Raw genomic sequence first — 144,179 nt, forward strand, 5'->3', positions numbered from 1 at the left:
GGCTACGCCAGTCACAGTATGAGAGTATTTTTCTTAAACTGTGAGGCAAAATATTATATATATATATATATATATATATATATATATATATATATTTTTTTTTTTTTTTTTTTTTTTTTTTTTTTTTTTCCAGTGCCCTTTTTGGTTCTTGAGATAAAACGCCACAGAAAAATGTCCGTCAGCCTTTAGCTCAGTTGACTGCTGACAAGCAAAAGAAAAAAAGTTTTTACGTCTCCTTCCTAAAACTTTTAGCTTTCAATTTGATTATTTACAAAGCACGCCAGCTGCCTCAGGTCACCTTATCCGGTGAGGTGAAAAACTTTATATTTCAGAAAGAAATCCAGGTGTTTAATATCTCTAAAAAATATAATATTTTCTGATCTCCCAGCAAATGCAATTTTTCGTTTTGTAAGCCTACCTGTTAAGACAACACAGATAAAGACAAAGACACTTTCTATTTTAATGTCCTTTTAATGCCTGTTTTTTTCTTGTCTGACATTTCTTGGAAGCACAAAAGGAAACCAAACACAAATGCGCGCACACGCACACACCCAGGGTATCTTTTAAGAACAAGGCGCACGCTGTGAACGCAGCTTAAACACGTGCACCCCCCACGCATTTTTTCCAAGACTCTGTTTGAAGAAAAAAAACAAAAAAACAAAGATTAAATAAATGTGACTCATCTACGTCTTACTCAACTAACACTGAGCATCACCAATACAAAACCGAAGAAATAAGTCACGTTGATGAAGAAAAAAGAAAACACTACAATCATAGTATTTACATGATGCATAAGACGTGAAAATGTAAGCAGGACACGGTAAAAATTCTTTAAACTGAAAACACAAAGTTAAATTGCCATTAAAATAAAGCTGGAAGTCACTTCCATCAGATCTTTTTGCCTTTTTCCCCTCCGCTCTGTGAAGGAAGTCATCTGCTAAATATCAGTCTTTTGTTTGGCTGCCATTTAGATGAATCACTGGCCGCCCCCTTTCCTGTCTCAGCCTGATATGCTGTTATCTCGCAGGTAGGAAAAAGTCGGACACTGGTTGCAGAATGGCGAAAGATGCGTTTAATGACCAGACAGACATTTGAATGGGTGGGACTGAGTTCATCTAGCCAATTTGTAGATGTTTTGCAGGAGTCTCCGGCTGTATTCTCTGTGGTCGACCGGCTGGACTTCCATTACAGTTACCTTCACTCGACTCTCATCCTGTGGAGGAAACAGAGAGTTTGAGTTCAGTGCACAGCATCGGGTAAGGAAACAACAACTTTAACCTCTGTGATCAGCACGATTCAAGACTGCACATAATCATTAATCTACTGAACCAATTAAGACCCAAGCGGTGGAAAGTCTGCTTTAGGACTGAAACTTCCTGCTACTGACAGAGCTTTGCTGTCAGCTCAGACTTGTACCAACAACCTTCTTCTCAAAATCTATGCAAAAAGCCGCAAGGCCAGTAGATTTTATTGTATGGTCTAATTTCAGATCCTTTGGCAAGTGTGAGCCATGATGTCGTTAGTCATCTCGAGCTGAGCTGCATAATTTACATGGTATTTAATATGTTGATTTTAATTTGCATTGCCTGCTTCTTCTGTTTTGGAAAATCTCACAAATGTAAGAAAACGAGAGCGGCTTCCCCCCCCCCCCCCATAATGTAAGCGAATCTTGTCATCAAAGCACTCTCTTTGGGAACCAGACACCTCTGATGATGAATTTAAGCATTTCACCTCAAACGATGAAAATTCAGCAAGTCAGACTGAGTCCTGACTGTCGCAAGACTAAAAAAATAAAAAATAAACAAGAACACAAACACTGGCTACTGCACGATCACAGACTTCAGCAATATTTAGCATAAACTCGTGTGATTACTCAAACCCAATGTACTGTGTGATTATAAATTGACCCTATGTGGCCCCAAGGCGGGAAGCAGAGCAGGAAAGGTGACACTTTCCATGTCATTTACAAAAGTAAGCAAAAAGAAGGATGTTCCACCTGTTCCCTTTATATTAATAACAATTATATCAATAAAAACATATTCTAATCTGCCATATTATACAGAGCTACAGTGTTTAGTGCCTCGTAGCTTGAGGCTTCCTGGATCCACAGGCCAGCTTCTGTTTGAAGTTTGCATGTTCTCGGTGTGCCTGCGTGGGTTTCCTCCTCCCACAGATCAAAGACATGCTGGTTAGGTTAACTGGAGATTCTAAATTACCCATCGGTGTGAATGCGTGCTTGTACTTTCACAAACACAACAACAATTGAGATCGATAATTGTGTACGCAGATGTAAGCTGTCTCAACTGTTTGCAGTAAGAGTCACCATCAGTAAGTCAGATTCTGTACCATCAAACAATGGCATGATTTCCAGTGAAAGCATAAAGTCAAAAGCTCTTTTCTGTCATAATCAGTGATAATTATTAAAGGGTTCAATCCAGAGAGAATTAGCAATTCATTTAGGATAACCAGCATCAAGGATTGAACATTTGTTCACACGTTGATTCCACACTTCTACACGTATTTTCAATTTGCATCTACCTCAGGCAAATTAAACAATACGTGGGGGGAGGGGGGTTTGAATCGGAGGTTCCACTTGACAAAAGGTGACAACTTATTTAAAAATAATGGTTTTCCAAATGGTAGGGTACTGAGAGAAAGAAAGCTTGGTAATTTAATATGCACAGACTAATACTGCAATCGCATCTGGAGAAAACAATTACTTCGTAGCCAAACATTCACCCTTGTTCTCTAACTCAATTTCAGGCGGTGCACTGAACGAATAAATACCAGCACTTCTGGATGTGTAGACAAAAAGAAAAAAAAACAGAACACACACACATGCAAAAGTACAGCGCACAACTAGCCAATAAACATTTACACTTACTGATGCCACATCTTCAAAGAGAATAATTAAGATGCTGTACTGTACTGAGCAAAAAAAACAACCCAAAACTACCTGCAGAGAAATATTATTCATTAACAATCCAGCACTTAGGTCAAGACTGAAATATCTTAACACATCCACACAATAGGTTTTATGGAACTGAAATGAATAGGATAAATCCTACTACCATTTTTCCCATATATCCAGTAAAATGTATATGCAAGGCAACCTTGATAAAGGATTCTTAAAACTTGTCTGAAAGTGAATTAAGCCTCTGACAAGGTCACCAACCACCTTCTGTTAAATTCTACTGTAGGACTTTTGGGTCAAAAGGACTATTTTGGCCTATTTGCGAGAAAACACTGGAAAACTATTGCCCAGGAACACAAGTTTCTAGAAAGTCTGGCTCCTTGGAAACAATCTCTCTCTCTCTCTTTCAGAATTTTCAGAAATCTTTTTCCACACTCAAGGACAGCAAAAAGGTCTGAGTGTAATGTGGTGTGAATGCTGTGTTACGAGTGTACTCTGAATGGCCTGTCTGTTAAAACAGGGAAAGAAAAACAGATCCCCTATGACACTAATAGATTAAATGAGACACAATCAATGTATTCACTTCAGACTGATGCACTTGGACTCTGACACAAGCACAGATATATGTGCACTAATACAGCAACACATATTTAAGATGAATAATCAGCCAGCCTGGAACAGATTCAAAGACTAAGACTTGAACTTAATTATCACATCTGAGTACTGGTTCGAAATCAGAAATCAGATACACATTTCTTTGGATTGTCTTTTAAACAAATGCAAATTAAAAGATTATGTGTAAACAGCGCTCTTTAGTACTCCGTAAATCCAATTCACCATGTTGTGAATTGTGTGTGTGTAGGAGAGGAAGATGAGCCTTTACTGCACTCAGTTCTGGAGCACTAGTTTCTGATTCACTGCACATGCTCCTGCCTTTGTAAGGCACCACCTTAATGAAACTCGGCAGACAGTTAAGACAGAACTTTATTTAAATGCAGCATTTACATTTTTATTTACGTCTGTTGCCAGCTGCGTTGGACTTTTTCATCGTGTGAAGGATTTGTAAATTTGTTTACCTGGTTGTGAATATAGACCAGATGTTGTGATGATAAATGCACATTTATCATCACAACATCTGTATAAGAGTCTCCCACTTTTATACCTGTCGTAAAGTATAAAAGCAGGCCAATTTTATCAGTTACTGCTTTGCTTCTTGTACTTTCTGCTTTCAGAGCTCACTTGAGCAAAGTAATCTATTCTTAATATAATATTTATTAAATGCCAAATGTGAAAAACTCCAAAGCTTTCAGAGACTACACCCCCCGACAGAGGGGTAGTCAAGTTGCCTTAAGCAATTTCTGCAATTTTCAAAAAAACAAAACAAAATGTCAATCACGTCTTCCTCATGTAGAGATTAGCCAGGTGAGAAGGGGGACAGAGGGAGTCTGACCTTCATTCTTAAACTCTCAATTATCATTCTTCACACAGCTGTCACCTTTAAAGCAGGGCTAAAAGAGACTGATGCTCTTCAGCACCGTCATCACCATATTTAAACAATTATTGTGGCTTCTCTGTAATTCTCATTAATCACAAAAAAGCGTATATATACACGAGTTAGCAATTGGAATGCTTATGTGTGAATAATATTTGTTTACTTACAAAACCATATACATTACGGTCCTGGGATTAAAGAGCCATTTTGCTGGATTTGAAAATCAGAGCACTTTGGCCACATCGTGACGGCTGCCACAGCCCTAAAACTAACCTTACCCATCGTCACGCAACAAAAGAAGCCTTAAACAAACTGAAAGGAGGTCATCTGGTCTGATGAGTCCTGTTTTCCTTTAAATCCCTCGTGTGCTATTTACTTTGGGAAATAACGTCAGTGCTGGTGTTTGCTTTTGGTGAGTGTGCTGCTCTGGCGAATGCTCTGAGCATCCCACATGGGTCCATAACACTGCTATAGACCAGGTACAACTCAGTGATTTCCCCCATCAGGAAAAACGGGCTATGCCACACTGCCCGTTGTTCAAGAACTGATTGAAGAACACGATGGACTCAAGGTTCTGTGAAACGTTACCTTCAATTTCCTCAAATCTCTAGAAAAAGTAGACACAACTACACAAATTATAGGCCTTCATAGGTTGATAATGTTAGGGTGACCTATATGCTTAAGGAATCTGATATTAAAACATATGAAACATTTTTTTCTTCCACACGAAATAAACAGATTTAGCTAAGATCTCTTATGTGTAGCTATTTATTTACATGCTTACATTCTTCAGGACTGCCCCCTGGTGGTCAAACTAAGTACTGCCAAGACTCATGCGATGGTTTTAAGGGTCTCCTTTTTACTTCTAGATCCCATTTCTTGGCCAATATATATGCTTTTACTGGCCGGGCCCTTTTTTAAAATATTATTTTCCTAAAATAGGCGATTATATAATATGAATTACCTTTGTGAGAGAAAGAAAAGAATTTATCATAACCTTGTCTAAACAGGATAATGGTCTAAATAGGAAGAGTGACTGATAGATAGATAGTACACTGGTAGAGTTGATGACTGAACAAAAAAAACATGTGCTTGTTAAGTCGAAAACCTGGTAGTTTGTCATCTCGCTTCTGTTCCTAAAAATAAGACAAACCTTAAAATATGATCCTAAGCCAGGTCGTTCTCTCTCTGCGTGTCTCTGTTATGACAAGTGACAAAGCACACACTTTACAACTTCATTAATCTTATTAGGTTCTGACATTTCATTGCGTTGTTCTATTTTTGTGAAAACAATGCGGTAGGACTTTTTGCCTTGTGTCACACAAGTGTGTAAGAATGAAGGCTTCGGTAGAAAGACAAAGTGAACAGCTCGTGTTTTGAATCGCAGGCTGTGCCAAATGCAGACGGAAAAAATGTCTGAATACAGTGATAAGCCTTATGTAGAACACGTTTCTATTCTGAGCTCATTATATCTACTTTGTTGAAAACTGAAATGATCAAAAAAGTGCTCCTATTTGTCTTGAACTCTTCCTGACACATCCTGCAATAGAAAAATAAGTATTTACCTAAAAAGTAAAAAACAAAAAAGCTACTTGATTTGGATGCATTTGTGGTCTTGAAAAAACATGTTGTGAAAATGCTCTATGTCTCTCCACAGTATCACCTTTGATGCATAATTAACAGGTGATCAATGATTTTCTTTTTATTAAGTGCCAGCTGCAATTCATTTATTTTTAATATTGTTGAATTAACTGAATAACCAGAGCACTGAATTACATGAATAAATCTGTATCAGTCTCTGCCTCAAACACAGACATGCATGGCAAAATAGTGCCTGTAATGACAAGCGCTTACTGTGCCTGCATTTGCGTTCAGGGTGGAAAAAAACCCTGATTGCTCAGTTAGCTGTTCTCAGAGCTGCTTAGTTGTTCAGTAGATCATTTAAACTGTGTCTAAAACACTGTTGACATATTCAATTTTTCATTTCCATTTGCTGCCAGCCAGGGCCCTCTGAACTGCGATGACTCCCCTTTTCTCTGTCTCACAATTTGAGCCCAGATTACCTTGAAATTTCCTTTGGACATTGATGGTTCTCAGTGGATAAATTACACAGAATGTTCATACTCCCAAGGTGAAGTAGTGTTTGTTTTGAAAAACTATGACTCCTTCTGTAATGCAGCCCTGAGGACGGCATTTTAAGCCCCACCGGTGGTAAGGCTGCAAGAAAAGCAAAATCATCAAAATGCTATTTGTTCTGACCAAAGCGTCTGCATTGTTCAATATAATGGAAACTGCAGCCTCCTCTATTTGCTCCTCTAACTTCAGGCTGGCAAGTAGACGTGATATGCTGACATTTAGCGTAAACAGTTTCCTCCGCTTTCTACATAAAGATCACACTTTACTGAAATAAACATTATTGTTGGTGAAGTTAGACTTTCCTCGCTTTATGGTTTATGAACTCTGCATAGTTTTCCTTGTAGATTTTCTCGAGGTCAGGACACAGACCATTCAGAGCTCATCCTACATCTCAATCATTCCACTCAGACTCTCGGTATGTGCCCCAGCAGCAAATTAGACTCTGAATAATTACGCTAATTAGGCTTAGAAAGACAATAGCTAAATGCTAATTAGCGACTAATTAAGAGAAATGAATTCACAGCTGTATTTGTTTTCTGTTATCCAAAGTGCACTGGCTATAAAACAACTCCCCTGTCACTCTTATACTAATTGAAATGAGTTCGGATTCATGTTATGTGACTGACAGCATGTCGTGATTATACTGCTGTGGTGGGGCGTGGTCTGCGGTGCCATGCAGGGAGGGCGGACACACCTGCACGGCATCCTTAATCACGCCCGCCTAGTTAAAAACACGGGGACTCAGGGGTTGGCGGGTGTTGTGGTGTGACAAATATTGAATAAAATGGCTCAAACCTATGATCCCTGGACCCGCCATGTCTCATTCACACCACAAGTGCATATGTAGCCTTACATGCTTGGGTCTGCAGTGCAACCGACTGGAAGACAATATCTGATGATGAGTGCTTTAACAAACTCATGAATGGCATGCAGATCATTCATTAATGCACTGCAATAGGTTATTATTGACAAAAATAATGCATGTTCCCTTAATCTAAGCAGAAATATTTTTTCTGTTATATGTCTTTACATTAATGAGAATTTGAAAATTTGTTCATTTCTACGTGACTTCATAAAGAAAAGTGCCAATTATGCTTGGGTAAATGAAGCCTTTGTTAACACAGCTGGTTAAATTGTGGTTTATGTCAGCACTAACACTTCATATTGCCTCTTTTAATTTCATCCTTAAGGATCCTGCTGATCAGTAAATACCGTCCATTGCTAAAACTACAAGCTTTTCCTTATATAATTTTTTAATAATTAGGCTTTATACAAGTATCAAAGCACCAAAGACACTTCGACATGCGGACTGGAGGGGTTTGGATTCAAACCAAAGGCTTCCTGATTAGTATCCATTATTATTATTATTATTATTATTATTATTATTATTATTATCATGTGTGGCTGTGGAGTTGATAAGCAGAAAATGTTGTAATTTCCCAAAACAATTACATAATTGTAATTGGTCGCTGTCATATAAAAGAAACAGCTCACACAAACACATCTGTGTATTGTAGCTGCTTTTTATTGTGAAACTGACCCAGGGGATAAACCATTTACTAACTTCTACAACAATGTGACTTGTGTGCAAACCTTTTGTGCATTTTGAAAGCCTATTATTGCTGTATTGGGGAAATAAGATGCTTGCTGGTGTATTTGTTGAATATAGCGATAATACGGCTGTTTGTGACACTAGCCAATCAGCGTTGAATATTCCTCCAGGATCACTGAAAGAATGCTTGTAGGACAATGATGAGCACTAGTGTGTACCAGTATATTCTGCTTTGCTGCTAAATTGTATTGCACTGTACCACTTTATATTGCACAGCAGTTTTTAGCCACTTACGTTGTAGGTCTCTAGCTTGACTCTGTTTTTAAAGATGTGAGTTGTGAAGTTGGCTTTCTGGAAGACTTCATCGAAGGCAGCTTCATCCTTAGAAACAAAAAACAAGGGAAATACAACATCAGGAAGCACAGGAAGTAGTCTTTTACAGTTAAACCTTCTGGCAAAATTGCAAAGGCAATTTTCTTGTCCGCCTATGTGTCTTACTGTGTCTCTGAGATGTCCGAGAGTTTCTGCGCTGTGACCCAACAGGGCCTCAGCTGTCTCCTGGAAGCACGTCACCCACTGGTTATCCCCGAAGTCAGCTAAGTTGGCCTGAGAGAGGAACAGGCCGAGATGATGAGTGGGCGAGAGATTATTTATATGTGTATGTGTGGTCATGCATATTCATGTAGGTTACAATAATTCTCATCACAGTATGTATAACAACCACTATTGATGTGCACTGTGCACACTTACAGAAAGTAAGAGCCTGTATTTAAAGTTGGGGAACTCTTTGTTACACTTTTCGCAGCGGTACAGCCCGTTCTGCTGGTCGATGACCTTCTTGTTGCAGTCTGCAGATGGACAAGCTTGGTACAGACAATTCTCCTTACGAATGTACAGCACTGTCGCCACGCAGCTGAAATACTGTGCCTGTATAAAATGGAACACAAAAACATATTTATCTTATTACAGGGGTTGAGCTCGATTGCTATAAACACCAAATCATATTGCTGCAATCGGATTGTCTCGGAAGCTGCAGTTAATCTGTAGGTGCTGTGCTAACCAGCAGCAGTTTAATTGCATTTTGTCTATTATATTTTTCAGTCTATTACTCTTCCATATTAAATGTGAATGTGGCAAATCAACCAAATCACCCGAGACTTGTTTTAAGAACTTTGCATTTAATGTGCAATTTTTGCAACAGTCAAACTATTCCTGCTGGAACCGGGAGACAATCTAGCATTGTTTCACCAGCTAATTAACACCAGTCCTCAAAAGCATAATTTAAGTCGGTGTCAGTAAAAATATGGCAAATTGACAGCATACAGCTGGAGGAGAAAGGAACTCATGGCAGAATAATAGTCAGTGCCAGTGTTATGGATCATTTAGTTTTCCTGTTTAACTGGCAGCTTTCTCCTTTGAATGTTTGCAGAGCTGGCAGATGTTAAAACAAGAAATTAACTGTAGCCGTCCTTGTAGCTGGCTCATATTTGCCTCCTTTCATTCAAGCTTTCAGAGCAAAGCCATCTGATTGCTTTTTTTTTTTTTGGAGTTCTAGAGTTGAATAAAACTGTTACACCATCTTGTAGACTCTTGAGCCAAGATTAAAGTTAAAGGTATGCGTATGGACACTGAAAAAAAACAGATCTGTACAAAAGTTTGAAACAAAAGTCTAAACAAATAATTGTAAATATAAATGCACTGTTCTTTCATAAAGTTATAAAAATAGTCCTGACTCAACAGGACTTATAAGACAGGTCAACAATAATCATTACAAACTGACAGCTGATGACATTTCCAGTGCTTTGTCATTCTATAATTCCTTACATTTTGTGGTAGCAATTAACAACTGCAGGCTGCTTTAAGGCAGCTGACAAAAGATCTAAAACTGAAGCTAACCACAAAAGACAAACAAACCTCCCATACAAGAGCTTGAGGAAGGTTTAGCTGACAGAGAAGAGGTGGTGCACCTTTCCCTTGTGCAGTGTTGATGCGTAAACAAGACTTACACAAAACAAGTTATCAGTAGGAAACATGGACTGCTACCTCATTCGGGAACTGAACATGTAATCTTTCAATAAAAAAGGAGCAGCATTTAAAAAAACGACAAACAAACAAAAAACAGCAGAACACAGGAGTGGAATAATTCAACAAATACCAAAATCTGTATGCAAATATCACGCAGTCAATCAAGAGTGAAGCTAAAAATAAGTTAGCTTCTATAAAGCAGCACTGATGCACAATCCCTTTTACTGTTTGTGATTTTTAAATTGATAAAGAAAAAAGGAGTGCACTAATATTAATATTGAGCAGCACATTAAAAGAAACATTCATCAGCGCTCCAGGTGAATAACCCTCAGTGGATGTGTTGTTTTCATCTAAACATTGTAAGTATTCTTTTGGTATTTTCTTGTGTTTTAAGCTGCCTTACTTTTAAAATCGTGACTTAAAAGTGATGAAATTAAACGATAAAATCCAAAAGAAATGTGAGATCGAGAGGAATAAAAGTGGACCTTTCAGAGCGGACAGTTTTAAAGAGGGTGAAAGAGAAATATTAAATAAAATAAAAATAAACTCAGATCAAATTTGGCATCAACTGTAAAGCTGTTGCCAACAAGTTGGCCCAGCTGGTAGATGCATGCTGTTTACACATCTCTATTTGACTTCCAAACAATCTTGGAACTGTTTAAAAAGAGAGCAGAGGGAGTTTGAGAATTCTTTGCATAATAAATGCAAGATGAGACGGATCTCTTTCTCTCTTCCTCTCTAGTTTTGAAATAGTGCTAATGTGCTAATGTATGCGCGCGCACAAGCACGCTGACATATACACACGGCTGCGGTGCAAGGTTATATGCAAAGACCCAAACTTGTGCATTTGCAATACACATACAATGAGCTGAACTTCTTTCTGTTAGGAATTTAAATTAAAGTGTACACAGTCAAACAGCATCAAATTAAAATGCAGCGATATTGCTGTAATTTAAACAGATATTAGCTCCTTAGGCGGCAGAACTCACACTGGTAAAATCAACAGCTAAAAAGGAAAGAAATGCTAATTCTATGGGGGGAAAAGGCTATTCTCTCATCCTGTGGAGACGCTCGGCATTTGATTTCCATAAATATAAATATAAAGAATGCACACAGCACAGGAACAGCATCTCGTTGGGAAAAGGCACGCACGTGGACGTGCCTGCATGCAAACATACACGCGGTTAAGCACGGGGTGATGAATGTGATATACCTGCACATGCTTGGAAAATCCACAGAAATTTTTTTTTCTTCGATTCACCAGAGGGTATTTCTTCTATCAGGAGAACAGGTCTTAAACAAGATGTTGGAATTGAAGCCAGAATTTAAAATGAAATGCTTTAAAATGCATTCTAAACAACAACTACAAGCTAGAGCTGGGCCAGACTCATTACTAATGTTGGCCTAAATGAGTCTATCAAAGACTCTTTCTAGGATGCCGGCCAAATTCGTGTGCACACACACACACACACACACACACACACACACACACACACACACACACACACACGCTGACAGAGCAATGCTGTTCCTTCGTTATACAGCCCACACTCGCTGTAAACTGTTTAGTAAGAGCATGGAATGTGAAAAGGCCATTGTGTTCACAGCGTCACTCATGAGAGGGTTGATGATGTCCTCTGTCCTCATGACCTCTACAGATACTGCCAGTCAGACTTGGAGCTCTTTGACACTTTTTCCCCCTCTAGCTAACAGTGACTCACATCCTCATAATCTGTCCACCCATCCATCTACCCAGTACACATGCCACACGGCAAGAACCCCTCTTGAACACTTAGTAAGGCTTTTTTTTTTTTTTTTTAATTAGGAGAATTCCTCCCGTTAGCAACAGCGCTCTCCCCCTCAACACTCCACTCCCATTTTCCGCCTGCCTCATCACGTTTTGCAGACTTGGGCAGATTGGAGCGCTGGAAGGCTGGAGAGGTGGGAAGGCGATGAGTGGGGAAGGTGGTAGAAGGGTGGACGTAACAAGAGAAAAGAAAACAGGATGCTTTTTGAAAGCACGGGGTTGTTGAGGACTCCTAATGTTGGCAGATGCTACAGACAATGAGCGGATAGAGGTCATCGCGATCTGAACCATAGTGATTCCCACAAAACTAGACCACTCTAAATAAATCTCACTGCATTTGTCATCATCTTTCCAGTTCTCCCTTTGTGTTTTATTCTCTCCCTCAGTATTCCAGTGTATACACAAAAGCCTTGGGGCAAAGTCTTAACCTTAAGCACACTGAGGAGCGCCTGGAAGAGTAGCATGACTAACGCTGCACATAAAAACACACACACTACAATGCAAAAATACGTGTGCACACTTACCTAAAGATTCAGAAACATTAACACACACACACACACATAGCTCTGAAAATAGTTTTCATTCTTATCACACCAAATCCCTGTGTCACCTTCTGGCACCTAAATGCAATTAAAATTTGTATGTGGAAGGGCAACCAAGTGAAAATCTACTTCACATAATTGACGTGGCTGCACATGCCAACTTTAATGCTTGTCCCCAAACCCCAACACAGACATTGCTACATTAATTAGAAATAGCTTGTATGCTTGCATCTGTGTGCGCGCACACACACACGCAAACAGTCACACACTTACATGGAGGAAAACAGGTAGAATGTCAAATTAGATTCCTTCAAACTATAAGCTAATGATTTGAATTCCATTATTATAACCAAAGCCGCAGCCTCAGAGTGCGCGAGAGACAAGCTTCTTAAAGCCTTTCAATTACAGAATCAGTAGGTGGTACGCAGGGCAGACAGCTAAGAAGACAGAAAAGAGGACAGGACAGAGGATAAGAAGAGGGGAAAAAATAAGAAAAACAAGAAAAAGAGGGATTTCTCACCTTTCAACCCTCATCCTGACTTTACCTTTTCTTAATAACCCTTGTCACTTCTATCCAGTCCACTCTTCACTACTTTCTTTACACCTTCTTCTGTGGCCTTGGTCCCCGCCCTCCCCCAAGAAAAAAAACATCCCTCAGTGCAGCTTTGTAAGTGACATGTAGCTTGAGTGGCTCTGCCTGCCTTTTTCCACTCATCAGCTCTCAGTCTCCCACATTTTCTATCTGTGCCACATCCCTTCTGGTAATGTTATGCCCTATAGGCTTCCCACACCTCAAAAAACATAATTAGAAATTTTTATTAGAAGCGACATTGATCTTGAAGCTACCCGTAAGTGGCTTCCAATTAAATGCGAGGAATGAGGCAGACTAGTCTGAACTAAATCTCATTAATTAGAAATTTTAGGAGTGGCGCATCACATTTAGATGCACTCTGCTTTTGGTCAAAAGGTTGATAATTCTGTGCAATGACACCTCTTAAAATGGCACACATTCAATTTGAAGGTTCTTGCGTGCTCATCCAATGGCGTTTGGCTTTACTGCTAATACGTAAGCATCGCTATCTCCCTCCCACAGCTAAAACAAGAGAAGCATGACTCTAATCCATGAAGTCATAGCAAGGCACAGCCTACAGCTGCTCTGTTTACAATGAATGGAAGACTGACTGTGGATTTGTGTTTGTCTAAATGCTTACATTTAAATGAGGCTGAGCAGCAGTCAGGTCTAAAAATCGCTGGAACCATGTCTGTTTACAGAAAAGCTTCTTTGATAGTTTTTAATAAGAGGCCTTCAATCACATTATGATCCTGTGATGTTTAGCAGTAAGGATTGCTTTCATCGTGCATTTTGTGGGTTCAGTTCAGTGATAATGGCTTTACTTGCATGACCATATTCAGACTCGGCTGTGCTGTGTATGAATTCTGACATGAATTTAAAAGAAATTCTGGTTATTTTCTTACAGGAGAGGGAAAAAAATACAGCATTTTTGTTTTCAGAATTAAATGTAACTTTTCCTTTCTAACTCCCTGTCAGTTATTTGCACTTTGTGAGTTCCTGATTTTTCAGCAATTTCCCTTTCATATAGTGTATTACATTGCATATTAATTACATACAAAGTGAAATATTTCAAGCCTTTTTTTAATTTAATTTTGAAGATGATGGCTTGCAGCTCTTAATGCTCAGAAATCCAGTATCTCAGATTATTATTCCACGATTAGATAAAAAATGTTGGGGCTCCTTTTACTGCATTGGAGTGGCGCTTGTGGCAAAGCTAAGGTGTTACTAAAGTCCAGATCGCTTGCTGCCTTCAGCTCATCTGGATTTTGGGATTTTCCTCATCTTCCTCTTGAAAATACCCCATAGATTCTCTGTGTGGTTCAGGTCAGGCGAGTTGGCTGGTCAGTGAAGCACAGTAATAACATGGTCAGCAAAGCTTTTGGCAAAGTATGACGTACTTCAAAATCTCCTGTTTTACGCCCGCATTGACTTTGGACTTTGATTAAATACACCTGACCAACCTCCACCAAAACCAGCAGATGACATGGCACCCAAATCATCACAGACTGTGGAAACTTCACACTGGACTTCAAACACCTTGGACTCTGTGCCTCCTTACTCTTCAAGTAGACTCTTTGACCTTAATTTACAAATGAAATGCAAAATGTACTTTCATCTAAAAAGAGGACTTTGGACCACTCCAGTTCCTTTTCCTTCTGACGCCATCTCTGGTTTAGTAGTGGCTTTACATCACTGATATTAGCAATGCAACAGTTGTACCTCCTTTCCTAAAGACATCTGCGTGGTGAGTAGGGCTGCCACAAACGATTATTTTGATAGTCGACTAGTCACCGATTATTTTTGCGATTAGTCGACTAATCAGATCGTGCATCCATTGGACGTAAAACGTACAGCTTATTGCACCAGCATGCATCTGCTCTTATATAACTATCATTAGCTTACAGCTTTAAGTGTTTAAGGTATGTACTAACTAAAAATAAAGACAAGATGATAGTTTATTAAAGTTTAATTAAATTTGCAGATTGTTTCGGTGAAGTTTAATAAACTCCTTGCTTGTCATCCCATTCCAATGAACTTTTCACTAATACGGTTTGGTACACCACTCTGCAAACAGCCAGCTTTTTCAGCAGTAACCTTATGTAGCTTACTCTCTTTGTGGAGGGTCAAGCATTGTCATCTGGAAAACTGCTAAGTCAGCAGTCTTCCAAGTGACTGCAGTTGAATGTAATGCACTACACCAAAGGATACACTTTCTGTAATGCTGCATTTTGGATTTTCATGACCTAAAAACTGTAATCGCCTAAATAAACATATCACTATATTTATTTCCATTCATGTGTAATGAATACAGAATATATGAAACAAAACACAATCATTTTTGCAATATTCTAATTTCTCCAGACGCAGCTGTATACTAGGGGTGCAATGATACACAAAATTCATGGTTCGGTTCGATACTTTGGTGTCACGGTTCGGTATTTTTTCGATACAAAAAAATATTCATGCTTTTTTAATTTGTCATTTATTAAAATTATAAATATATATTTTAACTCAAAAGTACAGTTTTTAAATTTAATGTTGCTGAAACAACAAAATAATAATAATAAAAAAAATCTATCTGATCGAGAAATCACTCATCTTTGGAAAAGAGTTTATTACAGAGAAATGGCTCTTTCCAAAATAAAAGCTATAGTATACGCTTCTTCTGGTCTATATTCTCAGCAGCATATTAAACCTATCAGGTCCCCATAAGGAGAATCATGTGCTAACGGCTGTCTAAATGACTCGGGTAAAGTTTGTAGCATGCCTGCTTGTTGTTTTTGTCTGCTTCCACTTGTCTTTGCACTAGGATGATGTCGGCGTAAATGTGCAGTCATATTCGTTGTGTTCCCACTAGTGCTGTCAGCGTTAATCTCGTTAAAATGACATTAACGCCATAACGCGGCAAATCTCCGTTAACGAGTTACCAGGGATCGCCCCGTGCGTGGGGCTGGACGGTGTCAACACGTTAACAAGCTAACTGTGCTAACGCACTAGTTCTCACAAATTGAGCATTGCGTGGCACATCCGACATACTGTTTTACTTTTGTCCATGACGCGCTTACCTTCAGGGTCATACTTCACATGAAAACCAAGATAGTACCAAACGCCAGCTCTGGTGGGGGAGGTTCAATTTCGGGTAGCGTTGAGGCAGTTGCCATGTTGCAACGAGCTTAGCTTCTGTCTTGCTAGCTTGCGCTGCGCTCAGTGGATCCGCACTCGACAGTGCAGCCTAGGCGAAGTAGTCGAACGCAGATCCAGTGAGTGCTCAACACAGACAGCATCGTCAGAAGAAAAGTTGATAAAATAAATAAAAATTTTTGTGTTGTTCGATACATATGCGTACCGAACCAAAAGCACTGTATCGAACGGTTCAATATCGATATGAGTATTGTTGCACCCCTACTGTATACGTAATTCAAGAAAGCCCAATCCACACTGTGAAGGTAACAAGAGCAAGCAAGTTAAAGTTAAGAAATAAAAAATTTAAAAACAGCATTACACTCCTGACGTCAAAGTCCGTCAACATGATGGATTTGTCCCTGTGTGACTGGAAACTTTCAAAGCATTAAAGCTTTAACTCTTTGATTTTTTGGGGCTGGTGCCAAAACTCAATGTTTACAGTGCTTGTCTTACAACGCCGGAATGATTTTCTGTTATCAACCTTGGCTGTACTGTAGCTATGCTGATGTTACATCATCTGCACAGGGTCTCTTTCATTCCTCTTCAAACAGTAGCCAGCTGCCTGAGTGAGAGAAGGATTTTCTGACTCACATATCAATCTGCTTTCTACCAAGATTTTCATAAAGAACTGACTCAGAAATCAAACTAAAACTGCAACACAAACAACAAGATTTACCCTTTTGCTGTTTAACACCTTATGGTTTAATTTTGATCAGATTCACTGCAGATCTCACACTGTGCATTCAATGTAGCAAGCACTATAGCTGCTTGTGGTTCATAAAACAGTTAATAAAACATAAAACAATCAAAGACTGTAAAACAAAGTCACCTAATCCTAACTGCAAAGAACATTTTAATGGCGTCCATGGATCTTACTTTAGTCTCGTCCACCCCATTCCTGAAATTTATTCTGATATTGGCTGCTATTTGGGTAAACCATCAGTGATTTTTATTTTATTTCCCTTTTAAATCTAAATGCATGTAATGATAATATCTTTGGAAATAAGGTAATGCAATGTGTGTGTAAGTATGTTTGCATGTGTTGAGGTCACCTTCTCTCCATGGCCCATGTCTTCATTCTTAATGTCGCTCAGTGTTTTCCAGTTCATGTTTAATCCTGTGCCTGCTGACCTGGTCTCTGTCAGCGACTGGCTGTTGACTGCAAAGCCTTCCCGGTCATACCTATAGAGATGACACGTACATGAATAAATATGCGTCGATTAGGCATAGCATTATAAGCACTGACAGGTGAAGTGAATAATACTGATTCTCTCTTCATCATGGCGTCTGTTAGTGGGCTGGATATATTAGGGAGTGATTGAATATTTTGTCCTCAAAGTTGATGCGTTAGAAGCAGGATAAATGGACATGTTTAAGGATTTCAGTGAGTTTGACGAGGGCCAAATTATGATGGCTCGATGACTGGGTCAGCGGGGTGTTCACAGTCACAATCTATTAATAGCAGCCCAAGGAAGGAACACTGGTGAACCAGTGACAGGGTCATTAACGGCCAAGGTTCACTAATGCATGTGGAGAGCGAACAAATGAGCTACTGTAGCTCAAATTGCCGAAAACGTTTATGCGAATTTCTGATTAAAAAGTGTCCGAATACACAGTGCATCACAGTTTCTTGTGTACGGGGCTGTATAGCTGCAAAACAGTTAGGGTGATTATGGCCCCTCTTCACCACTGAAAGTGAGGATCAGAACTGGAGCAGAGAGCAATGGAAGAAGATGGCCTGGTCTGATGAGTCACATTTTCTTTCACAACATGTGGATGGCCAACTTTGTGTGCATTGATTACCCACAAAACACCTGGCACCAGGATGCACTATGAGAATAAGGCGAGTCGGCAGTGGCAGGGTGATGCTTTGGGCAATGTTCTGCTGGGAAACCTTGGATCCATCCATGTGGATGTTACTTTTACATGTAGCAGCTACCTAGACACTGTTGCAGACCATGTACACCCTTTCAGTGAAATAGCATTCCTTGAAGTCTCTTTCCGCAGGACATTGCACCCTGCCACAAAGCGAAAATGGTTCAGGAATGGTGCATGAGGTATTTACTTGGTCTCAAAATTTCAAAGCCCTCAATCCAATCAAGCATTTGTGGGATGTGCTGGACAAACAAGCCTGATCCATGGAGGCTAATATCTTGGTCCAGATACCACAGCATACCTTCACGGATCCAGTGGAATCCATGACAAGTCAGGGCTACATGGCAACAAAAAGGGTCCCAACACAATATTAAACAGGTGGTCATAATGTTATGCCTGATGGGTGTATGTCCAGGCATGCCTATGAACCAAAACACATTGGTATATTCTTTTTAAATTGTCATGCACATTATACAGAGAGCAGGGAAAAGAAATACGGATTTGATAAGTCAAAAGAAAGCACACCGTATGCTTGAGGACACAAGTAAAGATCCCTGGATACTGAAAATATTAAACTACACTAGATGTTCCATAAACACTGGACCTGAATATGTTCAGCAGTGTATCTATTTGTGAAAAAGAAAGTGTCAAAGCAAATGTGTGTATATTTTTTTACATGTTTGTTCTATGGCATTTTCTTGAGGAGTAACTAAACTCAATCACTAACTGCACTGTATCAATTATAATCCAAATAAGCATCTTCAGACATGTCTGAATCGCTCTTGTAACTGATTTCCAGACACAACATCCTGCAAAATATATGATCTGACATATGGCTGCCAAATGCATTAACAGACCATTTATCATTTTTTCTCTGCATACATTAGCATCCACATACACAGTTCATTCACCAAGTGAAAAATACAAATAAATAAAACCTATGCATAATAGTGTCTATGCATGCCTTTTATTAATTTATCTACCTTTTTAATATACCATCTAAAATCTTCATGGATCAGTGTGACTCCTGCTCAGCAGTCTAACTAAGCAGTGCAATCTAATCAACTCATCATCCAAATTCATCAGCTTCCTTGAATTATGCAAAGAAGTCTGGTCCAAACAATCCCACATAGCACTGCATCGCCACAGGAAGTAGAGTCAGACAGACCTCCTTTGTCTTTCTAAAGCACAGACCTAAATATAAAAAAGAAGTGGATAACTGTCTGGTACTTGACTAACTTCATTGTCATTCATTGACTGCTGCCAGCATGTAAACTTGAATAAGCACCAAACAGCAGCTGAGATCGAGAGGAAAAGCTGCGGATTAGAGGAGAATGGAAGGAGTGATGAAAGGAAGGAGGGTGCTGTTCTTTTACTTATTTAGCCCTTTAAATATCAACACCAGAGACCAATAAGACCAAGATTAAAGCTAGATCAATGCAGCCTACCCCTTCACTTTCTCCTGCACACATAAGTAACTGGCATAACTAATATAACGTACCCGTAAAAGTGGCCAAAATGATCAATCATGGAACAATTAGCAGAATTCATAATGCAGTCATTAACAATTTAAAAGTGTGAACAGAACCATGCCTTCGGGAACACGCCTGAAATTACTGTATTTACACTTTGAAGGTATGAGTGCTGTTTGACGCAATTTAGTGCCTACGAATAGATTTCAAGAGTAGCACACAGGAAATCATATGCACACAGAAGGATTGTTATGTACACACAAACACACACACACACAGAGGGAGAAAAAGGGAAAAAGCATTTTTGTTTCAACAGTGTCCAGACTTGGGAACAGCCTTAATGAGTGAATGAGTCATAATTCAAAATCCCTCCACAGGAGCTGCTAATAAGAATCCAGTTTGATGCTGCTCACCACGTTCCCATCTTTGTGAGGAAGTACAAAAGCAGTTAGGAGCTGGAAAACACAAATACTTGTGCTTTGTTTCTGTGGTGCTCCCTCCTTCCGCCCTTCTGTCTACATCCTGTCTCGAGTCCTGCTGGGACTGAGGGGGCACATGCCACCAGTCTCCAGCCAAGTAATCACTGGGGCTTTGCATTTATATTCATGTGTGAGACGCCTGGTGGAATTTACCATACTTCATTTCATTTGTATGAGCAATGCAGTAGGGTATTTTTTTTTTACAAAGAACTTCTTGATGTGATTATCGGTGCAAGTGTATAATTGTTGGTGTATTGCTGCACATCAGAGTGACTCACCAGGCTCTCAGTCTAAAGGCCTGTGGTATATCTGGGTTGACCATGACTGTTGAACTGAACAATGCAGAGAGAGATCTTCCCCCAAAATCAGACAATCGAGCTCCTTTGATGGCAACCACTGGCTGTGTAGAGCCATCAAAATTTTCTGCCTGGAGAAAGAAAAAAAAAAGAAGAAGAAAAGTGTCTAAGAAAGTAATTCAGGAGACAGAATGTGAGGCTGCAAAAGCAGTTGTGTTATTGTCTCTTACTTGTTTAGTCTGTGTCTGCAGCTTGAAGACACCAGAAAGTAATATTTGGTATGGTGTGCTTTCATAATTGGACAACCTACAAGTTAATTTGAAAGTCATTTTTGGATTTCTGCAAAAAGGAGGGGATTAGCTCTTGCAGATCGAATGAGCTTAGAGAAGAATAGTGCTATTTCATGCACATTCGAGAGTTATTTAGCCTTCTGTCTCAAATAGGAGACTCTCGTCCAAAAAATCACTGAAGGTCACAGGAATGATTTGACCGATCCAAATTTTACAGCCCAGAAAACCTAATCAGAGTGTTTTTGTACTCGAGAGCACCCAAAGAGAGATGTGTGACTACACATGCATGGCTGTATGCACACACACATACATGGGCAACTACATAAACACGTTCAATTAAAGAGTGCTCAACACTTTTTAATGTCAAATTGGAAATCAATCCATGGATACAAAAAGACAGAGAGTGAGAGAGAGATTACAGTTATTACCTCTTCGCCCCACAGTGTGACTGTCACGACTTTGCCTGTTTCGTCGATTATGCTGAGAGCCCTCTTGGAGACTTCTCTGCTGTTCTTAGTGGTGATACGGGATACATCCTCAGCACTCTTACATATTCCAATCACATCTAGAGGTAGAGAAAATCATTTTACAACTCCATCTCTTGATAACAGGAAGACAATATCCTTACAGTTGGGCATGAAAAAAAGCGTTATGTGAAGAGCACCTCCTGAGATGTCTCTACACAGTGTAGAATTTAAAAATGCCCCCTGGATATACTCTACATAATGTGAAGTGTTATCACATCATAAGCAGTAAAGGCCCAACAGAGCACAGAGCTGACACCCCTCTGATATTGCCAAGTTACAGCAGAGTGACATAAATGTCATACCAGGCTGGCTAACACCCAGCACCACTTTCCAAATGACAACAAACACACTCATCCCTCTTTCAAGTTTCTTGTCATGTCAAGGCCTAAACACTTCATTCAGGATTACTGCACTGAGGAGCAATGAGGAGCTCTAAGATAATAAAGAAAAAATGATAAAAACAAAATATTCAAATACAGATTTCAGTTCGACTTGAGTCAACAATTGCTTTGTTCCTTTACAAGATGGAATCAAAATGGCATGACTCCACCCATAAAAAGCATAAAGAAAACATGACTGAATATGGCAGATTTCTCCATCTAGGTAGTCTTCTTAAGAAGCTCATCACAATTTCCTCCTGCTATAACTGGATCACTCCCTGTAAGCTGTCTGTTTCAAAGTGCTGTAAACAGCCACATGATGGCATTCACTGTGGCATTCAGATCATTTGTTCCCTCAGATACATCAGAAAATGACAGAATTGTGCACTGATAGTCTAACCATGGAGGACAAACTGGTAGTGCACAAACATACTCCTGCTAATACACCTGAAGTTAAATCTGAAGTACCTGTACCTGAAGTGTACCATTTTCTGGTTGTGGCTAATAAAGCCGTTTGGCTTCTGGGTCAAAACCCAGCTCTCATCAACATGTAAATCAGGTACTATTTTGTGTTTTGCGGTCATTGTCTCCAGCAGTGTATTTCATAAAGTAATTATCGTCACACTGTGAAGAAACTGCTTGGTACCAGCATCTGCTGAGGTGTGTAGTCTGCTACATGTGCTGCAAACAGTACTGTAGTATTATAAAAATGCTGCTATGTAGTGACACCACTGATAAATTACCCCAAATATCTTTTCCATGCATTAAATTCTGTAAAAACAACAAGCTGTCATATTAACAAGATCAGACATTTACATCATATCTCTGATGGGTGATTATAGGTATCAGACAGGCGTTGACTACCTGTCATAAGAAAACACAAATATTTATTCATTAAGCAAATAACAAACTAAATAAATGTTTTATACCAAAATCTAGACAAGTCAGAAATTAATCAAGTATGACATCCATCCATTTAAACTATTTTTTAATCAAAAAATAATCATGTTTACAATGGGTTTTTTTGTTTTTTATAAAAAAGCAAATGTGAAAATGCACAGATAACAACAATAATTATATTTTAGTGTTAAAAACAACATTTGAATTAAAACGCTTGTGCATAAAGGTGGATTAACCATTACTGAAAGAGAAGAAATGAGTTTTGGTACAAAATACTGTTACAAATACTGTTTTTACTATTTTACTATTACTATTTTGAATATTGCCATCTCTGAAAAGCCTCATTGCGGGTGACTGTTGCCATTTCACTTGAGATAAATGATGTTTATAACATTATTTATCTCCTTGTGTACGTGAAATAAAACACAAAAAAATCTACCGGGGGGGGGGGGTCTGTAGCACGTTTCATGGTGTCCTGAGGATTTACACATTTGTGTTCATGTATTTAACAAAATAACTACACTGAATAACAACACCTTTTTTCAGATCACTCATCTGGCCTTTCTGCCTTCTCTGCTAGCCTTTTTCTAAACTCTCCCCTTCCTACCCATCCTCCCGGTATTTCTGTCAGTGCTCTCTCAGCCCTCCTTAATTCCATTATGATTGAGACGTCATCCACCTCTGAACTCCATTATCACCACAGGAACAGGCTGACAGTTCTCATTACCATGTTATAATCCCCTATTTAACAAAGGAGTAGAGTGAGAGGCAGTCGAGGGAGAGAGCGAATAGAGAGTCAACAGATGACACACGGGACATGTAACACTGCCCCTCTGTGACCAACGCAAACACACTCCTACAGCTAAACTGCTCAGTGCATCTCTAAACTCTTTAGTGTGGTGCTGTGCTGGTAGTTTGCAATAATGTAACCATGTAATATAACTGTTCAGGATGTAAACCTACATGGAGCTTTCAATTGGTAGGGTACAGCCAGTTGCTTATATTTCTTTCTGACCATTAATTTCTTTTATAGTGTGTCCAGCACTTAAAAGATTCAACATGCCTGCTTCTGTGCTATCAGTTGTCTTACTTGCTCTGTTAGCCCATGATGCTACAACACTGGATTACTGTGCAATGCAAAAATCAAATCTCACACAGCGCACAGCTCTAGCATAAGACAAACGCAACAGACCTGAACTTTTCAACCTACAGACGCCAGCAGAATAGGTTTCATCCAAATAGGATTTAGTGTAAAATTCCTCTTTAATCTTGTTTTAAAAAGCTGTTTGTTTTTAGCTTGCACAAAAAATGTATTGGAATAAATAAAGAACAACTAAGCAACAAAAACAACATATTCCTGTGAGAATTACATCAAAAATCACAAACTAAAGTGAAGTCAGGCCAATAAAAATCAAAAGAGAAAACTGATTTAAATTTGACAAATCTCCCCTTCAAGGTAGTGTCCTTGCACATTTCTGGACTCCTTCCAGTCTGACTGCTATTTTGTTTTATTGTTAACTGAAGGCCCTTGTTTGTACTTGTGCAGACTATAAACATCAACTTCTGTGACGCTTTCACATTCAGAGCTCAGTCTCGTTGTACAAGTCGCAGATTAAACAAATGTTATGCATTGTTTTTTTTATAGTTATTAGTCTAGAGGGCATTCAGAGAAAATAAAGCCTGGAAAACAGTATATTTGTGTATATATATATATATATATTTTTTTTTTTTTCCTCCCTTTATGGGTGGAGATGCAGATCTCTAAAACTGCAGGATGTAGCGTGCATACCGCCTAGAAAAAGTTTTTTTTTTAATCTCTATTACCCTAACTATAAAAATGTCACTCATACCTGTACATCGTGACACTAATAAAAAGGACAACACTACCAAATTACTGTCTCTCAAACCTAATCTTCATTTGGATCATCCCAATTTATCTGCCATGAAGATAAAACTTAAATGTCACGCACACTGTGTCCAGGAGCCACAACAAAACTTAATAAAAACAGCAGAATAAACGTAATCGTCTTCCTATGACTTCTCTTACAGTATGCCTGAATTAACCTTGATTTTGATCCTGCCGTAACAAATTTTCCCAGAAAATCTGGCTTACAACTGACACGACCGTGCCTGTCAAATAGATTCGTTTTTTGTAGCATCTACACCTATGGCCTAATTGCCTAAACAGTAGAAGCAGAAAATCATGTCTTGTCATGTCAACAACAGCCCATTTCTAAAAACCATAAACCATTCTAATTTCACAAGCAATTTAAATTCACTTGTGACATACAGCAATTTCTCTTTCAAATTAAAAGTATAAACAAAATGGCTGGGCCAGACCAGTTTAAATTGCAATCAGATAGTATGATACTCCATGGGCAAAAAAACACTAACTGAACCAGAGTCATAAAGCCTTTATCTAAATGATTTTTGATTTTAAAGACAAAAAATGAATCCTAATTAAATGAGTAATATTCATAAGGTTTTCCTGTTAATGGAGTCAATCGAATGTGGTGTACAAGATAACATCACAGAGAAAAAAAATTACCTAAAATTTTGTTTTAGGTAAAAATATATAAAAATATTCTTTCATGGTTGAGAAATGTGTTGTATTCTTTGCCTGGATTGACTCACACAACAGTCACTGGTATGTTTTTTGTTTTGGCTTCTGATTTGTAAAACATACACACGCACAACACAGTTGCTGAATCACACTAAAGTTTCTATCTTTAACGCTCTGTTTAAGCAGTTGTTCCACAAAGTTTGAAGGGGCTGTGAGTCAGGTCATCATCAGAACGCTCACTGCAGTCTGCCGATTGGTGTGACAAATTCCCATCTGGATGAGTTCATTAGTAATGTTTCTGAGCTGTGATTGCAAAAACCGAGCTTGTCAGATGCAGTTTGGTTTTGTGAGGCTTAAAAAAAAGAAAAAGAAGCAAGTAGTCACGTCTCCTGCTTTTGCCTTTTTTCTAACCATCCTTGACACTGAAGCTCTACCTGCTCACTCACTGTTAAGTTTTTATTTTATCTGTTAAATTGGAGAAATGTATAAATAAAGTGTGATGAATGTTGTCTCCTACCAATGATAGCATCTTTGTCTCGATTTTCCAGCTCTGCGATGGGCACAAAGTCACAGTGCACTGTGGGGATGCTCTGATTGTCATCACATGGCACGATGGATGAGTAAGCGTGGAGGGTCATCTCGTAGTCGTTCTTCAGCGTGGTGTACTGTTTGTTGGCCGGCTTGAGTGTAGCCTTGGAGATGTAGTACACCTACCGAGAACATTAGATCAAAGTTGTTGACATCATAAAAATTTGACTTGAAAATCTGCAGTTTCCTGTACATTTAATGCGATTGATTGAGTGGGTCACCAATTTATTGATCGTGTAAAAGGAAATAATTATTAAAAGGCTGCTTGTGTTCAACCAAAACCTAATAAGAGTTGAAAACCTTCAGGTCCAACTAAAATGTGGTGCCATATCAGCCCCATCAGTCCTCTAATTCACCAGAAAATGAGAAGCAGCTGAGAGCGAGGCTGCTAAACAGCATAATTTAAACTCAATCTGCGAGGCTCACTTCTTCATTTACTCTCCCAAGTCTCCGATATCCCCCCTCTCTTTCCGCCTCCCAGTTTGTCTCTGTGACTCTCTTCTTTTTCCTTCATTCTTCCCCCTCTGATTTACCCCACACAGAGATGGGAGCATGAAACCAATGTGATAAGCATTCTGGCTGCTCAGAGCCAGTCACACCCACTCACTGCTCTGTCAATACCCAGATCACGAAGAGACGATGGATTCGTTCCTTTATCTTTGGAGGGCAGAGGACACAAATTGGATATGAGCCTGTGTTGGGAGTCACTGCCAGTGGCTGATACCTGAGCCAATGTGAATACCAAAATGATAGCGAGGGTTAATTGAGTTATTAAGCTCTGTGGGCGGGACTAAAATACGCAAGCGCTTTACCATCTGTTCTACCTGTCAGGTAATCGGACAGGTAGATAAGACAGGAACAGGTGGCTGAGATGATTTCGACTGGTGTTTACTTAATCTTTCTAGAAAAAAATTATTGTCAGTGATTATAGAAAGAAGGAATCTATGTGCAGTAGATTTATTTTTACTTGATTAAAAATGTACTCAGTTCTTTGAGGTTTCTTCTAAAACACAGAAAACTAAATTATATTTATATTACTTGCCAAAATGATTTGTATTCTTGAGACAGAATGAATGTCTTCAATTATTTTTTTTACCCACAAAACATTTACAGGGCTGAAAGCGCAAAAATGTTTCCTTCTGTATTAAGTAGTGGGTTAAACAAAATTTTGTTGCAGATAAAATTCTTGGTGACTCCTATGTTCTGTAACGTACACTGAACGTCATAAATCAAACACACGCAAACGGAGGAGGTAACATCACATTTGCAGGGTGGTGATACAATGAATATAACATATACATGGAAATCAAAAGAATTAGGATTTATAATATGCTACGCTCATTATAGAAAGATTTATCATTACAATGCAGCTGACACGTTTAACAGGACAAGGAAATTATTCACAGGTGGAGATAAACATCAAAATATCCAAAAACTGGTACACAGATTCCTATAAGTGCTTTTTTGATGAAGCCCATTGGTTATTTGAAAACTCAAGATGGTAGACAATTTCATGTTAGCTGTCAAAAAAGGCAAGAAAACATAATAGTTTTCCAAAGTAAACTAGAAATCCAAGAATGTGTCACGGTTCAGGGTCATGTTGACCCAGCTTTCTGTTTCTCATGTTTTGGTGTTTTTCTAAATTATGATTTATGATTTGATTAATCAGTGATACTGTTTTGATTATGATTATTATTTAGTAGGTTTTGGTTAGTGTCAAGTCTGTCTCTCTCTGTCTAGTCCGTGTCTTAGTAAAGTGTGTTTTGCTTCCTGTTTTACTTTGAAGGTTCTTGTTCCTGTCTGATGTCAGTGTTCCAGATTTGCTCTCCCTGTCTCGTTAGGCCTTATTCCTCCCGGCTGTGTTCCCCTTCTGTCTCTAATTCCTTGATGACTCCCTCAGTGTATTTAAGCCCAGTGTGTCTTTGTGTCAGTGTCACGTCGTTAACGGCTTCTACTCTCATGTTAACTGTGTGTTCTGTCTGCTCGCCTGCCTGCCTAGTTCGGTTTTTGTATTCCCAGTTTAGTGAGGTTCCTGTTCTGTTGCTATCAGCAATAAAGCTGATTTTTTTTGAGTTTATGTCTGCCTTCGAGTCCTGCATTTTGGGTCCTTTCTCTCCGTCTGCCTGCACACGGCCATGACAGAATGATCTTGATGTCAAATCATACACGACTGAACACAAAGTCAACTATAGAAGGCTGAAATTACTCAGAATTGTTTTTTTGTTTTGTTTTGTTTTTTTTTAATTTGCAAATATGGTTGTAGTAATAAACATCTCCTGCATGGACCTTTACACTCCTCACTGGTTACTCAATTCTCACCTACTACTAGGGCTGTTCGATATAACGATATATATCGGATGACGATATAAAAAACGTCTATCGTTTCATTTTACGTTATCATTTGTTTCGTGATGTCGCAAAATAAACTGTTTACGGCAATATATTTTTCATCGTTTTGATGGTCACTGTAGTGGCTATATTCATTTCTTAAAGTTCTCTCTTTCTCTTATATTTAATATAAACACACTACGGACGGAGAAGCGCCTGTTTTTATGGGTTGTGGTTAGCAAAAACGACGGTAACAGCATGCGTGTCCGCTTGTTTATGTTCCACATAAACCTTTCACAATAAAGCTCAAGATCCTGTTGAGACTTTTCAAAATAAACTGAATCACGTGAAAGAGCAAATTATTTACGGATGAGAAGTAAAAAAGATCCGCCATGTGCTAAAAAATCAACCTTAGACTCAAACGTTAGAACAGGCTTTTCCCTGCAGCACGCCGTGTAATAAATACTCACAAAGAAAACGGCGGCCGTTACAACTTATGTCTAAAAATGTATAGTTTCATGCATCAGTTAAAACACTCGACTCCAGCTACATGACCCGCAGCTGGAAAAACTTCCCACAAGTCGAGCTGCCCGAGATTCACAGAATTTACAGAAAATGTTACATTTTTGTGATTTATATCGTTATCAGGACGATAGAGGTTTTATATCGGGATATGAGATTTTGCTCATATCGCACAGCCCTACCTACTACCACCAAAAATCATGTTGTTTATAGTGCCTCGGGATTGAATAAGATAGAGAATGGATTGGTATATCCTTACCCATCCATTCTGGATTGCATGTGAGTGTTAAAAATGTGTCTGTAGGTGCATATTTAAAAGTGCTTGGGTGCTAGGTAAGTGTAATCTACAGTCATTCCCCATGAACTAAACTAGGAGACATTAGAAGATGAACTAACATTAAATCTTGACAGTGTATTTTAACTACTTACATTAGTTAACCAAAGAAACAAACAGCTAGGCATCACAGTGTTACATTAGTTGCCTCACATTAAGGTTTTAGGTTTGAATCTATCCAAAGAGCTGTAGTTCACTGAAAGTAGCTTTTGGTGTGATGGTAAAAGGTTATCTCTGTGTTAGCATGTTACAAAATAAATGATTAAGAAAATTGACGACAGGGTGTGTGAGCATGAGAGCTGAGCAAAGGGTAAAGAAGCCTTCATGCATTGAACACATGGAATTCATTCAATCAAAAATTAAGAATAAATCAAGAATAAATTGGCATCGGATGACTGTTAAATGTCTGAACCTAGTCGTAAGCATGCTATCAAAGAGGTAAAAGGGTAATCCCTTTGCTTGCACAGCACAGTGCAATTTTTATTGGCCCACTGGAGCTTCACTGTCAATGTCTCATTGCAATTATTTTGTTTAACATTTGACAAAAAAAGGCCTGAAGAACATTCCAACTTCCCCTTTAGTGTGTTTGTTGGGCAGCTTAGATAATGTCACTACAGATAGGAATATCGCCCATATGGTTTTCACTGCCCTATGCATAGCAAAGAAAACAGTCCTCATGAACTGAAAAAATAAAAATAATCTTAATTCTAACCAATATAGGAATTATCTATTAGATTACATTAGTCTCGATACAGCCTCTGCCACCACATCAGATCAATTGCTCTGGGCTCCTTTGATTAGCTCCATCACCTAGTGGGGGTGGGGGGTCATAGTTTGGTCCCACCTTCGCTGTTGTGATTGGTGTGTGGGTAGGGACAGGCTTAGGGCATCGGGGGGGTTCCCCAGGAGCATCTTCCTTGGGGGGCTCAACCCGGGGTAGCGGTCATGGCCTATTAGGGGCTCTGTTGGCTCTAAGGTATCGGTTTCCTCGTGGCTGCGGGCAGCGGGGCTAGGGGAGGGTCTGTGCTGACAGACGTGGGTTACTGACCTGGTAGCCTGGCTGCCCCTGGGTGGGTCCGGGACGGGCGTGAGGTTCTGGGGGCGCTCAGTCTCTGGGTTGGGGCCCTGGCCGGGCCTCGGGGGCTTGGGTCCTGGTTGGTATGTTGCTGGGGTTGTGGGCGGGTGGGTGTATGGGGGCCCGGCCCTGGCGCAGGGTGCCGCCAGTGAACAGAGCCACCTGGGGGGCTCTTCAACTGGTGGGGGAGGTTGTTACACCTTGCAGGAGCTCTCCTCTCTTCAGGAACTCACTCTGCAGGAGGGGGAGATACAGGAGAGGTGGAGGAAGATCTCAGCCTGGGCGTCTATTGTCTTGTGTAGTCTGGAAGATGAGTCGATGACGGGGTGGGTGCAGTTTTCTGCACGTGGTGGGGTTGGGTGGGCTGTCCCGGACTCTGTGGGGCCGGGCGTCGCTGCTGTTCTGGGCACCGGTCCGGATGGGCCTGGGCCCCCTTTCCCTGGAGGGTTGCGGAGTATGGGGGTGCCCACTGGGGTCAGCGGGGGAGCTGGCCCCAGGGAGGGGTCACTTGCCCCTCCCTTCCTTCCCTCCCCATCTCCAGCTGCCTCCCTCTTCCCGCCACAATCACCCACACATGCAGGGCCTTGGGGTATCACCAGGGTGCAGGGGAGGCTACCCCCCCTCTGTCCCCTTCTGGCTTCTTGTGCCTCAGTTTTATCTCACAACTTAGACATTCACATTACTCACACTCTCATCACACATACATATAGGATCTTGGGGGTGGGCATGCTACACGGACTCCAAAAGACCATCAGGGTGTACACCTCACCCCTGGCGTCATTGCCCACCTCTAAATTTTAAATACACGTAGACATCGAGGGCTATCAGGAGGGGCTATGCGCTTACCTGCTGCTCTGTGGCAGGTAGCTCCATGCCCTCCTGGGTTTTAACCCTTTAAGACCTACCATAGAACCAAGTCCACCAGAGCTTATATTATATTTTTACATGTTATAGAGCCATTTTTGGGAGCATTTCAAGTTGCTATACATCAATACAACGATTACAGCCTAAATTTTAATAACATGCATGCATTAAGTGCATAGTAATTACATAAATTGCAAAAAAGTGCAATAAACTACAAAAAAAATTTAAAATCGTTTTTGTTTTTTAACATATATTTCTAGTTAGAGAAATTTAAGAGGCTTATCCCTCAAAACTGTAAATACAAAAAAGTTGCACAAACTAGTTTCCCACCACAGGAAATTTATTTTGAGTGTCTTCATAGTTTTATTTGTGAAATACACCAATTTCTATACACTGCAGGAAAAACGAAAATAAATATTATAGTGCAAATTTGCAAAAAAGCAGCATATGCATCAAAATAAACTATTTCCAGCTAGAGCAGGGCGATATGGCCAAAAATATTTAACACGATATATATTTGAAAATTTGCGATAACGATATAACTGACGATATAATTGATGCGAGACAAAATACAACTCCACAACATTACTAGCGCAAAAAGAAAACCTTCCATTTATTTTCACTTAAATAAGAAGCTGGTTTTTATGTACATTAAAGCTTTATAAAAATGTAACAGTGCAAATACAAATTCCTTGCTGAAAGTTTAACCAAAAGGCATTTCCAGTAGAAATGGGCTGACATATCCTGAGCATAACCATATATAATATCCACTGAAGTTAAAAAGAGGTGCTTTGCAAAATTAAACTGCAGTGTGCAGTATGCGTTTTTCGGACCATAAGGTGCACGGGATTATAAGGCACATCAAGCGAAACAAAGCAGTCAGATAAATCAAACTTTATTAAACTCATTCTTCTTGCTTCCTCCACTTCTGTACCATTGATTCATTAATGTTGAATTCTCTGGCAGCTGCTCTATTCCCATGTTGTTGCAGTATATTAATGACTAACCTCGTATTGTGGATGGATTATCTCAGTTGTTCTCCTGACTGAAGTTTGGTCTGTTTACAGCACCCTGCCATGCGATTGCATTTGTCTCTAACCATGAAGAACCTTAACGTTAACTTTTATAAGTGGAAAAGTGTTAGTGTTCGTCCTCCAGCTTCCCTGTTTATGTTATGCTAACATAGCTGTGTCGCTAGCGATTACGTAGCACATCATTATATACCAGCTAGCCCAACTTCAGTAACCCTACAAACGTCACTGCTGTTTAGTTTCCTGTCTTCATTTATGTTGGAAGTGATAGCAGAGCTGTACGTTTGATTTTTTTCAGAAATCTCTCAGTCAGAACATGCAATATCATGCTTAGGTAACTAGCGAGCTAACTTCCGCTAGCTTCCCGCTAACTTCTAACTCTGTTAAATGTAATAAATTTTGTTTTAATGGATGCCTGGAAGTTAAACTTCATAGTTACACCTAGTAAAGCAGCAATGCTGATCGTTTTATTAAAGATGAAAGAATTTAGACAGTTTTTAACGCTCAGTGATGCTGCAGTGTTCGTTTGAACTGAAGAATTAAGGAGTTTAGGACCCAGATTACTCCCAGATTTAAGAGCATCTTAGTCCGACAAATACGACAATAACGACGGCCGCTTGCATGTTCTGCAAAAAAATGTGCTTTGTCGTGTATCTGACGGACAAACACCAAACCAGTTCCACATCACTGAAGTTGCACCATTTTTACAAACCAATTCTGGTTCATCTGTTTCACTCAACAATCGGCCATGTGCGTATGAAAACAAAGGCACTGCGCATGCGCGTTTTACTCATATTCTATCGCGATATTTCATTTTCCTATTGTTGCCTAACATTATACCGGTATTACCGTGAACGGTATAATATGGCCCAGCCCTATTTCCAGCAGTGCAATATGAGTCCTAAGCATCCCAGAAACGACACAGAAAGTCATAAAGTCAAACATAACTTTTAAAAACACCAGTATAGGCTCATGAGGCCCTGGTGGTAAAAAAAAAACTACATTTCCGCGAAAATGACGTCACTTCCGGTTTTGGGCAGGTCATGGCGGACATGCGATAGTTCAAGCTGATGGAGTAGGAAGTGTTATGAACAGCTGATCGGATCGGCAAAGCAAGTTTCTGGAATATTATGTTTTTGTTGCTGCAAGCGCTTTTTATGCAGTTTTTGCAAAGCTATATGTGGAAGGAAACCGTGACCTAGGACAAGCTGATGGCATAAGATGTAAGTACAACTCCTCCGGTTTCATATGCAAAAAAAATTATTGTGCTAGCTCACGTGGTTGCAGTGCTACCGGGATTTAAAAATAGTTACGCAAAACGGAGCGTGCCCGCTCTGACCGGTTTTAAAGGGTTAAATGCACCTTAGAACACACATGCATCAACACTACATATGAGCGGGCGGAGGCAGGTTTTGGAGTCTTCTCACACCCCCGTTCTCTGCGACCTGCTGGAGCAGGGGGCCAGGAGGAGGAGTTGGCCGTCCGACTGGGGTCTGGAATGTGGGACCTCCCTGCTGCTGCGGAGTTGGGGCGGTCTGCTTCTCCCCACCGCAGGGAAAAGGGTAACACCACCTGGGTCTGGGTGCAGTTTCCCCCTGCAGGGGCAAGGGTACCTAGACCCGGTTCTTAGAGTACGCTTGGGGAGTGTGATCGTGTGTACAGTGTCTCTTTATGTCTGTCTCCACGTTGGTTGAGTGTTGAGTAAGTGCATATGAGAGCATGAGGGTGGGAATGGATGTTTGTATCTGTGTGTGCCTGTATGCCTGTGTCTATATGTCAGGTTGGGTATCTGACGCCACCTTTCTGGGGACATCTCAGGACCTCTAAGATATGGAGGCCTATCTCCCCCCACCACCACTTCCCCTGCCAGTGGCAGAAGCCCTCAGACGTCGGTGCGTTGGTGGTTCTTTGTGTCCGGGGATGGGCGCCCAGGTACACACCGGCTCACTCCTTGGTGGCTGCTTATCGGGGACTGGAGCCTGGGGCTCGCTCAGGCCACTTCGGAGATGGGGTGAGGTGCTAGCGCAATAATTTTTTTTGCATATGAAACCGAGCCCCCGGCCGAGTTTCCTTGGTCTCTTGTGTTCTGGGGGCCTCTGGATGTCTGGAGTCTTGATCTCCTCCATACCTGCTTCATGCCCTGGAGGACGGGGCTGTGGCTCCCCACACCCTCTAGCAGATCATTACATGAAGGAACCTTTTAAAAACAAGCGCGTCCATGCTCACAGGTGTACACACGGGTGCTCACACACACAAACTACACCCTTTTTGGCTCCTACCTCAAAGCACACTGTGCGCTGTCGATATTACGTGCTGCACAATAATGTTTAATATTTAGTATTTACTGTTATATTCCCATATATCATCGTGATGTTGTTTATTGTATTGATCTCGTTTTCTTCTGCTTGTTTTCTTTTTTCTTTTTCAACAGGTGATCCAGGTGATTGATATATGTATTTTTTTTGTCTGCTTATTTAGTTGGTTTTTGTTTTTTTTGCCCTTTATCCCCGTCCCTCTTCTCCGCTGTTTTTTCCCCCTCTTCCTTTCTCCCTTTTCTTTTCCTCATTCAAGTCTGTCCCGTATCTAGCAGGTGAAAATAAAAAAATAAATAAAATAAACAATAAAAGGTGAATCAAATAGACCATTATGGCAAGGCTGGGATGGTCAATTTGGTAAAGTAAATCCGTTGGGCATCTTTCTTTGCCTTTAGACAATAATTCTGATGGCAAAAGAACCAAACGGGACAGGCAAAAAAAAAAAAAAGGAAAAAAAAAAGGCCTGAAGAAGTTTTTTACGTATAGTGAAGTACAGAGCTTATAAATCAAGACTAAAACCTCAGAAATGTATTGGCTGAAATTGTGTAGTAATAGTAATAGAAATAATAGCCAAACTGGAAATGTTTAAAATTCGTAAAATTGAAGTGGCTAATGGGATTTCTCAGATTAATGGCTGCATAGAGACAAACATGAAAATTTTGGCATTTGTATCCACTTTTGAAAGATTGTTTTACTTATCTGCAGCACTATTACATGAATCTGTCTCACTGATCGTGTTTTTATGAATGTAGCCACTTGAAAGCAAGATGCAATGATTTAATAAAATTCTTATAATTAATAAATAATTATTCCTTACTATCATTTGGAATTTTTATAACCATACTTAAATTTGATCAAATATCTTGTTTGATTTGCAGCCCTGCAGTAAGCCCAAGGATCAGTGTCTGTGTCAGTTATGTGAGTGCAGCTGGAGCTTGTAGGCGTAGCATTTCTTTCTAATATGAATACTCTCTGACACGGGGTTTGAACCAGGGCCCTCTGGTCAAAAGATGATCCTATTACCACATGATATTTCCAAGATTCTTTAAGACCATCTGGTTTGGCAGAGACACACATAAGCATCAGTGCTCGACTTTCTAGTATTCAATCATACATGCCCATTTGCACATTGAGGGGGGTTACTGGTCATTTTAATCATGCTCACCCTCTAAACTTGAAGCGAAAAGAGACATTGCTTGTAGTGCAATGAAACTCAGTGTGACGAAAGCCTCTTTTATACTTAAATTACCACAGGATTTATCCACTAGACTGAATCTTTAAATAAAGGGTAAACCTTTGGGTATGTATTCAAGTAACTGTAGCCAAGTCAGTTTTTCAGAAGCATGGATGAATAAGACAAAAGACTACACAAATCGTAAGCAACATAGGAGCAAATAGATAAAGAAACATCTAGCAATTCATCCCGTAAAAATATTAAAAGATTATTCATCTGCAGGTAAATGTACACAAATATTTAGCAGCCCATAAGATTTTCTTGAAATATGTCAGCTTCGTGGGTATCTTTCATATATTTACAGTGCTCAATATGTCTCAACCACACAGGTATCTATTTTAGCAAAAATGACTTAAGGAGTCTCCTCTATAAAATCGAAAAGTCCTCCAGACATGAGAAGATTTTACAGAAGGATTTTATTAGGCAGTATTTCACCGATGTTGTTTGAGGACCTGTGTGTGCATACAAAATAAATACCTGAGACTTAAGCAGTGTGTAAATCTTTCTTTTGTCAAAATGAGTATTCAGTCAGATTCATTGGCGCGAATGCAAGCGCAAACCTTTCTTTACACTCTTGAGTCATAAAACTCAGTGTAAACACATGTAAAACGTATAATTTTTTGCCTGAAATTTCCAAGGAAGCACTTATCGCTTCAAGTGTGAATACAGATGACTGGGATCTGCTCACCTTGCCTTGCTCCACTAGAGAGAAAAACTTGTCCACTTCCTTGTTGAAAGCAGTGATCCTGATTTCACCCTGTTGACAAGCACGTTTCCATTTAACACCATTTCATTGCACATAGAAGGCAAAAATCAGCCATGTGTGACCATATTAAGATGCAACAGTCAGATTTAATAAGACCTCTCTACTCCTCTACTTACACTCTCATCCACTATTTCAAAGGAGAAGAGCTTGCCCTCTCCTCTGGAGTTACTCCACGTGCGAATGCTCGACTTGTTGGTGACTCTGGCTCTGATAGTCCACCTATGGAAAAAAAATAAAAATGAATCTGTATTAATCAGTGACTGATAAATCACTAATCATTCAAGACCTCCTAGAGCAATTTTGTTCTGTGACTATAAAACAAATAACACTATTGTATATTATAAAAAGACTGATTGCTAGATAATTTTGTCTTTGGCAGTGATTGTATTAAAGCCCATTCGACCATCCATCCAATTCTGAGTCATTGGGGGGCTGGAGCCTGTCATAGCTCACGTAGTGCGAGCGGCAGGGTACACCCTGGACAGGATGCCAGTCGTATGTCAAAAATATATCCTCTTAACACAAGATCAAAGTTATTTTAGATGACAAACCATAAAAAACTGACTTGTTGAGAACTCACTGGCCTTGGCACACTAACTACTTACCAAAGTATTGTCAATTGTTTGGTCAATATGCTCTCATCTGGCCCGATAATTGGTCACTAAATCACCGGTGCTACTTTCATAAGGCAAAAAAGCATCTATACCATACAGAGCTGATCCATTTAAGTTAAGCTACTGTAACTAGCCTGCATGATGTTCCACCAACTTTAATCTTTGATGCTTTAGGCTACGGCTACAGCTTCACTGGCTCCAGTGTCTGCTGGTAGAAGTAGGTTCACCTAGACCAAGCTCGATGTGAAACTTCCTTTTTTGTATGAATGGAAAAATTGCTCAGTCTGCTGGTATGATTTCACTTTAAAAAAAAAAGCACTCTTGTTTTAAGCACACAAACCTCCACCAAGGTAGCTCACTTTCTGGACAGTATTTACTTTTAAGGGAAGAGTGTTGTAAGTTGCTCCTAATGCACTCATTAGACTGTGAATGTTAGATAGAAAGCACTTGTATAAAAAGTGCTTGTATGAATGAATGAGACGTTATAAGTGGAGAATTTTTGTCAAATAAAAGTCCTTGGTTCATTAAAGCCCTGTACCTTGTAAATGCACAAATCCCTTCCACCGTGTTCCATCATCAGATATTCATTATGCAAATACAAACAGGACATTTAATATAAATACTTTGTTAAAAATAACAAATTACTGCAAATAAGTTGCCTTTAACAGCACAGCTGTGTGAAACTTAACTAAAGGAATAAGTCTAAAGGTCAAACAGTAAATAATACTGCAGACTAGGGCTGTGCGATATGACCAAAATCTCATATCCCGATATAAAACCTTTATCGCCCGATAACGATATAAATCACAAAAGAATTAATATTTTCTGTAAATTCAGTGAATCTCGGGTAGGTGAAGTGTTTCCAGCTGGGCGTCGTGTACCTGGAGTCGAGTGTTTTAACCGATGCATGAAACTACACATTTTTAGACATAGGTTGTAACGCCCGCCGTTTTCTTTGTGAGTATTTATTACACGGCGTGCTGCGGGGGAAAGCCTGTTCTAATGTTTGAGTCTAAGGTTGATTTTTTTAGCACCTGACGACTCTTTTTTTGCTTCTCATCCGTCAATACTCTGCATACTTTTTCACGTGATTCAGTTTATTTTGAAAAGTCTCAACAGGATCTTGAGCTTTATTGTGAAAGGTTTATGTGGAAAATAAACAAGTGGACATGCGATGGTTTTACCATCGTTGTTGCTAACGACAACCCATAAAAACAGGCGCTTCTCCGTCCGTAGTGTGTTTATATTAAATATAAGAGAAAGAGAGAACTTTAAGAATATAGCCACTACAGTGACCATCAAAACGATGAAAAAAATATTGCCGTAAACAGTGTATTTTGCGACACCACGAAACAAATGATAGCGTAAAATGAAACGACAGACGTTTTTATATCGTCATCCGATATATATCGTTATATCGAACAGCCCTACGGCAGACACTTTAAAAAGCCTCCTTTTTTGTTAATGAGCATTCCAGCTCGGCACACATCAGTCACCAATGTGTAACACAACTGCACAAAAAGAACAATTTCCTAGGAAATTGAATGAGTGTCTCACAGTCTTTTTTTAAAGTTCAGTGAAAGGGAAAAATAAAGCATATCACAACTTTCTTTTCAAAGAGTGAACTGGTTGTTGTACATCTGCCAAGTCCTGGATGTGCTTCTTGTTCTGTTTTTAACAACAGCCAGCCATGCTCTGCGCTTTATGAAGCAGGATTCTTTTTGACTGCATTGATAATTTTGCAGTGGAGGATATTCTTACTATAACTTTGCCTGCAATTAAATCCCCTATCATAAGAGCAGCTGCTGGCCTCGAGTGAACCCTATTTCCTGCTCAGTATGGATAAGACTGCTACACCAAGGTTTATGACAGTCAAAAGCCAATTATAGTCTGCTCTAGATGCTTTTACTTAACAATACCAGAATGGGATGGGGAAAGCCATGCGAACAGCCATAAAAGACCTTGCACACATAGAAAGCATCACTATATAATCAACTGCATGTAACACTGTGTCACACAACGACAACAAACCTCCACTTTTAATCTCACCCAAATGTTCATAGAAGGACTACAGCTGCTGAAGTCATCTGTTTTACTCACTCTAGGTACTCCCCAACTTCAAAGTAGGAACAGTCATCAGTTTATTACAACACCTAGAGGCACAGTTATCTTTACAGCCTACAATTTCAAACAGTGCTACGTTATCAGTGCCCAAACACAGAGAGAGTTGACAGGGTGCCTTCACTACAACTAGAGCTTGTTATTCTGTGCTCTTGTCTTTTTGTAGCTAACTTTAAGGTCAGAGACAGAGACTTATGCCTAATGAAACGATAAGAAACATGAGGGTGGGGGGGAGGGTGCAGTAAAAGCGAACCCTGGAGGTGAAACTGTAAGAGGGAAGGAAAAGGGAAAAAACGTGGTTAGCCAAATCCCCACCGGGCCAAATAACAAAATCAAAACCTCAGCAGCAGACCATAAAGACCCAGCAGTACCTGCTGCAAAAGTGTCCGTTTCCAAGGCAATATCGATCATTTCATTTCATTTCCATGCAAATGGGTTGTATAACATATGCACACTCAAGTTCACACAGCCACACACATTGTGAGCGAAAAAAAATGAATGCTCATACATGCATGCGTCAACACATGCCCCAAAGTGCTACCAAGAAATGGTAGCAAGCGGGGAAGCAGAGTCACAGCGTGAGAGAAAGTAGTTTAGCTGATGAGCAGAAAAGCAACAAAATCAAAGTGAAATCATAAACATATACAGCTTAAAGTTTGTTTGGATATTAGGAAGAAATATGGGCAAGTCAGATTCAACTTCACAACTTTACAATGATCTGCTACAGAACTTAACTCACACACAGTACATGCATGTGAAGGGTGTCTAATGTAAGGTACAAGTGGCCACTAAAAGGTCCAATCCTGCCCACAGCAAAATGTCCAAATTGTTCATTTTTTTTACCCAGATGTTTGATTTATCTGTTTTATATTCTTCTGAGATACAACAACACTATCTACCGCCCACCATAATACACCAAAGTAAGGTGGTTAAGCTACAGAGACATGTCAGCACGTTCCAACAGTTCTGTTTCTTTGTAATGACATACGACTGAATGTGGAAATAAATACAAAACTGGACAGTTAAAATTGAATGCCTCACAATCTAAGGGTTCATCTTCACACTAAAATAATTAGAAAGCATTTGGTTGTCTTTATTTTTTTATAGTCACTGTCTCCTAGGTCTGACCAACTTAAAATACATTTGAGCTGCATGCTAAAACGAGTCTTAGACCCCTGATGTATATAAAAGTGAGCAAATTTAGACCGAGATCACTTGCACTTACTTGCTTTGGTAGGGGTTGAGGCTTGCAATAGGATTCACTTTTGCTGAAGAACCTGGAGAAGCGCTGTTGGCCTTCATGGGCGAAGCTTTCATGGGTGAAACCTTCATAGTTAAGCCCTTACTGGGTGATGCTTTAATAGCTGAGGCCTTCATGGGAGAAGCTTTCATGGGTGTTTTTCCCGTAAAACTTCCTCCTCTGCCTCTGGGAGCTGAAACACAAAGAAGATACTTAAAAGAGTGTTGCACATTAACAACATGGTAATTTAATATTGCTGAAAGAGATCATCAACAATCTTGGAAATGGATTCACCACAAAAGCCATTTTCAAACTGAAATGGCAAACACTGGCTGGTTCAAACTTCTGAAACGAGAAGACTTGCTGATTTTCTCAGTGTTATTTTACTGTTGATTTATAGGTTTAAAACTTGGACTATTAACGTATGTAGCACGATCCCACATCCCACATCCGGTGAGACTACCAAACATTAGTTTCCATTCTATTTAATACCTGCATAAGCTATGTCTCTTATGTTGCAAAAGTAGCTTGTTAATAGTTTTTCATTAACTCTATCAAAGCTCCAACCACTGTGAGGTATTTATTAGCCCAACTACAGTGGTAGAGCACCTGCCAGTTTGCTATTAGGCAATACAATCTGAAACACGCTGCCAAAAATTTCAGCTAGGATTAAACATTAGTGGTAGTATTGTCATCTGATCTGTGAGCAGCTGCCAAAATAATAAAACGCCTGAAAAAGTTAAATTCTCCCAACAGAGATGCATGCTCAGAGTTACTTAATTCCCTGTTAAAATCGGTTTGTGCCAATTAATAAAAATGTTTTTCTTCTTCGGGTAAGGCTGCCAATCAATTATTAATTTCATAATTACTATATCTGTACGTGCCTTTCAGTCATAGGAGAAAGAATAATTTGAATTAGTTATCAGACTATCGGTCTCATGGCCAAGAAAGCAAACATACTTGCCTTAATTATGTTCATGCGCCATGATTATTTTTTAACTTAGACTGAGTCAAAGACAGAGCAGTTATTCTAGATCAGTAGGAGAGAATATGGGAGGTTAATAATCAATGATTGCATATTTCTCGTCCTGTGTCTACTTCAACCACTAAATGCTAAAATTGTCAGAAAATATCAATATGAATGCTAATGTGTAATTACTCAAGCTGAGAGTGATTCAATAGCTTGAATGTGGAATTTATGGAATTTAATTTTGCAGCGTTGATCTTATTTCTGTCTTTGTTATGTGCATACTCAACTCAGGACTAATTTAACTACCTCACATAGAAATAAATCAACACAACTGTATTTTTTTAAGTTAAGACGAAGTTTTCTTTGTATAAAATTAAAAAAAAAAAAAAAAAACTCCACAAGTTTTGTGTTCTTCTTTGCAAGATACAACAGTTTGGACCAACCCACAGACTCATAAGGTGCTATCTCACCTCCCACAATGAAGTAGCATCAGCCCCATCAGTATGATTCAACCCAAACACTTATCTGCTGACACAATATTTTTTATGCAATTGCTTCTTTTGGCAGGAATAACATGCCATATTGAGCAGCAGTATTTTTTGGAAAGGAGGGTGTGCGGGGATTTTCAGGGATAAAGCGAATCAGGTCCACCGAGACCACTCCCTCTGATTTAAGCTCCGGTTGTAAAGCACAACAAATATGCACCTCGATGATACCCTCCTTTCTGTGTGTGTGTGCACCTCATGATCAAATTCCTTGGGGAAATTCACAGATTGAACAGCTATTTTCAGCCAAGGGGTAATTAACATCAATATTCATACACACGCTATCTGGATGGAGAGTTAGGAAGAGAGAACTGGTGGCGAAAGAGAAGATGAGGAGATGATAGGTGGTGGGAATCGGGAATGGACTGAAAAACAGCAAAGAGGGGGCAGAGCTTTATCAAGGATGCTCGTTTTCTGTGGCTTAGATCAATGCAGGCTTCTAATATGTATGCCAATACCATATTCGACAGCTCCTGTTGTTAAAGAGCGGACTGTGATGAGTATACACTAAGAGGGGAATATACAGTATGGATGAAAAGGAAATAATAATAACAAAAAAAGAGAACGTGAATGAGAAAGAATGAAAACGTGTGTGTGTGTGTGTGTGTGTGTGTGTGTGTGTGTGTGTGTGTGTGTGTGTGTGTGTTCATCAGAGTGAGGGCAAAAGGGAAAGAGTTGTGTGGGGGAAAAAGAAACCTACAGAGAATGGTTAGTGATGAATTATGGATATTATTTTAACCGCACTTTAGTGAGTCCAGATATCTTTTTGGAATTTAAATATCATCTACGAAGCAGTTTGAGAAGACTATTTCAAGAGATAGCTGCTGATGAATATTTAAATGGGAACACAGAACTACCTGTGACAACTGTGTCGTGGCCTCTGACTTCACACCTACTGCTGTTTTTTTGGGGTTTTTTCTGTTCTGTTATGTTTAAGCGAGAGAGGACTGCGAACCTAAGAGGTGCTCTCAAACAACTAGACGCTCAAAACACTTAAAATAAATGCCACAAAATCTTCAACAGGAAAAGTCTTTCTAACAGCATCCTCCTACTCCCAAGGTGTCAAAGGTCAGGAGTCTCTACAGAGCACAATGCCTACAGCAGCTTTCCATTCAGCCAATTACTGTACACTTCCTCCAGTTTCTCACTCCTCTGTCCTCTCTGTCCTCTGGTCTGTGATTTTAGAACTGATCTTAGGTTTGCATCATCAAATATGTTCCAGTTCTTAAATGGATAACATGTATGTGTTTGTATTTGGGCTCATTCAGGAGAAATGCATGTCGTATAAAGCTGCACAGTGAATTATTGTTTGGCCCAACCATTAATAAACTTCACTGCGACATCCTTTTCTATTGTTTTAGTAATGGGTTTTGTTTCATTATGCACTAATGCAGTGGTGTCAAACGTAAGGCCTGGAGGCCAGAATTGTTCCACCAAAGACTTCATTCTGGCCCACATGAAAGGTGTCCTCTATCAACTAAAGAAATTTCCGTATTTTTAGTGGGTCCACAGTAAAGACATTTTCTGAGAATTAAGAAAACCAGTCTAGGCATGGAGCTACTAGAACTTTTCCTGTAATTTTAACAATTTATCATGTCGTTTCACTGGTTAAGTGTTCAAAGTGTAGTGTATGTGGCTCATAATGTAAAGAGAGTCTGACATCCCTGCTCTAATGTATGAATATATCTACATATATATCTACATAAAGCACAGGAGCAGCAGTCGTAGAGTTTCAGTTAATACCTCTAAAATGTTTGTTTTAATATTTCTTAACCTTACGTCTACATGGGTGATAGTCATCTCATGAAAATGGTGTAAGAGTTAAAGAGGATGTGCTGTTTGGTAAATACATATCCTACATCTTTGTGTCTCTTCCCTGCATCTTAGGCTTCTCTGCCAATAGGATCCCTGCTGCACGGAGCTACAGTACAAGAAAGAGACATAATTGAAAGAAGTAATGAGCCAAGTTAGCCAAATGGAGGCACCCAGGGAGTCAGTATGTTGCTCAAAGACTGGGACGTCTGCACAGAGGTTTGAATCAAAACCCTCAAATACAACAACAGCCCCATGAGCCATTACATAACCCAAAGCTCAATGGAAATGCTTGATTTGTGGCATTTAGCAGTCTTGGAAACGCTCAAAAATGCATCGACTTAGTAAGAATGCAATTTAGAAAAATAATGAAACAATCAATCACTAAGTCGCATTCAAAAGGAGAAAAGGCTTGAGAATTTATGCACAAGACCCCTTCATCAACAGAACAATTAAATAGAGGAGCAGTTTTCATCTATCAGGTTGAATCTCTGAAGCAACACAGATCAAAGGATGTAATGAGGAAAGGAGTCTGATGAACTAGTTAATACGGCGCCTCGTCTTTGCTGAGTCAAATTAGTTGACTTCTCTCTCAACACCCCCGCGCCGATTCTCCGTGTGCACCGCAACAACAGGATTCAGTCCACAACACAATATTCATGAAGCCATGAACTGGAGGAGCCACCGGCCCACACAAGCTCCCTCAGTCACAACACGAGCACACAGACACACACCTACACATGCACAAACACGCGCAATATACTAAGCACTCATTATCCACCCACATGCCTACATCCTCCACCGAGAAGGACTATCGGGTATGTTTCTGCCACATAACAAAATCAATGTCAATGCTAAGCGTAGTTGGTGGTGGTATAAAACAACTGAGTGAAACAAAGGCTAAGCTAATAAAAGCAGATCCAATAAAATGCAGACTACTTTAGGCATGATACATGGCAACAGCTACTGTGGCAGGAAAGTGAGTATCATTTGGGGCTCCTAAAATGTTACAAAACTCTGGTTGGTGGTAAAATAGAGGAAGAAGTGAGTTATGGACTCCCCCAGTGGCCAGTGGGCAACAAGATAGTTTGCCGCTCTGATGGCTGAGCTGTAAATATGATTTAAGTACCCAACGTGTTATGAAAAAAGGTACTTAGACTAAAGCGACTTCAGTCTACCATTCATTTAGCATTTCCTGTGGCTACCACAGTGTGCCTTATGATCCTGCTTTATCTAGTTCTTAACCCACCCCCAGACTACAGCCTTTGAACACTGAACTGCTATGAATATCAAAGGGATGGACATCAGGATGTACTGTTTGGTTAGCAATGTCTTTCCAAGTCTCTGTTCTCCACCAAATTATAGCTGCAGTTTGGGGTGAAAACAGTGAGAAGACTGCAAATCAACTGTCAGCAGCATTTGCTTAAAGGGTGCTTGGCTCCCTCTGTTGGCAAGATTAGGTTTTATTAAGAAATAATATTCTAATTGTCCCTGAAATAACTGGACCAAATATTGTATGTTTAAGCTAAAACAAAACCCTCCTTTGTTCTCTGTTAATATTATACACACATGATTAGGTGCTCTATACCACTACAATATATGAATTGTAGATGACAAAAATGATTTGTAGCTCATTAAAGACCTTGTGGTAAGTACGGCTAAATGAGGACTTGTTTTAAATCAATGAGGTAATTAAATACTGTAATCTGCAAAGCAAGTAATGATATCCATAATCCAAGAGCAGGAAAACCTCAGGCCTTGGCACACTTTGACACCACCTACATATATAATGTTAGAGACCAAGCATAATCCCTCTTATGGCAGTGGCCTCCTCCAGCCAGACAATGCACCCCACTGCTTGGTACTGACACCAGGAACACTGAAAAGGGCCTAAGGCATTAACCAATCATGTTGAGCAATTGCTGGATTCACCAGAACAAGCCCAAACCACAAAGGCCCCAAACCACAACCCAGTGGTGTCCTGCCAAACACCACATGATGCCACCAGAGCTTTTTACACAGCATGACGGGATCATACACTATATATAGCAGGCCGTCTTAATGTTGCGGCTTGTTGGATCATGTTTTTGGCCTTACTATTAATAGCTTCATCCTGATCATTCTGAAAGCAAAGCTTTTACTGACACTACACACTGCCCTGTCACACCTGGAGAAGAGAGACACGTATGTGAGGATGCTGTTTGTAGATTACAGCTCAGCATTCAATACCATCGTTCCCTCGAAGCTGGACAGGAAACTGCAGGATCTAGGACTGAGCAGCTCCCTCTGCAGCTGGATCCTTAGCTTCCTGTCTGACAGACGCCAGGTGGTCAGACTGGGCAGCATCACCTCATCCCCCATCACACTGAACACTGGTGCTCCACAGGGGTGTGTACTGAGCCCTCTCCTGTACTCACTCTACACCTACGACTGCACAGCCACTAACAGCTCCAACATCATTGTGAAGTTTGCGGACGACACTACAGTGGTGGGTCTTATCACCAACGGTGATGAGACGGCTTACAGGGAGGAGGTCAGCGCCCTGACCCACTGGTGTCAAGACAACCATCTCACCCTCAACGTCGCAAAGACAAAGGAGTTGATAGTGGACTTCCGGAGGTGCAGAGAAGTACACACCCCCATCACCATCAACGGCGCTGCTGTGGAGAGAGTGAGCAGCTTCCGGTTCCTTGGCGTACACCTGGCTGAGGATCTTACGTGGTCAGTACACACAAACAAAACAGTGAAGAAGGCGCAGCAGCGCCTCTTCTTTCTCAGGAGACTGAAAAGATTCGGCATGAGCCCCCGCATCCTCAGGACCTTCTATCGCTGTGCCATTGAGAGCATCCTCACTGGATGCATCACCACCTGGTATGGCAACAGCACCGCCTACAACTGCAAAGCTCTCCAGCGAGTAGTGCGGTGCTCTGAACGGATAATTGGAGGTGAGCTTCCCTCCCTCCAAGACATCTACAGGAAGCAGTGCCTGAGGAAAGCGGGGAGGATCATCAAGGACTCCAGTCACCCCAGCCATAAACTGTTCAGACTGCTTCCATCAGGAAGGAGGTTCTGCAGCATCCGGTCCCGTACCAGCAGACTGAGAGACAGCTTTTTCCATCAGGCCATCAGACTGCTGAACACGTCATAGACACCTCAGCTTCACTACTGGAACTTCAACATTATGCACTCCACACTGTATATAAATGCCACTTGTTTTGCACTATAAGCGATTTATTCTGATACAGTGAGATATAAAGTAGTGCTGATGTCAACACAATGAAAAGGTGCTTCTGCCACACAAGTGACTAAATAACAAGCAGGAAATGGCAGCAGTATTATCTTATATTACCATGATTCATATACAAAGTGTTTGACAAAAAAACTCACAGCTGTAGTTCCTATAGGAGGGTCCAGGCACGGCAGCAGACGGAGGGGACTCTGGAACATAGGTACTTGATGACACCTTCTGTGGAGATGAAGTCTTACCTAAAAGAGGAACAAACACCATAAGGGGCTTCCAGAGGCTGTTTATTACAGTTTCTTACCTTCATCCATGCACACTTTAAAAGTACTATACCATCTGTATTATAAGGAGTGGGATTTCCAATCTTCCCCCCAGTTTCCTTTGCTGACTTTAATATATCCATGTCCATAACAACAACCACACGCCTGGAACAAAAAAAAGGAGCAAAGTGAAAATTATACCAAATGGGAAAACATGAGTAAACAAAAGAAGAAAGGAAATAAAGAGTCAACACATACCTGCCATCAGCCAAAGTGTTGTTGATGGTCTTTTTCAACAAACACACACAGTTTGGTACCAGGAGGTTCTCTTCAGATAAATAGTTTAACTGGGTAGCAAGCAGGCAAGCTAGACACAAAAATACACAGAAATTTTCATATATAATTTCTAGAAAAAGAAATATCACAGTTTAACTGGCTATATCTTAGTATTTAAGACCTCCACATTATCTTTGACTTTTATTTCTGGTGTCACTTCCAAATTTAAAAGTTGTTGTACTACTGGAGGACACTCACAAGTCAGAGAGTGCTGGCCATCACTCATCATAAGTCGGAACCTGGGTGGGCTTGAGGCATTACTGATCTGACGGATGTTCTGACAAACAGAGAGGGAAGGAAAGATGTCAAAATCAAAACAACAAAAGGTCCCAAGATATATTAATAGGAATCATTAAACCGCTCTGTTTACACATGACAGCAAAGAAGCAATAAAATCAATTATAACAAGCAGGCATTTATTTACGCAGCCCTTTCCCTCGAACATCTCCACAGAGATAGCAGATGAGTCAGGACCTAAGGGTTCTGCTGCCTCATCTGTAAGCTCTGAGCGGTAAAGAAGGGAAATGTTTAACTAGCTAGCCTAGCTGAGAAGTTATCAAACGTTCTAATCACAAAACAGCTACAGTGGACACCTGTGTTTGATGTGTGTTTGTTTAACACACAAGTACAAGCATAACACAGACTAATGAAAAGAAAGGCATTTTGTCTGCATGTGCTGACTGTGCTGTTTTAGTGAGTAGGAGATGTGAGAGGAGGAGAGAACAGGAGAGAGCAGAGGACAGATGAGATGCTAAACGATCTGCTGTAGAGGTGAGGAAGAGGAAATTATCACATGAGACAGAGTTAACACTCTTTGCCTCAGCTCAAAATGAGCCCATCATACAATGAAATCAGAAGATGAGATGCAAGCTCATTCATTTTACAAATTTAACAAAGAATTGAAAAAATACAGAGCGTAACAAAAAGAATCATCTGATTTTTAAAGGTTATCTTTTATAAAGTAATGAAAATAGAAGCTTGCAGTAACTAAAAAAACATGGCTGTACATAAAATTTTACATACAAAACTTTCACTGTTGAGAAGTTCTCAATGTGTCCCCCTCTATATGTAACATTCCATACAACATATTCCTTGCCGAGTTAAACTTGTCTCATACTTTTGTGAGCATGTCTGTAGTCACTGCTACCTACCAGCAACCACATGAAACTCACAAATCTCCTCTTTCTAACAGTATGTGGCTGTGGAATTAAAGCACTTTAAAATCAGATGGTTCTTGTTGATACATCGTGTACAATCTCTATTACGTCTCCATCTGCAATGGCAAAGGTGTTTCACAATGACATCACTGGATCATTCCATCTCCAAACACTGTGAGCCTTCTGCTTGACTATGTCGTTTTTGCATAAAGACTAACAACAAATGTTTGCATTGAAAAGACCACTAGTGACAATTTCTGAATGATATATAGTTGTATTTAAACATAATGCAAAATAAAACACGTAGAATACTTAACATGAAACCTTTACTCACAAAATTGAAAAAGGAAATGCTGTCTTTATTCTGCGCTTGTGCTTGAATGTTAAGTCAAGTTGCACTGCAAAAAGAAAAATATAAGTAATCTAAAACTAGACCTAAATTCTTTAGTTTCCAGATGGTATTGTAATTATAACTCATATATACTCACATATACTCTGTACTTATGCTATAATAGAGGCTTCTATGCATATCATGTAATCTGAAATACAAGTGGGTTTCCACAGAGCCACTCACCAGCAGCTGCAGCACGGGCTTGTCCACATCTAAGCCTTTGCACAGGGCCTAGACATCAATAATAACACACATAGTCGTCGTTAGTTACAACTGCCTGTTTGTCCTCATTATATATTACAGTGTTGCTAAGGCAAAGTTACAGTGTAACAACCATTGGACAAAACTGCCATCTATTCTGTTTCTCATGTGGATGGTGACAAACACTTTCTCTAGACGTCAAATATTATCGAAAAACTGTCGAGAGGTAAAATGTCATTATAGCCCAAAAATAGATTGTTCTGTTGACCCAGCCTGATTGTTTTTGCTCTTCATCACAAATATTGCTCTTAGAGCTTTTTTTTTTAATCAACCGGTAACAAAGTTTATTTTTAACTGATCTGGTAATGCTACAGCTGATGAACCATTAGGACCAAAGGTAAACATTAGCGCACAGGGTAGCAGCCTGAAGTTACACCACACCACAATCAAGCTTGAGACACGGAGTCAAAGAGAAAACAGCAGCTCAGTCAGTTTAAGGTTTATGCTTACTTCAACCGCCCCTTTTGTAAGAGGTACGTTCATGTCTCTCGTGTGAAGCTTATCTCAAAGCTTGCAGAGTTTAGCTTTTCTGGTACGTAGCTCCAAAAAAAGCCATGACACTTATCGCGATAGGAGAGAGGCAAACGACACTTTGCCGAGACGTTAAAAGACCGGAAGTGTCACATTTACGCCTTCAAAATAAACGATATGCTAGGCCACTGCACGACATTGACTATTTTGCCAATCTGTTACATTATATTAATTTGATAGTTTCAGTCTGTAGCTACTGCACTGGTCTAAAAACTAAACATACTACATACATACTACATTATTTGTATTTATACAACAAACAGATTCAACAAAGCTGTGACCACCACTATGTGTGTATTTGTATAATAGCCAAAAATGAATAAAACAAAACTGCAAAGGCGAGGGGCAACAAAACTGAATAACACCAAAGGTAATCCAACTTGTATGGAGAGTTGTGTTACTACTTTTAAACACATGTTTCCAAAACTTACTTATTTAAATTCTGCCCTCACACAGAATTACTACAAATATCAAAATATTGAATATTGTTTCATATGGCAAATCAGATTCCGGTGCAAAATGTGAAAAGCGCCTTGAAAATAGTCACGAAAAGCAATTTTATAACCTCTAAAATGAAACCTAGCTTCAGAATTATTTTTGGATACTACCGAAAAATATTGTTTTACGACAATGTGATTAGTTTGAATTGTGTCATTAACCTAATAAGGAGAATATTTTTCAATTTTCACATACAGGATGGTCTTTGAACAGCCACGGGTTTGCAGTTTTGATTTTATTGTGAAAGATATTGCCGGGAACTGTAGTTTGGTCCACTCTAACGTGACAGCTGTGCTGAGAGCGCTGAGAGCTCATGTGAAACTAATTCAAAACAAACCCAAACTACTCTCCGGTCCTGCGGTCCTGTCAGCAGGGTGACGCGGTTCTGTTGTAATCCATAATGGATCTGCCGTGCGTTCAGTGGCAAGATCACGTGGCACAGAAGTGGCGCGCTCTCGAGCCCAAACTAAAGGAACAGTTTACGTCCCTGCTTGAAATAGATGACGTTTTCAGATGTGGTCTAAGTCTCGTGAGGTAAGCACCCAGTTCAGCTCATGTAGTACCAATGAATTTAAGACTACGAACCTATTTTATTAACCTTACACTGACTGGTAGTTCTGAGGCAGCTGCAACAGCTTGGACCACTTGAACTGGACTTTAGTCCAGGAAAAGCTTTTGAACAGTGCTCTGCACCTATTTTGTGTTTCTGTGTATTATTAAAGGGTTCTTTTTGTTTTTGCAGACAAGATGATCTGGACTTCTTGCAGCAAGAATCTGCAGTATATTCAGTACAGAAGGATGCAGAGCTAGCAGCCAAATGCAGGGTGAGGGGAAACTCCAGCTTCAAGACTAAAAACTACACTGCAGCTGCTCTGCACTATTCAAAGGTAAATTTGAAACAATATTATATCTTACTCTGGGACTGTAGGCACCCTAGATACTTTAATTAAGTTAAAAAAAATCCTTTCTTTTAGCGGGAAGAAACATCCGGCAGAACCAAGCTCAGTAAGAGAGTGGCTATATGCTGCAATGGAGTGATTGGGGGGAAGACAGGACAAAAGACACCCTGTGGAATAAAGCCAGAGATTAATAATAAGCAATGATTAAATGCAGAGTGGTGTGTAAACACTGAGACAGTGAAACAATGTGAAATACTAGCTCTGATGTAAGTTAAGTAAGAAATACTACGCTGGTGACTATCGCTGTTACATCTGAGGTGTATCTGGATTTTATTTTGACTCTAAAAGTGTAAGCATGCCTTTGATATTAAGCACCTTAAACATGAAAACACTGCCCACCATAAACCCCTACCTCGACTGTCTCCTGTTATTACAGGGCATCTGTTTTGCTCCCAGTACTTCGGAGCAGCTGTCTCTGTGCTACGCCAACCGCTCTGCTACGCTCTACCATCTGCAGCACTACCAGGTGAGTCTGTGCCACCTTCACCATTAAAACCAGCTGTGCTCAGTGGTTGGCTAGTGTTGTTATGGTGTGAGCTACAATTGCCTGTAGGAAGCTTGCACAGAAAAACGTGCTGGTTCAAATCCTCATGCAAATGGTTGATGATCTGCACACAAGACTGCATAAGTGTTCTTTTTTTAACAATGCTGAAGACTTTCTTGCTGTGGCCAACAGGAAGGATACCCATGTTCCTCACATCACACCCGTTTCCATCACAGAAGCTTTACCTGGAACCATTTATAAGTCACTGTACCTCTGCGGGTGCTTTGCAACCAGGAGCTCATCTTCTATAATGATTTTTTTCATGATTCATTAAATAAAAAAATATCGGGCATTATAATATTTTTTAATATCCTATTTCTCAAACTTGTGCCAGGCACTAGGATTAAGTCAAAACTGTACAGGGCATTCATTTATCCTACTTACTTTTGAAGCTGTTATAAAATACCTTTGACTGCTAATTCCACACTGTTCTCCCCTCACAAGTCAGGTAAGAGTTTTGAAGCACCAGCTGAGTCCACAGTAACAACCCTGTTCTCCATTACTTGATGTATAATAAGCCTGTATGGTTAGGAAGTGTCTGTGGGAGGACATTAATCTACCAAAAAACAGGAATAAAAAGATTTTAAAAAAGTTCAACTGAGCGAAGTTAAAAAGCAGTAATTCCTGCAGTTTCTCATGTTTAAGCCTAACATGTCAAATAAGTTATTATCAGTTTATTAAATTTTTAACACCTTCAAATGGGAAGCGTGAATTAGATATTCTAGTTTATGAAGTTGTGCATGTTTAGCAAAATCTTGATAACTGTCTAAACCGAACCCCATCTGGTTTGGCTTTAACTCTTTTCTCTAATAAAGATGACATTTAACAACCTCCCCGGTATCCGTAATGAGGAGTTTTGACACCTCTGTATATGTCAATAAAGACGTGGTTTGGCGACTATTAGAATAGTTTTCAGGTTTTTCCAAGGGTAGCTCTATAAGCAGAGACCACCCTCACTAATATCTGATGCAAACAGTCATTTTGTTCTATAAGCAGACCTGACATATGAGAGGAACCACTCAGTTCAGAAAGGGTCCTCCTAATGGATTAAGAAAGAGTTAAAACAAAACTAGTTAATTATCCTAACCATAATCACTGGGATTATAGGTCTAAACCCGCCGTGGTTTTTAACGTTTGTGCCATGAGTCAACAGTAAACCTATCCAACAAGGAAAGAATGCACTACTGCATATTTCATTCATCCAAGGTTCAGATCGCAGAACAAAATGAACTCTTGCTTTTTTTCTTTAACTTCTCTTCTTGGAATCATAGCAGATTCTTTTTCTTCTCCTTCCTCTGCTTCTACTCCTCCTTCCTTTAGGGGTTGCTGCAGCAGATCATCTGTCTCCATCTCAGCCTTTCCCTGACATCCTTTTTCTATCACACCAACCCTCTAAACATCCTTCTTCAGTGCAGTCCATGAATCTTCTCTGTGGTCTTCCACCTTTTTCCTTCTGCGTGCACCATCTTAAACATCCTTAATCCAGTATATGTACACTATCTCTCCAATATATACTCAGTCCCTTGACTAAACAAAGTATTTTTGAATCACATTGACTGTCAATCTCGGGTTTAAGTGTGTGGTACAAACTCTCAACATCAGACTTAAAGCAAATCCTAATCACAACCACCACACCAACTCAAATGCTGTCCTCACACTAAAATTCTCTCAAATTCATGTTGGCCTAAATCTAAACTGCTCTTTTCCGAGTCCTCTACATAGACAACAGCAGGTTTGATGAGAATGGAGAGCTGTGAATGATGTGTGTGTCAGTGCATTGACTAGACCAGGGGTGCCCAATCCCAGTCCTCGAGAGCTACCGTCCTGCAGCTTTTAGACGCATTCCTTCTTCTGACACACCTGAATCAACTGAATGGCTTGTTATCAGGCCTTTGCCAAACTTGATGGCATGCTGAAGAGGTAATCACACCATTTGATTCAGCTGTGTTGGAGTAGGGATGCATCTAAAAGCTGCAGGATAGTAGATCTCGAGGACTGGGATTGGGCACCCCTGGACTAGACCTTCTTTGACCCCCCTAATTCAGCTGCCTATTCGACAGACAGTGCACAGACCATCATTATGATAGCTAGGCTACCTAACCATAGCCAGAGCTGTAACTGGCAGAATCATACTTCATATGTAAAACCTTGCAACAGCTTAGCAGGCGTGTGAAATGGGTCAGAATCATAAAAGTGCTTATTTGTGTACAATCTGTATGTAGCATTCACAGCACTGCTTACTGTCCTTAAAAATGCCTCCAGTATTCCTTTTCTCAGTCTTCTTATGACAGGTTTCCAAGCCTTACCCCTCCGGTTCAGTGCAGAATTCATGAGTTAGTAAAAAGTCTGTCATCTCTATGTTTTGCTCACAGTCTTTGATTTTGTGATTGTTTACGCTCCAGCTTTTCTGTTTTCCTCAGGAATGCCTTGATGACATTGACAGAGCCGTGAAGAATGGCTATCCCTCTCATCTTTTACACAAACTGGAGGACCGCCGCACTCTGTGCTTTAAACATCTCTCTGTACATGAAAAGGGAAGGGAGGATGATCAAAACCCTGCCTCAAACGATTGTAAAGGTTCAGACACAGCAAATTCACCATCTGTTGGGCCTCTCACAGTTGGGATTTGTCCTCAAGTTGTTGTTGACTCCACTGTGGAGAAAGGTCGACACCTGGTGGCTGTAAATAGAATAGCAGCCGGGGAGGTGATTCTCACTGACAGGCCATACAGCTGTGTCCTCCTACCAGGAATGGAGGAGGTGAAAGGGAAGGTGGGACGGTATGGCAGAGAGAGAGAAGTGTTGTTTGGAGTGGAGGACAGGCGTTGCCATAGGTGTTTGACTGAAACGCTGATTCTTGTACCATGTGACAGGTGTAGCTACAGCCGATACTGTTCAACTGGTTGTCAGCAGGAAGCCTGGGAAGAACATCATCGCTGGGAGTGTGCGCTGGGAGCAGATCTGATGGCGATGGGCGTTATGTCACAGCTCGCCCTGAGGTTAGCTCTCAAGGCAGGGTTAAAAAACTTTCTACTAGCAAGGGAGCCAATCAGAGACAAGCACAAAGAGTGTTTTAATAATCACTCGAGTGATCCTTCTACGTCATCCTATGGGGGCTCTTACCTGAATGTGTATAACTTGCTGCACCACCTGAATCACCACAGCCCTGCTCTGCGTTTCATGTGTGCGGTCACCGCAGCAACACTCTACCTGAAGCTCAGCAAGGCAGGACCACCACCTGTATCATGGAGCCATACCCCACAGGGACCAAACAAGGAGGGAGGAGACGCTGATTGGAATGCAGAGCTATGGATGCTGGGAAGTGCAGTTCTACAGCACATCCTACAGCTGAGGTGTAACGCCCAGGCAATAGTCGTGCTGCAAGACACAGGTGACTGCAGGCGCAAAATGTGTTGTTAAGTTGGCTCAGATTGAGTGTAGTTAGAATAAACAGCTGCAGCTGCGTGTCACAGGCAGAAAAATGAGAAAGAAAATCGTGTTCCCTCTTTGATGAAATTGATGGATGACACAACTAAAAACGATTCCACTGGCATAAAAGTCTTTTTTAGGTGCTTCAGGTGTGACAACACAGCAGACGCTTTCAGAGGAAGATTTACAGTGCACTCACTTTGCTTCTTTTTCTAACTCAGTGGAACGAAAACAGTAATAAAAAATGTGGGTGAGAATGAAGTTAAACAGGAACTCAATTTAAACATGCTTGGATGATGGGACATGTTTACACTGCTTGTTGGGTCAAAAATTCAGTTTCAGGTTATCATAGAAGACCACAGAGGTTTACTTTTAGGATGTCACAACCAGAAAATTTAGGAGATTTTTGCTTCAAAAGGATTTTAAGGATATATAAAACTTTTCTTATTGATTTTTGCAACTGTGAATACTCTGTAGTGTCGACTACGCAGGAGGTCCCTTTTTCTAATTGCATTTTGTTTTGGCTTTTTGCATCTCACAGGAGCAACAAACTCACCGGTGCAGTCCAACAGGGAAATTCGCATTGCTACTGCAGTATTCCCGACTCTTAGTCTTCTCAATCACTCTTGCTGCCCCAACACCAGCCTGGTGTTCAGCACTGGAGGCATTATTGAGCCTTCTGGTTCAGCTCTGTCTGCAGACTTCAGTGGGGGTGAAGCTGAATGGAGGCACAAGGCGCAGGGAGTCACTGTAACAGTCAGAGCAGCCAAGCTCATCACTCCTGGACAAGAGATCCTGCACTGCTATGGTATGATGTACGATGGAACATTTAGATAGATTAGAATCAATATGGTATCATAACCTTGTGTATAAAAGCAATTTTTCACCATTCATTTTATTTTCCCTTCAGGTCCTCATAGCAGCAGGATGGTGACCCAGGAACGCCGTTGTCTTCTGCAAGAGCAGTACTATTTCTTGTGTCAGTGTGAGGCCTGTAGCCAACAGCAGCAGGACGTGGAGGAGCCCAGACAGCAGGAGCCAGGCGCTGAGGGCAGAGATCTTGGACTCCTGTGCATCAAGTGCAAAGGATCTCTCAAAGTATGAGATCATTATTGACTTTTTTCAGGATTAATGGGGGGCACAGTGTTGCAATTGAAAACATGCTGGTTAGTTAATTATTAATTCTACTTCTCGACGTACGTTTAAATGTCAGATTGTGTGGTTGTGTGTCTCTCGGTGTTAGCCCTGTGATGGACTGGCAACCTGTCTAGGGTGCACCCCTTCTTTCATCCTATGAAAGCTTGAATAGACTCCAGCCCCCTCTGTGACCCTAAATTCAATAAGTGCAGTGGTTTGCCTCACAGCTCACAGGGGTTTGAATCCACTTGCCGACTGGAGGCTTTTTGTGTGGCATGTCCTTGTGGATCTTCTCTGGGCACTCTGAACTGCTCCCACAGTCCAAAACATGTACGGGGCTATATTGATTTGTGATGTTAAATTGACCATAGGTGTGAATGTGAGTGTGAATTGTTGTCTATTTCTCCCCTGTGACCAAAGGACGACTTGTCTGGCGTATGCCAAGCCTCTCGCCCTGTGACTGCTGATATCCAGCCCTCCATGAGCCTGAATTAGATACGATGGGGGGGGAAATGAAAGAATTTTAAAGGAAACTGATCCGTCCATTCTTCTGGCCATTTGCCCAATGTCTGTTGACATTTCCATGTTAATCATTTAAAAATACTGTAAATACTTTTCAGAAAAGGAGTGAGGACAGAGAAGCCGGATTTGTATGTTCACGCTCATCCTGCAGTCATTGTATGTCCTTATCTGACGTGAACAACAGTCTGCAGGAGATCAGGGTTAACCTGGAGAAGGCTGTGGAACTCATGGAGACAGACAGGCCAGGTGCTTGTAAAAAAATAAAAAATAAACATCCAAATCTAATCAAATATAGAAATACATCACTGTCATGTGATTCTTCTCTTCTACCCTCCCCCAGGTGAGGCCCTAAGACTTCTAAAAAAGACTCTGTGTCAGTCTGGTCTCATCCTTGCAGAGACACACCCACTACAGGGGGAGCTAGCTGATGCCACAGCCAGAGCTTATGCTTCTCTGGGTACGCATAATAATGATGTGGAGTATTTGCATATGAGCTGTGTGGTTAATGGTGTTTGTGTTTTTAACACCCTGAGGAGTTAAAAAAACCCTCCAAAAAGCATCTGTGCATAATCTTTGCAGTCTTCTTACTGCTTTGTTTGTGTTCTGCTGTTTCTGTAGGTGACTGGAATAGTGCAGCATCCCATCTGGAGCGAAGCGCTGTAGCCATTGCCTCCCAGTTTGGAAAAGAAAGCGTCGAACTGGGTCGACAACTCTTCAAATTAGCACAGCTACACTTCAATGGGTGAGAAAAGTTGTGCAGAGAGTTGGCAGAAAAAAATTTCAGGTTGCGTTCCTTCTTTTTTAGTGTCTAGTGCTAAATGTGCAGTCACACTGCAGCTGTCAGAGTAATTGCCTAAACTTAGAATACTTGGTTTAATAAGACGACAAACCGTACCTGAGCCAAGTGCCTAAAGCTTCACAGTCTCATAACTTCTACTACGTTCTGTTTTTGACTCTCTTTATTTGTAGAAATAACAACCTTTGCGTCATTTTCCTCTCCTTCTCCCAGTGGTTCCCGAGGGGCAGCTCTCTCCGTCATCCCCAAGGTCAGGCGACTTCTCTGCCTTCACTGCGGTCCACACTGCCATGAATTACAGGAGCTGAAGGCCATGGAGGACTGCTTACAAGGGTAGTTTTCAAAAAAAGCAAACGATAATTAGTTTTGTACTTTGTGAAGCTCATTAAAATATGAGAAATTTCATGATTGCAGGCCTTGTTTGTTTTGTGTCTTTAAAAAGCTGTTACATTGCAGGTAACATATAGTCTTTTTATAAGTTCTTGTTTTTACAAGAAGAAATTATATTATAGCACTGTAGTGCTGTGCATACCCTCAGCTATGCTATAAATATAGGTAACCGTCTGACCTTTAGATGGCAGCAATTGTCCAGTGACTAATTCAATTTCATGCTTGAATGACTGGACAGTAAGATGTAGCTTCTACTCCTGAACCTACAGTACATGGCCCATGTCCTCCAAGACCTTCAGCTTAAAAGTCTTTATAGGACCATTAAGGCGTGATGTTCAGGTGTTGGAGCATTTTTCCTCTTTCAGTCAATCAATTAAAAGCCTTGCATGTAAGTGATGAAGTACAAAGACTAGTGTACCACAACAGCGAAGAAATAAGGGTTCAGGTCACAGTAAGCTCTGATGTAAAGGTTCATTAGCTTTTAAAAAGGAGCGGAAGCTCATGTTGGGCAATGACAATAAAATCATGATCACAGCTGGAAGTCCCGAGGCATGTGCCAGTTAAAACCTCACAAGTGTCTGGAGGGCAGCCAATCTGACAGATGTGAAGATGTGCATACAAGTCAAGGTCAAGACAAAACTTTGGTGAGGCAGCTGGTGAAAGAAGCTGGGGAGCAGTGACTCCTCAGTGAACTCAGAATGGTCCATGGGGCAGATTCCTGCTGATGATTGTGGGAAGAAGGTTGAAAGTTAAGTCTGAATAACGTCTTCATTCAGGTCAACTTTTAATTCTCTCTAAAAACTGTAGAAAACTGAGACTGTAGATGAAATTCTTTTCAACATCTATTAATGTGCTGATTAAAAAAAATCAGATCTGTAGTCTATAACACATTAGAAAGTGGTTAGAAATTTCTTATCACAATATTCCAGAATGAAAAATGTCCATCAGGATATCACAGAGCACAAAGTAACATTAATAATATTGAGCTGTCCAAATCCACTAGATGTTTAATTTACTGGAAAGTAAACCAAAAAGTCTGACAACCATCAGAAACGTCAGTGACTAAAGCGTGTGACTTCCTGAAAGGAGCCGAAAGATTCACTCTACTTATTAAATTCAAATATACTGGTCAACAGAAAATCAGTGTTGCAAACAGAAACCGATGTCTGCAAAATCAATTTTGATGGCTTTCCTTTTTTTTTTTTTTGTTATAAATGATGTCACACAGCAGCCAATCTGAAAGATTTTATCATACAACAGAAGTCTAGACTGCCTGGCCTTAATGAGTGAATGAACTATTAAACCACATCTATACAGTGCCCTTATGTGAACCAAAATTTCAGAAGCGGGACCACGTCTCCAAACATGCTCCTTCCGGTTCTTATCTATATATGTTCCCCCAGTTCTACAAGCTTTTCATTCTGGTTTACGTGCCCCACCCACCTTCCCCTTTCCAATTCTTTAACTTCTTCACTTCAATTTAGTACATGGGAATCTGCTAGGCCTGGGAGCCGCCGCCAGTCCCTTTGGAGGCCTTCCCCAAACCGCAGCTTAATTCATGTCATTCATTATCTACTAAAATGCTGTCAAACCTAAATTGAGGACGTGGGCCCAGCTAGCATGAACTAAAATCTAATTGAGATGCTTTGGCATGACCTTAAATCTGCAAAAAAAGACTTTTGACATTACTGTGTGGGTGTTATGCCAGTCACATCTATACATCTATCCACATCTATACTAAGCAGTCAAAAACATTTGGTGATGTATGTTCTATAAGAAGAAACCTTTTGACAAAATAATCATGAGAGTTTTCAGATCTTTAGTCATGCTAAATTTCAGTGTTTAGCCAATCAAGCGGCAAATATTTTAATCGCTTGTTTTTAAATGAAATTAATTTAGTATTCTCACTCTTTGGTCAAATGTCTCGAAAAACATGTCTCTTTGTATGTTTTGTCCTCTTATAAGCTAATGTAAACTGAGATATTGTTAAAAGGCAAATATGCAAGTGATTGTAGCTTTAACACAGCTTATAGGCTTTAGAAAAGAAGCTGATGGAGTGCATAATAGGAGATTTACACTAATGCAGCTTGAAATCCCCTACATCAGAGATAACAGAGTTTTCATAATAATCCTACATATAATTCAGCTATGCATCTTGAATAGTAAAATCTTTGTTACCCAAAGAAAGACTTATCAAAAGAGCCAAATTTGTCTTATTTGTAACTAATCATCAAATACCTCAGGTCCCCATTGTTGCATCTGTGTTTACATTTCCAAATGGGAAATTCTTCGAATTTGTTTGCTTCTTCTTCTGCATTTGTAAGATAAGTTGTGTGTACATCACTCTCAATAGGAGCTGAGAGAGACATGCAAGCCCATGTCCAAAACAAATCACACGAGCTAGGTAAATATTTTTGAGGTAGGGGGTGAAAAGGAGCACAAGAAAGACAAACACAATCAGCATGAAAAGGTCTGCAGATGTCTGCTGGCTGTTGCAGTATCAGATAGTGGATTTGTTATTTTCACTGTGCAGTGCCATTTGAGCCCATTTCCACAGGCTGCGATCTTATCAGATGTTTTCCTACATAATGCAATCAAAAATGGACAGACCACAGACAAAAAGCTGTGGTGTGCTGTGCATATTCGGTGATATCTCTAACAGTCTGACAGAGCCACTACCAGCTGAGACGCCTGACTCATCTCTCCAAATTACAACCATGCAGCTTTACAGTTGTAGGCAGAGGTTTACATACACTCACATGTAGATCAACCACTCTTCTTGAAAGAATAAAGTGGTTGGTTTCCTGGCATGGACCTGGCTATTAAGCATAATCCACAAATTTTCAATACAGTTGATGTCAGGGCTTTGGGAAAACCATTTCATAAGTTTAATGCTAGACTGATTTATTCATTCCAAAACCAGTTTTGATTAACATGTTTGTGATCATTTCCTGTTTGAACACTCAACTCTGTACCTGTTTTAACTGTCTAGCTGTTCAGTTGAGATTAATTTGAAGAGATTGTAATCCTCCTCCTTCATTGTTCCATCTACTTTGAGCAATGTAGTAGTACCACTGACAGTAAAACAGACCCAGAACATGATGCTACCACCACCACCGTGCTTGACAGCTGGTACCGTGTTTTTAGGTTTGAAATCGTCACCTTTACGCTTCTAAACATACATCTTGGGATTAGGGCAGATAGCTTAATCTTTGTCCTGCTGGACCATAAAACTTGTCTCTGGAAGGAATTGGCTTTTCTATGTTCACCGCTGCAAATGTCTGCAAGCTTGAAGGTGTTGATTTTGGAGCAAAAGCTATATTTTTTGTCTGTACCCTCTCAGTCCATGGCGATGTAAAACTCTCTTCAGTTTGGACAGTGATGCTGGTGTTCCAGCAGTTTCCAGTTTATGACAGACTTGAACCCTGGTAGTTCCTGGGTTGTTTTTTAACATCCGTATAAATTTCCTCTTATCTGAGGGTTGCTGTTTGATCTAATGATCTTGGAATCTGCAGTTGTTAAGAAATGCCTCTAAGAGACTTTTTAAGAGATCTGTCTCTTTCTCCTGTCAGGTTTACTGTTTTCCCCCTCATAAAATCCAGCAATTGGTATGATCACAAGCCAGACAGCAAGCTAATGCAACTGCCCAAGCATACAAAGAGCACAATAGACTGGGACAATGCTCAAAATCATAGGAGCAGGAGTATTTCAGCAGTTTTATATATTCCATAAATTATCATAAAAAGAGTATGTAATAGTCCAAAACCATTGGAGCACTGTGGTGATTTGAATTACAGTGTGGGAAAGCAGAAGCACCAAAAACAAAACTCACATGCAGGCCCACGAGTGAACTTGACGCTTCATTCTCAGCTTCAGTCTCTGGGGTTCTTTTTTCAGACATTACGTAGCCTCCCCTGAACCGTAGCAAATGCTCTAATTTGAGTTTGCAGTGTTTACCCTTCCAAAAGCAGGGCCGATGCCCAATAAAATCCCATTAATCCAGCCAATGTCAGCCTATCCCCACAGACACTGGATGAGAGGTGGGGCACTTTCTGGATAGATAGGCATTCCATTACAGAGTCAGTACTTAAATATTTTTGAGTTGGTTTGAAGTTTGTGATCATTATGGATGTGAATAATCCAATCAACCCCCCTTCCCACTTATTCATCAGCCTTCAGTTTTAACCTGCTGATGCTGGCCCCTTTGGAGAGCCTGATGTTCAAACTGTCACATCCTGACACGAGCACTCACTCTGAAACTCCGAACCTCTCCAGTGTCTCGGTCTGCCTTTAAGCTGGTTTGTTCCTTCAGTCTTCAATGCTCCATCTATCATCCTCTCTCTACAGCAGAGGAAATTTGAATCATGATGCAGATGATGGTAATTTGGCTGGGCTCATGTAAAAATAAAATTTCCATCACTCTCTCAAGGTTATTATCAACTAATATGAAAATCGCTGACAGTAAATCATAGTCTCGATCAAGACTGAATGTTAAGTACAATGATGATGCATTGGAACCAGTTCTGTTGGGCCAAAAATAGAAACATTCATTAGTTATTGCTTGTTTTGCAGGCTACCATCTCAGCATCCAAATCATTGTTAGATGTAGAGAGAGAGCGATAGCGAGCGCTTGTGGGCTGAATAAGAATCACGAGCTGTGGATAGAGGAGAGGCTAAATCTGGCACATGGACAAGGTGAAGGTGAGCTTAGCCAGCAGACCCACCGGCAATCGCTCTCCCAAACAGCCTATTCACCTTGCCGGAACTCAGTCACACACTTATGAGTAAGCAGCTCGACACATACAAAGTTAGGTTTTGATTGACACTTCAATCTGCAGGCTGTATGACTCTGGGGATGTCAGTGTTGGTCTGTGAATGAACTGCTTTGGTCCTGCTTAGGATCACCATTATTAAACTGTTATCATAATATCATTGCTCCAAGCACAGCCTCACAGAGCTGCACACATGGATGAAGACTCTTGTCACTGCTTCTTATTTTCAACATTTCTGGAAGTAAAATGTACCTTCTGGCTGCTTCTGAGTTCCTAAAAAGGTGATAATCTAATATTTACACCTGTAAAGTATTATTTAGTACAATTTGGGTTTCACTGCCATCACATTATCCTAATAAGAGGAGCTGCTGTTGACGAACTTCATGATTGAAGGCTTTTTTCCCGTCCCCCGACTGCTGTCTGCTCTCTTGTTATGATGTTCCCAGATATGAAAGCTGAATATTGCTGACATTATTCATCCACCTCCAGGGAACAATAAGGCGTGCGACATACTTCGAACCTCAAAAAGCAAATAAAAAATATTGAGGAGAAAGTCGCCCTTGGGGAAATTTATTTATTTACTTAGTTTATATTCTGTGGTGTCAGCATACTCCTCTGCCACCTGGGGCTCTAAATATGTTAAGTGAAAAATATAGGGCCATCAACTCTTTTTTTTTTCTCCCCGATTTTTTTTATAACTGCCATAAAAGTATATTCATCTGACAAGCCAAGAAGGTTTATTTCTCTTTTGCGTGTGTTTGATGAAACTGAAGTTTGGCAGAGTCAGCTTGATGTTCTGAAACTTTCTCACATAAAACTGTAATCTATCTTGTCATAGGGGTAAAAAGCTAAGAATAGGTCCCCTCTCTCTTCTCGCCAGATAAAAGTAATGACCTCTCCTTTTTAATTTGCCTCACTATAATAAATGTAAAATAATCTCCCCCTCCCCCTTGTCAGCCTCCTTTTTTTTTCTTTCTTATGAACGTCCCGCTCTGTTCCCGACTGTAATGGCACGAGTATTTTCAGCACTGTGGAGGAGCATGAATGGATGATGAAGCCATTTACCTCAGTGACTGCTCATGCTCCTCATTCATCAGTCTACCCTTCTTGTAATGTAAAGCGATCTGTTATTGCACTTGATAGGGAAATTTCCTTTCCATTTTCTCCCTTCACAAGATGAGAATGGGGTCAGAGAAGGTAGAAATTTGGTGTCATGTTCAAGGGCACCCAACTTCAGAGGGAAAAATATAACTGGTCACTATACTGTAATTATTCCTAAATTATCCCCCCCCCCCCCCAAAAAAAAAAAAAACAGATTTCATTGCTTGACTGATTAAATACCAGGGAAACAGCGTTGTCCAGTAAAATGCTTTGATTCAGAGAGAAAGCACAGAGTGTACTCAAAATATCAAGAAACTTTAAGCAGCTGGACAGTGGTTATTGCAACTTAATCAACATTGGGCAAGTCAACTTCTAAGGGGACACAAGCCCTTAAATCAGTCTTGATGATAGGGTAGAAAGAGTGCGGCACGATATATAGCAATGTGGAAAACTTTTGAGTCACCCACTGAAGGCAAAAACAAATTTTGTGCAATTCTAAGCCTGAAACGTAATATTTGATATGACAACCTTTATTCTTCAACATAGCCTGAACTTTCTTAGGCATTGTTTCTTGTAATTTTCTTAGTCTTTAGGAATAGTTTTTCAAGCTTCCTTGACAGAGCCTCCACTGTGAGCCTTCACAGATGCCTGTAGATGCTCACTGTTGTACCTCTCTCATGACCTCCTCTATACAGGGAGTGCAGAATTATTAGGCAAATGAGTATTTTGTCCACATCATCCTCTTCATGCATGTTGTCTTACTCCAAGCTATATAGGCTCGAAAGCCTACTACCAATTAAGCATATTAGGTGATGTGCATCTCTGTAATGAGAAGGGGTGTGGTCTAATGACATCAACACCCTATATCAGGTGTGCATAATTATTAGGCAACGTCCTTTCCTTTGGCAAAATGGGTCAAAAGAAGGACTTGACAGGCTCAGAAAAGTCAAAAATAGTGAGATATCTTGAAGAGGGATGCAGCAGTCTCAAAATTGCAAAGCTTCTGAAGCGTGATCATCGAACAATCAAGCGTTTCATTCAAAATAGTCAACAGGGTCGCAAGAAGCGTGTGGAAAAACCAAGGCGCAAAATAACTGGCCATGAACTGAGAAAAGTCAAGCGTGCAGCTGCCAAGATGACACTTGCCACCAGTTTGGCCATATTTCAGAGCTGCAACATCACTGGAGTGCCCAAAAGCACAAGGTGTGCAATACTCAGAGACATGGCCAAGGTAAGAAAGGCTGAAAGACGACCACCACTGAACAAGACACACAAGCTGAAACGTCAAGACTGGGCCAAGAAATATCTCAAGACTGATTTTTCTAAGGTTTTATGGACTGATGAAATGAGAGTGAGTCTTGATGGGCCAGATGGATGGGCCCGTGGCTGGATTGGTAAAGGGCAGAGAGCTCCAGTCCGACTCAGACGCCAGCAAGGTGGAGGTGGAGTACTGGTTTGGGCTGGTATCATCAAAGATGAGCTTGTGGGGCCTTTTCGGGTTGAGGATGGAGTCAAGCTCAACTCCCAGTCCTACTGCCAGTTTCTGGAAGACACCTTCTTCAAGCAGTGGTACAGGAAGAAGTCTGCATCCTTCAAGAAAAACATGATTTTCATGCAGGACAATGCTCCATCACACGTGTCCAAGTACTCCACAGCGTGGCTGGCAAGAAAGGGTATAAAAGAAGAAAAACTAATGACATGGCCTCCTTGTTCACCTGATCTGAACCCCATTGAGAACCTGTGGTCCATCATCAAATGTGAGATTTACAAGGAGGGAAAACAGTACACCTCTCTGAACAGTGTCTGGGAGGCTGTGGTTGCTGCTGCACGCAATGTTGATGGTGAACAGATCAAAACACTGACAGAAACCATGGATGGCAGGCTTTTGAGTGTCCTTGCAAAGAAAGGTGGCTATATTGGTCGCTGATTTGTTTTTGTTTTGTTTTTGAATGTCAGAAATGTATATTTGTGAATGTGGAGATGTTATATTGGTTTCACTGGTAAAAATAAATAATTGAAATGGGTATATATTTGTTTTTTGTTAAGTTGCCTAATAATTATGCACAGTAATAGTCACCTGCACACACAGATATCCCCCTAAAATAGCTAAAACTAAAAACAAACTAAAAACTACTTCCAAAAACATTCAGCTTTGATATTAATGAGTTTTTTTTGGGTTCATTGAGAACATGGATGTTGTTCAATAATAAAGTTATTCCTCAAAAATACAACTTGCCTAATAATTCTGCACTCCCTGTACATATTGAGAACAATTTGAACCAAAAGCATCAAATCTAGATTCATCACTCTTTTTATGGTTGAATGCTTCATAGGTAAGTGTGGCTTAACAATGAGAGATGACTCAAGAGTTTTTACTGTTCATCTTTCTTTAAAATGAAATTTGAGTGAAACAAAAACACAAAAAGTTAAGTCCTCTGCAGAATATTAAGTGGCATAAAATATAAATAAATAATGTCTCCCTGAATGTACAGTATTTGAATAAATGTCCTTTTGTGTCTATTAACTTTTGCTGAACACCACACCCTCACCATCCAGGAGACCTCACGTCTCACTACCTATACGAACATTAATTATTGAATAAATGAGAGGCCAGAGCGCTGGCGGCGATCCTGCTGTCCAGAGTGCACAGCAGCACAGCAGCTATTTGCCCCTGGAAAGTTCGCCATGACTGTGGACAGAAGTGATGAGCAGCACTGCTGATGGATTGCGTGTACTGTGAGTGTGACTGAACAGTCCTGCCAAGCATAAATATTGTCTCTGACTTTGCCCATTGAGGACAGCCCAATGACAGGAATTGTTTTATCGAGAGATGTTGAAAGAGCGATGCCAGCCCACACTCACTACATAAACTTGCACTCTAAATGACAGCTCTAGTAGCTCTTTATTAGTTAGCGCATTTTACTACATTTGGAAAACCCAGTGTAAGTATGTAAAGATGAAGTAATGAACACATGTCGCTCGATTGACCAATAACCTTTGAGAAGTCTAGACACTTGAACTCTTAACTTTAACCAAACCCTAACCTTGTTAATCCTGACCTCAAGGATTAAAGATAAACTCGTTTAACATTTAATACTGTGTTGGATAATCTCAGAGGAACAGCCACATGGCTACAAGTTGACAAGTTGCACTATTGTATCTGAAATAGGAGGAGAAAAAAATGAATGAACGTAGAACACAGAAGAACAAAAACACAAAGTAAAGCTCAGCATTGTTCTGAAACAGGATCAACAAGTACTTTGACTGATTAACCCCGTCTAACAAGACTGGCAGCACCCTGGTGTCATGCCCTGACTCGGCCAGCTCATTCACTTTCCAAGGTGTCCTGATACACTTCACCCCTCAGGAGGAGTGTCTGAATTGCCTCGAGGGCCTCAGTATCATCGTTCAACAGCCAGAAGGACAAACAGCGGTCACCTGAACATCAGATATCAAGCGTTTTGTAATTCAATCTAAACAGAGGCAATGCAAGCAAAGTATCCATATCATTTGTTTGTTATGTGATCTTGGGAAACTCATTGTTCATTATGGACCAGGAAGATGTGTAAACTAATCCTAATCCCAACCAGGTGCTGACGAAGTTATTATTCTGTAATCATTTTTGAATGATTTTGGGTTGAACATATAAGAGAGCATTATGAAAGTTACAGATGATTTATTACTTCATATAACACCAGATAATCTGCTGCTATTTTTGTTTTTTGCATTCAGGACCAGAGACATTGTGTAATGCCATAATAACCCCAGAGGGCTCTTGGGTGTCTCTAATGGACTTTGCAATTTAATCTTAATATGTTCTTGAGAGGTCAAGTATCTGCATCAGTTGTTACTTGATCGTTGAGAAATCAGTGTTCGTGAGCTCGAAAGAGTCTGATCGTAGGCACTCCCTGTTTAATTTCCAGATCATATTGCCTTCACACTTCAAATCTTGAAGTGCAGAGTTAATGTGATACCTCACATGAAAGTAAATACTTTCAGAAAGCACAGTGATGTGAATAATGTGGATCCCTGAGCTTTATTAAGATTCTTTACATGCAAACTTGAAATGGAATAATTCACCTTTCACTCTAAATATCTGTTGAGATAGTAATGTTGCAAATTAAATATAATGTCTTCTGAAAAAAATCGTGCCCTATGGCAGCTGGGATAGGCTCTAACCACCTCGTGACCCTGAACTGGATTAGCAGAAGAGAATGGATTCAATTATTGCATGATGTAATTCAAGTAACAAACAAATAAATAAAACAAATTACAAGTGTCATTACCATCACATTTATCTAACTTTTAATATTATACCTTACATTGTTTTTCATTTTTTCTCACTATTGGTGTCTTTACCTTCCCAAGATGAATGTTTTTATGCTCCTTTCATGAACCCCTTTCATTTTCTGCGGCTTTTATGTTGCCCTGTATTATTCTAAGCGTAAAGTAATACTGTTCTCATATAAATGACCCTACATACTTTACTTAATGTATTTGTAAAGTCCCATAAATCAACAAAGAGACCCTGTCTGTATGTATTATACATATCTAATATGAACTTAGTGTTCATTGTATTTTCCCACTTTGGACACGCAGTGTTATCACCACCCACAGCTCACTCCTCAGCCCAAGTGACTAACTTTGTTTGGCCGATTGTGCCTGTCTGGCTACAGCTCGCTCCATTACAAGTCTAAATGACTAATTAATGGTCCTGGGACAGGTGACACCAGCTCCTCAAGATCCATTTACACTCCCATCGCCTCAGGGTTCTCACTGGATGCCGCTGCACTTCTTTGCTTCTCCCTTCCATCCATCTTCTCCTCCTCCCCCCAAGGCCTCTGCTCATCTCTTATTCATCCAGAGGTGGAGTACTGTTTAAGGAGCAGGTCTGCGGAGAGACTGATGGACAGATTAAGAGGCAGGTGGAACACAGAAAGAGAGGTGCAGACTCCATGTGAGATGGGAGGGAGAGCGAGATAGAAAGAAAAAAATGGAGGTGGGTGATATGTGACTATCTTCACAGGAGGGGAGATAGATTAACCCTGAACTCCACCTGCCTCTGGGTGCAGCAGAGTTTTGTGTTGGGTCAGACAGATAGTATAAAACCCTGTGTGTGGGTTTAAACTGCATTATTCACAGTTGCTACAAAGTCCTTCAACTTCTTACCCCAGCTGCTTTTTAAAGTGATGGACAATATCAAGCGTCCACGCTACAGGGCAAGGACAAAGATTAAATAAGATTTTAAATGGAACTGCCATCACCCAGGAGCATTGCAGTTGTACCACAGTACATAATCTGGCACCCGCATCTGTGGGCAGCAGCTGTGCAAAGCAGTGAATGCTCATAGTCAGTAATGATTTTGTACAGCAGTGTGCAAACCTCCCTGTGCTCCTCACTTTCATAGCTAACAGAGTTAGGCCTATAAGATAATGGTTTTATATACTGGTTTGTCATTTTCATGCTAACTTACTAATGAACATCCATCAAAGAGAGAAGGAATAAGAAGAGAAGCTGCACACTGTGAAAGAGAAAAGAGAAAAGCCATTTAGTGAATAAACAAAAGTCTTAAAAATGCAACATTAAAGTGGGAGAAGTTGGAAAAAGGGATATTTTGGATAAAAGAATTTTTGATGCAACAAAAAGAAATCTAAGAGAGAGCAATGTGATTGTTGTTTTATTAACAAACACATACTAGACAAGACAATGCCTAGACTTTTGTAAGAAATAAGTCAACACAGACAAGGTAACGATTTGGTTTGGATACTCTATGTGGGCTGATTGTATTTACTCTCACAAAGGCCCATTTTGAACCAGGAGATTTTAAGCAACATAATAGTTTTATAGTTGCATTTCTCACAGTATCCTCTCTCTGTGTGTTGCCAGAGAGATGATCAAGGTGCAGGTAATGTCTTTGATGTGATGAGACGCTGTGTTGAGTCATGATAGGAAATCTAAGCACCTAACACCAACTGACACCCTCAGGCTTAGTGGACTGTTTTTACAGCGCTCACCTGCTTTAGATACACACACTTGTGTCCTTTACTTGGCTTATTTGGATAATATGTAATTATGAGTAAGTCCGGCATGTGTCAGTCATGTGCCAGCTGGAGGGAGGATGAAGGAAAGATCAGGTTGGCTCTTAACTCAAGGTTAATGAATGACAGATGATGCAGGTGGGATGAAGGAGAAATCCAAAATGACAAAGTAAATGCAGGAACCATTTGAAGCGAATAAACAGAGCAATTCAAGATCATAAAAAGTATCCAGTCATCAATGCATGTGATCAAATGTAATTGCAGCATGTGCAATGATTTGCATAATGCATACACAGGACAGCAGTAAGCTTCTGCTAATTTGGCATGTGTGCCGGGCCTGTCAGAAATAATGACACACCTGAGGATTAGACCAAAACTGGTCACTCACTCTCAAGTTTACAGATACACACACACACACTCTCTCTCTCTTACTGTAGTCAGGAGATAGGGATGGGCAGCCTTGAGAAAATCAATTACGAGGTTCAGTGTCAAATTAAAGAGCATGGTGAGGGCACCGTATCCCAGCAGCAGCCTGTGAACAGCAGCCACCACTAAATCAGCTCTCAGCTCTGGCAGATAGAGTGGACACCCAGGTTGTGGAGGAAGCAAAGAGGTCTTGAGAGGATAAGAGGAGGATTGAACAGATGTCCTTGTGTGTTTGGAGGAAATACTGTCTGCTATGTTTTAAAAAAACAACCTGACATTAATTTCTGCTTATCAGCAGCAACAGCAGTAAGACCATTTTCCAACATTTGTTATCTTGTTGTGCCCTGTTGTTTCTGTGTCTCGGTTTCTTGTTCTCCCTCTCCCTCTGTCTATATTTACATCCCCACCATAACCAGTTGTGTCCATTTGTTGCTGATGGAGTGCTCTTGAGAATGACAGCGCACTACAATCAGCTCCAGACTCCCCCTGGTGCTGTGGTCTCTGTGATAAGCACCAGTCTTCCAACTGTCCTTAAATGAATAATTTTTAATTTAGTGAAATCACAAATTGAGAATCTAATTTTCTTGTCAGGTTTGAGGAAAGATCAATACCAATATTATACTGAATTTTATTTACTTAGGGTAAAAAATCAATCATAATCAATAGATTGTATTTACACTAACACAATTTCTGTGCAGATGCTTTTGCTCAGATAATCTGATTTACTTTTAAACTGGAGTTTGTTTGTTTTTTTCATGAGTTGGTGCTCTTATTTCCATTTTATGTAAAGTTCTATATCAAAGTGCATAGTGTTGTTTTGGGCAAGAGTGTGGTTTCAACTATGCGTCAGTTTGGAGAAAGAGTCAAACCAAGTCCACGAAGAACTGGCTTTCTAAGACTGGTGTGAAAGATTCTAGTCATGTATAGCCCTGCTGTCAGTCTCATCCAGTGGCTTGAGATGAACTGATGAGCAGTGAACACACATCACCGCAGCCAGAGTCCAACTGTTAGGATAAGACTACAATCAAAATGAGATTACAGATACATGTTTTGCTGTATAAGAACAGAAACACACACAAAGAAGAAAAAGAAAGCCAAAGTTTGATTTAAACTTTTATGTTGTTGATAGGCCGTTGTTGTAAATTTGTGACGGATGTAATGAACAGAAACAGCAGCAGGTGGGAGAGTGAATGCTACTAGAGTTTCTTTCTTTCTCTGCCCTAGTTTGTCATTTTTCTGTTTCTTTTGCTCTCCAGTTCTTTCTTCTTCTTCTTTTTTTCCTGCCCTCACTTTCCTTCTTTGTTTGTGCCCACAGAACTTACTGCAGTGCTCTGCCGTATGGAGGCATCCATGCTACTGACCCCTGGGCAGTCTCTGACTTTCCCCTTTTTCTCATCTTTAGATCTTTAGTTTCTTAACATTTAAAATGGAATAAACCTCTTTCCTCCTCTGTTCTCTCCTTCCTTTGATCATTTCAACTTAGGCTACTTCCTTTTGAACACAGAACAACACAATATCCCTTAGAGTCAAGTACTGCTCTGTGGAGCTGTCCAGGGTGCTGAAGCTCTAGTTTGTTTATTAACTAACCTTTTGACCAACACATAATTATGACTGAAGAATAAATACTCCTGGCACATTTGCACAGTTTCTGCTTAATATACAAGCTACATTGAACAATGTACTCTGCCATGGTACCCTAGGACTAATGTTTCCAGATTCCTTACTGCGTAATTAGAGTATAATTCACTTCATCCTCATTAGTCCCAGAAATAAATGTAAACATCAGTTTTTTCATCCTCTGGTTTCTGGGTAAGTAATGAGACAAAATGACCGATCAGTCCCGCATGTCACTCCAGCATCACAGGCCAATGCAAAACTCTGATTTTGGAGCTGCTTATTTATTCAGGCTTATTGATTTGTTTGCCAACTCTGTACTGTAGACGTGGGGAGCGTGACCAACTCTCCAAAAGTGAGTTTTCTTTTTGTGGAAAATTGATTAATTGGAAGGAACTGACCAAGGCCCCATTAAACATTCTGCACTACCCAGGCATAATTACAGCAACTCATTTGCAATGAATGCAAAATGTAATTCAAGCCTATAATAATGTAATAATGGAAACAGCATGAATGGGGAGGGGGGGAAAAAACCAATAGCCTTGGAGATAAATGACTGTACAGCTATCCAGTAATGGTAAACAGTGTCCCATTTAAAATTTGTAGAATGAGCTCCATGGATTCAATGAACAGTTCTGATTATTACTGTTATGAACATTAATATTTTGTTTTTGGTATTGAGGATTTTTCACTGGTGAGCATTTAAGAGAGTATTTCTTCAGGAAGAAAAGCTAACATTAACATTAAAGTCCATCCTTCCAGTGATTCCAACCATTTTCAGGGACTCATGTGATCTATTCTTCTTCATATTCCCTTTTTAGCAAAACAATGAATTCTAAAGGAAGAGGGCTCAGAAGAACATTAAGCTTGCCGTGCATATCTCTCTCTCTCTTCCCCTCTACCCCCCCCCCCCCCCCCCCCCCCGCCCCCGCCCCTCCTCTCTGTGACAGACGTCAAAAATACCACCAAGGGAGCGCGGATCAGAAGCTTTCCACGCAGCCACACTTCACACTTGGCCGTCTTCAGCCGTTCTCATGCGTGCAAATCTCAAACAAAACTCATCTTTACTGCAGAAAAACACGACTCCAAGGTGACAATGAAGAAAGCCGTTTATTTCTATCCCGTCTGCTCCAAGTAAAGGCAATACGTCCGACTGACACGACTTTACACGCCTGTGAGAGGATCGGTCACCTTCTTTGCAACACCCATCGGCATATTCCTGTTTTGAGAGAAGGGGGGAAAGAGGGAGAAGATGTGGATCTTTTACAGTTCGGACAATTCAAAGTGTATCTTTTCTATTTGGAACCAGTGGTGTTTGTATTACGCAGCAGTGATGTGTTTGTTGTTTTCGCCCGTAAGGATGGACGACGCGTGCCCGTCGTCCTGCATCTGTACCAGGGGCTTGAGGACGGTGACCTGCCGTGACGGGGACTACACCGAGGTACCCAGAGACATGCCAAAGTGGACGTCCACCTTGACACTTACGGGGAGTAACATCTCAACTTTACAGCGTGATGCGTTCATGACCAACGGCACGGAGTTGGAAATGACAACACTCTCTCTGTCCTATAACGGGATACAGGCTATTGAACCTTACGCCTTCCTGGGGCTTTCCCGGTTACATTCGTTGGATCTTAGCCACAATCAGTTGGAGTTTATCTCATCCAGGGCTTTCCATGGATTACCCGATCTGCGCTCTCTTAACCTGAATTACTCCGTTTCTCCTGCGGCCACCGCGCAGCTCTCAGATGCGCTCAACACACAAAGTTTGCGCAACCTGCACAGACTGGAGTTGGCGGGAAACAAGCTGACGTCTATCCCCCTCGAGAGATTAGATGTCTTTAACCTCCACGAGTTGGTGCTGATTAATAACTCAATAGAGATCATCGGGGAGGAAAATGTAACCAGTTTGTACCAACAAAGGCGCATACGCGTCTACTTGTCTTTAAATCCGTTTCGGTGCAGCTGTGAACTGGAGGCGTTTTACTACTGGCTGAAGAACTCGTCCCAGTGCCTGGATGCAGGGCGTCTCCTGTGCAGCGAGCCAGAGGCTAAGAGGGGGATTCCCGTGGAAAAGCTCCGGGGAGAGGAGGTTGATTGTATGAACGAGAACCTGGAGGCGGTGTCATATGTTTTCCTAGGTATAGTGTTGGCTCTCATCGGGGTGGTGTTCCTGATGGTACTTTATCTCAACCGGGGAGGCATCAAACGGTGGCTCAACAACATCAGAGAGGCCTGCCGTGACCAGATGGAGGTATATCATTACCGCTATGAGCAGGACTCTGACCCCAGACTGGCCAACGTGGCTGTTTAACCAGTCGAAACATCAATCCAGTGCTACATAGTGTGAGGACAGACGATATTACCAGGATAACTTATTTATCAAAGACTGTGGCCTTGACCTGTCACAACTACAACTGATGGTTTTTTAAAACTAGTTTCATCACGTTCAGCCCATGAATTCACTCTGGGAGATGCACAGAGCCAAAGGCAGTTAAATATAAGTAACTGTTCATCCAGCACAACTAAATACTTCAATCTTCTCAGCAGTGTTGTACATATTGTATATAAGTATCTCCTCATAGCAGAAATGCTTTCCATCTGTTGTGTTAGCTTACACAGCCCCACTTGTTTAGTATTTACCCTCAGTAACCGTCCAAAGCGCACAGTAAAGGTCCATCAAATTTCCAATTTGAAAAGCTGAGTCAGCGTTATTACCCAAAGCTGCGGCCCCTGCTTAATATTTTACATTCAGGAGAACCTGCGCAGAGTGCAAGACTGCTTTTAATCTACCAGGGAGTGCATATTGTCAGAAAACTGTCAGAGAAGGAAACTCATTTGGCATTTTTTTTATGGAGTGCCATGTTTGTGGAATATGTTACACACCATGTTTTCACGAAGACCCTTTTATCTCAGAGAAGAACGTGTGTCATTTGACACCAGATCAGCTTATCAGTAAAACTGTGGAAAAAGTGAAAGAGAGACCAATTTTAACCGTGCATGTGATTCCTGTAGGCATAGAAAACCAACCAAAACATTAATAAAAAGCCAAACAAAAAAAAAGAAAAATCATGAGTTTGCAGTGTGTCTGTACATTTTATCATCCCTGTCAGGGAATGTAGACTTCATGCAGCACTATGTCAGACATTAAATGTATTTTTTTCCTGCTGTGTTTCTGAATGAGTGTGCAAGCTCCCGGTGAAATTTGCAGAACATGTGACTTCACAAACTAAAGTGAGGTGTCACATTGTCATCGGGGTTTAAGGACTAGAGGGAAAGACTGGAGAGATATGACATAAAAGTGCAGTTGTGTTAATCACATCAGGACTGTGACTAATAACCTGTAAAGACTGATCATGGTAGTCGGTATCTTTATGGCTCACGGCTGATCGACCTTCTTAGCTAAAGGTCTCCATTACAGTCAAGGTCAATTACTAAAGAAAAACAAGGTAGAGGGAGGGCCCAGGTGGATCACTGTGTGTATATGAAATGAAAACAAACTGTAGCTATGGATTTCTAAACAAGCAGTAGGTTATTTTCCGTTGTCAGATCATTAGTGGAAGGTAAGAGAGTGAGTAATCAACGTACTGGGCATACCAACTAACCAAGGAATCAGTGTAGCAGCTGTTCCTCCCTCATAAATCATAACAAATGTGATTAATACACCTGATTAAAGACAATGAGGCGAGAAAATTAGAATCATCCACACCGCACTGGATGAACAGTTCTAACAAAAGGAGCGAGGTGATGATTAGCACTTTCCGGTGGAGAGAGGGATCAAGCAGTGACAGATCACTGTGATACAGATGGCCCCCTCTCTAGACAAGCTACAGTTATTTATGTCTTCATCTACAGATTAAAATATTACAATATCTGCATGTTTAACGTAAACTTCCAGTTAAGGGATTAGATAATGAATACATGGACAGATTTTTTTAAAGCCATTTTATTATGTCAGCAGGAGGACGCACCTTTACGTAACAAAAGACTGTGACACCGTGCCACTTCGTGACATGCCACTGTACCATACGCTGTCATGTTGCATATGAAGTCTGAGGTGATAAAGCTAATCACCAGGACAGCAGTGTTCAAGGATAAAAGCTTTTGTGTGCTGTATATGCATGTTCCACGTCTGCAGCCATGCCAGCGGCTCTGCGAGGCTGCACTGAAACACATTGGCGCTTTGAGCTCAAAGCTACCAGCAGTTCACATGTTCACTGTTATGATGCTGATGTCAAGCGCGTATAATTTACAATATTTACAAACCTTAGTTTAGTGCGTTAGCATTTGTCAGAGTTCACGAAAATGAAGATGGTAACCATGTAGATTTGATTGCTTACATGTATATCGAGTCATGAAAGGACAAACTGGACTCATGAACATTTTAAGATCTTTGGCATTAGATAAAAAGTTGGAGGATGGTGACCAAGAATGTTTTATTGCTCTCCAGCATTTCAGTTTGTGGGAAAGTGGTGGGGCAGGCCATCCCCGGAGTAACATTACCACTGTGCCTGAAAATGAAGAATCCAGGCTTAATTCAAAGTGAGCACTGTTGACAAGTAACAACCTATAAAAGTCCATAATTTGAAATGTGTGTTGTTATTCTGTCAAAACCAATTTTTTAGTTGTTCTTAGAGATTCGGCTTAATCTCATAACAATGTGCTACATAATGAAATGCAAGATTGCTGAAAGCACACTGTCTGAATTTTTCAGGCCTTTGTGGTGTTACTACGAGGTCCAGAATATGAATAATGGATGTGTGGATTTTAAGCCGTTGTTTACAAATGCAAATAAATGTGAAAAAGCTAATGAAATGCTAAATCATCCCCAGACTAATGGTTCGGGGGGTTGCCTTTGGGCAAACTAATTCTGTTCTTAGACATTAGAGAACACAAAGCATTTGATAACAACAATAATAATAATGAAGGAAGACTGATGGAATATAGGGGATAATGTTATAATGAGACAAAACTGAGTTTCTTAACTTACAGTATGTGCTTCTGGTTTCAGTTTAAATGCTGGGCTTGTGTGCCTTTAAAAATCCAGAAGTACAAACCCACACAAACTTGACTAGAGCCAGTTGGGATCATATATTTCTATGATATTCACAGTTATATCCCCCATGATCAGTCCTGCTACTTCATTTAGTCAAAATATAATCTCCTTTGCAATTAATTTTATTCCAAACTGAAATCAACATAAATCAATGATCTTCCTAATTTCTGTTTAATCCCGACCTTGACTATGTCTCCTTTATCTTTCTTCTGCGTGTTCTCTGCCTCTTTGACCATCACCTTTTTCTATTTTCTGGAGTCCTGGGCCATAAATAAACAGGTGGGAACAACAAACATCTTATTTTGTCTTATTAAAGTATCCAGACTTGCTTCACAGCTCAGCGCTCTCAGTTTTCTTTACCCGTCATTTCTCCTCTTTTTGGTTTCTTCATTTTTCTACATTCTGCTTACAATATCAGACCTCTGTACGCTTGCACCCCCACCCTTCCCCGCTCTGCCTATTCGCTCCCTCCGCTCCTCTTCATTCAGGTAAATGACTTTATCCAGTTGAGTGACTTTGTAAGGATGCAGAGACAGGGTTTAACTGAGCCCAGCAAAAGGGAGGGACAGAGGAAGAAAGATAAAGAAAAGGGGAACAGAGAAAAGATTCATTAGAGTTCTACTGTCCAGGCTACAAATGCCCTTGCCTTATGCAAAACGATGACTCATCGCCTTGCTCTATATATGAATGTCTGGGAAGCCAAACACAACTGCTGTCTAAGAGAGACCAAACAGCAAAAATGTTATCTTTGAATATTATTTAACTCAATCATGAGCACCTAAACCTTTTTAAATGACCTCTGTCATTCTTTCATAGGAGCATTCGGATGTCTCGCTTTGCAAATGCATCACTAGATGTGACAAAATCAAGATGCAATGAGTCACAATCAAATAAGATGTTTGCACCCTGTCTCTGTAAAACTGGTTTCCTGGTCTGCTGAGTGTGTATGGAGATGAGTCTGCCAGTTTGTATTCTGTTGATTACTGGTTATTGATTGCTTCTGTTTGAATATAAGAGAAACAGTTTGGCTTTGTAGGATTGTAGGATATGGGAAGGAGCAATGTTGCTGCAGACTGGGGTAGACTGTAAACACAAGCGAGTTAAACTTATTATAATGTCCAGCAGCTAAAGGGGGTTTTCAGTGGTAATGTGTTTAATGAGTGCTGAATGGCAGTTTTCCTCATGTGGAATAATGACCGAACAGAAAAAAATGACATGCTGTTACCTGTTTCTGAGTTTTATACATGCTATCTACTCAAACCCATAGGTAGTGTTTTTTAGTACACCCAGGCTTTGTTCACTTTGTCTTTAGAATGACCGTAATTCCCGGTGGCAGAAATTCAACAAGATGTCTGAAATATTCCTCAGAGATTATTGGTCCATATTGACATGATAGCCTCGCACAGTTCCTGCATCCATGATGTGAATCTCCTTTTCAACAACATCCCAAAGGTGCCATATCTGTTGACTGTGGAAGACATTTGAGGATAATGAAAGTACTTCATTTTATTTGAGCTTTGTGACATGGCATTGAAATGTGCTCAGTTGATACTAAGGGACCCAAAGTGTGCAAAGAAAATTTCCCCACACCATTATTACACCATTGCCACCAATATGAGCCACTGACAGATGCATCATGGCGGGATGGAGCCATGCTTTAATGTTGTTCATGTCAAATCTGACCCTGCCATCCAAACGTTGCGACAGAAATTGAGTCTCTTCAGACAAGACAACATTTTTCCAATCTATTGTTACATTTTTGTGACCCCGTGTGAATTGTAGCTTCCACATTTTATCGCCACAAGTGATTAACCTCAAATTGTTTCTTCAATTTGAGAGTCATAACTTTGATTTAGTAGGATTTCAGAAATTTTTATTTTAGTCCCTCTGTTTTGTATTGAACAGCAGGACTTACTGCTTCACTTTTTCAACCATGTCCATACTGCAGGAATCAGAGGACAGGATGAGGCAGAAAGGATTTTCCTCCAAACTATGGAAGGGGAGTGAATTTTACTGTTGTTTGGGGGGTGAGGTGGAGGAAGGTCAAACATCAGAACAGGAAAGTGAAAACTCTGAGCAGCTAAAAGTTTGATTTCTTCTTTTATCCTTTCAACTTATTTAATTGATAATATATATATGCTAAAAATGCATTAAACTGTACAAGTCTCTCTTTTTCAGGCCATTATCTGTAAACTCTAGAGATGCTTGTGAGAAAAAAATCCCAGGAGTAGTAGTTTCTGCAAAGCCACTTCACCTTTCATCCCACACTACACATTTCTCCCTCGTTCTGATGCTCAGTTTGAGCTTCATGCTTATGCCCACGTTTACATGGCTAAATGTACTGGGTTACTGCCATGTTATTGGGTGATAACATTAAAAGTTTGCAAGAACAAGCAGGTGAATAGTTTTATCTAAAGAAGTGGTTGGTAAGTGTATATCTTAATTCATGTGATGCAATTAAGTTGTATGGAAATACCTGGCTGACTGATAGCATGTCACTTCAGTCAGGTATACTTTGGGGGTCAATATCTGCTACATTTTTTCAGCATTAATGATAATGACATGCACAAGGTTTAGGATTAGAACAACAGCAAAGCACAGATGTGCTGTGACAACAGGCATAATTCAAATGAGGAGATTACTCAATATTCTCGTGCCATACTGGTGCTTGATGAATCTGTTACATTTCATTGTTAGCAGAATTGGTTCAAGATTAGTCATCAGCCTCTAATCAACCTAGTTTGGGATACCTGAACTGTAATTTTATGCTGTTAATTCCACTGTAAGATACATAAACCATATGTGCTTTTTTAGCAAGAAGGTAAAATTCATTAAATTTTGCTCAAAAAATAGAACGAGATTAAAATGTTGCACATTTTATTCTGTTTTTTTAATAAATACAAATCAAACACATTAATTTAGGATGTTTTTTGTTCTTTCTTTCTTTTAGACAAACATCTGCTTAATGCCTTTGTAACAGGACTGAGACTGCCATATCTTCTTGATCCTAGTGTGGAAAGCTTTTATTTCACTTGGTATTCAGCGGTAGAAAAGATGTAGCAAAAGGTTTCATTATTCACTCAGAGCAAGTGTGCGCTTCTATCTGTCATCTCTTTTAGTTTTTCAAGGTCCACATGAAATGTGACTCCAGATTTAGAGTAACATACACTTTTAATATGTATAATTAGCCTTTTAAAAATGGCTATGTTTACTTTAAATGACCACTTTTTAATGACACATCATTAGTGGCCTTCCCAAATATTTCCTCCCAGTTTTAATTGTTAGAGAGCAGGTTTGGGAATCCTAACAGGTTCTTATGAGATTAATTAAGGCAAAGTTTAGACAGCAAAAGGTTTGTTTGTTACAGGCAAGGTCATTAGGCAGCATCCTGTAGTAATGTCATCACAAATGGAGCTCATTTGGGAAAATCCCAGGAGTCAGAGAAGCAGAAGCGATTTTTTTTGTCCAGGGTCACTGTGTCCTGTTTGATTTTTTTATGCACTCACAGGGAATTCAGTGTATCTCGTATCCCATTGAATTACTTACTTTGTATATATAAACCTAATGTACAGTAAAATGTGATTAGTATGAGACACAATTAATATGCATACAGTATATCTCAGATAATTATTAAACGATCCAATAATCCCACCCTAAACACACCACAGCTATCTTTTTTAAATTTCCTGAACACACTGCATTATATTTACAAACCATTGGAAACACTTAGGTGAGATAAAGGTCGACTGGTGTTTGATCAAGAGAACAAATTCTTTCTTAACAAGCTGTACAGCTGTCAGATCTTTACACCAGTTAAGACCATAAATCTTTGATACTTACTTAATATTTAACAATAAATAGTCAGCAATGTGGGCACCACAATGGTTAGCACAATTGATTTGCAGCAAGATATCCTTGATTTCTCCTTTTATCCTTCCAAATTTCAGTCCTGGCTTTAAAAAAAAAGAAAGCATGGGGAATTTCTGTGTGCTTTTTGAATGTGTCCCCCAGCTTCTCTCTGTGAGCTCTAGCTACCTACCACAGTCCAAAGACATGCGTGGGTTAAGGTTTATTGGTGATTCTAAATTTGCTGTTGATGGGAACAGTTGTCTGTCTCATAAGCTCTGTGACACACTGGCAACCTGTCCAGGGTCTACCTTGCCTTTTGCCCAATGTCATCCAGCCCCCCTGCAACCCTGAATTGGATAAGTGAAAAAAATGGATTGGATGTATTGAGTGAGCTCAGGAGGAAAGGTTTTGACCTTACTGTAGGGCAAACCTTAATTCCTTAGATTTCACGCTTTAATTTCAATCAATTTCTTTCCAGCGGGGGCACAGATGGTCACTTCAGAGTCAATAATTTGGTTAACAAGGACCACCAACATCTTTCACATCTCAAAAATGGTGGAAAATGCTCTAGTCACCACTAGAGCTTAAAAAATGGGTGGTTTACATAAAAATTATGCTTAAAAAATAAAACTCCCAATTCAGCTTATATAGAAATCACATAGTTTTCAGTTATGCCATTGATTGCTTAGTATAAATTTTTTTTGCAGTGCCAGCTCATCAAGAACCTTTTGAGTTTGAATCCACCAGCTGACTTTTTGTGTGGAGTTTGCACGTTCTCCTTGTCCCTGCATGGGTCCTGTCTAGCACTCTCCCACAGTCCAGTGACATAATTGTGAGTTAATTAGTGATTCTAAACTGGCTGTAGGTGTGAATAGTGTGTCACTGTGTGTCGTAGCTGTGATAGACTGCCTTTCACCTTCACATGACCCTCAATAGGACAAATAGTTAAAGGCCTTCTTAAAAGGCCCACACATTTAGTGAAATTCACTAGTTACATAAGCTTCACCGTGATGTAAAAAAAATAAAAAATAACAATTTTGTGTAAAGTCCTGACTTCATCAGACAAACAACTTGATGTATTTTTCTAATTCTCCTGCTTAATGTGGCAGAATTCACCATTGTGGCTTTGGTTTAATTTCAGCAAGTCACAATAATATTTATGTTTTTCATCAGTGAGGCACTCAAAAGAAAGCATTTAACTCCTACTATATAAAAAATTATTCATCCTAATTACTTGGAAGTGAGTGCTGATCGCTCATTAAATTGCATTTCAATTCATCACACAAGCATCTACAGTAGCTCTGCTAATTAGCTGTCAGTGTACGTGTGTGTGCGCATGTGTGTGTGTGTTTCTTATTCAAATGCTTGCGTAAAAGAAAAAAAAAAGCAGTCTCAGCAGTGTGAATATTTCATGCTGTCCTTCACTCAGGAGAAGCTGCTGATCCTCTGACCAGTCATAACGGTGCGTGGTGCGTTAGCGGACAGACTGAGACTGCATCAGCTCTGACAGCCTGTCAATCAAGGTTTTTGATGTATTAAAGAAAGCTCTTTGATCTCAGTAGAGGCTCAACCCAACTATCACAACATGAATTTCAGCTACAACCACAGTACATGCCTTTACAGTATAATGGATTTGTATGCATTTACATATATATTCAAAAAAAATTGTAAAAAAATGAAAGTTGTGCAAGTTAAGAGCCAGTTTCATTCAAGTAGCCTTGAGCAAACACTGAATGCTAAATATGGTGTGTTTCAACAATAACAACACACTGGTCATTCAGAATCTTATAATACAGTCACAAAAAGCATTTAGGACTGCAACAATCTGTCTCGATCCTTCAGACTCAGCTCAGACATTAAACTGTTAATTAGCATCCTCATGTGGCCAGCTGGACAAAATGCACCTGCACAAAGTCAAATGTAATGCTTAAAATATCGTAAAGTTCAAACATTTAAAGATGCGAAGGAGAGATTTAAGGAAGAAATATGTCTTGCTATAAACTTCTTCAGTCGAGATAAGAAGCTATAGCTTAATTTAACTAGCTATGTGTTAACCACTAACAGCTACATCCCACCAATACTCTACAAAAGAAACTGGACTAAAATTAAGATTTATTTTCTTAACATCAAAGAAAATATAAAGAATGATTCTCTTTATTGTATTTGGTTAATTTTGAATAGCCTACTGCTGTTTTTCTTTTCTTTGCGCTTGACTCTAGGTTACATGTGGAAAAATGTCTATATGTGTGGTACTCGTCAGTGATTAAGTCCAAGTTTCTACCCTTCATTTCCCAAACAATGCATTGAAGTAAACTTTTGTTGTAAGTGTTGATTTCAGCAGAGTTAGAAGGAATGTGTGGGCCTAATACGGGTGAGTTACACCTGGGCTGACTGTTATCCCCCCAAGTGAAAGTTAATTATTTTTGAGCTTCATGCTTCAGTTTCATTTAATCTTTGTGCTCATTTTATATCAGGTCTCCTGGAGTGAAAAAAATCATAAATCAACGTCAGGATTAGAGAAATTAGAGAAGTGTCTGCCATAAATCATAGATGATGCTAGTTAGAACCACAAAAGATGAAAAATACTTACTTTATAATACTTAAGCTATTGATAGCGTTTTAAACTTTTTTGACATTAGTATGTCTTTCATTTTGACAACACATGGCCCACGGCCATCTGGCCCGTGTTATTGATCTAAAGCAGGGGTGGACAATCTCAGTCCACGAGGGCCGGTGTCCCTGCAGGTTTTGGATGTGCCCTCGAACCAACACAGGTGATTTAAATGGCTACATTAGCTCCTCAACATGTCCTGAAGTTCTCCAGAGGCCTGGTAACAAACTAATCATGTGATTCAGGTGTGTTGACCCAAGGTGAGATCTAAAACCTGCAGGACACCGGCCCTCGTGGACTGAGATTGCCCACCCCTGTTCTAAAGTGTTCCCATACACGGGTTGGACCTCTCCTCTGTGGCAGTGTTAATTGGGGAGCAATGTCTCTGATCAGGAGATATACTCATCTGTTTTTACCAATTAACCTTCTTAAATCAAAGCCCAACATCATACGATTGCTTGAATTAGGATTATCCACAGTTTTATTGCATAAATTAGCTAAGGTCAGTTCACTAGTCAAAGACTGAGCTGCCCTGTCTCTGATCCACCTGTGTTTACTTGAGTCTGACAGTTTCATAAGATAATCATTTACAACAGAATCATTTCATCATCAGTGATTAAATGAGGAAAAATGAAAAAGGACTGTGTCTCTTTAACTCCCAGAGTCTTTCTAATGAGTCCCCCTTCTTTTAACATCACTGGGGAATGAAGCTTAAAGGCCTGACTGGAAACAAACACTGTAGTCTAATTAATCTCTTCTGTAGTTCATTAGAAGTGGCAGGGGATATGGGAATGCAAGTATTTCAAAGAGACAGACTTGCAAACATCAACACTGTTTAATAAACCCTCGACATTTGAAGGTAATAATTACAGCATCCCATAATAACAGAGTACGAATGATAAATAATACAAAATATAAATAATAGAAATTGTAGTTCAGCACCAATCCTTTACTTATTGTGAGTTTCACATTAGATTTTAGGAAAATTTTAGCATTTTTTTATTTTTCCTGTTGTCAAATACACCTTAATCCTCACCAAACATTTGTGAATCGTCAGTATAAATGATCATCATTATCATTTTTGTGATTATAGAATTTATTTTACTGTCACAATGGGGTTCTCAAATCCCATTAGTCACACCTTATATTTGTATTTATGTAATTGAAAACTAACTGTTGGTTCACAGCAAGAAGGTCATGAGTTCGACTCTACTTCTGGCCTTTCTGTGTAGAGTTTGTTTTTTTCTCTCTTGGTTGCGCGAGTTTTCTCCAGGTCCTCTAGCTTCCTCCCACAGTTCAGACACATGCAGTTAGCGTGATTAGGTTAATTGATCATTTTAAATTGCCCATAGGTGTGAATGTTTGTCTCTCTGTGTTAGCCCTCCATCAGACTGATGATCTGTCCAGGTTGCACCCTACTTCTCGCGCTATAGTAGCTGGGACAGGCTCCAGCTTCCCCACAACCCTGATAAGGATAAAAGGACGAGGATGGATGGATGGAAAACCAAGTACATATTTATTTCATTGGAATTAAGATGATAAGTAGCAGCAAGGAGCTGCTAATCATAGAAGGGTAGGCATTCGAAATCAAAGCCATGGTCTGCTGTTTGGCCAGCATGGCAGCTTTGCTGGCACTGGGTCATGATCTCAGCACAGCAGCAAGTCTACAACAGGATGGCTGAAAAAGAAAAGAATAAAACTGTTGCAATGGTCTGGTCAAAGTCCAGAGCTCAGCCTTGACTTTAAGAGCTCAGGATAACTGGATGCTCCCAAACTCCAATGAACTGAAAAAAACTGTGCAGCAAAATTCTTCCACAACAAGAAACTGACAAAGTCAAACAGAAAACAACCACTTCAGCTTATTTCTTCCAAAGGTGGCTCTACAAGCTCTTGAATCATGGGGTGTACTTTGTTTTTCTGCTGCTTTCACTGCTTCTGCATTTTGGCTTAATTTTTGTAACCCATCATTAATGTAAGTTGCTGTTAGTATTTACCTAATTTTAAGAACTGCTAAGGATCAAATGATATTTTTAATCTAGTGACAGGTAAAACCTAGAATTGAAAGATAGTTTGCTTTCTTTTTCACATGACTGTAATTAATCTCAGTTATATGTATAATTCTCAAAATTGTAGGGAAATTGGTTTAAAATTGAGGCCTGAGCACACTGAGAAATATAATATTATGTAATTTTTATTTTTGCATAAATAATACAAACACAGTAATTTTGCCCAAACAAACGTCTGTATGAAATGACTAAATGGCTAAACCTGATAAAACTAACAATGAATGCAGATCCATTAGGACTTGGATTTCTGCACCCACGAGAAACTCTGTCTCAAGACAAAAATGATCCTCTCCAGCCTCCTCGACTCCTGGGAGCCCCACTAATGAGTCCTTATTTGTGATGTCATTTCCAGAGGATGCTGGCTAATGACCTTGCCTGTAACAAACAAAGCTTTTACTGTTCAAGCTTAGGCTTAATTAATCTCATCTGCATCCATTAGAAGGTTTTGCTCTCATGTAATTAAAGCTGCAGTGTAAAGGGAAAGGATGTAGAGTGATATTAATGACTCATTAGTGTTCTTGAAAAGCTCAAGTAAACCTCTAATTGTCTAATAGTCATCTCGTCTTTGAAGAGCTGTAGAAGATAAGCCTGTAATCTCAGTTGCTGCACACAATGACCCGCTTTCTCAAGTCACACTTTTTATAATGTCTTTATAATGACTGTGAAAAATAATAGGTGCAAAAGATTACATTGTGCTCACACTTACTTGCTGTGGTGGCAATTGGCATAAATCATGTGCTGCAGACAGAATTTACAAGAAAGTGATAACTTCGCTAGAAATTTGAGTTTTGTTTTTGTTTTTCATAATTTGAGGGCAGATCAGAAAATTCACAATTTTATAATCACTCATAAAATGTTATATGCTATCACATTAGGAAATGTACCATCCAATCCTGGAGTACAGTAATGTACAGAACTCTGTCCAGTTCTGTAACAAACTAAGTACACCTGATGAGTCAGTAACTTCAATATAACCACGTTTAGAAGCAATAACTTAAAGTAATCATTTTTTGTATGATTTTATCAGTTCATGGTCAACTCCTCTGTGTACTCAGAGACATCAGGTTGCCTGTGGCTGCAAAACAAGACCAAATCATTACCCCTTCACCACCGTGCTGATAGTTAGTATGAGGCTGTTTGTGCTAATATGCTATGTTTTGTTTTGTTGTTTTTTTTGCTGAGATGTTCACTCCTTGGAAGTTTGTGGGTTGTGTTAACACACAGACCAGGCCTGAAAGCTGCCAAGATGTCTGCTTTTATAGAGGTGCTCGCACTTCCTGACGACCAGTTTTTCAAGTCTATTTTAGCAGCTCCTGACTGGTATACCTGCTCTCTTGATTACTTATATGTAATTTGTTTTCCCCTTCCCTACACAGAGTCATGTGAATACTTTTATAAGTAATTTTGAAATGACCTTGAGACCACCCCCAAATATTAATACATTATTAATAATATAAAAATATATGATTACAATTTTTTCTAATTATACTGCCATCAGCTTTAAGATTGACATGTTACCTGAGGCCTGTAGAGTCTGCAATATTGCTTTTTTTTTTTTTTCATTTTCTTTGACCTCAAGTTGCTGGAACATCCACTCCTGGGAGGACTGGTAGCTGTGTTGGATGTTTTCTACTTGAATAGTGTCTGTCATTTCAAATGACTAAATTGTTTGGAAATGGCTTTACAACCCTTTTCACTTGCTTATTTAGGATCATTGGTGGTTACTGCTCCTCCTTGGCATTACGAACATACTTGAACATTCTTACAAGAATGCTTTTACAAGCATGTCAACCAACAGGCTATAAACTGTTAGGCTTAAAACTTTCCATTTTGACAACACATATAGTTAGGGTTGGCTTAAGTAACCCTGAACCCTCCCTTAGTTATGCTGCAATAGGTCAAGGCGTCTGAGGGCTTCCCATGAGTGTTTCTTATTCACTTGCCATTTTCCCTTGGGGTCTTCTGTGTCTTTGAGACGTATCTCAACAATATACATTATCCCTCCAGCATTTGTCTTTTTTGTTACACTAATTGGCAACATCATAGCAAACAGGATAACCCTTTTTGTGTTCTCTATCTCCTCCTAAACAAGGGCACTGATCTTGATGAAACTTTGCATAAACATTGCCAACAATTGTACATATTTGTACAGCTGACATTTCAACTAAACGCTGAATGGAGTTTCACTTAGAAATTAATTAATGTATCAGTAACATTAATCAATGTATCACTAATTATGCATTTTATTTGAATTAGAATGGTGTGTCATAATATAATATATCAGCAGTTCTACGCTGACCCTGAAAACAGACCTTCTTTTTTTTTTTTTTTTTTTGCATTATCACTAATTATTAGTGATAGAAACCAATGACGTGCACGTTCTCGCTGCTCATCGGAACCAAAGTCACCAGCGACGGAAGTACTTTACTGATACACTTTCGTCCGTCACTGAAATGTTACCCCCTGCAGCGTCCGTGCAGGTTGGTTGTAAAAAGCCTGAAGTTATGAAGATTAGGACAAAAGTGCCTCGATAGAGACATTCGCCGAGAGACAATTAATAGGTAGGTACAAAGGGTAGTTTCTTTATCCTCATAGGTGTTTAACAGGCGTCGTCCAGGAACACGAAACGACGGCACAGCTGTGTTCTAACGTCAGTGTAGCTAAACGTCCAGGGTAGCCTGACACTGATGAGTGTCAACGTTGCTTAACTAATTTAAAGTTGGAAGAGTTCAGTGTTATTTCACTCAGGTAAACATTACCAGAAAAAGAGTTCTAATCAAAGTTTTGTATTTTGTATTTACTCTTTTTATCTTTCTTTCAAAGTTTGTTTGATAATCTGAAACGTGTGACAAGATGCAAAAATACTTTTTCTCAGCACTGTAAATATTGAATTGATATTTCACAACTCTGGTCAAAACACTGAATTCTGAAACAAAAAAGCATTTGTATAGGTTACAAAGGACCTTTAGAAAGGGCGGATGTATAAAAGTAACCACAATAATTCATAAAAATGACAAAAACTAACAACTATATTATTAGATAAAACTCCTAAGATACAGATCTCTCACATTACAGATTTTAAGATGCCTACAGGCCTGAGCAGCAGCTCTTTTGTGTTCTCATTATTAATAACAGCCTGTATTCTTGTCAGCAGTGTGACTGAGTCAGGACGTTGTATTCACACAGGATGGCTTCACCTCATGACCGCAGCCGGAAAGATGACGAGGATGACCCTGTTGAACAGATGATATCGCGCACTGGCTGCGCTGAGCTTCACTACGCCATCCAGGAATGCATGGCTGAACATCAGGACTGGCGAGCATGTCAAAGCCAAGTTCAGACGTTCAAAGACTGCATGATGAATTTCCAAAAGGCCCGAAAAGAACAGCTGAGGCAGCATCAGCCGCCCTCCACCAAGTCTGCGGCCAGCTGAATACAGAACATCTTGCAAACACATACAGTGCTGTGTTTGGGACTTGACTGACAACCTTAAATTGCAAAGACTGTACCCAATTTAATCATTAGAATTGAAAATAAAGCTCTAGCAGTATCATAAAATCCCTACTTACAGTCTCAAGTGTGTGATTTAGAGCCTGACTGATAATTGGGATTTAATAGGCAACATGAAATATCACTTAACTTCAGTTAGCTTGTGTTTAAGCGTGTATGTATGTAAAGAGATGCCATACTATGTGATTTGTGAATCAAAGTGCTTTTGAAAGTTATCTTTTCAGGTAAAACGCTTTATTTTTGGTCAGTAATGTATTTTCTTTAAATAAAAATGAAAAGATTGTTTTCAGTCTTTTCATAGTTGCATGAAATTACCATGACTCTTGCCACAAATACATTTTTAGCGGAAAATCTGAAACTTTGGGATTTTTCATGACTTCAAGCCAAAGCAATAAAACACCCTTGGAATCTTTGGTGTTTAGCTTTAGGTAGATACAAAACTGTGCAAGCCACAGATATGAAGTCTGTAAACTCTTTGAAATGAAAAAGTTTTGTTTCCTCTATGAAATCACTGTCTAAGCATCACAAGCAAAACATTAACTCAAGCCATGGGTGTAAACCCCCCCCCCCCCCCCCCCAAAAAAAAGAGTTATAAAGACTTTATTAAGAGTTCTCTGGAGAGAAATTTGCCTCAAAAGTGTTACAAATGTGTACAGCATGATCCACAAGCACAAACTAAGATTTACAAATGTGTGCAGTAATTTGTGTGTAACTTTTGAGGATTCACAAATGCGTGCTGCAATTCATCACACAAATACAAAGCAATTTGAACACATAAAACTATTTTACAAATGTGTGCATCAAAGCCTGTAAGAAAAAGATCATTTACGCACAATTTATTGATTTCGGCTTCACGAGTCTGTCAAAAACACTTCTGTGCATGTCCTACATGCAATGTGAGTTTTGAGACAAATTTCACACAAATCGTAAATATCTGATCAACTGTGTACATATCTGTGCACGGATCAAAAAATGTGAGCTGTATTCGTACAGTCCCTATCAAAAGTTTAAGACCACTTAAAAAATACAGCTGATCAAAAGTTTAGGAACGCGTGCCTTTAAAATGCCAAGTCTGTGCAAAACTGTCGATTCATTGTCATTTTCTGTCAGGTAGTCACACTGTCATGATGTTCTGATGGGAAAGACAAAAAAAAAGTTCCCTTTTTGAACTTGGTCGGGTTGTTGAAATGCATAAGTAGGGTCTCTCGCAGCGTGCCATCACTACTGAGGGGGGATGCAGTAAGACAATCATTTGGAACTTCTTAAATGATCGTAAGGGGTATGAAACAAAAAAGTCAAGTGGAAGAACCAAAAACTTCACCAGTACTGAGCCAGAGGATCGAATTGGCTGTTCGTCAAGACACTGGACGATCCTTGTCCCAAATTAAGGCCGTTACCTGTGCCAACTGCAGCCCAATAACTATCAGATGGCATCTGAGACTGAAGGGCTTCTAAAACAAAAAAACATCTTGCAAAGGCCCCATCTCTTTGAACACCACAAAAAAACATCTTGCAAAGGCCTCATCTCTTTGAACACCACAAAAAAACATCTTGCAAAGGCCTCATCTCTTTGAACACCACAGAACAATAGCAGCACAGGCTGCTATTGTATATTCTTTGAAAACCAAAGATATCAAAACCAGAGCACTGAAACTGTTCAGAAAAACTAAAGTTAATGCATAACATAATAAATAGACTGAAATAGTTTGAAATGTTAAACTGATTTCACGTCATGGGGCACTTTGTTCTTAAATGGGCTAGATGAATGAAACTGTCCTTTATTTCAGTGTATAAAGTTTTAAATACAAGAAAACAAGGTGGTATTTTAGCTGTATGACTTGGTTTTCTACATGTGTAGAGTTAAAGAAAAAGTTCTGGTACCTTATTGTCCAGACTGTCCTGTATTTATAAAACAAAGGTTATCTATAGGTGGTGAAAAACAGGAACTTTTCTGTCTTTTAATTATTTATCTATTACTTCTTCTGGTTTACCATGATTGGAAATAGGGGAGGTTTTTTTTAATAGGAAAAGCTGTTAATCATATGAAAATGTTTTAATGTTTTTCCTTCCTTCACATGTTCTAGCCTGGCTGGATTATGCTGTTTTGTGCCCCCATACCTTATATTTGAAACCTTTAGTTTAGAGAATCAGTGTCAAGAAGGCTGACAACAGGGTAATGTGCTGTAAACCTGAGTCTATAATGTTTACATCATTCAAGAAGAGGAACGACAAAGTCTGTGATGTCTTTACTCTTAAACTACTTAAAGTACTACTTAAGAAATCCATCTATCTCACTATTCTGTTAATTATGTTTTCATATTATTAATTTGGTGGCTTGTGTGAATTTTTTTCATAATACTTACACCATTTTTATGAGGTAATAAGTAGCATTGTGATAAATTATGGAACTTTAAATGTGAATATTGAAGTTTTAAAATTTGGATTAATTTGAAAGTTTTTTTATGAACCAATCAGGATTTCACATCTGTTATTTCAATAAGGAGAGCTTGTTAGAAGGAGATTTACACATAAGCTTCATTTAATTTAACTAGACTAATTTTGTGACTAAACTAAACTAACTGTCACATCATAAGTAACACTCCATATGTATACAATGGTTAAAATAAGTATTGAACTTGTCACCATTTTCTAAATATATTTCTAAATATATTTATTTATTTATTGACATGACATTCTCAGCAGATGTCGGGAAAACCCATCCAGTCCACACATGCAAATTAATCAAACCACAGATGTCCATAAAATATGTGTAATTAGTTAGAAATGACTAGTACTGAACACATGACGAAAGGGAGGTGCAAAAAAACCTGACACCAGCTGTAATCTATCAGTGATTAGTAAGCAATCCTGCCACTTTGTGCAAATTAATGTCAGCTGGTTCAGTCCCAACTGATGCTACACAAGAAACATCTCATCATGGGTAAAACCAATGAGTCCTTGACCCTTGCAACCTTATTGCACCAAAAGATACAGATGGCACTGGCTACAAAAGAATTTCTAAACTACTGAAGGTTCCAGCGAGCATTGTTGGAGCCATAATCCGGAAGTGGAAAGAACACAATTTCTCCATAAACCAGCCACGACCAAGTGCTCACCGAAAGATTTCACACAGAGGAGTGAAAAAAATCAGCAGGTACAATTGTGTCAAAGAAAACAATGGCCTATATGCACACTCATGACACAAGATTCCATTACTAAAGAAAAAGCATGTTGCATGTGCTTTTTCAGTTTGCTGAACAACATTTGGACAAGCCTGTAAAAGAATGGGAGGATATAGTCTGGTCAGATTAAACAAAAATTGAACTCTTTGGATGCCATAATAAACACTATGTTTGGTGGAGAAAAGGCAGCACATATCACCCCAAAAACATCATACTAATTGTGAAGTTTGAAGGTGAAATTTGGAGGTGGGAAAATCATGGTGTTGGGCTGTGGCACTGGAACACGACACATTACTGAAGGAAGGATGAATGGAAAAATGTAACGAGACATTCTTTATAAAAATCTGCTGCCTTCTATCAGGATGATTAAGATGAAACATAAGTGGAAGCTTCAGCAAGACAATGAACCTAAGCGGACAGCCAGGGGACCTCTCTGTTTGTTTTAGAGACAGAAAACAAAGCTGCTAGAATGGCCAAGCCAATCACCTGACCTGAATTCAACTGAAAATATGGAGAGAACTAAAGGTCAGAGTTCTTAGGAGGCAACCTTCAGAATTTGAAGACTGTTTGTGTAGAAGAATGGGCCAAAATCACAGCCGAGCAATGCATGGGACTAGTTTCTCCATACAGAAGGCATCTAAAAGCTGTCATTGTCCACAAAGGCTTCTGTATGACGTATTAAAGAAATTTCAGTTAGCGTGTTCAGTACATTTTCCCTTTGTCATTACTCATTATTGCAAATAATTTAAGGAAATCTATGGTTTTTGTTGCTTTGCATGTGTGGATGGGATGAGTTGTTACTGACATCTGCTGAGAATTCCATGTCAACAGCACCTTTAGCAATATATTTACTTGGAAAATTGTTGATGTATATATATTTCGCCAATCTCCAAGCTTCTCTGGGTTCTGGAATATTTATATATTCAGAGAGCACTTAACCGTTTTTATTTACCAAACATCCATCCATCCATCCATTCGCTTCCACTTATCCTTTTCAGGGTCGCGGGGGGCGCTGGAGCCTATCCCAGCTGTCATAGGGCGAGAGGCGGGGTACACCCTGGACAGGTCGCCAGTCTGTCGCAGGGCCAACACACAGGGACAGACAACCATTCGCACTCACATTCATTCACACATTCACACCTAGTGACAATTTGCATTATCCAATTAACCTATCCCCACAAGCTGCATGTCTTTGGACGGTGGGAGGAAGCCGGAGTACCCGGAGGGAACCCACGCAAACACGGGGAGAACATGCAAACTCCACACAGAATCTGCACAATTAAAGTTTGGTTTCATTTTTAATAAAATTGTGACCTGCATTTTAATTGCGTTCCTTGTTTTTAAGTATGAGTAGTAAGCAAATTTGAGTTATATTTACTTCATGTCCTATTTAAGTGAAGTATTATTCAGTTTTGACGTTAAATGAACAACAGCTCTGAGTTAGGTGAAGGTGGAGGAGGTGGTTGAAGAGTACAGGTCGAAGAGGAGCTTGTTGATGAAAAAAGATTAAATTTCATGAGTAAATCAGTGTGTTCGGTCAGAAGGCTGAGTGTACAGTGCTTTAGTGCTAAAGTCACTGGAAATATTGGCTGAAATACAGAGACCCCATGAGTTCTTTTAACTTTGGCCAGGCCTGGCAGTTGAACAGGCCTCAGGGAGTGTAGCTTTACATAGTTCTTCTTTTCACATGTTTTTTTTCCCCCAAAAGACTAATAAACTGCATTTCTTTCAGCATCCCATTTGGACATATATTTTTTACACTTCACTCAGTAATTCATACAAACCAAGTTGCTTCTCCACTGGTTTGTATCCTGCTCCACTGCAGTATGAATGTCTGTGAATGTTAGATAGAAAACACTTACATAGGAAAAGAACAGAAAAAAATGCTTGTATGAATCAGTGAATGAGACAACTTGTATAAAATCACTCTGAGCACTCAGAGTAGAAAGAACCAGCATAAGAACCAGTCTATTTACCAAGTTTATAAAAAGGAAATTCAGATTTCATTCCACATATTCCTTATTTAGCACTCCTACAGATTCAATACATACAGACTTCTATGATTTTATCATCTCTAGTACCGTACCGAACCCTGTTACTAGTATTAGCATTTTCCATAGAATTATGTCTTAATTACTTAGAAACTGCTTCCCTGTAGACTTATTCATAGTGCTATTTCTCATAGAACGACATCACATATATAATATTATACTATAGTATATAGTAAAATATTACGTACATATATAAACACAGGATAGTGCAAGAGCCTCCTTAACATCCGTTTTCATTCAATATATTCAGACTTTCATTCTACATATACGTATATTATATTCCTCGTCAAACAAGAGGAGAAAAGCAACAAATAGTTTGTCCATTTTGTAAAACTCTGACATTTGTTAAATAAACAAGGTTGTTTGGACTAATGTTAAGAAACTTTCCTTGGCTTTTTGGTCAAAGAAACATTATTCCCATGTTTACAACCTCAATAATATTTCAGCAACTCCCCAACTTGGTCAGACACATTTTAAAATGAGTCCTGTGAGACGCTTCAACTTAGAAAACATTAAAACATTAATTAGAATGAGTTTGTTTTGAGGAAAAGAAAAGTTGGTGATCAAAGTAAGCCACAGTTCTCTCTCTATGGATCAAATTAGTGCAAATAATTGGGTACAGTTGTAAGCATCGCCTCATGAGATCTGTGTAGAAATACTGTATATATTTCGCTATAAAGAGGTCAGACATGCAGCCACATGCTTGCAGCCTGTGCTGTCCAATCCTTTCAGAAAACATCAGGTGAGCTGCATTCACTCCTTTAACACATGCATGACTTCAAATGTGCTCACTAAACTGCCATGTGAATTGTACCTGTAATTTAACGTAACAATATGATTTTCTGTTCCTTAGACTATTAAGGTAGTCCTCAAACACAGGTGGTGGAGTTCAACTATGATTTTTCAAAGGGCTGTTTTAAACAGCTCTGCTATCATTCATCCTCCAGGTTTCTATATCATTGGATTTGAGACATTTCCTTTCATCAGTGTCTACTTTATCTTCCTGGTGTTTGTTTATGGTGTTACAGTGCTGTTTAACATTTTGGTGATTTATGTCATTGCTTCTACTCGTCGTTTGCACACTCCAAAATTTTTGGCTGTTGTCAACCTTGCAGTTATTGATCTGTTTCTTAACACTTGTACCATTCCCAGCATGATAAAAATATTTCTCATCAAAAACAACTTCATTCCATTTAACTTGTGTTTGCTACAGATGTATGTTTATTATGTGTTTGTATCTTTGGAGTCATTTGCTCTTGCTATACTTGCCTATGACCGGTTAATTGCAATATGTTTCCCTCTGCGTCAAAACTCCATCAACACTGTGAGAAGCATGTGCTGTATTGTCAGCGTATCATGGATTATTAATATGGGAATAACAGCTTTTGCAACAGGTATAATGACTCGACTCTCTTTTTGCAGGTCTGTGAGAGTGTTCAGCTATTTCTGTGACTATGCACCTGTGTTTCGGCTTGCCTGTAATGATAACACAATGCAGTGGTTTGCAGCTTCCTTTTTCAGTATTTTGTTACTTTTTTTCCCCTTTACTTTCATTTTTCTGTCTTATGTCAGCATCCTGATCACAGTGTTCAGGATGAAATCTGTGGACAGTCGGGTGAAAGCTTTGGCCACGTGTGCTGAGCATCTCATTCTTGTTGCTATATTTTACATTCCTCTTATTGTTATTTTCACAGTTGGTTTTTTTCTGGGTGTTGTTAATCCAGATCAGCGGGTTCTGAGTCTGTCGCTGGCCTCATGCATCCCACCTTGTATCAATCCTGTTGTATATTCTTTGAAAACCAAAGATATAAAAACCAGAGCACTGACACTGTTCAGAACTAAAGTTAAAACTAAACTAACTAAAGTTAATGCATAAAATAACAATCAATTCTAAATCAGTCTTTGTAGAGCTTGTAGAGTCTGCTGTTGCTGGATATTAGCTCTGCCTTAACTTTAGTAGATTATAGGATTCTGCAATGATGGTCTACTGTCAACTCCTTTTTCCCGTGAGTCTTCAAACTCCTCCATAACAACAATATGTCTCAAACATGTGCTTTGTTTTCTTCTGCAGGAGACATGTTACAGATGTATATGATATAAAATTAAAACATTTTAAATACTACAGTAGTTATAATAGTTGAAATAGTTGAAAGTAAATATCCTACAATTGTAAATGTGCACAAATTATAGTATGTAAACTTACTCCGCATTAAAAAAAATAAAATGTACACTTCTCCCCAATTCATCTAACTAAGCATCATTGTCCAAATTAATCAATCATTAACACATGATCTGTTTCAGTGTTTCATTCAAACTCGAGTGTCGTACTTACAAATGTAACAAAATTTACGTTTTTTTTAGATAAAGTAAGTTTGATCAATTAGTTAGCTGAGTATTAATTTCAGCTAACATATTTAAGTGTACTACAGAGCATTAAAACACATTACTTCAAAAGTTGCTTTAAATTGTAAATTGAGTATCATTCTACGGATGTCTTTGGCTAGAGTTTAGGGTAGCCTTGTATACATTACACAGCACAGTGGTGGACTGTATCTTTGCTTTGTGTTAATTATTATTTTTCGTCCCCTTTCTTTCATTATGCTAGGTTCATGGTGAAATATTTGGACAGACAAGTGAAGCGTCTTGATGCATTCTCAATCATCCAGGAAAGTAAATCTCCAAAAGTTGATTCTGTTCATCTGGACATAGCGTTTTGTGGGAGAAATGTTTCGTCACTCATCCAAGTGACTTCTTCAGTCTCAGCTGACTGCAGTTTTCCCCAAATCTTATAAACAGTACATTTGCATAATGACTGAAACCAGCCCACTGAAGGAACAATGGGCTGGGAGGTCAGTTCCTTAATCATAATTATGCAAATTCTCATGACCATTGAACAACAACCACTGACCAAAACCTGCTGATCAAAGACCACTGATCATTGGCCATGAGTACCATTCACAGAGAGTTGGGGAATGGCTGCAATCACAGCATTGTAAGATGGTGAAAGATGTACCCTTAGGCCCCCTCCTCGATTCAGAGATGGTCTTTCCCTTTTCACGTAAATGGCCTCCTTGACTCCGCGCTCAAACCAGTGTTCCTCCCTGTCCAGGATGTGTACATCCTCATCATTGAAAGAGTGTTCACTGGCCTGTAGGTGTAAATAGACTGCAGAGTCCTGGCCTGACGAGGTAGCTCTTCTGTGTTGTGCCATCCGCTTCGCCAGAGGTTGTTTGGTTTCCCCGATGTATAAATCCTGGCAATCCTCCTAGCACTTAACAGCATACACTGTTGTTACATACATACTGTTGTATGTTACTCTGTTTGTGTCGGGGGACCTGATCCTTGGGGTGGACCAATTTTTTGGCGCAGCGTGTTTTGGGGTTTAAAAGCCACAGAGACCCGGTGTTTAGAAAAAATGTGTCTCAACTGCTTCGATACTCCTGACACATACGGATCACTACAGGTTTTTGCTTGGGCAGCCGTTGTCCTTCTCTCCTGGATCGGCTGGAGTTTTCTTTAGATGCCTTTCCAGCTTTGACAAAAGTCCAGCTGGAATAACCACATTTACTCAGGGCCTTCTTGATGTGCTGTTCTTCTGCCTCCCTGGCCGCTGTGTCAGTGGGGATGGTGTTCGCTCTGTGTTGTAGCGTCCTGATGACACCCAGTTTGTGCTCCAGTGGATAATGAGAGTCAAACCTTAAATACTGATCCGTATGTGTAGGTTTACGGTACACATCAGCTTTTAGATGTCCCCCATTACTGATGGAAATCTCACAGTCTAAGAAGGCTAACCTTCCACTTTCATATTCTCCCTGGTGAATTTGATGTGTCGGTCCACCGAGTTAATGTGATCCGTACAATGTAGTACGTCCTGAGATTTGATTTTCACCCAGGAGAATGAAGAAGTTACTTGGATGAGTGACGAAACGTTTCTCCCACAAAACGCTACATCCAGATGAACAGAATCAACTTTTGGAGAGAGACAAGTGAAACCTTTGGATACATTTATTCTCACATTTTGAGAGTCTTTAACAAGTTTAACAAGCTAAAAGCTGGGACTGTGACAGGTTGAGAAATATTCCCAAAAGGGACATGTGCGCAACCCCTGTGAATATGGGATGAGTCAAAAGTAGCATAGATGGTAAGAGGATTAAGTTTTACTTTCAATAAACCATAAGTAATCATGTCTTAGGTAAAACAGGGCAGGATAATTTGTGAGGATAGGTCTTCTTCCTCTTAAAATGTGTCTTGTAAAACCTAGTGTACAATCTTCCTACCCTCTTATACATGATTTAAAAATTCATTTATGAACTCTAAAAAGAGCTGTTTGATATCATTTGGCATAAACACTCATTATGAGAGAATTCTAGTCCTGGATTAAACTGTCCCGTGCCACACTGTGAACTCATGGTATTACAAATTGGACCCATTACACAATTTTTATTTGCTTATATATATATATGGGGCGATCGTGGCTCAAGAGTTGGGAGTTCGCCTTGTAATCGGAAGGTTGCCGGTTCGAGCCCCGGCTTGGACAGTCTCGGTCGTTGTGTCCTTGGGCAAGACACTTCACCCGTTGCCTACTGGTGGTGGTCAGAGGGCCTGGTGGCACCAGTGTCCGGCAGCCTTGCCTCTGTCAGTGCGCCCAGGGTGGCTGTGGCTACAATGTAGCTTGCCATCACCAGTGTGTGAATGGGTGGATGACTGGATATGTAAAGCGCTTTGGGGTCCTTAGGGACTAGTAAAGCGCTATATAAATACAGGCCATTTACCATATACACTCAACAAAAATATAAACGCAACACCTTTGTTACTGCCCCCCATGGGATGGACGTAGAGACCTAAAATTCATTCCAGATACACAATATAACCATCCCTCCCAAACAGTGGTCACAAATCAGTCCAAATGTGTGGTAGTGGGCACATCTGCTATATTGAGATAATCCATCCCACCTCACAGGTGTGCCACATCAGGATGCTGATCTGACATCATGAGTAGTGCACAGGTGTACCTCAGACTGCCCACAACAAAAGGCCACCCTGGAATGTGCAGTTTTGTCTCACAGCAAAATGCCACAGATGCCACAAGCAATGAGGGAGCGTGCAATTGGCATGCTGACAGCAGGAATGTCAACCAGATCTGTCGCCCGTGCATTGAATGTTCATTTCTCAACCATAAGCCGTCTCCACAGGCGTTTCAGAGAATATGGCAGCACATCCAACCGGCCTCACAACCGCAGACCTCGTGTAACCACACCAGCCCAGGACCTCCACATCCAGCAGGTTCACCTCCAAGATCGTCTGAGACCAGCCACCCAGACAGCTGCTGGAACAATTGGTTTGCACAACCAAACAATTTCTGCACAAACTGTCAGAAACCGTCTCAGGGACGCTCAACTGCATGCCCGTCGTCCTCATCGGGGTCTTGACCTGACTCCAGCTCGTCGCCGTAACAGACTTGTGTGGGCAAATGCTCACATTCGATGGCGTCTGGCACGTTGGAGAGGTGTGCGCTTCACGGATGAATCATGGTTCACATTGTTCAGGGCAGATGGCAGCTGAGAATGTCCCAGTTCTTGCATGGCCAGCATACTCACCGGACATGTCACCCATTGAGCATGTTCGGGATGTGCTTGACCGGCGTATACGACAGCGTGTACCAGTTCCCACGAATATCCAACAACCTCGCACAGCCATTGAAGTGGAGTGGACCAACATTCCACAGGCCACAATTGACAATCTGATAGACTCCATGCGACGATGTGTTGCACTGCATGAGGCAAATGGTGGTCACACCAGATACTGACCGGTTCTGGGTCCCCAGACCCCCAATAGCGCAAAAAACTGCACATTCCAGGGTGGCCTTTTGTTGTGGGCAGTCTGAGGTACACCTGTGCACTACTCATGATGTCAGATCAGCATCCTGATGTAGCACACCTGTGAGGTGGGATGGATTATCTCAATATAGCAGATGTGCCCACTACCACACATTTGGACTGATTTGTGACCACTGTTTGGGAGGGATGGTTATATTGTGTATCTGGAATGAATTTTAGGTCTCTACGTCCATCCCATGGGGAATGGGAGCAAAAACAAAAGTGTTGCGTTTATATTTTTGTTGAGTGTATATAAAATAAATCTACACTCATTATGTAATATTAGCATATCATTCTGTAATGTCTGTCACCATTTTTTTCAGGTCATCAGGAATAACTTAAACATGGGTATCAAAACATACACTTCAAACAGTGTGCCATTTGTTCTGTACTCTTCTGTATACAATTATATCAGCACATTATGCTGTAGTTCACGATTCACATGATGCAGTGAAAGACAGTAATCCTGGTATTATGATGAGAGCGTGCCCTCTAGTGGATTTATGTGTACAGTGCAGGGTTTCATGAGTTACGCTGGTAAATTTGAAATTGCAACAATCCCTGAAAGGTAAGTTTGATTAATTACGTTATGTATCAATATTTTATGTATCAATAAACTTCTTTTAAGATTTAGATTCATTAGCAGATTGCTGACCGATCTACAATAGAGTCTGTAAAGTAGAGTCTTTATTTAGAATTTTACAGAGTATGCACTTCACATATTGCATTTAGTTTCCTGTGAAAAAACAGCACCACAGTGTTGATGTGATGGACAAAAAATGTGACAGAATATGCCAATCAGTAGAGGTTTGCCATAGAAGACCACTAAATGCACAGACCAAGAACTAAAGGCAAGCTTCCTACAAATTTATCTTAAGTAGAGAGAAAAAAATTCAATATTAAAAATGTGTTTGAGTGTTTTTTTAATATTTAATACAGTTAAGTACAATTTCAAACCACTAGATGGTGGCAGAAACATTGTGAAACAGTGAACAGCTGATTGTAAGTAGAACAGTCAAAGTTTATTATCGCACCCACACTGCTACTTCTCAGTCTGCACCTTAACCTTGTCAGATCTCCTGTTGAAGAATGGTGGTTTGCTGCTATGCTCTATATTTACCTCTTTATTTGCTCTGATTAGTTTTCCACACCACTCGTGGTGAGCAACTTGTCTGGTCTGTCTTGTCTGTCCCCACACACACCAAACTTCAATATTTTGTGAATGAACCCATTTTAGAAACATTTATGAACTATGAAACGATGGGATACTTAGAGTCACTGCAAGGTTTTCCAACAGCAATAATGCATTCAGGAGTCAGCAGAGAAGAAGCCATTCCCCCAAACAGTCACAATACAGAGACAACACAGGAAGACATAATTATATATATATATATATATATATATATATATATATATATATATATATATATATATATATATATATGGGTGTGTGTGTGTAGAGAGAAAGAGAGGAAATATATACAATATGTATAATAATAATACTCAAGTTTTCAAGACATTTTATTTCTATCCCGTACTCTCCACTGATGTAACATAACTACTCCTCCTGCATAATCCTGATTAAAAAATGTTGTAGCCTTTCGTCTTGCTGCAGTGCCCCAATTTTTAGATCAAAATATTTTCAGTTCCCCACTACAACTTTCCTCCTCCCCATACACCTACATAATGACACTTAAACACTTCTTCTTCTTTAAATGTTTTATTTTGAAAACTTTAATCAATGCTAAAATACAACCTCACGTCAAGAATGTTACAAAAATATTTTTTGTATTTTAAAACAACTTTTGTGTTCTAAAGTATTTTCAGTATACATGTTCATGTAGTCACATAAAAAAAATAAGCAGATAATCTGTTGGACACAGTCAAATAAGTTTTTATTGATTTTTCTTCCTATTCTTTAATACAAAGGCCATAGAATGAGCGCTGCAAATGTTTCTCATAGTTTTCCATATTTAAATTGTATTTACAATGGATTACGCAACAACTGGAATAATGTATGACTATTCCATTGTGTTTTTTATGAGTACTTTAACTGTAATATGTTTTGAACACAAGACTTTATTCTACTCTAACAATCTTTTATGATTTAATACAGCAGTGATTACTAGGTCTTGTTTTTGCTTTCATGCAATTGAGATAAGTTCTTTTGCAAAGCTTCTTGACTGCAATCATCACTTCTTCTGTCTTCAGAGCATATATAATAGGATCGAGCAAAGCTGGTATGGTGTGTGTCAATGTGGAATTTATCATTCTGGCATTAGGATGGATGTAGGAGGCCCTTGTTGCTATGTTAGTGATTCCAATTGGCAAGAAGAAAATGACCACAAGGATCAGGTGAGAAGTACAAGTTTTTAATGCTCTGATTCGTTCCTTTCTTGACGTAGTCCTGCTCAGTGCAATGAAAATACAGACATATGTGGCTATAATGAATATAAGAGGAATGATGATGAGTATAGTGATAAGTGCAGATGCCATGTTGTAATTTAAAGATGTATCATTACAAGCCAGACGATAAACTGGTCCGTGATCACAGAAAAAGCTGTTAACCACCAAAGATCTACAGAATGAGAGACGATTAACAAGCCCAACCATGGTTGCTATTACACTCACTAAAAAAATCCATACAAACAGCAGAATTGCAGCAACTGATGTTTCTGTCACAATATTATGATACCTTAAAGGGAAACAAATGGCTATAAGTCTGTCATATGCCATAGTGACAAGTGTCCATGACTGCACACTTGCAAAGAACATAACAAAGAACATATAACTTAAACAGGCGTCATAGAGGATGTATCTCTTGTCAAACAGAAAAGTATCTAAGAGTTTGGGGATGAGAGCTGTGCTCCCACACAAATCTGTCAAAGCCATGTTGAACACAATCATGTATTTAGGAGTATGAAGAGTCTTCACCAGCCAAATAACTGAGAGAAGAAAACCATTACCCAAAACAGTCATGATGTAGACAAAACACAGGAAGGCATAGTAATATCTAATATGAGGGATATTGGAAAACCCACTGAGATAAAATTTTGCAGGGCGAACAAATGTGTTATTAAACATGGTAGTGGTTTTATCTTCTGTTCCCATTGCAAATATTTCTTTCCCTAAACATAAAAAGAGCAGAATATAACAAACCATAATGAGTTACTTCACTGTTGCTGTGGAAAAAACTAAACTCACCCGAGACTCTGTCAAGTGTGCAGTGCAATAAAGTGGATTGTACTGTGAGAGATGTGTTATTTATATTTCACCTCTATCACAGCGTGGAAATAGAAATTCAGGTGGGTGTGTCACATTGTCATGAATTAATTTGGAATATTTTTCAGTGTGAACCTGTTAGAATTTATGTCATTTAATTGTTTATTATTGTAAATAGAGCAGTGAATCATTAATGAAAAATTATTCAAATTTTTAAAAATAACACAACTAAACACTGTAAATAGTAGATACATTTAAGTCACTTAAAACTGCGATGTCGTTTTTCTAAAAAAGCTAACTTTGAGTTGAAGCTACCAGAGCTGTTAATATTTATTATTATTTTAGAATAATATACAGATTTAAATTCCAAGGCAGACTAAGATTTACATGTTTACGTCACATGTTTTTTGTATATTTGTATACTCCAACTGAATACTTGAGTAGGGAGGCAAAGAAAACATTTTTCAAAAGAAAGGAACTGAGAAACTACATATTCATACACACATATGTACTCATATTTAGTGTATCAAATCAAATCAAAACAATTTTCTATAGCACATTTTAAAAACAACAGTGTTGACCAAAATGGTTCACAATCAGCCAAAAAGAGAATGAAAAGTTAAAAAACAAAGCATTTACAAACTAAACAGACCAACAAACAACACAAGTGACAAACATAAAAAGCGAAAGGATGCTTAGAACTCAAGTTACACTGCTGGAAATACTTTATTTTGATGCAAATGCTGGGTTTTTTTTTCGTTTTGTTTCTTTTTGTTTGGGTTTTTTTTTTTTTTTTTTTTTTGGAAATTTGCATTATAACATTTATCTTCATTTTTGCTGCAGTACATAAAAATAGGTGTATCTTAAAAATAAAACTATGAAGACACTCAAAATAAGTTTCCTGTAGTTGGAAACTATTTTGTTCAACTTTTTTGTATATTTACAGTTTTGAGGGATAAACCTCTTAAATTTCTCTAACTAGAAATATATGTAAAAGACAAAACAAAAATGATTTTCAATTTTTTGTAGTTTATTGCACTTTTTTGCAATTTATGTAGTTACTATGGATTAATTGCATACATATTATTAAAATTTGGGCTATAACGTTGTATTGATATGTAGCAACTTGAAATGCGCCCAAAAAAAGCACTAATGTATGCAAAAATATATAGATAAGCTCTGGCGGACTTGGTTCTATGGTAGGTCTTAAAGGGTTAATCAACCAAAGACCAAGAAAGACTTTTAATTTATTTGAAACCCTGATGCTTAGCCTTGTCTGATTTTGTGAGTTTTTTATATTTAAGTCATTTTTTGCACATACGGTGTGCTACCTCCCCAATAAATCTGCAGCTGTGGTTTGGAAAGGACTCATCCTGCCCCCTGTGTACAGTCCCAGCCACACTCAAGCACATCTTGGTTTCTTTTGTCTGGTTGGGAGCTGACACAGTCTGTAAGGTGATGGGGTTTTGGGGAGGTAATGTGAGAAGAGAAGCTGCAGAGAGGCGTGTAAGACTGCGACTCTGCTTCCTTGTCCCAACTCTGGATAGTCATGTTTTGGGGGGTTTAATAAATTTAGCCAGATTTCTAGAAATGAGAGCTGCTCCATCCAAAGTGGGATGGATGCCATCTCTCCAGGTTTTCCAGTTATCTATAAAGCCCACATTGTTTTTTGGATACCACTCCAACAACCAGCAACTTAAGGAGAACATGTGGCCATGTCACTCCTGGTCCGATTTAGTGCTCAGCTCAGATAAAATAATTATCGTGGGTGATTTTAACATCCACGTATATATGCTAAAAATGACAGCCTTAACATGGCATTTAATCTGTTTTTAGACTCAATTGGCTTCTCTCAAAATATAAAAGAACCCACCCACCACTTTATTCACATTCCAGATCTTGTTTTAGCATATGGCATAGAAACTAAACATTTAAGTGCTTCCTGAAAACCCTCTCTTATCTGATCATTTCCTGATAACATTTAAATATACAATAATTGATTACACAGCAGTGGGGAGTAGATTTCATCATGGTAGATGTCTTTCTGAAAGTGCTGTAACTGAGTTTAAGAATATAATCTGATGTTATCATCTTCAATGCCCTGAACCAACACAGAGCAGAGTAGCTACCTGAACACTAGTCCAACAGAGGTTGATTATCTTGTTTATAATTTTACCTCCTCACTACCTATGACGATACTGTAGCTCCTGTGAAAAATAGTGCATCAAATCAGAAGTACTTGCTGTCATGCTATAATTTTCAAACACAAAGCTTAAAGCAGATACCTTGTAAGCTGGAGAGGAAATGGTGTGTCACAAGTTTAGAAGATCATCATTTAGCCTGGAGAAATAAACTACTGATTTATGAAAAAAGCCTTCCATGAAGCTAGAACATCTTACTACTCATCACTAATTGAAGAAAATCAGAACCCTAGTTTTCTCTTCAGCACTGTAGCCAGGCTGACAAAAGGTCAGAGCTCTGTTGAGCAAACCATTCTTTTAACATTAACTAGTAATGACTTCATGAACTTCTTCACAAATAAAATTTTAACCATTACAGAAAAAAATTACTGATAATCATCTCATAGATATAACATTATCTGTAGCTTCTTTCAGTACGATTGATAGTTATTTTCTCCAAACCATCAACGTGTCTTTTAGACCCCATTCCTACAAAACTGCTTAAAGAAGTCCTGGCATTAATTAATGCTTCAATCTTAAATATGATCAACCTATCGCTAATAATCGGCTATGTACCACATGCCTTCAAGCTGGCAGTAATTTAAATGTTGCTTAAAAAGCCATGTCTTTACCCAGCAGTCTTAGCTAATTATAGGCCAAACTCTAACCTTCCTTTCATATCAAAAATCCTTGAAAGAGTAGTTGTCAATCAGCTAACAGAGTTAGCTGTTTCAGTCAAGAGTTTCAGTCAGGTTTCAGAGCTCATTACAGCACAGAAACAGCTTTAGTGAAGGTTTCAAATAATCAGGCCCCATCTTATCTTAATGACCTTGTAGTACCATATCACCCCATTAGACCACTTCGCTATTGCACTGCAGGCTTACTTGTTGAATGGGAGGCAGAGCCTTCAGTTTTCAAGTCCCTTTTCTATAGAACCAGTTTGGATTCGGGAGACAGACACTATCTCTACTTTTAAGATTAGATATAAAAACGTTCCTTTTTGCTAAAGTACATAGTTAGAGCTTGATCAGGTAACCCTGAATCCTCCCTTAGTTATGCTGCAATAGGTGTATATTCCTGGGGGATTCCCATGATGAGTATTTCTTCTTCAGTCACCTTTCTCACCCATAGAACTCTCATAGAAATCTCTGGCTCTCTTCCACAGCATGTCTTTTATCATGTCTTCCTTCTCTCACCCCAACCGGTCTTGGCAGATGGCCGCCCCTCACTGGGCCTGGTTCTGCCGCAGGCTTTTTCCTGTTAAAACTGAGTTTTTTCTTCACATTGTCGCCAAAGTGCTTGCTCATAGGGGGGGGTCACATGACTGTTGAATTCTTCTCTGTATGTATTATTGTAGAATCTACTGTACAATGTAAAGCACCTTGAGGCGGCTGTTGTTGTGATTTGGCACTGTATAGATAAAATTGAATTGAAATCTTAAAACAGAAGTATGTATTTACATTTGTGTATATTGAACTGAACAATGCAAAGAGAAGTGGTAAATGTAGTAAATATAAAAAGAAAACAAACACACAAGCAGTGTTAAGAAAATTGGAAAGACACAATTAGTTGCTGAAATTGTCTATTACCATAACACCAGTTAATAAGTCTTACAAATAAGGTAATAAATATAAAAGAGATTAACAAGTAAATAAACATATTAGTACTCACAATTGCTTCATAAATATTCAGATTAAAATATGTGATGCACGTTAAGCATCCTTAATTGCTTGTTGAAATCTTGTTAAGCTTTCTGTTGTGCTGGTACAGTAGAATAAGGCAGCCTGTCAGGATTGTAAGTAATTTCTTTTCCACAAGGAGTCACTGCTAAGCTTCACAATGACAATCAAGTATTTAGGAGTATGAAGGGTCTTCACCAGACAAATAATTGAGAGAAGAAAGCCATTACCAAAAACAGTTATGATATAGGCAAAACAGAGGCAGACAAAATAATGCCTAAATCTCAAATCATTTTGATTTTAACCCTGATATTATTATCAGAGGTGGATAGTAACGAGTTAAATTTACTCCGTTACATTTACTTGTGTAAGTTTTTGAAAAAAATGTACTTTTAAAGTACCTTTTTTGCACGATACTTTTTACTTTTACTTGAGTACATTTATGAAGAAGAAACGGTACTTTTACTCCGCTACATTTGCAAAATTCGACTCGTTACTTAAAAAAAAAAAATTAGTTTAACACATTAGCTAACATGCCGCCAGTGGAGTTTCCGGTACTTTTTTACCAATGAGATGTGGCTATGCAGTCACATGACCAGTTTGAAACTGTGGCGGGCAGAGCAGCCCAAGCATTTCAAAGTAGCGGACACACGGAAACAGTGTTGCCAACTTAGCGACTTTGTCGCTATATTTAGCAAGTTTTCTCCTGCCTCCTCCTGTGTTTTATGTTTTACAGAGACGTGGCTCTGTGAGGACATCCCGGACAGCGCGCTAAAGCTGGAGGGCTTTCATCTGCTGCGTGCGGACCGGCAGGCCTCTCTCTCTGGTAAGACCAAAGGTGGAGGTGTGTGCTTCTACATTAATAGTGTCTGGTGCACAGACGTAACAGTGATTGCTCAGCACTGCTCTTCCTCTCTGGAATACCTTTTTATTCACTGCAAACCGTTTTATTGTCCGCGGGAGTTTGCTTCATTCATCCTGGCCGCTGTTTACATCCCGCCAGATGCGGACGCGCAGGCAGCTCAGTGCGCACTCGCGGAGCAGATACTGCACATGGAGCGGACATTCCCGGACTCTCTCATCATTGCTCTTGGGGACTTTAACAAAGCCGATCTGAGCCATGAGCTTCCCAAATACAAGCAGTATATTAAATGCCCGACCAGAGAGGAGAGGACATTAGACCACTGTTACAGCACGATCAGCGGGGCCTATCGTGCGGTGCCCCGCGCTTCACTCTGACTTTCTGACCACGTCATGATCCACCTGATCCCCGCGTACAGACAGAGGCTGAAGCTCTCCAAACCTGTCGTGAGGACCAAAAAACTGTGGAGCAACGAGGCTGTGGAGGAGCTTCGCACGTGTTTGGAATCTACGGACTGGGACTCAATGAAGGCTGCTTCTAACAGCTTGGACGAGTTTACGGACACTGTCACCTCCTATATCCACTTCTGTGAGGACAGCATTGTGCCATCACGCACCAGGGTGAGTTATAACAATGACAAACCCTGGTTTACTCCTAAACTCAAAAGCTGTGGCTGGAAAAGAGAAAGGCGTTCAGAAGCAGAGACAGGGACTGCTACAGAGAGGCCAAGTACAGGTTCACTAAAGAAGTGGACATTGCTAAACATCAGTACTCTGAGAAGATGCAGCAGCAGATCTCAGAGAATGACTCGGCCTCTGTGTGGAAAGGTTTTAGGAATATCACCAACTACAAGCCTAAAACCCCCCACTCCACTGATGACTCGCTCTTGGCCAACACCCTCAACGACTTTTACTGCCGTTTTGACGAGCCATCAGGCAGCCTTCACACCTCCAACGGCCCCAACAATAGAGACACTTTGGACACTCATTCCCCCACCTCTCCCCCCTCCATAGAGCCATCACCACCTTCAATCACTTCACCTACAACACCCCCCTCCTCACCCCACACAAAAGAGGATTTCACACCACCTCCTCCCACCACAACTCTTCATATTCATGAAGCAGATGTGAGGAAGCAGATGTGAGTCTGAATGCCAGACGGTGTGTCTCCTGCCACCCTCAGACACTGTGCAAACGAGTTGGCCCCAGTGTTTTCTGGCATTTTCAACTCCTCTCTGCAGGCATGTCATGTGCCTGCCTGCTTCAAGTCCTCCACCATAATCCCTGTCCCCAAGAAACCTAGGATCACTGGACTAAATGACTACAGACCCGTGGCTCTGACATCTGTGGTCATGAAGTCATTTGAGCGCCTGGTTCTCTCCTATCTCAAGACCCTCACGGCCCCCCTCCTGGATCCCCTGCAGTTTGCATACAGAGCCAACAGGTCTGTAGATGACGCAATCAACATGGCCCTACACTTCATCCTGCAGCATCTGGACTCCCCAGGAACCTACGCCAGGATCCTGTTTGTGGACTTCAGCTCTGCCTTCAACACCATCCTTCCAGACCATCTCCGAGGCAAGCTTTCCCAGATGAATGTGCCTGATCCCATCTGCCGGTGGATCACTGACTTCCTGACGGACAGGAAGCAGCATGTGAGGCTGGGAAAGAAGGTCTCGGACTCCCAGACCATCAGCACCGGCTCCCCTCAGGGCTGTGTTCTTTCTCCTCTGCTCTTCTCCCTGTACACCAACTGCTGCACCTCCACCCACCAGTCTGTCAAGCTAATCAAGTTTGCAGATGACACCACCGTTATTGGACTCATCTCTGACGGGGATGAGTCTGCCTACAGGAGGGAGGTTGAACGTTTGGTGTCCTGGTGCAGCCACAACAACCTGGTGCTGAATGCCCAGAAGACAGTGGAGATTATTGTGGACTTCAGGAAGCACACAGCTCCACTCCCCCCCATCATCCTGTCTGACACCCCCATCACCTCTGTGGACTCATTCCGCTTCCTGGGTACCACCATCACCCAGGACCTGAAGTGGGAGCCCACCATCACTTCCGTCATCAAGAAAGCCCAGCAGAGGATGTACTTCCTGAGGCAGCTGAAGAAATTCAACCTGCCAACACGGACGATGATGCAGTTCTACACTGCAATCATCGAGTCCATCCTCACCTCCTCCATCACCGTGTGGTACGCTGGAGCAACTATCAGGGACAAACAGAGACTGCAGCGTGTTTTGCGCTCTGCTGAGAAGGTGATTGGCTGCAGACTCCCATCTCTGCAGGACCTGTACACCTCCAGGACACTGGGGCGTGCAGCTCGGATCTCAGCTGACCCTTCTCACCCTGGACACAGTCTGTTTGACCTGCTCCCCTCAGGCAGGAGGCTCCGGTCCATTCGCACCAGAACCTCTCGCCATAAGAACAGTTTCTTCCCCTCTGCTGTTGGACACATGAACAATAACCGTATGACTGTTCCCACCACTAACACATGACCCTACGCTGTGTTCACTGCATCATTCCATGTTTAGCACTGATCATCATCATCATCACCACCTGCACTCATGTATATATCATGTATATATCTATCTACTTAGCACTTTTAATTCTTGTTCTTATTTTATATTTTTATGACAGTATGTTTGCACTGAAGCACCGCAGCAATTTCCTAATGTTGTAAACCTGCTCAACATTTGGCAAAAAACCCTTTCTGATTCTGATTCTGATTTTCAGACCCCTTAGCGACTTTTTTTTTTCTAAAAAGCGACTAGCGACAAATCTGGCGACTTTTTCTGGTGTTATTGGAGACTTATTTATGACGACTTTTTGACGTGAAAGGGCATGTTGCTCTTACTCTCAACAAGCAGCGGTGCTGCCGTGGGCACCTCGCCCGTGCTAAAGCGCTCACGGGCGGAGGATAGTCCTCCCTCAGCTGCAGGCAGTGTTGCCAACTCCTCAGTAAGGAAAATCGCTATTGGTTGTCCTAAAAGTCGCTAAATGACGTCATCACCTAATTTGCATAATTGATCATGCTAATGTAATTGTAACCTACGCTGTTGGAGAGAGAAGAGACATAAAGTGAGCAAAAAACGTCCTAAATGCATTTAGAATTTATTTAGAACTACAAATTAAATTTCTTTTTGCAATTATTGTTTTTAATGTCACAATTATTGTTTTTAATGTCACAATTCCAACTCTGCTCCTTTATCCGGGCTTCGACCGGCAAAAGTGACAAATAGGCACTCTGGTGGAGTTACTTTATGTGTGTGTGTGTGTGTGTATTTATAAGTAGTTTTAAACCTTGTGATCCACAAAACAGCATAACAGTAAAAGAAGAACTGACTGCGTTACAGTCAGTGTGGGAGCAGCGGCTTCGCTCATGCGCGGTTCATTTGCAGTTTGGACGCACAGGTGTGAACATCTCCTGCAGCCAGTGTTGCCAACTTAGCAGTCTGCATTAAGCTGGGCAAACACTGTGCAATTTTTTTTCAGTCACGTTATTCAGCTCCTCAAACTGTACAATTAAATCGCAAAGGTTAGAAGTTCATAGGTCACGATGCAGGGTCTCACACGGCCTGATGCTCTGATGCGACCTGAGTGCTCAAACTGTGCGTCCATAACATGAAGCTTATCATACAAAATCTGTCCCTCGCTCTCCCTCTCTGTCTTTTACTCACACAGACACACACACACCATCACCTTTGCTAAATTATTAATGAAAAACATTGACCAGGCAGCTGTGATTGAGCAGCAATGTCCATCCAACTCTTTTCGTGGTTGTTGTAGTCGTGATAATTTTGTGAGGCCACATTGAAAAGCCTCGGATACGGAAGCGTAGAGCTGCCACCCAGGCAAAAGAAAAACAGAGCTATATCACGTTATAACGTGAAAAGTATATTGTTCTAACAATATACCTTTCACATTTGAACAATATAATATCACGTTATTACAATATAAATATTATATTGTACGAACGTGATATTATATTCTTCAAATGTGAAAGGTATATTGCACGAACATGAAAAGTATATTGTTAGAACAATAAACTTTTAATGTTATAACGTGATATAGCTCTATTTTTCTTTTGCCTGGGTGGCAGCTCTACGCTTACGTACTCGGATGAGCTAGCCTCATCCTACAAGTTGTGCCTCTCTTGTGTCCAGATCACACGCTGCGCTGCCGTGCTGCTCCACCTTTTCACTTTCATTTCTGTGTTTGTGCGTGCGCAGTTTGAGAGGCTGCGTTGAGGGGCGACAGGATTTCAAACAGGTTTGATTATCATGCGACCATACGATTGATGATTGGGAGCTGGTCGTGAGGTGTTAACTGCTTTTCGTTATCCCATGTACACGGTGCACACACGATTAAGGCAAAACTCGGGCCGATCCCCAAAACGGTTGCGCGACTGAAAAATCGGCTCAAAATGGGCCAAAAATCGCACAGTGTATGGCCAGCTTTTGGAGGCTAGCTCCAAACAAACATCCACAGCTTGGCAGTGTATACAGCACTATAATGACCAGACCTAATTCTTTTGAAAACCATACATCTTTCCACAGGTCTCAACTTCATCAGACATCACCTAGACTCAGAGCTGGATAAGGCCAGCACAAACAGCGGCCTATTCGACGAAGATGATGCATCCATGGGGTCGGGAAAGCCAGAAGCAGGGGAGCTGGAGAGGTACCTTTCATGTCCATTCACTGGAGGTATGGATCTATTGCATGGCTTTCCTGACATCAAGAAGCTGTCGATCAAAGTCAATACTGCTCTTCCTGCATCTGGAGCTTGTGAAGGACTTCTTAGTCATGCAGGACGCCTGTTCACTGCTAAACAGTTAGAGCTTCACAGAAAGAACCTTGAGAGCAAACTGCTGCTGAAGCTTAACCATCACCTCACTGAGTGAAGAAATGGCACATTTTTGCTAAATATGCAGAATGCACACCCATATAATTTATGGTAAACTGAGCTGCCTTGTATGAAGATATGTTGAAGATGCCTCATTCTAACGTTTTCTCTGAGGCTGCTGTGCCATTTGGAGCAAAGATGAATATAAAGTTTACAGCATATCTTGTCACTGGAAATTGTTTGCACTGATACATACATTTTACTTTACTGATAAAATCCTATCTCTCAAATCCTCACTCCCCCTAGTGGTGAGCCCTGCTCTCACTGGAGAATGTACTTCAACTTTTCATCAGTTTGAGCCAGTGTCACTCTGTACACTTAAGCAAATTGTCAAGCAACTGAAAATTACTAGTTCTGCATATGAACCTCTTCCGTCTCGCATTGTGAAGGACGGCTTTGATGTAATTGGGACCAGTATTCTATTTTTAATGAACTCATCATTGTCTTCTGGCTATGTTCCCTCTGTTTTTAAACATGCTATAGTGCAACCTGTTCTTAAAAAAAGATGTCTTGATCATTGTGATTTCGTTAATTATAGGCCGATATCCAAACTTCCGTTCCTCTCTAAAATCCTAGAGAAGATAGTTCTCTCACAACTCCAGGCTTACCTGGATGCACATGACATCTGTGATAAATTTCAATCTGGTTTTAAACCACGCCGCAGCACTGAAACAGCTTTGCTGAGAGTCCTTAATGATCTTCTCTTAATTACTGATTCAGGGCATTCTGCTGTATTAGTCTTATTGGATTTGTCCTCAGCCTTTGACATGGTTGACCATATTATTTTATTAATAAGGTTAGAATGCACTGTGGGCATTCGGGGCGAAGCCCTTAATTGGTTCAAATCATACCTTTTGAACAGGTCTTTTTTTCCGTTACCTTGGGTACTTATTCTTCCTCAACTGCATCCTTATGCTGTGGTGTGCCCCAAGGCTCTGTGCTTGGCCCTATGTTATTCTCATTATATATGCTCCCCCTAGGCTTAATCTTTGAAAAATATAACATTTCTTATCACCTCTATGCCGATGATATACAGATTTATTTTCAATTAGATGATGACGACATTGCTTCTTCGTTGCACTGCTTCCTCGAGTGCATGAGAGAAGTCAGAGAATGGCTTTCAGACAATTCCCTTATCCTGAACGAAAAGAAAACGGAGATTGTGGTGTTTGGCAACCATATCCCTAGGGGCCTATCAGCTGATACCTTTGGTTCCTTTGCCACTTCTTTCTCTGACTCCGTTAGTGACCTAGGGGTTCTGCTGGACAGCTCTTTCAAATTTAACAAACAAGTGTCTTCAGTAATCAAATCTAGCTTCTACCAACTGCGCCTTATTGCTAAGGCTAAGCACTATGTCCCTCATGAAGATCTTGAAAAGCTCATTCATGCTTTTGTGACTTCTAGATTGGATTACTGTAATTACCTCTACTTTGGTTTTCACTCCGCTCTCCTTCACAGACTTCAGCTTGTCCAGAATGCTGCGGCTCGCCTTCTGACTGGCACTAGAAAGCATGCCTCTATCACCCCAGTTCTTATTGAGTTGCATTGGCTACCCATAAAATATCGCATTGAATTTAAAATATTGTTGCTCACTTTTAGAATTATAAATAATTTAGCCCCTCGTTATCTTGTCGATCTTCTTAGTTTATATGTCCCGGGGCGAGCCCTCAGGTCTTCAGCCCAATTACTCCTGGCTCAGCCTAGATCTAGACTTAAATCGAGGGGTGACCGTGCTTTTGCCCTGGTTGCACCGAATCTGTGGAACAACCTTCCTATCGCTATCCGTGCGTCAGACTCCGTTTTATCTTTTAAATCCCGTTTAAAAACTCATTTATTCAACATAGCTTTTCATCTAGTTAGCGTCCCTGTTTTATACTTGGTTCAATTTCTTATTTATGTACTTTATCTTTTAGCTATATCTGTTCTTAGTAACTTTGTTCTTATATTCCCTTTTATTGTTGTATAATTAGTACCCTTAACCTGATGACATGTGGTACTTTGTTAATAGTCTTTTATTTATTGTCTTAATTTTCCTGTTTTTATTGTAAAGCACTTTGGTGTACCACTGGTCTTTTAAATGTGCTATACAAATAAAGTTGTATTGTATTGTTTATATATTTATATTATCTACTATAGGTATTGGTGAAAAAAGCTTTATGTTGTGAAAAACTGAAATCTGGAAGTTAGAATTGTTGTGCCTTATTTTGTTGATGTTTTTACATATATTCCTTTTGAAAATGGTAAAATTTGTATATTTATTTATTTTTGTTTGTCTGATAACATTTATTTAAAAAATAAATCAGACTTTTCAAACAGTTACTCGCTACTTGAGTAGTCTTTTCGCCAAGTACTTTTTTACTCTTACTTGAGTAACTTTTTTGACGACTACTTTTCACCTTTACTTGAGTAATAATATTTTAAAGTAATGCTACTCTTACTTGAGTACAATTTTGGATACTCGACCCACCTCTGATTATACACTTATTACTTCCTTTCAGTGTTGAGATGGTTGACTTGTATCTTCTTTCCACTACATAAAAATCTTTCATCTCTATCCCTTGACTCAGCCCTTTAAAAGGTAAATTAATACAGTGATGCAATATAAGTGCCCCCTCACATAATCATGATTAAAAACTGTTGCACCTTTGCCGATAGAGCAATTGTTCCAAACATTTTTATTTAGATGAAAACATTTTCAATTTAATTATTATAATTATGGTTGTAAACTTACTTAACATTTTTATTTTACAGACACTGGAATCAATACTTCACTTAAAGTAAATATAGAAAATATTTTTTTCTTTCATTTGCTTTGCATTTCAATTTACAATAATAATAAAAACATAAGCAGATAATCTGATGGAGAAATTCAGAGAAAATTTCCCCATCAGAAATTTTTGAGAAAAAGAAAAATTTGATGCTTTTTTCTCAAACCAAAAGACAGTTCAGTCAGAACTGCAATTTGTGTCATGCATAATTTCATATTTAAATTCTACTTCTCAACACTCTTAACAACAGTCCACAACATATTATGAAACACTTGGCTTTACTGGTATAATTTATGGCTATTGCACTGTATTACAAATGAGTAAGCTAATTTCAATATGTTATTCTATAACACTCCTCTACGATTTAATACAGCAGTGATTACAAGGTCTTGTTTTTGCTTTCATGCGATTGAGATAAGTTCTTTTGCAAAGCTTCTTAACTGCATTCATCACTTCTTCTGTCTTCAAAGCATATATAATAGGATCGAGCAAAGCTGGTATTGTGTGTGTCAATGTGGAATTTATCATTCTGGCATTAGGATCAATGTAGGAGGTCATTGCAGCTATGTTAGTGATTCCAATTGGCAAGAAGAAAATGACCACAAGGATCAGGTGAGAAGTACAAGTTTTTAATGCTCTGAGTCGCTCCTCTCTTGACGTAGTCCTGCTCAATGCTATGAAAATACAGACATATGTGGCTATTATGAATATAAGAGGAATGATGATAAGTATAGCAACAAGTGCAGATGCCATGTTGTAATTTAAAGATGTATCATTACAAGCCAGACGATAAACTGGTCCGTGATCACAGAAAAAGCTGTTAACCACCAAAGATCTACAGAATGAGAGACGATTAACAAGCCCAACCATGGTTGCTATTACACTCACTAAAAAAATCCATACAAACAGCAGAATTGCAGTAATTGATTGTTCAGTCACAATACTATGATACCTTAAAGGGAAACAAATGGCTATAAGTCTGTCATATGCCATAGTGACAAGTGTCCATGACTGCACACTTGCAAAGAAAATAACAAAGAACATATAACTTAAACAGGCGTCATAGAGGATGTATCTCCTGTCAAACAGAAACGTATCTAAGACTTTTGGGATGAGAGCTGTGCTCCCACACAAATCTGTCAAAGCCATGTTGAACACAATCATGTATTTAGGAGTATGAAGAGTCTTCACCAGTGAAATAAGTGAGAGAAGAAAACCATTACCCAAAACAGTCATGATGTAGACAAAACACAGGAAGGCATAGAAATACCTAATATGAGGGATGTTGGAAAACCCACTGAGATAAAATTTTGCAGGGCGAACAAATGTGTTATTAAACATGGTAGTGGTTTTATCTTCTGTTCCCATTGCAAATATTTGTTTCCCTAAACATAATAACAGTAGAATAGAATAAAGCATAATGAGTTACTTCATTGTTGCTGTGTAAAAAAACTAAATTCACCCGCGAAGACAGAGCATTGCACAAGTGGGTTATACTGTGAAAGATGTGCCGCTTATATATTACCTCTATCACTGTGTGACAGTTGGAAATTCAGGTAGGTGTGCCTCTTTCTATCAGAGTTTATATCATCAATATGATGGCGTAACTGTTTAAGAGCACTGAATCATTAATGAAAAATGCTTAAAACAGCACTGGAAGAAGTAAAAAGTTTTAAGTGTCTTAACCCTCCTGCCATCCTTTAAAAAACTCACACCCATCACCCTAGGGACCATTCTCAGCCACGCCATAAAAAGACCATATATCCATATTTTATTCCACTTTAAATTAGCCAACCTTGTAAAACTACTTCTCCCTGAAATATTCATGTAAAGTTTTAATTATATTTTCGTTGTTTTAACCCTTCAAATCCCAGTGTTATTACATGAGCGCCCTGTGTTATAAGCCCCAAAAACCAAAAAACGAAACTAAATATTTCCACAAAAAACCAGTTGAAGTAATATGTGATTGTCATTATAAGTAGGCCTTTAGATGGACCAAAGATTGGCACCAACATACATTTTGACCTGCCATTATTTTTTTTGCATTTTTTTTGCAATTTAAAAATTAAAACTTCAAGGCCCTGAGTCTTCATTGACATCCAAGAAAAGAAGAAAAAATAAAATCATATGATGATAATTTGGGGTTGAAAAATAGCGTTTATAATGGAAGTCAATGGGCAGAAAATGGTCCCCAGGGTGATGGGTGTGGGGATTTCTGCTGCTCAGCCATTTTAGGCTGATTTAAGGAATTCACACTGGAATATTAACATTGACAGGTAAAAACTATCCTGTGGCAAGTTTGGTTATATTCCACTGAACACAGTGGAAATGGCAGCCATTTAACACATAGCAGTGGCACAAAAAGGTCCCAAGAAGGCAGGAAGGTTAAACTAAATTGTGTCTGAGTTTTTTTAAACAAGCAAAATTTGAATTGAAGCCACTAAGAGCTTTTAATGCTCTTTGTTTGTGTGTGGAAGGCTGATGGGGACACTCAAGTTTGTAAATGCAATAATTCGTACCATAGGTGCATCTACTAAAATCTCAGATAAGTTTGAATCTCAGTGACCTTGACCTCAAAGTCAAGGTCATGTAATGACCCCATGATGTTTCAATGTCTGAGGCAGGCCACAATGAGTGATTTGGTCTTTCAGATTGTGTTGATCTACTTGGATGATCTATTCGTGTTTTCAACAATATTCCAGGATCACCTTGTGAGAGTCTCTTCTCAAGGTAAAGGTTGAAAAATGCCATTTCCTCTGGCTCAAGTTCAAGTTTCTCGGTCATGAAGTGTTGGCTCAGGGAATAAGCACTGATCCTGACAAGATAAGCGCTGTGGCAAAATGGCCCAACCGCAGTACTGTGATAGAGCTAAGTTTTTTGGAATTTTGCAGTTAGTATAAGAGATTTATTGAGGGCTTTTTCCAAACTGCAGGGCCACTCCATGATGTAGTGAATGTCTGCGTTAAGAAGACCAGTCATGGCAGGGCTAAACAGCTTTTTGCTTCAGCCTGGATGTCACAGTGCTTACAAGCTTTTGAATTACTTAAGGAAAAGTTGACTAGTGCCCCTGTTCTAGGCTATGCTTCGTTCTCCAGAGGCCTGGTAATGAACTAATCATTTGATTCAGGTTTGCTGACCCAGGGTGATATCTAAAACCTTCAGGACACCGGCCTTTGAGGCCTGGAGTTGCCCAAACCTGCTGTACACACTCCAGCCTCGTCCCTTTCTACCGAAGTGTCGAGGAAGAGCCAGAGGAAGAGGCCCAGGGACAGCCAGGCTGTACTTCAGTTTCTAAAAGACCAGGTGGAAAGAGAGGAAGAGAGAGAGAGACAGGCGCTGACTAGGGAGGAAGAGAGGGAGAGGGCAGCTACTGAAAGGGCAGACCGATATCTATCACTGTTTGAAAAACTTGTCGAAAAATTTTAAATAAAGCAATTTAAATCTCAATAATGAAGTGAGGTTTCTGCTGCATGTGCAACAGAGAATTTCTTTAGTCAAAGTAAAACATCATTTCAACAAGTGTAACAGTTACAATAACCTTTAACATTGAATTCAACCTATACAACCGTGAGCGCACAAGCAAATATACAAAAACGAACACTAATGTACACTATTTACAAGCTGAACAAATAAAGATGTATTTTAACTAATTAACTTAACTAACTAACACTAATTTGGAAAAAAAAATGATTTGAATTTACTTTTTTTTTTAACCAACAGTTTAAAACAGGCTTTTTCTTTTGGCCTTAGCTGCCTACATATCTTGTGTGAGCATGACTACATCTTACAAATGAAACCTTTACCTAGATGTAGTCATGTTCAAACAGACATGCAGGCAGCTGTTCAGGAGCAAACAGTCGTGCAGCAAGCCTGGCTCGGATACAAGCTCCAGAAAACTCCCTGTCCACGCCCGTGCAATCTGTTTCGGCTTCTGGTCCTGCTTGTGCCGCCTCCTCCTCATCTCCTTCTTCTTGGCAGACGTCATCTGTTGCCACACAGATGTTGTGGAGGATGCAGCAAGCTCCCGCAACTTTGGGAGCAAACAGAGGCCGGATCTCAAGGGCTCGCAAGAAAATGGAGCGCCAGCGTGTTTTGAGGCTGCCAAAGGTACGCTCTATGATGTTTCTGGCCTTGGTGTGGTGCCGATTGAACCTTTCTTCAACTTGAGCTTTAAAAGAAAGACAGTACACACTTTTATTCAGTGCTTAGTAAACTTTCAATTAGTGTAATAGGTAGAATTATAATATTGCATTTCTTTTCTTAAAGCTCTGCATGCTTCACAGTAACAGATGTAGCACTACACGTGTTTGTAGGTGTAAAGAAAAGGGGAATTATTTTCTTACTTGACACAGGCTGGCGATATGGGGTCATTATTGCCACTGGGTGCTTAAGGCAAGGGTATCCTCCATCTCCCAAGAGGAAGTAGCCTGCTGGTGGATACAGGGCCTGTTTGTACATTGGGGATCTTCGTAATACTAGTGCATCATGCACAGATCCGCAATTACCAATGTACACATCTAGGAACGCACTTCTGGAGTCACAGATGCCCTGCATCACGATAGAGGGAAACAGTTTCCTATTGATGTATGACCTCTTACAGGGCTCTAGAGTGCGACCAATTTGGTCGCAAATGCGACCAAATTTTTTAGTGGTGCGACTAAAAAAAAAACATTTGGTTGCACCTGTGCGACCAAATGTTCGGGTAGCAAAAAAAAAAAAAAAAAAAATCTGCAACCTTCCCTGTGGTCAACAGTAGACACACATTTTGCCCCTATCGTGGACTAAACCAATCAGAGATAGTAAGGGGCGGGACCTCTCTGATTGGCCGTGGTCCAGTTGAAAGTCCAGGTGGAAGTGGGAGGTGAGTAGCTTGAATAAAGCGATATCAATTCATTAAATCCTGAATCGACTTTTAAATATAACTGTGTTTTGCCAGAAACGCCAGATTCTCCGATTAAAGCTCACAAAACCATTTCAACAACAACCAAACAGCAAATGAGAGCAGGTACACGGATTCCCCACAAAGACGTAAACACAGAGCGGACCGACGCATCAGAACCAACTTTGTCTTTCTCGGCTTTCTCACCCGACGGCCCGTAGACGGACACGCTGTCGGAGCTTAGCGATTCTGTTGCGTCCGGTACACGCTGTGATTACGTCTTTTTGCGCTGATTCTGAGCTGCAGGTTTTGTCTCTCTCCAACCAAAATCCACCGAGCCAGCAGCAAAAGAAGCAGCAAACTGCGCTTCACATTTGATCAATGTCGTCATGAATTTTGCTGTTTTGCTTCCACGACTATTAAAATCACACTTCATGCACAGCTAGCTCTCTCTCTATCTCTCTCTGTACTTCAAGAACAGTTTCCCGTCTCCAATCTCTGTTTTCTGTATTATTAATTCGCTTATTACCCACCAGTCTACCGTTGGTTACAGCGCTGTCGGCTGCTGTCTTTTTCTTTTCTTTTTTTCACTTAAATGACCTCGGACAAGAAAGCCTGTTTTTTCTGTTGTTCAATACTGAAGAAATTTTAACTTTATATGCAGAACATTGTAGAATATTTTTAAGGTTATCTGCTATAAAAAGCCAGACCAGGAAAATCTCCTTCATGTTCTTCTGTGTTTTATTCTCAGTTACTTTCACACAAAGGCATCTGCTGTGATGTTCACAATTCTGATGAAGTCAGTACTGATAAATGATCAGAATTATAATATTTCTGACTGTCTGAGGCTAAGTTGAATCGAATCTGGACTTTGAAAACCGGAATCGAATGGATTATAGAAATCAGTGATGATACCCAGCCCTAGTGAGCAGCCTAGGCATGACAGAAGTGGATGTAGCTGTAATAGGAAAAAAACTATTGCTAACTTTTCTGTTAAGTTAATGCCTGATCCTTCTGAAATTCATAGCCAGTGCTCTGACACGGTGTCATCAATCTTTGAATGCTGAAAAAGTACAGTGTATCCAGAAAAACACATTATATTATATAAATTATTGTAAAATTTGTGTGCGCCTAACTTTTGTGCCAGTACGCCTAACTTTTTAAAGTTAGGCGTACCGGTACGCCCATGGCAAAAAGTTAGTCTAGAGCCCTGTCTTATGTGGTTCCCCAGGTGGAAGAATGCAGATGTGGCATCCATCAATTGCACCAGCTGTGCAACGGAATGCCTCATTGCCAGCAAGGCGTGCAAAGCCTGCCCCAACCTCTTCCATTTCTTCTGCCTTTGGGAAATGAATGACGCGATGCAGAATTTTCATCATTTCCTCTATGACATTGTGGACAATCCTGCACACTGTTGCCACCGGCATGCTAAAGATGTCTGTTGTCACTTGGTATGAGGCTCCACAGGCCAGCCAGTAAATGGTCACGAGCACCTCAATTTCGTGGTTCCATCCGTGTTGTTTTTCCCGGGGGAGCATTTGAAACAGCATGTTAATGCTTGCTCTTGACAGTCTGAAGGCTGGTTTTAGGTCAGCTCCAGTAAAGAAGATTGAAAGGATGGGGATACTGTTATTACTTTGTGTATATATTTTTTGCTGGGCTTTTCCCCTGTTTTAAAAAAGAACAAAAGATACTTACAGTATTTAAACAGATATGATTCAGGTTTTTTATATATTTATTGAACAGTTACTGAAATATTTATTGTTATTTTTAGTATACGTTATGTCATGTTTACTTAAATTTGTGATTAAAACACAATATGAACTTCGATGGCTTTCTTAAGTGTGTATTTCTGACCATTTGCATGACATACAAATGTCCAATTGTACAAATCGCGAGTCCGTGCTCGCGTTCTCGGCGAGTCCGTACTCCCGTGCGTTCTCGGCGAGTACGTACTCGTGTACTTTAGAATTGAGAAAGGGCCTGTGTCTTGGGGACAAGCACCCCAATACAGGAAGTGTATATTAGCTCTCTGTTTAAACATCTCTCGTAATCTCCAGCAGGCAATTCAGAGTTCAGATGGAGCTGATGGGTGAGGGAACTTGCCCAGTTCTAACTACCTCTCTCTCCCAGGTGTCTACCTTGCCTGTACTACTAAAAGCTGGGGGCCTTAGCAGCCTTTTTTTTTTTTTTCTTGCGCCTGTCCCGTTTGGCTCTTTTGCCATCAGAATTATTGTCTAAAGGCAAAGAAAGATGCCCAACGGATTTACTTTACCAAATTGACCATCCCAGCCTTGCCCCTGGAGGGGGGAACTGCACCCAGACCCAGGTGGTGTTACCCTTTTCCCTGCGGTGGGGAGAGGCAGACTGCCCCGACTCCGCAGCAGCAGGGAGGCCCCACACTCCAGACCGCAGTCGGACGGCCGACTCCACCTTCTAGCCCCCCCGCTCCAGCAGGCCGCAGAGAACGGGGGTGAGAGAAGACTCCAAACCTCCCTCCACCCGCTCATTGTAGTGTTGATGCATGTGTGTTCTAAGGTGCAATTAAAACCCAGGAGGGCATGGAGCTACCTGCCATGGAGCAGCAGGTAAGCGCATAGTCCCTCCTGCTAGCCCTCAATGTCTACGTGTATTTAAAATTGAGAGGTGGGCAACAGGGGTGAGGTGTACACCCTGATGGTCTTTTGGAATCCGTGTAGCGTGCCCACCCCCAAGATCCTATATGTATGTGTAATGAGAGTGTGAGTAATGTGAATGTCTAAGTTGTGAGATAAAATTGAGGCAGAGGCAGCCAGGAGGGGACAGAGGGGGAAGTTGGAATGTTACATTTCAGACACTTTGATAAGTCTTCACATATCGCGCGCCAAAACTTCTGAACTGGTGGACAGAACCAAAGAACGTGGATATAATTGTCCGGTGAATTGGTTTGGCAGTGTGAGCAGTTGTTGGTAGACGTAAAGCCCATCTTGAACATGAGCCTTAGCAGCCTTGCTGCTGGGCCTGGTACCTATAAACTATTGTAGCTAAGATATAATATACTGAGTGTGAACATTCTCAAAACTGTATTGTATATAGTTTATTTTTTGTTGTATAAATTTAATTTTTGTAAAACTAAGGTTCCACATGTCACTGTTGAAGTGGGGCATTAATCAGTATGACACCACTTGTAAACATGCTGCATGTGTGGGGGTTCCCAGCCAGAGCTGCATGGACTCCACACTGGTAAGGCACACTTTCTGTAGCTCCTCTGCCTGTACTAAATTATACGTTTAAATTTGGTGTATTTTTCTTTACTAAGTATTAGTTCTTATGGCTAAAGGCCCCCAAAGTGTTTTTGATTACTTTGAACGAAGAAAATAGTAATTGGAACTGCCTTTTATCTGTTACACCATCCGTTTATGTGTTCCTCACTTGTGCTAAACAGGGATGAGGAGAGGCCTGCTGTTGCTGTGTGACACTGATTTTGCTGAACCACTTTGTCTTTTAGGTATGTGTAAATGTACAGGTTTTGTTTTATGTGTATAATGAGTATAATGATCTGAGTCTGCACATTGAATAGTATTTTCAGCCATGTTGGGAAAAGTTACATTTGTTTGAATATTTTGTAACTGATCCATCTTAGTGGGGATTGCTGTATGGACTCTGGGATGAGGAGAGGCCTGCTGTTGCTGTGTGACACAACGCATTCAACCGTTTGAAATCTGCTACACTATACCTGTTACTGCAGATCCCCTCTAGATAGGTGCACTTGGAATATAATTGCATACAGTTTAGTGGCCTGAACAGTAGGCCCCAGGGGTCTGTTAGTTTTAAAGGGCTAGAGTAACCTGTAAGAGCTATTCACACTAATACTGATTAATACTTAGGTTTTAACCTTTATTGAATATTCCAATAAACACTCTGGAAACATAGAAAACAATGAAACACTACCTCAAAGATCCAGTACCATGACAATAACATTATGTACTGCTACTTTCAGAACCTTTAGCATTTAGCACTTAGGTCCTACGCCATTCAGGCAGCTAACGAGCGGCTTACGCTTCGTCCCAGGCAATGTCGACGGTTCTCAGATCATTCATAAATGATCGACGCCATGTGATCTTTGGTCGGCCTTGCTTTCGTTTGCCAGTGCGTGAGAGCCATGTAATGGCGATCTTGGCCGGGCGATAAGGGAGTAGACTTAAAATATGGCAGTACAATGGTAATTTCAGTACCATTGATATTTATTTTAGAGATGGCACGATACCACTTTTTTATGTCTGATACCGATATCATAAATTTGGATATCTGCTGATACCGATATGAATCCGATAGTGTTTTTAATCAATAAAACAGTTTTTTTTATATCTTGCTGCATTTTGTATAAGTTCATACTCAAGTTTAAAAAACAACATCAACAATAAAGCTATTCTGTTATACCTGTATGCAAAAAAAATTGTTCAGTTTCGCAATACTGATCAATCTAATAAACTTAAACCTACACCATCCTCCCTATTCTGGTATTTTAAAGAGTAAGCAACCTAACTAATAGGGTTCCAACTCCCAGCAACAAAAATAAAAAAAAAATAAAAAATAGGGAACCATTCCTCACGCTCCACCTCATGATGCTTAATCGACATAATCAATCTTAATTTGATGCAGTGTGGAAAAAAATGCACAGAAATAAATTATTTTTCAAGAATAATTAAATAGATTCAACATCTTTCTTCAACAGAATTGCAGACTGCACAGATCGTATCTTCCCAAAGGAAAAAGTACTATAGCTTACTAGGGTATATTAGACTTAATAGTTACTATATACAGTAATGGACTTCTATACATTTTACATCAGATTAAAACTTTGGGTGTAAGATTCGGATAATTATTTATTAAAAGCTAGACATTTTAAATGAGAATAAGAAAGAAAAGTACGTCTTTGTGCCCCCTGGCTAAACTTTGCTAGAGCCGCCCCTGCACAGTTACCAGCCATCAGCTGCGTAGAAAAGGATCCTGGTGTAGAAAGTAATATTAAATAAATTCTAACAACAGATTATCAAAGTTAAACGTGCTGCTGTTGTTCAGCCGCTGGTTTCCTCTTTCTGGTGCGAAGTGGGCCAAAAACAAACAAGGGAGAAAAGCCGATCAGCTGATCATTGATCAGTTTCACGATTGAAGTAGCAACAGGAGAGAGAGAGGGAGAGAGAGAGGCAGTCGCTCAATATATCGGTTGTTAAGCTTAAAGCTGGAATGCTTTACAAACATTCAGAGATGGACTTACACACTTGCTTTACTTCTCTGGGATAACTTTGTCAGAGATGAAATGCCGGGTTGTTAGCGAGGCTCCAAATACTCAACCAGACCGCAGACAGTTCTCGCACGCCACAGCCGCTCTATCACGTGACGCATACTGCTCCAACGTGCTAACGTTCTGAGGTGAGTTACGGCGTGTCGCAAGTTTTGTGAGGAGCTTTCGTGATATTTAATGGATCGGATTACAGTTTTTATTTCTCTCCGATATCCGATCCAGTAATTTAGATCAGTATTCCACCCATACCGATACGTAATATCGGATCGGTCCATCTCTAATTTATTTAGACTGTTTTTCTCCAATTGATCTTTCTGAGTTAATTTCAGTAATCACTTTCTTCAAACCATCAATGCGTCTTTTAGACTCCATTCCTACAAGACTCATCAAGGGAGTCCTTCCATTAATTAATGTTTCAAACTTAAATATGATCAACCTATCTCTAATAATCAGCTATGTAGCACAGGCCTTTAAGCTGGCAATAGTTAAACCCTTAAAAAACCCATCACTTGACACAGCTGTCTGAGGTAATTATAGGCCAATTTCAGCCCATCCTTTTATCTAAAAAATCTTGAAACAATTTTTTGATAAAAGTTGTAAAACAGCTAACTGATCATCTACAGAGGAAAGGTTCATTTGAAAAATTGCAGTCAGGTTTTAGAGCTCATCACTGTACAGAAACAGTTTTAGTGAAGGTTACAAATGATCTTCTTATGAACTCTGACAGTGGATGCATCTAGGTGCTTGTCCTGAGTACAGCATTCAATACCGTTGACCACAATATTTTACTAAAGAGATGAGAACATGCCATAGGTATTAAGGGTACTGCACTGCAGTGGTTAAAATCATATCTGTCTAATAGGCTCCAATTTGTTCATGTAAATGGAGAGGCCTCTTCACTAGTGTTGTGTCGGTCGTGAACAAAACGGCTCACGGTTCACACTGCAGGTCTTAATGCTCAATTCCGATTTTTTGATCAAATCCGATTTTTTTGTCTGCTTGTTCACACTACAAATAAAATGTGACAGCAAACGCACTCTAGTGTGAACTCTCAAAGCGGCCCGCATGTGCAAAAGAAGACGTCACACACAACGCGCTCTGTTTAGACCCAGAGCAAACAGCATTGTTTGACTGATGGCCGTTAATATAAAGACTTGTTTCGGACTTTACGTTTCCCAATTTTGCTTTAAGTTATAAAGTTATTTTGTTATTTACAAATGGCCTAATAATTATCCTTAATGCTGTTTTAGAGAGGAGCGGTGCTTCAAAGGATAGTTGCAGATTTCTGTCAGAATCTGCAGATTATACAGTATAAATAAAATGTTCACGTTTCTCCAACGTTGTCTTCCCAGCAGTTTCACCGGATGGCCAGGAAGCGTTCACGATGTTTTCTCGGGCGCTTCTCCGGCGCTGATAATTGGCGTCTGTCTTGTGTCAGTGACGTAAAAGACAGATTTAATGCGACAAGACCATTCAAACAGCAGTCACTTTCTAAAACATCAGATATGTATCGGATTCAGTACCACATATGAAAGTGACCCAGATCGATTTGAAAATATCGGTTTTGTGCCATTCACACTGTCATACTGTCAATGGAAAATTGTATTTAGTAGTCAGTATAATCTTTTAGTGATATAAGTTTGCATATGGTAGAATACTGCATGTAGTTATTTGTATTAGGAAATATTAAACCATGTATACTTAGAGGCATATAATTAATTGTGTGTGATCACTAACAGGCTGCAGGCTTGGGGTGCACCCCAGGAATGCACCCCCACGTCCTGGGAGCACGAGAGAGCTTGTACCTGGTTTTATTGTTTTATGGCAGGATTAACGTAGTTACGTTTGTTTTAGTCTAAGTGCTCTTTGTTTAGATGAACTGCAGGACTTCCTCACCGTGTTATCTAGGGTGAACCATCTAGGGTGAGGGGGAGGCTACCCTCTTCCTGACCAAGGATGTTTGACCCTTTGATCAGCAGTAACACACACACACACACACACACACACACACACACACACACACACTGAAGTATAAATAAAGACCAGGGCAGTTTCTTAGTGCGAGTCTCTCAGTAGGGAGCTGCCCTTGCTAGCAAGAACTCTGTGTGTTTCTCTTCTCTGAGTCTTTACTGAAGAAGTGTTTTAGAATATTTTCCCTAACACATACCATGATCGGATATGGGTCGCATAGGGTCAAAAAAGTCAGATTTGATGCGCTTTTGCCTGCAGTGTGAACGTAGCTTAACAGTCGGCTCTTTGAAGTGTACGAAGGGAGAGACTTTTTTTTTTTTTGTTCTCTCACCCTCTCTCTCTCTCACTTTTTTTCCGCTTCACGCAGCACGTGACCCTTGTGTTTGTGCTGAGGGGGGAGGGGCGGTAGTTACACTCCCAATCCGGTTGTTCAGTGATGACGCGACGAATCCTACTTCCGGGTCTAAAGTAGTCTGCGTTTAATATGGCTTTTGTGTTGTTAACATGTTTAATGTTATGTATTTTCTTCTATTTGATCTCAAAAAGCTCCTAAAACAGTCAGTGATCCCTGTTGACCTCCCTCGGCTTTTATTACCGCTAATCATTTATTTAAGCTCAGTTTTTAAAACCTTAGGATGTAACTACAGCCCAGCCCATGCAGCAGTATATGAATGACTAACCTCGTATTGTGGATGGATTATCTCAGTTGTTCTCCTGGCTGAAGTTTGGTCCTTTTACAGCATCCTGCCATGCGATTACATTTGTTCCTGACCACCGACAACACTCACGGTAACTTTTATCGAGTGGAAAAAAGGTTAGCTTGTTTATATTATGCTAACATAGCTGTGTCGCTAGCGGTCACGTAGCACATCATTATATACCAGCTAGCCCAACTTCAGTAACCCTACAAACGTCACTGCTGTTTAGTTTTCTGTTTTCATTTATGTTGGAAGTGATAAGAAAGCTGTACGTTTTAATTTGTTTCCAAAACCCCGCAGTCAGGGACATGCTATATTGTATTTAGATAGAAGCTAGCGAGTTAACATCCTGCTAACTTCTAACTCCGTTAAATGTCATAAATTCCGTTTTCTTGGATGCCTGGATGTTAAACTCAGTTGTTACACCTGGTAGAGCAGAACACTAATCATTTTATTAAAGATGAAAGACTTTAGACAGTTTTTCAACTCTCAGTAATGCCACAGTGATCGTTTGATATATGGACCCGCAGCGGAGTTTAGACCCAGACACTGCTAGTGACGTCAGACTGAACAACCGGATAGCACAGGAACAGAGCACAAGAGAGAAAGAAAGAGAGCCAGGGGCAGCAACAACAGACAACATCGTCACATTAGAAAGGTATATTAATCATCCACAACTATTTTCAGTTGCGAATGATAAAGGATTCAGAAAAGTTTATTCATGCAGTGAATCCTGTGTATGCAATTCCAAGCAGGAAAACACTCTCCCAAAAAATCATCCCAGGCCTATATGACAAAGAATGTGCATTTTCTTTTTGTTTTGCATAGTTTAATTTATATTTCATTGTGTTCTGGTTTGCAGTGTTTTGTGTTGTTTCACTTTAAATTTGTTTAAAAGGACAACGCTGAACATTTAGATAGTTAAAAGTTGAAATGTAAATACTTGCTTTTTGTATTTTATAATTTATTTTTTACATATTTGTGGAGTAACTGGTCGGAGCGGCATGCTCCATTTTGCATAACTATTTTTAGTTATGCAATCGCTGAATACGTTTCCAAACCAACTTCATTCTAAGCCAAAGACTAGAAAATATGGTGAAGCATATTTTGGTTTCACCTGCACAAGTGCCAAGGTAGGTCTCGTCAGCAGAATTGGTTTTCCCTGCGTCGAGAGCACGCGCTGGGCTCTTCAAATCACGGACAAACAGTATCCCACATTCTTGATTTTTAGTTCACAAACACTTGTTGTAATAAATAACTACTCCTGACATTTTGGAGATATTAGCTCTTTATACAGTAAAGTTACAGTGGGATACAAATAATATCAGGCTGATCCTGCCACGATTTGTTACCCCTGTCTAAATCATGGACAAACAGTATCCCACAGTTGTTTATGTTTTTAAACCCATTTTGCACAGAGAGGCATTTTTTGAAAAATGTATTGATAGCAATGTTGAATATTATTACACAGGTAAAAAAAAGAACTACATGTAAAATAATCACACCATGACACCTCTGCCTTTCTAAATAGAGGGACAGTAACTGCGTGTGTATGTAAGCGTGTAAAACCTGAAGATAGAGACAAAATACCGTTAATCTGACTATCTGCCATTCTGCAATTCATCTCCTGTAAACAATAACGTGGCGCACAGCGTGATGTGGAAAAAGGCACATACCTTTAACGTTGCGTGATGAACTCTGTATTCCTCGTCCACACATAAACCCAAAGAAGGAGTTTTAAAAAATCTCTGTTTACGGTGATTCCAAACGCCGTTTATTTTAGTTTATTTTCTTACTACCTACAGATTACTTGTATTTGCTTAATTGTTTACTAAACAATAGCATACTTTTTTCAGTCTGTTTTCAGTCACTTAGATATGAGTGATGAAAAATTTCTTAAATTAAACATTTTCTAAAACAGTGGACAAATGCTGAAATAGTGTTCACTCAGAACACAAGAAAATGAAGTCACCAAACATCCTTTCTTTGAGAAAATGCAGTACTGCTGGATGGTACTGCACTGTGGAAACAAAAAGACAAAACTTAAGTAATCAAGAAATAAAAAACAATAATATCTTTTTCTGAAAAGGCAGAGGAATCAAGATACACTCACACATGATTTATATGTAGAGAAGAAAGAACTCTCATGTAAACAACATGTATTAAAAAAGTTTCACAATAGGACTACACCTGTTAAAAGAACCTGTTAAACAACAACCCATGGTGATGTATGGTGACTCATACGTGTAAGGACATTCTTGCAAATGAAATTCTTTACATGGTTTTATTTCTTGCTGAAATGAAAGTGAATACATGGTGCCAGCCATGCAACTTCTTGGTTAGCAAAACATACTGACATGCACAAGTTTAAAAAGATTTTCACAACTGAATGTCTTTTAAAAAAGAGAATCGGGCCCTAAGTTTTTATTCATTAAATATATTAATATTTTCTCATGTAACCATTAAATTAGACTATAATAAATGTACTGTAGTAAAAGCATCACTACAATTTTTTTTATAACTGATTGGGGATTAATTGTAATAAAAAAAACACTTTCAGTTTAATTTTGTACAAATTAGTTTTCAGACATTTTACGAAAAGCAGCTCAGTTTGCACACATTTATTTTCTTTTTGAGGGCCTAAGATGAGAGGAATGCATGTGTGTGCATGACGAAAACATAAAGTACATACACACGTAATTTGTTTTGTTTTGTTTAAATTATATGTGTTAAGCTTGTAAAATAATTTATCTAAAATATACTATTATTTTATATGATATTCAACATTTTATGTAAACATGATATACAGTAATGAACACATAACACATTATTATTATTTCTAAATATTATAGCACATTAAAGTGAGCAGGTCAATAGTTGTTTATTTGCTAAAAGAAAGTCTACTGTAATAGTCTAAGTAGAGGCATATGATTCACCATTTTGTGACTGTATTGTTAACATTATTTCTTTTACAAAGCTGTTTTATTGCATTTTTCACTTCATCAGAATCAGAAAGGGTTTTATTGCCAAATTGAGCAGGTTTACAACATTAGGAAATTGCTGCGGTGCTTCAGTGCAAACATACTTTCATAAATTACACTAAAATAGACATTAAAATAAAAATAAGAATAGGAATTAAAAGTGCTAAGTAGATGGATATATACATGAGTGCAGGTGGTGATCAGTGCCAAACATTGAATGATGCAGTGAACACAGCGTAGGGTCATGTGTTAGTGGCGGGGACAGTCATATGGTTATTGTTCATGTGTCCAACAACAGAGGGGGAGAAACTGTTCTTATGGCGAGAGGTTCTGGTGCGAATGGACCGGAGCCTCCTGCCTGAGGGGAGCAGGTCAAACAGACTGTGTCCAGGGTGAGAAGGGTCAGCTGAGATCCGAGCTGCACGCCCCAGTGTCCTGGAGGTGTACAGGTCCTGCAGAGATGGGAGTCTGCAGCCAATCACCTTCTCAGCAGAGCGCACAACACGCTGCAGTCTCTGTTTGTCCCTGATAGTTGCTCCAGCGTACCACACGGTGATGGAGGAGGTGAGGATGGACTCGATGATTGCAGTGTAGAACTGCATCATCGTCCGTGTTGGCAGGTTGAATTTCTTCAGCTGCCTCAGGAAGTACATCCTCTGCTGGGCTTTCTTAATGACGGAGGTGATGGTGGGCTCCCACTTCAGGTCCTGGGTGATGGTGGTACCCAGGAAGCGGAATGAGTCCACAGAGGTGATGGGGGTGTCAGTCAGGATGATGGGGGGGAGTGGGGCTGTGTGCTTCCTGAAGTCCACAATAATCTCCACTGTCTTCTGGGCATTCAGCACCAGGTTGTTGTGGCTGCACCAGGACACCAAACGTTCAACCTCCCTCCTGTAGGCAGACTCATCCCTGTCCGAGATGAGTCCAATAACGGTGGTGTCATCTGCAAACTTGATTAGCTTGACAGACTGGTGGGTGGAGGTGCAGCAGTTGTACAGGGAGAAGAGCAGAGGAGAAAGAACACAGCCCTGAGGGGAGCCGGTGCTGATGGTCCGGGAGTCCGAGACATTCTTTCCCAGCCTCACATGCTGCTTCCTGTCCGTCAGGAAGTCAGTGATCCACCGGCAGATGGGATCAGGCACATTCATCTGGGAAAGCTTGCCTTGGAGATGGTCTGGAAGGATGGTGTTGAAGGCAGAGCTGAAGTCCACAAACAGGATCCTGGCATAGGTTCCTGGGGAGTCCAGATGCTGCAGGATGAAGTGTAGGGCCATGTTGATGGCGTCATCTACAGACCTGTTGGCTCTGTATGCAAACTGCAGGGGGTCCAGGAGGGGGGCTGTGAGGGTCTGGAGATAGGGGAGAACCAGGCGCTCAAATGACTTCATGACCACAGATGTCAGAGCCACGGGTCTGTAGTCATTTAGTCCAATGATCCTAGGTTTCTTGGGGACAGGGATTATGGTGGAGGACTTGAAGCAGGCAGGCACATGACATGCCTGCAGTGAGGAGTTGAAAATGCCAGAAAACACTGGGGCCAGCTCGTTTGCACAGTGTCTGAGGGTGGCAGGAGACACACCGTCTGGGCCGGGAGCTTTCTGAGCATTCAGACTCTTAAACTGCTTCCTCACATCTGCTTCATGAATATGAAGAGTTGTGGTGGGAGGAGGTGGTGTGAAATCCTCTTTTGTGCGGGGTGAGGAGGGGGGTGTTGTAGGTGAAGTGTTTGAAGGTGGTGATGGCTCTATGGAGGGGGGAGAGGTGGGGGAATGAGTGTCCAAAGTGTCTCTATTGTTGGGGCCGTTGGAGGTGTGAAGGCTGCCTGATGGCTCGTCAAAACGGCAGTAAAAGTCGTTAAGGGTGTTGGCCAAGAGCGAGTCATCAGTGGAGTGGGGGGTTTTAGGCTTGTAGTTGGTGATATTCCTAAAACCTTTCCACACAGAGGCCGAGTCATTCTCTGAGATCTGCTGCTGCATCTTCTCAGAGTGCTGGTGTTTAGCAATGTCCACTTCTTTAGTGAACTTGTACTTGGCCTCTCTGTAGCAGTCCCTGTCTCTGCTTCTGAACGCCTTTCTCTTTTCCAGCCACAGCTTTTGAGTTTAGGAGTAAACCAGGGTTTGTCATTGTTATAACTCACCCTGGTGCGTGATGGCACAATGCTGTCCTCACAGAAGTGGATATAGGAGGTGACAGTGTCCGTAAACTCGTCCAAGCTGTTAGAAGCAGCCTTCATTGTGTCCCAGTCTGTAGACTCCAAACACGTGCGAAGCTCCTCCACAGACTCGTTGCTCCACAGTTTTTTGGTCCTCACGACAGGTTTGGAGAGCTTCAGCCTCTGTCTGTACGCGGGGATCAGGTGGCTCATGACGTGGTCAGAAAGTCAGAGTGAAGCGGGGGGCACCGTACGATAGGCCCCGCTGATCGTGCTGTAACAGTGGTCTAATGTCCTCACCTCTCTGGTTGGGCATTTAATATACTGCTTGTATTTGGGAAGCTCATGGCTCAGATCGGCTTTGTTAAAGTCCCCAAGAGCAATGATGAGAGAGTCCGGGAATATCCGCTTCTGTCTTTAAAGCATATACAATAGGATTGAGCAAAGGTGGTATGGTGTGTGTCAACGTGTAATTTATCATTCTAGCATTAGGATCAATGTAGAAGGCCATTGCTACTATGTTAGTGATGGCAAGAAGAAAATGACCACAAGGATCAGGTGAGAAGTACAAGTTTTTAACGCTCTGACTCGTTCCTCTCTTGAAGTAGTCCTCCTCAGTGCTATGGGAATACAGATATATGTGACTACTATGAATGCTAGGGGAATGATGAGAATTATAATGACTAGGGAAAATGCTAACTTGAAATTTAAAGATGTATCATTACAAGCTAGATGATAAATTGGTCCATGATCACAATAAAAGCTGTTTATTACTAAAGATCTACAGAATGAAAGACGATTAAGAAGCCCAACCATGGTTGCAATTGCACTCACCAAAAAAATCCATACAAACAGCAGAATAGCAGCAATTGATGTTTCAGTAACAATACTATGATACCTTAAAAGACAAATTGACTTTTATTATATCAAGATAGCACAAGAGTGTGATGATCAAAATGGTGACCACTTCCGGGACAAAAACAACTGTATTATGATGCTAAAACAACTTCTACTCTATTCAAGAATCTGCACAGACAGCAACTTAATGCAAAGCTAGCTAAGAAATCAGAATGTTGACCCCAGCACATCATTCAGTCCAACACCGTCAACAGGTAACAAAGACAGTGATGAGCAGCCCGGGTTGCAGCATTCTACCCTTTATTTCTCAATTTCTCCTCAAAGAGGAGAGGTTAGAAGCCATGGCACAGGGAAGAGAGGCCACAAGTGCTACTTATGCAAAATAATTTATCGCACAGACAGTTTTTTTTTTCATCACATGCGCAGTACAGCCCTGTGTATGCTGCTCTAACACTGTCCACAAACGTAACAGGGCTGGCTGCTTTAAACTTAATTTGCGATTCAAAATGAACCAAGAAGTAGGAATAGATAAAGGAATATTTTGGATTGGCATAATTACATAATTATACATCAATATATGGGCATCTTTATATTAACTCATTCACTGCCATTGACGTCTATAGACGTCAATTGAAAGCATACGTTTGAAAATGGCTGGCAGTGAATGAGTTAATATAAATAGATAAATTATCTATAGATATATAGATAGTGTATATATGTGCATATACAAGAACAAATACATTTGATGAAATATGATAAGCACTCACTTCCTCTTACTTCTTTTCAAATAGGAAATGGTTCATATTTTCTTAGTGGAATTCATTGCCTGAGGTCTGAATGATAAGTTTTGTTCATTGTGTTTATATGTAGGCTTTCTTTCAGATTTTACATATGTCATATAGAAGAACCCATAGTCACATATTCATATGTTTAGGGACATTATTGCTAAAGAAATTTTTTTTAACTTCCTGATCAAATAAAGGTGAATACACAGTTCCAACTGTCCTCCTGGTTTTTATATTTAAATATATAACTTTAAAAAAATCAGGTACATAAATTCAACTTTCATTCATTCATTGCTTTTTTAAAACTTTTTTTCAAGGGTTGTGGGTGTTAAAATTATTTTCCATACAATATACAGTATTCAAAACATTTTATGTAAACATGATATACAGTGAAGAAGATAACATAATACACTATTTCTAAATGTAATATTATAGCACAAATAGCTAGAACTTGTTTTTTCTTTTTTTTTAAGTATACTGTAATAGTCCCAAATGGGTCAATATAATAGAAACATTTGGTTCACCATTTTGTGACTGGACTTCTAATATTATTTATTTTCCAAAGCTTCTTGACTGCATTCATTACTTCTTCTGTCTTTAAAGCATATACAATAGGATTGATCAAAGCTGGTAGGGTGTGTGTCAAAGTTGAGTTTATAATTCTGGCATTAGGATGAATGTAGGAGGTCCATACAGCAATGTTTGTACCTACAAATGGTAGGAACAAAATAGCAACAAGGATCAGATGAGAAGTACAAGTTTTCAGTGCTTTAAGTCGTTCCTCTCCTGATGCAATTTTGCTCAGCGCTATGGAAATGCAAACATAAGTGCAGGATATGAATATTAGCGGAATAAAGACTCCTATACTTACAACAACATTTGCCATAATGATATTTAAAGATGGAGCATTACATGCCAGACGATATATTGGTCCATGATCACAGAAAAAGCTTTTCACTACAACAGAGTCACAGAAGGAAAGACGATTAATAAGCCCAACAACTAATGTTGTTAGACTCAACATAACAAGCCATATAAACAGCAACATTGATGTAATAGATGTTTTAGTCACAATGCTATGATACCTTAAAGGGAAACAAATTGCTATAAGTCTGTCATATGCCATCGTGACAAGCGTCCATGACTGCACACCTCCAAAAAAAAAAACAAAGAACATATAACTTAAACAGGCCTCATAAACAATGTATCTCCTGTCAAACAGAAATGTGTCTAATAGTTTTGGGATGAGAGCTGTGCTCCCACACAAATCTGCCAAAGCCATGTTGAACACAATCATGTATTTAGGAGTATGAAGTGTCTTCACCAGCCAAATAAGTGAGAGAAGAAAGCCATTCCCCAAAACAGTCATGATGTAGACAAAACACAGGAAAACATAGAAATATTTAACATGAGGGATGTTGGAAAATCCACTGAGATAAAATATTGCAGGGCGAACAAATGTGGAATTAGACTTAGTAGTGGCTTTTTCTTCTGAGTCCATTACAAATAGGTTTCCTTAGTCATAAAAATCACAGATAAAAGCATATAACACAAAGTGAAGCATCTGATCCAAAGTTGCTGTAATAAAATTTTGCCCAAACTACATAAGCAGTGCACTACAGTGAGGCGTCTCATGACCAACCTGGTATTTGTATTTTACCTCTAAGACTGTGATGCAGCAGAAGCAAGTAACTTTGTCACATGGCCATCTTATTTTCTACTCACTGGGTGGCAAAAAAAAAAAAAAGGTAAAATTCCAGCAGCTCAGGTTTCAGTGTAATATAATAAAATTATATAAATTTAACATCACATAAAAATACTTAGCTTTTCAGGAGGTAACATTGGGAAGATTATTTTAGATCAGCATGATAAATTAAAATACAGATGTTTTAGCTTTAAATCACATTAAATCGTAAATTGAACAACTGTACTAACAGATTTTTCATGTTATTTTGCATTAAATATGTTAATGCGCTCTCTTTAACTTTTGCATTTATACTGATATTTCATGCATCCAAGGAATAGCGCCAAGAAACTAGAATCTAAGTCATGACAAAGGAAGGCAAGGTAAGGCATACTTGAAGATGTTCAAGTTAAACAGGTTAAAACCTACATCTTTCATTTAGTAGTCTGTTTTCTTTACATAATAAATTCAATTACCATTGTTCTTTGAAAAATATAGTTAATTAATATGCATATTTTATACCTGGCTCTATAGTTTCAATCAAAGCTTTGACACAGTTTTCATTGAAAAAAAAAATGTAATCAATCGCAAAGTAAAATGTGTCGCTATGAATCTAACTGTTAGAAACATCCTTAGCAACATAAGCGTATGTGCCCCAGTAAAAGTAGACTAGTGCCAACAAATTCATTAAAATTATTTGTTAGGATCCCTGGGTTTTTAGACCCAGGGTTTTGTATTTACAGTTCTTTTGGGTTTTGTGATTCCTTGTTTATTGAGAATCTCTTATGCTGTTTGACTCTTCTCGTGTATAAATAATATACTATAGTTTCCTTTATAATTTATTTTATCCTTTGCAGTCTCTGTTTATATTCTGCTTCTTCTTTCCTGTTTTATTGTGAAAGTCTTTTGTCTTGTGTGTCTTGTGTAGAGTTTACTTCCCTTGTCTTGTTATTCCTCAATATTCCCGATTCACTTCGGGTGTGTTTCCTATGTGTCTCCAGTGCTTTGAGTCATTCCTCTCCCGACGCAATTCTGCTCAGTGCTATGGAAATGCAAACATAAGTAAACGCTATTAATATTAGAGGAATACAGATTAAACTAACTAAGGAAACATATGCCATTATGCGGTTTAAAGATGTATCATTGCATGCCAGATAAAACACAGGTCCATGATCACAGAAAAAGCTTTTCTGTCACGTCCGTTGTGGCAGACGTGTGGAGTTAGTAGAAAGGACCCAAAATGCAGCAGCTCTGGTGCAGGTGAGCATTTATTAACAGGAGTGGATACAAACAGCAATGGCAGGGGAACATGAAACTGGAACCTAAACTGGGCAGAGCTAAAGAAAAACAAGAGCACTAGAAGGCCATAAAACAAAACACGAGTCCAAAACCAAAAGAAGACAAAAAAAGAAACACACCGGAGCTCAAGAAAACAAAGTCCAAAACAGAACAGTTCAGGGGGCCGGCCCGGGAGCCGACAACACAGGAGCCTGAACCGTTCAGGAGGCTGACCTTGCGGACGGCAACGGCGGCGACGACGGCACTGGTCCGGGGGCCGGCCGTGCGGAAGGCAATGGCGGTGACGACGGCACTGGTCTGGAGACTGGCCGCGAGGAAGGCAACGGCGGCGGCGACGACAGCACTGTTCCGGAGGCTGGCCGTGCGGAAGGCAACGGCGGCGACTCAAGCGAAGGGGGTCTGGGGGCCGCCCACGACCAGTAGCCTGGAAGGTGGCCGATTAACCACAGACCCAGACGAGGCAGGACCAGACGATGCTGAAGGCAAAGACACGGAGGCAGGACCAGGCGACGCTGAAGGCGAAGACACGGAGGCAGGGCCAGGCGACGCTGAAGCTGGACCAGGCGAAGTCGAAACTGAAGCTGGGCCAGGCGAAGGCATGGACGAAGCCGCTGCTGCAGGCGAGGCTGAAAGCACTGAGGCTAGACCAGCTGAGAATTGCGCTGCAGGCGTCGGCGTGGAAGCCGGAGACGGTGGCGCTGCCGGCGGCGGCGTGGAAGACAGTGGCGCTGCCGGTGGCGCTGCCGGCGGCGGCGTGGAAGCCGGAGACGGTGGCGCTGCAGGCTGGGCGGATCCCTTGGATCCTCCTGCGATGACAGAAGACGAAGGCCGGAGCGGTCCCTCGGACCCTCCAGCAGAGACACGAGACAAAGGCTGGAGCGGTCCCTTGGACCCTCCAGCGGAGACAGGAGAAAAAGGCCGGAGCGGTTCCTCGGACCCTCCAGCGGAGACACGAGACAAAGGCCGGAGTGGTCCCTCGGACCCTCCAGCAGAAGCCATCACAAACCCAGCAGGCATGGAGTCCACTAGCTGACATAAAGGCAACTGGCACTGCACTGAGCACTGGCTCTGCCCAGGCAACGCTGACATGGTGCAGTTCTCACTAAACTTCAGGGGTCCAGAATCAGCTGGGGACTGAGACCTAGCCTCTGGGGAAGCCCTGGAGTGGCAAACTGTGCCAATGGCGGCTAAACCATGAAAAGCACCCTGAGTAGAAACAAGACTTTCTCCCTGCATAGAGTGAATGAGTGAAACTGGTAATACCGGAGCCTGAGCTACGGGTGACACAGGAGACTGAACTACAGGTGACACAGGAGACTGAACTACAGGTGACGCAGGAGACTGAACTACAGGTGGCGCTGGAGACTGAACTACAGGTGGCGCTGGAGACTGAACTACAGGTGGCGCTGGAGACTGAGCTGAAAGTGACACTGGAGGCGCTGGAGACTGAGCTGAAAGTGACACCGGAGGCGCTGGAGATTGAGTGGAGAGCGAGTGAGCAGCTGACACTGGAGACTGAGTGGATATATATATATATATATATATATATATATATATATATATATATACACACACACACACTGTGGCTAAGACCATGAAGAAGAACGAGTTAAAGTCTCTTGTGGTCAGTGGGTTGGTTGGGAAAGGTGTGTTCCCTTTAGACGCGGACACTAGGATGCAGCGTCGGTCTTTGAAACCTCTGATCAGCCTGAGGTTTGTACTGGGGATGGGACAGTGACACCTACTGTGGTCAAACCAGGTGGGGGAAAACCCCCAGCCTCTCTTCCACGGTTTGAGCCCTTCTCTGTTGAATCCAGTAATCCCAGTGTTGGTGCACGCTTAAAGGTACGTTTGGCTCGTCTTGAACTTGAACCAAAGAAAGGGAACGTAAGGATGAGCTTGAATTCAAGCTAAAGTGTCGGCAGCTAGAAGCTGAGACATCTATTAGGTTGCGCCAGCTGGAGTTGCAAGCTAACAAATTGTCTCCTGAGCCTTCTGCTCCACCTTCAGTGAAGTATGAAGATAACGTTAGTAATCCCTCAGATAATTCTCCCCCTGCTCCTGCACCTCCAACATTTGATGTAGGCAAAAACATTGCCCTGGTTCCACCATTCAGGGAGACTGAGGTGGAGGCCTATTTTAATGTGTTTGAGCGCATTGCTTTACATTGGCCCAAGGAGGTTTGGTCCCTTTTGCTTCAGTGCAAATTAATTGGTAAAGCACAGGAAGTATGCGCAGCTCTCACTATTGAGGACAGTCTTGTGTATGACAATGTCAAAAGTGCTATACTCAGCCTATGAGTTGGTCCCTGAAGCTTACAGGCAGCGTTTCAGGACCCTGAGGAAATTCACTGCTCAAACATTTCTTGAGTTTGCAAAGGAAAGGGGGATACTATTTGATAGGTGGTGTCAAGCAAGCAAAGTTTCAGAGTTTAACGCACTGCGTGAACTGTTATTGTTGGAGGAATTCAAAAACTGTGTTCCTGAGCATACGGTGCTGTACCTGAATGAACAAAAAGTTGCCACTTTGCAAGAGGCAGCTGTCCTGGCAGAAGAATTTGCTTTGACGCACAAAAGCGTGTTTGTAAATCTGAATCACCCTATCATGAACAAATGAAAGAGGACACAAAGCCGCACCCTCAACAACCTAGGGGTTCCTCGGGTTCCAAGTCTGATAGACAATGTTTTTACTGTCACAAAGTGGGGCATATAGTTTCTGAGTGTTTGGCTCTTAAACATAAACAGTTGAGGTTAGCCTCTGGTTTTTTCAAGGTTGCAGTGAGAAACTTATTTCCTATTCAGGGTGTTGAGTTTATAATGGGAAATGATATTGCTGGGGTCAAGGTACTCCCTGTTCCTGAAGTGGTGGATAAGCCCAGCTGTATCCTAGGAGAGGATGAGCTGTTGAAATCCCACCCTGATGTGTTTTCTGTCAGTGTTCTTACCAGGTTGCAAGCTCATAAGCTGGAGGAAGTGAACTTGAGTGAGACTGTTCTTGGATCTTGCAAAGAAAAGCGTCTGGACTTCTTTAAGTTGCTTGAAGACGTTTCACCTCTCATCCGAGAAGCTTCTTCAGTTCTAAGGTCAAATGGTGGAGAGTCCCAGATATAAACCTAGTGGGAGTAACCCCCCACAGAGGGACAAAAGGACCCCCTGATGATCCTCTAATCGCCTGAGCCAAGGTGTGAAACTGGGTGTGGGTCCCAATCAGCCAGAGTTTCGGGTATGTTCATTGTGAAACCTGGCCCCACCTTATCATGCGAATTCCTGAGGTCAGATGGCCCAGGATGTGAGTGGGCGTCAAGGCGTCTGGGAAGGGATCTCAAAACTGGATTATAGATGGCAGAGAGTTGGTGTCGTAAACCCCCGCCTCTGTTCAAAGATGGTCGCTCACAGTGGACATAGATGGCTTCTTTCACTCCTCTTTCAAACCATCTGTTCTCTCTGTCCAAAATGTGAACATTGGCATCCTCGAAAGAGTGTCCTTTATCCTTACCGTGTGGTACGCTGGAGCCACTATCAGGGACAAACAGAGACTGCAGCGTGTTGTGTGCTCTGCTGAGAAGGTGATTGGCTGCAGACTCCCATCTCTGCAGGACCTGTACACCTCCAGGACTCTGCGGCGTGCAGCCCGGATCTCAGCTGACCCTTCTCACCCTGGACACAGTCTGTTTGACCTGCTCCCCTCAGGCAGGAGGCTCCGGTCCATTCGCACCAGAACCTCTCGCCACAAGAACAGTTTCTTCCCCTCTGCTGTTGGACACATGAACAATAACCACATGACTGTCCCCGCCACTAACACATGACCCTACGCTGTGTCACTGCATCATTTCATGTCTGGCACTGATCACCACCTGCACTCATGTATATATCTTTCTACGTAGCACTCATAATTCTTACTCTCATGTATATATGTTTGGCACTGATCACCACCTGCACTCATGTATATATCTTTCTACGTAGCACTCATAATTCTTATTCTCATGTATATATCTCATGTATATCTCATGCACATATCTTTCTTTCTACATAGCACTTTAATTCTTATTGTCTGCACTGAAGCACCGCAGCAATTTCCTAATGTTGTAAACCTCAACATCTGGCAATAAACCCATTCTGATTCTGATTCTGATTCTGATTCTTAAGCTGCAGATGGACTGCTGAGTCTTGTCCTGTGGAGGTGGCTCTTCTGTGTTGTGCCATGCGCTTGTGAAGTGGCTGTTTGGTCTCTCCAATGTAGAGGTCTGGGCATTCCTCGCTGCACTGTACAGCTCCTTTGACTACGATGACCTGGATGACTGAGAACCTTCACAGACATGTTCTTGGATCTGTTCTAACTGAGGACAGAGAGCCGGCTGCTAGCCTTTCTGAACCAGCACTCGATGAACAGGGTCTGACTACTCTGTCTGACGTTCTTCCTTTGCCAGTCTCATCTGTTCCAAGGATAAAGCTGGAAAACGTGTATGAATAAAACTCACAGGAATACCCTAAACAAGAAATTGCATAGATGTTCACTGTGTATGCTTTTGCATCCTTAATAAAATAAATGCATTGGAACTCGCTACTCCCCTCTGCGAATCTCTACCATATGGCTACCTTTCCTGTGAAGTGGAAGGGTTTGTGTGTCCCAGGAATCCCAGGGGCTATGTTGTCCGGGGGCTTCTGCCCCCTGGTAGGCTCTCCCATAGGAAACTGGTCCTGGGTGAGGGACCAGACAAAGGGTGATTCAGATGACCCCTATGAGAAGAACCCCTTGGGAACAGTTCACCCTGCACGGGATAGGGTTACCAGGGCCCTGCCCTGGAGCCAGGCCTGGGGAGGGTGCCCGAGAGGCAGTATCTGGTGGCCAGGCCTTAGCCCGAAAAAGAGACCACCTGCAGGAGGCATCGTAGGGGTCGGGTGCATTATGTGCCGGGCAGTGGCCAGGAATGGAGGCCCTGGGGGACTGATCCCTGACTACCAAAACTACCAATTGGGACATGGAATGAAACCGTGCAAAACGTTTCGTTGGCATTGTTGTGTTTGTTGAGGAGAAAACTTACAAACATACAGTACATCACTTCAGAGTCACACAACTGGCGATCAAAGATTTATGTAAATTTGACAAGCTAAACGCACTATATACTGCACAGCAGCGGTCCCCAACCTTTTGTGCACCACGGTCCAGTTTAATGTCAGACAATATTTTCACGGACCGGCCTTTAAGGTGTTGCGGATAAATACAACAAAATAAAATGATACAGACAAAGACAAAAACTGTGGTATTTTGTAAATATAATAATAAACGCGAATTCAGCTGTGTAATTGTGTAACTTTATTAGCAGTATACTCCTGAAATGCGCCAACAACATTGAGAATAACATCCTCCTCTCTGCCCCTTAATGCTCTCTGGTCGCTATGGTAACGCGTAAATAATGCTTTCAAAATAAGACACACAACTACAAAACGGGAAAAGACCCAGGGAAACCGACTTAATGATTAAAAACCCTGAAAACCATACACTTCACACCCGAGCCTCAACTCTCGCGGCCTGGTACCAAACGACTCACGGACCGGTACCGGTCCTGTTGGGGACCGTTGCTGTACAGGAGACACGGCACTAGATTGATTGACAATGGTCTCCCACAATACATTGCAGCGTTACGTCAACTCCAAAGCCCTATCGTTGAGTCACTTCCGGTATTTCAGACAATCCCTTTCCGTCAAGAGCCACTTGTTAATTTGTTGCGGACTTGTTAAAGTGTTTTCTTAAATGTTATTTTGTTGTCAATTTTTTTATTTGTTTTTGTTTTTTTAATGTAAAAGTGTTTTCGGAAATGTTATTTTGTTGTTGATGTTGTAAATGTGATTTGCACTTCCCAGCCACCGTACATTTAAGCTTAGAAACATATACTCACATATGCTTGTGCCAACATAAATCTAACATCTCCAATGTTTTGATTCTGCAATAGTAAGGTTGATCATGAAATGAGGCGAACAGAGGACCGGTCCAATAG

At 40.3% G+C, this 144,179-nt stretch overlaps 8 protein-coding genes across 11 annotated transcripts; 4 read left to right on the top strand and 4 right to left on the bottom strand.

Moving 5' to 3' along the window:
- Window positions 1-451: 451 nt before the first annotated feature.
- Window positions 452-51,392, bottom strand: LOC309716141 (replication protein A 70 kDa DNA-binding subunit-like). 2 transcript variants are annotated; one of them, XM_082549776.1, is made up of 17 exons: window positions 51,356-51,392; window positions 48,938-48,985; window positions 47,405-47,483; window positions 47,129-47,237; window positions 46,944-47,035; window positions 46,754-46,852; window positions 40,025-40,232; window positions 36,181-36,283; window positions 35,987-36,055; window positions 25,525-25,717; window positions 21,066-21,202; window positions 20,330-20,478; window positions 17,278-17,407; window positions 8,845-9,021; window positions 8,593-8,700; window positions 8,389-8,475; window positions 452-1,213 (listed from the first exon to the last, which is right to left on the bottom strand). In XM_082549776.1, exons 3-17 carry the CDS (start codon window positions 47,433-47,435, stop codon window positions 1,112-1,114), a joined length of 1,794 nt encoding a protein of 597 aa, XP_082405902.1. In that variant the 5' UTR covers window positions 47,436-47,483; window positions 48,938-48,985; window positions 51,356-51,392; the 3' UTR covers window positions 452-1,111. The 2 variants fall into 2 exon arrangements, with proteins under 2 accessions (XP_082405902.1, XP_082405901.1); XM_082549775.1 differs by lacking the exon at window positions 51,356-51,392 and adding an exon at window positions 49,466-49,609.
- On the top strand, window positions 50,240-57,835 carry smyd4 (SET and MYND domain containing 4). Its single transcript, XM_082549772.1, has 10 exons — window positions 50,240-50,578; window positions 50,787-50,931; window positions 51,380-51,469; window positions 53,968-54,937; window positions 55,517-55,783; window positions 55,886-56,073; window positions 56,733-56,880; window positions 56,975-57,091; window positions 57,253-57,376; window positions 57,644-57,835. The coding sequence occupies exons 1-10, from the start codon at window positions 50,445-50,447 to the stop codon at window positions 57,765-57,767; spliced, it is 2,307 nt and encodes a 768-aa protein (XP_082405898.1). The 5' UTR covers window positions 50,240-50,444; the 3' UTR covers window positions 57,768-57,835.
- Window positions 57,836-72,751: 14,916 nt separating this feature from the next.
- tpbgl (trophoblast glycoprotein like) lies at window positions 72,752-74,826 on the top strand. Its single transcript, XM_082550084.1, has one exon. The coding sequence runs from the start codon at window positions 73,024-73,026 to the stop codon at window positions 74,083-74,085; it is 1,062 nt and encodes a 353-aa protein (XP_082406210.1). The 5' UTR covers window positions 72,752-73,023; the 3' UTR covers window positions 74,086-74,826.
- A 12,955-nt stretch (window positions 74,827-87,781) lies between these two features.
- Window positions 87,782-88,917, top strand: coa4 (cytochrome c oxidase assembly factor 4 homolog). 3 transcript variants are annotated; one of them, XM_082549634.1, is made up of 2 exons: window positions 87,782-87,914; window positions 88,505-88,917. In XM_082549634.1, exon 2 carries the CDS (start codon window positions 88,541-88,543, stop codon window positions 88,784-88,786), a length of 246 nt encoding a protein of 81 aa, XP_082405760.1. In that variant the 5' UTR covers window positions 87,782-87,914; window positions 88,505-88,540; the 3' UTR covers window positions 88,787-88,917. The 3 variants fall into 3 exon arrangements, with proteins under 3 accessions (XP_082405760.1, XP_082405761.1, XP_082405762.1); XM_082549635.1 differs by having other exon boundaries at window positions 88,508-88,917; XM_082549636.1 differs by having other exon boundaries at window positions 88,540-88,917.
- A 5,810-nt stretch (window positions 88,918-94,727) lies between these two features.
- Window positions 94,728-95,972, top strand: LOC309715718 (olfactory receptor 2AT4-like; the record flags this gene model as incomplete). The annotated part of the gene is made up of 2 exons (XM_082549057.1): window positions 94,728-94,838; window positions 94,950-95,972. The coding sequence occupies exon 2, from the start codon at window positions 94,992-94,994 to the stop codon at window positions 95,970-95,972; it is 981 nt and encodes a 326-aa protein (XP_082405183.1). The 5' UTR covers window positions 94,728-94,838; window positions 94,950-94,991.
- A 6,100-nt stretch (window positions 95,973-102,072) lies between these two features.
- LOC309715719 (olfactory receptor 8G17-like) lies at window positions 102,073-103,317 on the bottom strand (the record flags this gene model as incomplete). Its single annotated transcript, XM_082549058.1, has 1 exon — window positions 102,073-103,317. Exon 1 carries the CDS (start codon window positions 103,132-103,134, stop codon window positions 102,073-102,075), a length of 1,062 nt encoding a protein of 353 aa, XP_082405184.1. The 5' UTR covers window positions 103,135-103,317.
- A 12,633-nt stretch (window positions 103,318-115,950) lies between these two features.
- On the bottom strand, window positions 115,951-118,289 carry LOC309715720 (olfactory receptor 8G17-like; the record flags this gene model as incomplete). The annotated part of the gene is made up of 1 exon (XM_082549059.1): window positions 115,951-118,289. The coding sequence occupies exon 1, from the start codon at window positions 117,010-117,012 to the stop codon at window positions 115,951-115,953; it is 1,062 nt and encodes a 353-aa protein (XP_082405185.1). The 5' UTR covers window positions 117,013-118,289.
- A 17,423-nt stretch (window positions 118,290-135,712) lies between these two features.
- Window positions 135,713-136,884, bottom strand: LOC309716147 (olfactory receptor 1-like). Its single transcript, XM_082549791.1, has one exon. It carries the CDS (start codon window positions 136,700-136,702, stop codon window positions 135,722-135,724), a length of 981 nt encoding a protein of 326 aa, XP_082405917.1. The 5' UTR covers window positions 136,703-136,884; the 3' UTR covers window positions 135,713-135,721.
- Window positions 136,885-144,179: the final 7,295 nt, after the last annotated feature.

This window comes from Aulonocara stuartgranti (genome assembly GCF_965226115.1).
Source record: "Aulonocara stuartgranti genome assembly, chromosome: 10".
Lineage (NCBI taxonomy): Eukaryota > Metazoa > Chordata > Actinopteri > Cichliformes > Cichlidae > Aulonocara > Aulonocara stuartgranti.

Bases quoted from the DNA above. Each gene is read 5' to 3' on its own strand.
- smyd4 (XM_082549772.1), top strand. From the start codon at position 50,445: ATGGATCTGCCGTGCGTTCAGTGGCAAGATCACGTGGCACAGAAGTGG. The intron at 55,784-55,885 runs GTATGATGTACG...TTTTCCCTTCAG, and splicing joins AGAGATCCTGCACTGCTATG to GTCCTCATAGCAGCAGGATG. The intron at 56,881-56,974 runs GTGCTTGTAAAA...ACCCTCCCCCAG, and splicing joins CATGGAGACAGACAGGCCAG to GTGAGGCCCTAAGACTTCTA.
- tpbgl (XM_082550084.1), top strand. From the start codon at position 73,024: ATGTGGATCTTTTACAGTTCGGACAATTCAAAGTGTATCTTTTCTATT.
- coa4 (XM_082549634.1), top strand. From the start codon at position 88,541: ATGGCTTCACCTCATGACCGCAGCCGGAAAGATGACGAGGATGACCCT.
- LOC309716147 (XM_082549791.1), bottom strand. From the start codon at position 136,702: ATGGACTCAGAAGAAAAAGCCACTACTAAGTCTAATTCCACATTTGTT.
- LOC309716141 (XM_082549775.1), bottom strand. From the start codon at position 49,498: ATGAACGTACCTCTTACAAAAGGGGCGGTTGAA. The intron at 48,986-49,465 runs GTAAGCATAAAC...ATTGATGTCTAG, and splicing joins TTACAAAAGGGGCGGTTGAA to GCCCTGTGCAAAGGCTTAGA. The intron at 20,479-21,065 runs GTAATAACTGTA...TTCTTTCTCCAG, and splicing joins TCACACTGTGGGGCGAAGAG to GCAGAAAATTTTGATGGCTC.